Raw genomic sequence first — 124,842 nt, 5'->3', positions numbered from 1 at the left:
TACTTATCTAATCAATATTTCTATTCTGTGCAGAAGTTGCTTATTCTTTTATCTCTTTACAATTTGTAGTAAAATCAATATTATTTGATCCAAGCTTTGCTTTCCCCCTCGGTATAAGTGGCCTCCCTGTGATGCAGCATATATGGTGCCAGTAATGTACTGCCATGGTTAGAGGATCGCAGCTTGGTTGAGTCTGAATTGATGTTTTCTATGTTGCATGTGTTTTATTTTATTATATTTTATATTGCGTTCACTTTTATGTTGTTTTAGGCACCTTGTGCCATCTGTAAGCCGCCCCGAGTCCCTTCGGGGAGATGGTGGCAGGATATAAGAATAAAGTTATTATTAAAGGTTTTCATTATTATATATCTCATTTGTGATTCTGAAACCTATGCCTTGATCGTGAATATACATAGACACGATAAAGCACATCTTTTATTATTCAGCAGTAATAGTCACACATTGAATAGTCACACACAGGCCCGGCCCAACACGGGACGCTAGCCACGCCCCCGCGTTGGGCGCCATGTTCCCAGGGGCGCTATCGAGCCCCTGGGAGGCGTGGCCACACTTGGCCCCGCCTCCGGCGCCCTGGCCCTGCCTCCCACTCTGTGGGAGGCAGGGCCGTGCGACGCGGGAGGCGTGGTCAAGTCTGGCCCCGCCTCCTGCGGCACCTGCCGTAGGGACAGGGTGCCCGCCGCGGGAAGCGGGGCTGGCCACGCCTCCCGCGGCGGGCACCCTGTCCCAGCCAAGCTGCAGCGGGCGTGCGCTGCGGGAGGCGTGGCCGGCCACGCCTCCCGCAGCGCACGCCCGCTGCAGCTTGGCTGGGACAAGGTGCCCGCCGCGGGAGGCGTGGCCAGCCCCGCTTCCCGCGGCGGGCACCCTGTCCCAGCCAAGCCGCAGTGCACGCCCGCTGCAGCTTGGCTGGGAGAGGGTGCCTGCCGCGGGAGGCGTGGCCAGCCCCGCTTCCGACGGCGGGCACCCTGTCCCAGCCAAGCCGCAGCGCACGCCCGCTGCAGCTTGGCTGGGACAGGGTGCCCGCCGAGGGAGGCGTGGCCAGCCCTGCTACCCGCTGTGGGGGGCGGGGTCAGGGCACCCGCACGCAGCGTAGGAGGCGGGGCCAGGTCTGGCCCCGCCTCCCACGCTGCCCCACGCCGTGGGGGCGGGGTCAGGGCACCCGCGCGTGTGTGGGAGGCGGGGCCAGATCTGACCACGCCTCCCGCAGTGCGGTGGGGGGGGGCGCAAATTTTTTTTGCGTACCCCTGAAGATTCCCTTGGGCCGGTCCTGGTCACACATGTGCCTTTCCTGCTTCCACTTTCAATCAAAGATGCCAGAAGAAAGCTCCTTAGCTGATTGGAACTGTTCATGTTTTATATGCAAGGAGGGCCAAGTTTGGATTCAGGAAACTAGGCCCTTCTAGGAAAAAGGGAAAGATAATTTCCCTTTTTACTGCACCACCAGGAGAGCCCCCAGTGGCACAGCAGATTAAACCACTGAGCTGCTCAACTTGCTGACCGAAAGGTCAGCAGTTCAAATCCGATGAGCGGGGTGAGCTCCCGCTGTTAGCTCCAGCTTCTGCCAACCTAGCAGTTTGAAAACATGCAAATGTGAGTAGATCAATAGGTACCGCTCCAGTGGGAAGGTAACAGTGCTCCATGCAGTCATGCTGGCCACATTACTTTGGAGGTGTCTACAGGCGACGACGGCTCTTTGGCTTAGAAATGGAGATGAGCACCAATCCCCAGAGTTGGACATGACTAAACTTAATGTCAGGGGGAAACCTTTACCTTTACCTAATTTTCACTCAGGTACACAGGGGCCAGTTAGGTGATGCCCTGGAACTAACACTTTTGGCCAATTCCACCCATTTGTGTGATAAATCTCCTTACTTGCCCTTCCTAACTGGATAGCCTTCAAGCAGGACTTGCTACCCTTCCTTCCATCTTGCACATCCTGGCAGCAACATCCATCCAATTTGTGTGTGTTCAAGAGAAATTGTTGTGCAGTGAACCAACAGAAGTGGTCAGAACACCTGAGAAGCAGGTTGAATACAGGGCAACGATTTTCCACCACACCATGAGCTAGAATTTTTTATTTTTGGTGCTGACGGCAGGAGAGAATGAGGCACTGTGATGAATATATGTCCATCTTTGCCCAAATTGTAGTTGACTGAAGCTATTGTGGCCTGTGGAAAACAGGAAAAATTGTGCTAATGGTGTGGATTAGTGGCGCACTTTTAAAAATCTATTATTCAGTTTCCTCTCTATTTTTGTATTTGTTGTTGCTTATTCATTCAGTTACTTCTGACTCTTTGTGACCTCATGGACCAGCCCATGCCAGAGCTCCTTGTTGGCTGTCGCCACCCCCAGCTCCTTCAAGGTCAAGCCAGTCACTTCAAGGATGCCATCCATCCACCTTTCCCTTGGTCAGCCCCTCTTCCATTTTCCCAGCATCATTCTATTTCCCCAGCTTTCCTGTCTTTTCTTGATGTGGCCAAAGTACTTCATATTTGCCTCTAATATCCTTCCCTCCAGTGAGCAGTCGGGCATTATTTCCTGGAGTATGGACTGGTTGGATCTTCTGGCAGTCCATTTCTGTATTATGATCTCCTTTTCCTTTGCCTCAGAGTCCAGGCTAGCCACATCATTATGTCTGAATTATGTCGCTCCTAGTAAAGAGAAGTAGACATCTTTCCCAGAGCTTAGAGCAGTGGTTCTCAACCTGTGGGTCCCCAGATGTTTTGGCCTTCAGCTCACAGAAATCCTAACAGTTGGCTTTCATGGCTATGAAGCTGAAGATAAGAGCATGCCTATACACACTTGAGGTAAAGGTGGTAATAATAATAATAATAATAATAATAATAATAATAATAATAACTTTATTCTTATATCCCACCTCATCTCCCCAAAGGGTTGACATGGGGACCAAGCCCAGTGGAACAAAAATTAAAACACAACATAAAATACCTTAACAATACAAGGCATAACTACATAAAAACATGTAAACCATCATTAAAAACATAACCTCAACAAAAACTGATACCAGTAGCTGAGCCCAGGAGATATGGTCAAAGCTAAAGGTTTTTTCCTGAAGTCTAGTTGTTCTGATTCTGGGGGTTGGTGCTCATCTCCATTTCTAAGACGGAGAGCCGGCATTGTCCGTAGACACCTCCAATGTCATGTGGCTGGCATAACTGCATGGAGCGCCGTTACCTTCCCGCTGGAGCGGTACCTATTGATCTACTCACATGTACATGTTTTCAGACTGCTAGGTTGGCAGAATCTGGGCTAACTGCTCCCTGGATTAGAACTGCCAACTTATCAGTCAGCAAGTTCAGCAGCTCAGCGGTTTAACCCGCTTCGCCACTAGGAGCTCCCACACACACACACACACACACTCTTACAGGTTGGCAAAAGATACAGATATACAATCCCCTTCAAAACCAAGATGAACGATCGCCTTTCTAGGAATGCAAAGATTTGTGAACATTGCACACCTTCATTGCTGCTGGAAAAATACAGGGAAGGTAATGGTTGGTATGATCATCTTGGTGCACTAGCTCCCCCTGCCGACCTTTTGGCTATAGTAGCAGAGAATGTTCCAATGTCCTTGAATTTGCCTTTCTCTTTGATTTCTAAAGATGCCAAATACAAAGCGAGCACTTTGGATACGTAGTGAAAAGAGAAGCATCTCTATTGTGAAGTATATCATATAAACTCTACTACAGATCAACTACATCAGAGGATTTTATATGTTTAGATTTTTCCAAGCATGGGAGTTTGGTAGCTCAGGAATTTCCCCACATTTTAAAATTACCACAGTAACACCTATACTTATTGCTTTAATTTCCTTTTTGGGGGTGTCTTTTATGTGAAAGCAGCTTTGCGATTGTCTCAAAACAAAATGTCACATTCCAAAAAAGTAAGTATATATTTTGCAACATTCCAGGCTAGAGTATTTGTAGGGGGACACTTCCATCTCATATCAGCACAGTTTGTCCTTGTGATCATGAAATCCATGGGTACATGTGAATACTTCTGATATTTAACAATAGTATGGACAGCATCTTCAGAAACTGTTAATACAAATTCGAAAAAAAGATTCAGGACAATTTTACCAACTTACTTGTATCTCTAGGATTTTCCCCGAGACACCCTACTTTTTGTGACCCTGATCTCTCTCTTTCTCTGTAACCTTAGTGCAACAATCGCAGCAGAGTCCTCCAGACTATGAAATATGGAGCTTATAAGGGGCACATCTATATTGTAGCATTATTGCAGTTTGGCACCACTTTAACTCCAATAGGTAAAGGTAAAGGTTTTCCCGATATTAAGTCCAGTTGTGTCCAACTCTGGGGGATGGTGCTCATCTCCATTTCTAAGCCGAAGAGCCGGCGTTGTCAGTAGACACCTCCAAGGTCATGTGGCTGGCATGACTGCATGGAGCGCCATTACTTTCTCGCCAAAGCAGTACCTATTGATCTACTCACATTTGCATGTTTTCAAACTGCTAGTTTGGCAGAAGCTGGGGCTAACAGGGGGTGCTCAGTCCGCTCCCCGGATTCAAACCTGCAACCTTTTGGTAAGCAAGTCAGCGGCTCAGCACTTTAACAAGTTGTGCCACCGGGAGCTCCCTAACTCCAATAGCTCAATGCTATGGAATCCTTAGATTTGTAATTTAGTGAGGCATCAGCACTATTTAGCAGAAAACACCAAAGATCTTGAAACATACAGTTCTGCCATGGCAGTTAGATGTGTCAAGCAGTATTAATTCTACAGTGTAGATGCACCCAAGGTGCACTAAAAAATATACCCAAGATGCACTACTAATGAAGTGCTTCTTTGCGGAGAAATCAATATTTCTGTCACAAGTAGCAAAGAACCTGAGCTGGGCGTAATCTATATCTCGTGCACATCTACTTACCAATTCAGTTTTAACATCAGCTCAGTGCATGACATAACATAATCATTCCAAACCTAGGACCAAAATTCAATTGTGGGTCTCAATTAAGAGTAGACACATTAAATCAATGGGATTTGCATACATGGTTTACTCAGTATTTATCAACTGGGCCTAACGAACAGTATTCCAGCCAATATCCTGCAGACATTCTTCTCATACATTTGCTACAGTATAGCTCTTTTTTGTAGACAGGAAAGCTTGGAGAAGATAATGATGCTGGGGAAGATGGAAGGAAAAAAGAAGAGGGGGCGACCAAGGGCAAAATGGATGGATGGTATCCTTGAAGTGATGGCCATAGCCGACAGGGAGCTCTGGCGTGGGCTGGTCCATGAGGTCATGAAGAGTCGGAAGCAACTGAATGAATAAACAACCATCCAAAGATTCCGTCCATGGTACGCTTCATTGAAAAAGCTTAAGTATTAGACAGAATCCTTTACTGCATGTTGCCACCTATCTTGTGAACAGTTTTATATTCATAACCAGCGGGAAGAGTGCAAGTACACAAAAGCTGGACATTCCTAAATTATGTTGCCAATATTCAACACCAGATATTTCTTTTCTTCTTCCTAACTAAGGAACAACCTCAGCTCAACTCCCATCCCACCTTAAGAGCCAGCAGCTGATCAGACGAAGGAGGTCCATCCAACTTCTGCCTGGGATTTACTCTTGCCAGTGAGTAAGCTGGGAGATAGAAATAATGTTTTATTTATGCCTGAACAGAAGCTGAATTGACGTCTGTCACCCAATTCAGCTGCTGACTCTTAAGGGGAGCTAGGGTGACATTTACAGTAGAGTCTCACTTATCCAAGCTAAATGGGCCGGCAGAAGCTTGGATAAGCTTCTGATCTCTTTTTTCGATAGAGTTACGAGTTGGGTCGATACAGGGAATGCTGTGGATGTAGCATACCTGGATTTCAGTAAGGCCTTCGACAAAGTCCCCCACGACCTTCTGGCAAACAAACTAGTAAAATGTGGGCTAGACAAAACTACGGTTAGGTGGATCTGTAATTGGCTAAGCGAACGAACCCAAAGGGTGCTCACCAATGCATCGTCTTCATCATGGAAAGAAGTGACAAGTGGAGTGCCGCAGGGCTCCGTCCTGGGCCCGGTTCTGTTCAACATCTTTATTAATGACTTAGACGAAGGGTTAGAAGGCACGATCATCAAGTTTGCAGACGACACAAAACTGGGAGGGATAGCTAACACTCCAGAAGACAGGAGCAGAATTCAAAACGATCTTGACAGACTAGAGAGATGGGCCAAAACTAACAAAATGAAGTTCAACAGGGACAAATGCAAGATACTTCACTTCGGCAGAAAAAATGGAAATCAAAGATACAGAATGGGGGACGCCTGGCTTGACAGCAGTGTGTGCGAAAAAGACCTTGGAGTCCTCGTGGACAACAAGTTAAACATGAGCCAACAATGTGATGCGGCTGCTAAAAAAGCCAATGGGATTCTGGCCTGCATCAATAGGGGAATAGCGTCTAGATCCAGGGAAGTTATGCTCCCCCTCTATTCTGCCTTGGTCAGACCACACCTGGAATACTGTGTCCAATTTTGGGCACCACAGTTGAAGGGAGATGTTGACAAGCTGGAAAGCGTCCAGAGGAGGGCGACTAAAATGATTAAGGGTCTGGAGAACAAGCCCTATGAGGAGCGACTTAAAGAGCTGGGCATGTTTAGCCTGCAGAAGAGAAGGCTGAGAGGAGACATGATAGCCATGTACAAATACGTGAGGGGAAGTCATAGGGAGGAGGGAGCAAACTTGTTTTCTGCTGCCCTGCAGACTAGGACACGGAACAATGGCTTCAAACTACAGGAAAGGAGATTCCACCTGAACATCAGGAAGAACTTCCTCACTGTGAGAGCTGTTCGACAGTGGAACTCTCTCCCTGGGGCCGTGGTGGAGGCTCCTTCCTTGGAGGCTTTTAAGCAGAGGCTGGATGGCCATCTGTTGGGGGTGCTTTGAATGCGATTTCCTGCTTCTTAGCAGGGGGTTGGACTGGATGGCCCATGTGGTCTCTTCCAACTCTACTATTCTATGATTCTATGAAGCGAATATCTTGGATAATAAGGAGGGATTAAGGAAAAGCCTATTAAACATCACATTAGGTTACGATTTTACAAATTAAGCACCAAAGTATCATGTTATACAACAAATTTGACAGAAAAAAAGTAGTTCAATACACAGTAATGTTATGTTGTAATTACTGTATTTACGAAATTAGCACCAAAATATCACAATATATTGAAAACATTGACTACAAAAATGGCTTGGATTATCCAGAGGCTTGGATAAGCGGATGTTGGATAAGTGAGACTCTACTGTATGTAGTTTAACCGTAAGAGTACATATCATTACTAAATACAGAGCAGTTATGGCCCTATTACTCTGTCAGTAAAGGTAAAGGTTTCCCCTTGACATTAAGTCTAGTTGAGTCCGAGACTAGAGAGTGGTGCTCATCTCCATTTCTAAGCCGAAGAGCCGGTGTTGTCCATAGACACCTCCTAGGTCATGTGGCTGGCATGACTGCATTGAGTGCTGTTACCTTCCCACTGAAGCAGTACCTATTGATCTACTTACATTTGCATTTTTTCAAATTGCTAGGTTGGCAGAACTGGAGCTAATAATGGGAGTTCACCCCATTCCCTAGGATTCGAACCGCTGACCAGCAAGTTCTGCAGCTTAGTGGTTTAACCCACTGCACTACCACAGTCCCTATTACTCTGCTACAAATCCATAATTGTAAAACTAAAATCAACTTTTTTTTACAATTGACAATACAATTGACTTGTCTTCTTTCACCCTTCTTCCTCACTTGCTATTGCTACAGATATTCAAGAGACGTAACATAAAACTACGGCATTTTTAAGCACAGAGTAATCCAGAACATAACTGCCCTGAAGTTCCAAGTTGCATGAATTCAGAATGAATCTTCAGACACTGAGGCAGTTTGACTCCAGGAAAGAAATTCAGTCGGACACCAGAGTTCAGGGTGGAGGATTTTCCTCCATTAAAGGCAATGGCTTTTTTATTTATTACAAAAAAAGTAATACAGTAAGGCAATTTCTCAAACGTCATCATTGTAAGCCAAAATAATTGTCATTCATGAGTCCAAAGAACTGAATTAATAAAAGAGTTAAGCTATAGATCCCTAAACAACTGAGACGGCAGCAGGCACTGGGTTTACTTGTGGCTTCTAAGGAAAAGTGGGGTTTGTACTATGAATCCAAAATGTTTTCCCCCATCCTCAAGAATAATTTAATCATGGGCAGAGCAGAGATTTCTTTCTCCTCTTCCCAAAATGAGAGCCTTAAAATGAACCAATCTTCACATAAAATGGGAAGGATTGCCTTAGGTTTTAAGGATTAAAACATAAGAGTGATTTACTCAGTCTTCATAAGTAATAAATGAGCCAATAAATCAGTCAGAATAGCATTAAATGAATGCCGAAATGCTATGATTTCACCCTGCCCTGTAAGATTCAGAAATCTTTTTTCAACTAAGCAATGCACTGCACTATTGTAAAAGCAATCTTCATCTAGACACATAATAAAAGTGAAAACCTGTATGTGTGTATGTGGCTGAGGTGTCTACTTACACAGACAGCCTCCCGTCTCCACAAACAGACTATCGTTCCCAGTGCTGAGGAGCCACCAAATCTCTCCCTTCTAGAACATTTCAGGATATAGCGAGTGCCATGAGCATGTAGCCCCAATCCCTGCCAATGTCCTCCCCAAACACTACGGCACACCGCCCAAGGAATCCTTTCATTTGGGGACAATTTCATCCTAGATTCTACGTTTTCCTCCACCACAGGCAGGCATCCCAGGGTTCTCCATTGGTGTGGAATTTGCATGATCCCACCCACTGCCTCTCACTTTCAAATCTGTCTCCATAACAAACAGAAGAACTGAGCAGCAACTACACATACCTGAAGAGTTTGGGGGATTGACTCCACATGATGGAAGTTGTTCAGAGCATTGTGACTCCTACTGGGGAATGTAAAGGAGTTGTAGTTCACCTACATCCAGAATGCACTATGAACCCAAACAATAATGGATCTGGACAAAACCTGACATGCATACCCGATATCCGCAAATTTGAATACTGGTGGGTTTTGAAGGGAATTGGCCCGGACATTATGGAGTTGTAGGTACTGGGATGTATAGTTCACCTACAATGAATGAGCACTACAAACCCCACCAATGATTGACCAGGACCAAACTAGGCACAAAGAGCCCCCATGACCAACCGAACATACTGGAGAAGTTTGAGGAAAGGGGAGTTATAGTTCACCTGTATCCAGAGAAACTGTGACCCCCACCAACAATAGACCGGGACCAAACTTGGCACAGAGAAGCCCCGTGACCAACAGAACATACTGCAGGGTTTCTGGAAATTGGCCTTGATTTTGGGAGTTGTAGTTCACCTGCACCCAAAGAGCACTGAACCCCGCCAACGATGGATCTGGGCCTGACTTAGCACACAGACTCAACATGGCCTATTGTGAATACTAACAGATGTTTCGGGAAGATTGCCCTAGGAATCTGAGAGTTGTAGTAGTTCACCCTCATCCCGAGAGTACTGCAGCCAGACGATGATCAGCCAACAACAGATCTGGACCACACTTGATGCACAAATCCAAAATGGCCAACTCTGAATACAGACAGGGTTTGGGGAGGATTCACCCACTCTTCTGGGAACTGTAGTTCACCCACAACAAACTGAGAATACCTAACATTCAAAATCAAACGATGCCTTTTTCAAATAACCCGAGCATCGCCAGGTCCCCAAGCTAGTTAAGTAATAAAAGAGGGATACAAAGAGAGTTCTCTACAAATATTTGTATAAAAATATCATCCTGAAAATCTCTTTAACATAAAACTCACCAAATACCTATACTGTTTGGCTCTATTTTACATACTTACACTTTGGAAAAAGTTGAACCAAACCTCAATCCACTATCAAAATATCACAGTTCTTAAACTATTTAACGCTCAGGCCCAGTCTTATTTTAATTTGCCCTTGATAGATTTTTTTTGTGGTGGATGGAAATACATCACCTTTGTAAAAAGAATAATTCAGATCATATATTCCAGGGGATGCAATTACTATGTAAAGCAAAACACAAAAGCAGAAAGAGGGCATTCAGTTACCTACCTCCTTTAAGCAGAATTCTGGAACTAAAGATTAGTGCTCCCAAGAAAAAAATTGTTCAATTGTAATGTTTAGCTTTTAAATAGCCTTTTTAGAGGAAGGTGAGGTCAATCTCCTGTTGTGTGAAAATGATTGTTAACCATCTGAATCTCTGGTTTTGTTTTGGGTTTGTTTGGTTTTTTTTGTAATCCTAGAGAATGCTTTCTACTTTACTCCATATGATGTTGACTATGTAGCCCATCAAATGTTGTTGGACTGCAACTGAACAACTTCCTAACTGTGAGAACTATTCAGCAGTGGAACTTTCTGCCCTAGAGTGTGGTAGAGGCTCCTTCTTTGGAGGCTTTTAAGCAGAGGCTGGATGGCCACCTGTCAGGGATGTTTTGAATGAGATTTTTCTGCTTCTTGGCAGGGGGTTGGACTGGATGGTCCACAAAGTCTCTTTCAACTGTATGATTCTATAACTGCCATCAGCCTTATTCCCCAGAGCACTAGCTGAGGAATGTTGGGAGTGACAATCTAACATCTAGAGTACCACGTGATTCTACTAGTGCCATTGAGAAAGAAATCAAAGATAGGAATTGAAAGTGAGAGAAAGGCATTTACTGGTTACACTGGTCAAGCGTCCAGATTTGGAGTAAATTTGCTATTTTGTAACTTTTTCCTAATGAAGAGATAATAAATTGCTTGACTAGGCACTTACCGGCATCTTAAAGACAATAGAGTACCAATCAGCAGCTCTAATATAGAACATTTTAAATATTTAAGACCAATGGACTTGGCATAGTCTATCCATTTACATTTTCCTTAAAACTGGGGTGTTACAGATAAGCCCCTCTGGCTAAAGTTGAATTAATATTTGCAGAATCTTCTGAAAGGATCTTTGTCACTACCATTACTCTTCTAAGTACTCCTTCCCAGTGCAGACAATGCAATTCAGAAAACAATTAAGCTGGTCTGTTTGGGAGTAATAGACAAAAATAAGACAAAATTCTTCATTTCAATCGCACTGTTTTAACTTAAAGATTAACTTCACTGTTTACACGTTGGTTACCAATAAGGCCTGATTAAATCCACATTCAAAAATTTGAGTAACAATGGCACACACAGAGAGGTAATTTAATATTATGTGCCTCATACACAATCCTTCTGTCCAGCACAGCTATCAGACCAGGTATTCATTAGTCTTGTGCATTTGTATGGAATTACTTGCCGTTCCTATTTGTACCATTTGTATGGCCCCATTCCATCCGCCGCTTACGGAAACAGGCGCCTGTATGAATGGGCTTTTCCATCTAAGGTCCGAAAAAAGATTTTTCGGACCTTGGGCGGCAAAGCGCCAGGCTTTGCAGGCCGGGCCTACGAGCATTGAATGTTCAATGGTTTGACTGTAGGCCCGGCAGGTAGGGCCTTTGAGAGCTGAGTGCCTGGTGCTTGGCTGTAGGCCCTGCCAGCCAGGGCCTACAACCAAGCACCAAAAATCAGCCGACCAAACGGCTACCATTCTTTTTAAAAATTCGTTTCACTGTTTCATTTGCTCCTGTGTGGTTGTGCCATTCAGTGCAATCCAAATGGATGGAACAGTACAAAACCACGAAAGAAACAGATGAAACAGAATTCAGACCCTACTCTAGTATTCATGCTTTTGCTTTCAATTACCTGCCATTGTTTTTTTAAGTAATCTAATCTAGAAAATTGTAACTAATCATAAATCATGATTTGCAAAATTGGCTAATGCCCCAAAGCACTCTGACATCATATCCATTTTTTCTAACTTTAGCACCATTTTTAAAAATTTGGAGGCACAAAAATATTCCCAAATGCCAAAGAAATACTTTCTAGATTGAATAGATACAAAAGAAACCATAAATATTTGTGCGGCAATGGAACCCCACCTTACAACTTTGTTTCGTGTATTTGTCTGCAAACTTTTAAAATACTTTTTGTCAACCAATCTGCCTGTAAGCCTGTTTATGGATAGATACAGTGATCTGATGTTTTAGTTAACACATATTTCCCAAAACTATACCTCTGGTCCCTTATTATGCCTGCACTGATGTTTGCACTGATGTGCGCCAAAAGTTGCCCAGCAGAGAGCAGAACATAATGATGAGGAATTTCAGTAGAATACAGATGAATTGCATGTAGCATGACATGCAGGAAGCAAATATGATGCAAAAAACAGTATTTTAAGGAGGATAAACACACTGACTTGAAAATACATTGCACTGAAAATGACTGTTTAACATAGATATAACTTTTCTGAAGCAGTGAGACCAATCAGGAAATGCCTTCACTGTATGGAATACAAAATATACCTTTTCCAGAGGGGAGCTCTGAAGAAAGACAAAATATTTCTGAAAGCCTCTAGCAAAATTCACTTGTACACGGTCTAATTGATCAATACGTAACATCCCCTTCTCAGGTTCCCAGAGCAGCACTGTATTTTTAACGAAGTACACATTTTCAGTTGAGGACTACACAACATCCATGTTTATGCAGCGTCATTAAGTGTGTTTATATTTTACAACGGTTAACAGATGGTTTAGAGCTCTGGTTAAGGAAAGTAATGGACCAGCTGAATCAGTTTTTCAGTCGCTGGAGTGCATGTCTGTTATTTCACCTGTAAAGGTGGGGAAAATCACTCCATGACTGAGATCAAATTGTCAAGTGAAAGTAAATAGATCTGGGGGCCTCTCTTTTCTTTGTTCAGCATTAGCATGCAATTGATAAATCTAACTTTTAGATGCGCAGCTTGTGGCAATTTAAAAAAAGCCGTGGATAGTAAAGAGCAAATATATCATTCATTTCTCTCTCAGGAACCCTGGGAACCAAGCTAAGTCTTACGGTGAATCAATTTGCCTGGATCAGAACTTGCCCAACTGGTCAGCGATTCAGTTCAATGGATTTTCTAGCCATCTCTCTATGTTCAGGTACAATGTGAAAGATCTGCGTTTTGCCTGGTTTAACAAAATTAATCAAAGAAATGCCAGATATTCTAAAAACGTATGGCTATAAAAACTAAAACTGCAAAGTCTGAAAACAGGAAAACGAACCGGACAAAATGTGGTGACAAGTGGGATTTTCTGCCTTGATATTCTGGGTTATATGGCTGTGTGGAAGGGCTCCCAGAGACAATTCCAGTGACATATGAACCCAAATTATCCTACAGCATGGAGACTTAAGGAGATATCAAAACCCAAATTATCCTACAGCATGGAGACTTAAGGAGATATCAAAACAATCTTATGTTAAACTGTACAGAACTACCAATAGGGACTAGATTATTAAAACTATGACTATTCTCCAAAGCTAATTAAAACTATTAAACTAACAATTAAAATGGGAAAGAATATAGTACAACAGCAACTCTACCTAGAGAAGGTGGTCCACCAAACATCAATGATGGAATAAGGAGGACATTGGTTAGATAAGAGGTCAGTGGCAATTCTGAAAGACCTGAAAAGGTCTGCAGTAGAGAAGGTATCTATATTTCTTTCTTTTCTTTTTTTCCCTTCTTTTTTGTTGCGTTATTAGTCTGCATGTTTTTAAATTTAATACATATCAACTTTAAAAAGAAACAGGGCAATTCTAGGGGAAAATCTGTTTTGGTCTGCAGGAGCATGGCAGTGGGCTAGAGGTAAGGTAGGGCCCGAATCCTGTTTCATCGTTTCTTTTGGATTGCACGGAAAGGCACAACCCCACGGGAACAAAAGAAACAGTGAAACGAAAGGCAGAAGGGAATGGTATCCATTTGGTTGGCTGATTTGTGGTGCTTGGCTGTAGGCCCTGGCTGGCAAGGCCTACAGCCAAGCGCCGGGTGCTCGATGACTCATAGGCCCTTGCCTACTGGGCCTACAATCGAGAGCTTGACTATAGACATGCAGGCAGGGCCTATGAGCACTGAGCGCTCGATGCTTGTAGGCCTGGCTTACAGGACCTACAGTTGAGTGTTGAACACTCAATGCTCGTAGGCCCAGCTTGCAAGGCCTGGTGCTTTGCCGCCCAACTCTCAAATTTTTTTTGTTTCTTTCGGACCTTGGATGGAAAAGCCCATTTGTATAGGTGCCCATTTCCATAAGCAGTGGACAGAAACGGAAACGGGGCCAGACCATATGAATGGAACGAATAGAAACAATAAGTAATTTTATACAAACGCGTAAGTCTAGCTAGAGGTTTTCCTTCCAGCTATGCAATGACCCTAAACACACATCCAACATTAAACTCTAGTGATTAAAAAACAAGAATCTGAATTCTCAGAAGAACCTGAATGACAAAGCCAGGCCTCAATCCTTTGAGTAGCTGAGGCAGAGCATCCGAGTGTCTGTAAAAATGGCCCCCTCCAACTTGAGAAAGCTGGAGTAATTCTGCCAAGAGGGATGGGCAAAACTCACAGAATCAAAATGTGGAAAACTGACAGAAACTGATCCAAGAAAACTCTAAGCTATAATGGTTGCCAAAATTGCTTCTACCAAGTCTTGACTTAGAGTGGCTGTGTGTGAACACTTGCGCATCCTACCATAGTGAGATGCTCATGACTATATCTTTGTAGTGTTGAGTATCTTGGGTAAACCAGGTAACAGCAATCCCAATAAAACTTATTTCATTTATAGTTTGGAACACAACAAAATGTGGAACGTTGGTGAATACTTGCACAAAGCATTGTTCATGTGCTAGCTAGAGAGTTCAAATTAACATCCCGTGTGAACACAGCTCTAGTTTAATTTAGTGGGGAAAAATACCCCAAAGATACCACACTAATCGAAGGACACAACATACCAATACAGACGAAACATAAAGTTTTGAAAAGATTTAGTATTATAAATATATCACCTTTGTCACAAAACACTTCAGTTGAAAAACAAAGTTTTGGCATTTGGGGAATGAAAGTGTGCATTTTCTCTTCAGAGCAACTGTTTCATTCAAACTAAAGTTCTCAGTCTAAGGCACAATGCTATGCTTAAGACAGTTACATTTTTGCCTTCCTGGATTCATGGGAATGAGACTTATTACATTACAATGAAAAACAGCAATCATTACTGAATTGTCAAAGTTGAATCAAAATGTGGTTAAAACATGATTCATAACTGGAAAACAAGACCTTTCCCCCTTTTCCAAGTTATTATCATGCATGTGGTACTTAATTTTTAAAAAATGCCACAAGACTGTTTAAGCCAATTTTATGTGCACAACTACTGGCTCAAGATTATCAGACAGTTCCATATGAAAAAAACTACCAGAAAAAGAGAAGGGTGGAAGAAAGGAAGATCTGCACCCGATGTTTCGTGGCAGTAGCAATCCAGGAACAGGCAGCTTGATCTTAAGGCCCATGAGCAAAATCAATAATCTATTCAATGAAGACTTTTGCCACTGATATCAAACAGATGTGGCTTGCAATCCATAGTCACAGCAGTATAACTGTGGTCAGGCACTCTTAAAACAAGGAACAAACATAGATGCAAAGTACCTTCCAAACAAACAAAATCCTTGGCAAGAGGAGAGATTGTCCATATTCATTTTTACTACCAGCAGAAGTGTAGTGTATGTCTACACAAGTTACTTTTGGCCATGAAACTCACAGACATTAAAAATGAAATATATTCTCTCTAGAAAAATTTTAAAATGGGTATATTAGCAAAGGCATTTGTCCGTAGAGAGGAGGAGAAGGTATTTGTCCATAGATGAAGAACTGGTTGGCACTGGAGACAAAGGTTGTAATGGAGTGTTAGTGTAAACTATCAGTATTAATCAAGGCAACGTGGAAGGGAAATGTAATTTGCCCAAAAAAGAGACAGGAGGAAGTTCCGTATCAGTCAAACTCTGATAATGTACATGGCCTTCGAAATTCTTGCCCACGTTCATGGATCCATTTGTTGGATACTATAAAGAGAAAAAGAAAAAAAAGTGTTTGCATATTGAAACATAGGTAGGTAAAGGTAAAGGTTTCCCCTGACATTAAGTCCAGTCATGTCTGACTCTGGGGGTTGGTGCTCATCTCCATTTCTAAGCCGAAGAGCCGGCATTGTCCGTAGACACCTCCAAGGTCATGCGGCCAGCATGACTGCATGGAGCGCTGTTATTGAAACTTACACCCATCTAAATGAATATATATTAGCTTCTAAAATGACTGGATATGATAAAAACATTTCATGATAAATTGCTTCAAATTACTATCAAACAATAGAGACCTACAAACATCTGATAATATTGCTCCTGAAGTTAAGCAACAGTTGAACTTTTTTATTGTGTCAGAAGCGACTTGAGAACATACTGCAAGTTGCTTCTGGTGTGAGAGAATTGGCTGTCTACAGAGATGTTGCCCAGGGGACGCCCGGATGTGTTACCATCCTGCTGGGAGGCTTCTCTCATGTCCCCGCAAGCTAGAGGTGACAGATGGAAGCTCACTCTGTCTCGCGGATTCAAATTGGCAACCTTCAGGTCAGTAACCCAACCTTCAGGTCAGCAGTTCAGCCAGCATAAGGATTTAACCCATTGCGTCACTGCACTGAACTGTATTGCTTAACACTACTAGACCACAGCAGTCTAGTATTATTATTAGCATTATTTCACACACACATCCCAACAGGATTTTTTTAAGTATCATTCTCAAATTCCACTTTCAACTGATATTTCTTAGGGGGCCATATCTATTGCACAATTCCCTTCCTCCTGAATTTTAGTACCAATTACTGCTCAGACTATTGGCTGTTGTTGATGCTGTTTCTATGTTATTGTCATGTTATAATGTTGTTTATTTTAATCTATGTTTGGTTTTAATCTTTGTTGGACTGGGCTTGTCCCCATGTAAACTGCCCCGAGTCCCTTCAGGGAGATGGAGGCAGGATATAAAAATAAAGTTGTTGTTTGGTTATTATTATTATTATTATTGTATCTTTCACATACACTGCATATATTTGCAAAAGCTGACAGCCCTGAGGACTGTGTCATATTTTGGGATTTCATACGTACCCCACTTGTTCCCAACCAGTACTGGACAGGCAGCATGCCTTGTGCTATAGTCCCCTTCTCCACTTGGAAAAAGATTATACCAAAAAACAGCTGTACCCTGGTAAAAATACAAAGAAGTCAATATGCAAACCTCTGGAAACAATGTAGAGTTAAGGCATAATATGTAGACACAAAAGGGATCACTACTACCTTCTAAGCACAGTCAGTCCTCCACATTTACTGGGGTGAGAGGACTCCCAAGGAAGTGGAATAAAAAAACCTAAGGCAACACCTTTTTACTGAAATCTCATTGTGGGCTCTATGGTTAATTTCCACAGAAATGTGCTGGTGAACCTTGAAATTCCTAGAAATATTATATTAATCAAATTCAAGAGACTGTAGAACTACAGAAACATTTGATGGAGTCACTGGTACTGCTCATGTATGTTCTTTCAGTGGCTCCCCATTTTTATATTGGATCCAAGCTGGTTGTCATTGACACTACCTCATCCTTGTGATCCGGCACTGAGCCCAAAGTGGTTACTTGCCATCTGCACTACACATAAAAGTGCCAGATGTTAAACAGAAAGAAGAACAAGAATTTGTGTTCTAACAACCTTTGGAGATGCATGTGAGAGAGATGAGGGTGAAAAAACAGATATCAAAATGCTGAAGCTCAAAGACAGAGCCTGTAGCCCAGAGAAAAGATGCTCCTCACAATTGGGTCCTGAACTGACAAGCAAGTAGAAATGACAGCAAGATGAATATCAATGAATTAATCTCCGGCTAACAACAGTACTTCCAAGAAAGGTTCAACTTTCTTGTGTAGTGAAGGACTAAAAGCAGAATAGGGAAATGATGAGTTATGGTGTTAATCATATCCAACTTTTGGTAATTTTCATGTATTTCTGTCAACTGAACATATCTGTGAGTCACTGAAGCCTATTTCATCTCTCCGTTATTAATTATATAACAGATCTAGAACTGTGTGAAGACAGATTGCCTCCAAACACCCCCACCTCTAGACGCTGCAGCAGTGTGCATATGTGGAAAGCCTCCTCTATTCACTATTTAGACTATTTCACACCAGCTTCAGTTTACGATCAAGTACCCTGTATTTAAAGTGGAAAGAATGGCACAGAAACAAGCAGCTAATGTGCACACATTTCACTTACCTTTCTAGGCCAAACGCTCGCTCCTACTTCTGGAAATACAGTTGCTCCCCCTGCTGACACATCACTCATCTGAAAAGAGAAGGTATGAGACATAAGCTAACCATCTCGCATATTTATTTCTGGCATATTTTTAAAAAGTAGATTTCACTGTAGCCTTTGCAGAAACTGTATTATCTTTACCACTGATGTGATGAACAATAAGGAAGATCACATTTTAGAAATGAGAAGCGTGGGTGTCAAATATATGAAATATGTCTCTGAGTTACAAACATCTGACTAACAAACAATTCATAATTACAAATGGGGTGAGACAATAGGAAGTGAGAGAAATCTACCCATTGGAAGAGAAATTAATTCCCAAAAGAGTTATGATCATGGGGAAAATGTGTCTCCACTGAAGTTTTATCACCAATCTTTGTTTCCACAAGTCAATTTTTTTCATAATACAATTACCACAGGGACAGAAAGTGAGGGGAAATCTTCTGAACAAGGGCACAGACAGAAAAACAACATCATTGAGATGCTAACCCTTCCCTCTGCCATTATATATATACACACATATACATACATATACAGAACCTATCTTGTTCATAACTTGGGGACTGCCTGTAGTCATATAATTAACATTACAACCAAGTAGAAAGGTTGGGCTGCATAACATTCCACAAACAACAACATGCCATGGGCATGCTATCCCAATTCCCATTTAGTCTCTGTTATATTTATCATTGTTGTAACTGCTCTGGTGTCACAGAGATTGGAAGCACCCTGGTTTAATATGTCATGGATGTATGAAACATACCTGTTTTGATACAAATAATTATTTAGGGCATTTAAAATAACTTAGTGAAATGAAAGATTTTCCCCTGACATTAAGTCTAGTCATGTCCAACTCTGGGGGTTGGTGCTCATCTCTATTTCTAAGAGCCAGCGTTGCCCGTAGACACCTCCAAGGTCATGTGACCAACATGATTGTATGGAACGCTGTTACCTTCCCGCCGGAGTGGTACCTATTAATCGACTCACATTTGTATGTTTTCAAACTGCTACGTTGGCAGAAGCTGGGGCTAACAGCAGGAGCCCACCTCATTGCCAGGATGTGAACCGCCATTCAGCAAGTTCAGCAGCTCAGCAGTTTAACCTGCTGCGCCACCAGACACCCGTATATAAGCTGGCCTCATATATAAGCCAAGGGAGGTTTTAGGGCAAAAATTATGTATTTTGGTATAAGTCAAGTGTAATTCTGCAGAGAAGGCAAAGTACCAGCACTCCCTTAGGGAGCTATCAGCCACTGGCAACCACTATTTCCCTACCCAGAAATTCAAAAAGGCCATAAGTGGCATCATGGCATAGAAAGTACAGGGATTACTGCTGTACAAATACGTGAAGGGAAGTCATAGGGAGGAGGGAGCAAGCTTGTTTTCTGCTGCCCTGCAGACTAGGACACGGAACAATGGCTTCAAACTACAGGAAAGGAGATTCCACCTGAACATCAGGAAGAACTTCCTCACTGTGAGGGCTGTTCGGCAGTGGAACTCTCTCCCCCGGGCTGTGGTGGAGGCTCCTTCCTTGGAGGAGGCTGGATGGCCATCTGTCGGGGGTGCTTTGAATGTGATTTCCTGCTTCTTGGCAGGGGGTTGGACTGGATGGCCAATGAGGTCTCTTCCAACTCTACTATTCTATGATTCTATGATTTTTTTTAGTTTCACTCATGATGGACTACTCTCTTGCCTTTTGCCACTCTATACAGAGGTGGTTCCTTTTCTGATAAGGTACAATACATGCATTCAGCCATGGATAATTCAACCTGGATTTTTTGCATCTATTTTTTAAAATTAAAATGTCTAGTCTAATACAAAACACACCAAAAAGGATTACAAAGAGCTCAGGAAAAAGTTCTCCATTCTGGGTGAACAGACTTTACAATGACAAATATTAAAAATTAAAATTAAATCTTGTGCGCCATTTGTGGCCATATTTTGGGAAGTCTGACTTGGTCCTGGCCGTCCATGCTCTGGTTACATCCCAAATAGACTACTGCAATGCGCTCTACGTGGGCTTGCCTTTGAAGACTGCTCGGAAGATTCAAATGGTCCAATGGGTGACAGCCAGATTGCTCACCGGAGAGGAGGTCAGGGAGCATGCCACCCCCCTGTTATATCAGCTCCACTGGCTGCCAATCTGCTACCGAGTACAATTCAAAGTGCAGGTTTTGGTGTATAAAGCCCTAAACGGTTCTGGCCCAGCTTACCTGCGCGGATGTATCTCCCTCTATGAACCATCTCAGAGTTTGAGATCGTCTGAGGAGGCCCTGGTATTGGTCCCACCACAGACAAGATTGGCGGGGATAAGAGACAGGGCCTTCTCAGTGGTGACTCCTCAGCTATGGAATTCCCTCCCCAGAGATATTAGATCAGCCCCCTCCCTTCTGATCTGCCGTAAGAGACTGAAAATGTGGCTTTGTGACCAAGCCTTTGTAGAATTGGTGCAATAGGCATATATGGAATAATGTGCAATGACTTTTGGAACAGCCCGGATTACGCTTATGGATTACGTGATTGTGAATGTGCTGTTTTTAAATGCTTTCATTGTTTTAATGCATTTTATATATCTTTTTTTAATGTTTATGTGAATTGTACACTGTCATTAAATAGTTGCCTATGTGTAAAGCTGCCTTGAGTCCCCACCGGGGTTGAGAAAGATGGGGTAGGAATGTCATAAATAAATAAATAAATAAATAAATAAATATGGTTTGACATAAGCAAATGTGATATGAAATACCCTAAATTTCATAAAATACCAATAAGATCTAAGTGGTAATGAAAAATCATGAAAGAAATTCTGGGGTTGTGGTAAATAGTTCAATGCAAGTGCAGTGGCTATGAAAAAGGCCAATCCCACATTGGGCATCAGGAAAGGAAGGCAAGTTAAAACGGCCAATACCACAAAGTTCTTTTACTATACAAACCTATGATGCAACCACACTTGGAATAGGATGTATATTTCTGGTCACTGCCCCTCAAACACAATAGCGTAAAGTTGGAAAAAGTATGTAAAAGCCTGAACCAAAATGATCCAAGAAGCTGGAGGAACTCCATGTGATCTAAGGTTATAATTATGGGAATTTGTCTTACTGTGTTCCCACAAAATAGGTATCAATTTACTTTTTAAATCCTTTTAAGCTTCTAAAGGGATTTTGTAGTACCTTAGAGACTAAGTATGAGAATGAAATTTGTAGAAGCTTTCATAGACTAAACTTACTTTCTTAGATGCAGGCTGACAAAAGCTGATCCTACCAACTTCATTCTCTCAGTCTCTAAGGATTTACAGGATCCTTTTGCATATTGATATTCCAGACTAACAAGGCCATGGCTTGTAAAGCTTGTAAGCCAACAGGCTTGTCTTTTTTATTGATACATAAGCCACCCTGGAAATGTGTCATCATGGCTTTCATGGCCGGAATCATTGGGTTACTGTGAGTTTTCCAGCCACTGAGGAGCCACTGAAATTCACAAACATGTGGACAATTTCAACAGAAAGGAGGAAACCATAAAAATTAATAAAATCTGGCTACCAGTATTAAAAAACCCTCTAAAATCAGGACAATAAATAAAGAACAACACTCAGAAAACAGGGGAATTCCAGACAGGAAACCTGTCAGAGTATTTTGCAGCGCAGCAGTAGTTGGATGGAGTCAGTGGAACGCAGTAATAATCAAGACAAACAGACTTGCAGACAAACGCAGGACTTGACTTTCACTCTAGGCAGACAGAACTCAACTCTACTCAGAACAGAACAGAACTGACGCAATCAGTAATGCACAAACACTTGTGTCTGGACACTCCCCAGTTCCAGCCACACATCAAGGCCATCACAGCTTCTTAGTAATTAACTCTTTCCAGACTATAGTACACTCTGGATGATGAAATCAGTATGCAATACCGACAAGACATAAATTTCATTTAAACACTACTAATACACAAATCCCACATTAACAAAACCATCAGGGCCAGCTAACACTTCCCAACAAAGGATTCCCCAGGCAGGAAGCAGCCAGGCTTTGAAGCTGCAAGGCCATTCAATGCTAATCAAGGTGGCCAACTGCAACATTCACACTTGCCTCAAACAGACAAGAGTTCTTTCTCCCACCCTGGGCATTCCAGATATATAAATCCTAGTTTCCAACAGACCTCACAACCTCTGAGGGTGCCTGCCATAGATGTGGGCAAAATGACAGGAGAGAATGCTTCTGGGACATGGCCATGCAGCCTGGAAAACTCACAGCACACCCTGGAAATCTTTGCAGCTATAGATTTGAGTATAAATGATGTAAATGCATGCACACATATATCTGAAATTCTATGGTGCCATCATGCAAACCAACATAAATAAAGTTCACTGCACTTTTCAAAAACTCCAATTGTCTATTAGGTTGAAATGCCGCTGAAAATACCATTTTGTAATTAAAGCATCTTACTTACATAGAATAGCCATGTAGCAATTCTGTTGCCTGTACCTAGTTCTTTAAAGGCATCTGGTTCATCTTTCTGTGTTCAAAAAACAAACAAACATGGCTTTATTGTATAAGCAAAACAACACTGGCACAAGAGCCCTGGCATTAGGACATTTGTGAGCAATTTTTTCAATTGTATGGACAGGGAATTAGTAGAAATAATCTGAAACAAATTGAGCACTGTTCCTGAAATTACACAAATCTTTTACAAATTGCTTAATATACAAGACATGTTTTTGTGATCCTGTGGACGGCCCAAACTTACAGGGGATAAATTTCAATGGGGTATTACATGTATTCATGTGTTACCCATTAGAATGCGCTACAGCTGCAAAATCCTCATACTTTCCAAGGAGATAATCTGCAGGAACGAAGGACATGAGATCAAAGATCTATTCTGATCACTTGATGTTTTTGCCCCATTTCTGTAATATTTTCCCAGATTTGATCTTGTCATCAAAACTGGTTGTGCATGCACACTTATTTTTAGTTCTCTTAACATTTTTGACTTCTTTCAATTAACTTGATTACTTTGATTCAAGCTGCCAACTGTTACCCGGATACAGTGAGTCCTTATACTCCCTGGGGTTTGGTTCCAGGATCCCCTATAGATACTAAAATTGGTGGACGCTTGAGTCCCATTACATACAATGACATAGTAAAATTGTGTCTCTTACATAAAACGGCAAAATCAAGGTTTGATTTTTGGATTACCGTATATACTCAAAGATAAGCCAAGTTCTTCAGCCCATTTTTTGACCTGAAAAAGCCTCCCTAGGCTTATAATGAGGTCAAGCCAGACAGGAGAGCCTGGAGGCCATTGCTTGCAATACAGTGTTTCCTCACTTATCACTGGGGTTAGGTTCCAGGAAGTAGGAACACTATATTTATTTTAATATTTATACATTATTTTAGTAGTTATACACTATTTGAAGTCTTTATCAACCAATCGTGTGTTGATAAATCGCCTCCTTCTCCTCCCGTTGCTGCTTGGGCTCCTTTTCTCTCCCTTCGGCGTCTCCTTCCTCCCTTCCTTAAGCTGTAAATTGTAATTTTTTATGATTTATCATAGTATTTTAGAGCTTATTAAAAAACTGCAAAACAGTGAATCCGCAAAAAGTGAACCACGAAGTAGTAAGGGAACACTGTATATGATATATATTTCCTCTCCTCTTTTATTTTTTTTTCTTATCTCCCTTAACAGTGTGTTTACTTTTCCAGTCAAAAGGAAGGAAAGGAGATATATGTTTCATGTCTTCCTTGTTTGTATGGCTCTCTTTCAAACCCACCCAATTTTTCTTGATGTTATACTTACTTTACAAATTAATAAATAGAAGTATTACAAAACAAAGAATTAAAAATAGTAAGCTGCCAATGCTCAAGACTTTTCTTGAGAAACCCTCTCCAAAGTCTAAAAATTATTCAAAGAAAATCTGGAAAGAAGAAAGTGTATCCTGAACAACTACAATTTAGGTCAACCAAAGGTTTAAAATATACTTGGCAGTTTGAACCATCTATGCCAATGAAAACAAGATTGTCTCCATCCTTAAAAGTACAGGGCCATGTCCATGCTATTAAACTCTAAGTACTTTCACATGTACAATCGGACTTTCCTATCCATAGGTTCTGTATCCACAAATTCACACCTGAAAATATTCCTAAAAATACAAAAAAACAAACAAACATTGGGTTGCCATTTATATAAGGAATACCATTTTACTATGTTATTATATATGCTGGAAGTCGAGCATCCGTAGATTTTGGTATTCATGAAGGCTCTTATAATCAAACCTCGGCGGATACTACCCACAATATTCTTTGTAGGGTTGTGGATTAGGGGTAAACCTTGATTCGTTTTATGTCTCCAGTTTTGGTGAGGGCCCCAATCTGTTTATTGGGAGCCTCCTGAAATCAGGAGGGCAGATATCTATTTTTGATCTGGAGTGCCAAAAGATCCATTTTCTATCAGCCCATTATGGGGGGAGGGCTTCCCAGGTTCCCCGTCCCACACGCTTTAAGGAGGCTTCTTCTTACCTGCTGTTTCTTTCTACTCTAGAGGAGGCGCTCGGCTGCAGGTACTGGCAGGCGCGCACACTTTCTGGACCTGCACACCACACACACACACTTTCCTTGGAAAGTGAAAGAGAAAGCTTGTGTGACGTACAGGCCCAGAAAGCATGTGCCTGCAAGTGCCTACAGCTGACAAACACCTCTAGAGTAAGAAATTCTTACTCTAGAGGAGATGCTCGGCTGCAGCCACTGGCAGGCGCTTACACTTGCTCTCCCAGCCAGCCAGCCAGCTAGCCAGCCACTCTTTCCATTCCAAGACATTCTAAGAAGGTTTCCCACTTCCAGGTAAGGAAGAGCAATGATCTGGAAGAGGAGAGTAGCTTTCAGAGGAGGAAGGTTTACTTTTTGTTTGCTGGGGATTAATAAAAAAAGATTAAACTGTGATGCCAAAAAGCAAGCTTGGAGCTGGGATCAGCTCCCGCTTGCTTTTGTGGCGAGCTGATTTTCATACAGGGAGGGGGGTTACCATTGCATACTCCTGAAGTACCGAAAGAGACGAAGGAAACGAGAGAAACTGATTCTGTGCAAAACTCTGATTCTTTGTAGGTCTCTAGAGCTTCTTTCTATGTAATGCTACTAAATAGAGTAGTAGTTCTCAACCTGTGCGTCCCCAGGTTTTTTAGCCTACAACTCCCAGAAACCCTAGCCAGTTTACCAGCTGTTAGGATTCTTGGGAGTTGAATGCCAAAACATCTGGGGACCCACAGGTTGAGAACCACTGAAATAGAGTATTGTCTTGCAGCCCATTTCCAAGGCCAATTCAAAGTGTTGATTTGAATGTTTAAAACTCTCAATGGCTTAACACCAGGTTTCCTAAAGGATTGCCTCCTTCCAAGTATATCTATCCAAATCTTAAGACCACTTAAAGTTTTAATTTTTTGCTGTACAGATCATATGATATTTTGAAAGTTTTAAGATATTGGGTGTTTCAGATGTTTTAAATTCTTGCAGTATTTAGATTTTATAGTTTTATCTTATGCATTCATTCTTTGTTATTGCAAACTGTCACAAGAATCCTTGTTAGTAGGCCACATACAAATGTCAGTAAATAAACAGAGCAATGTTATTTTGACATACAATGGTCTTTTTAAGTGGGCAGCTTGGGAGAAATGCCAATTAAACATGGTGGGACTTAATGCATGATATTTCGCAGACATGCACAGGGTAGAACTGCAAAAGCATTATTTCACAAATGAAAATCATGCATATAAACACACTTTATTAATTTGAAACTCATATTTTTAAAGAAGGAAAGATTTTATGCTGTGCTATGGCATGAATTTTAAACTATTAAATGGATGACCTGGTTCAAAGAAAAAAAAACTGTTAATTGAAAGAATTACTTAACACACACAAGCCCCATAAACCACCACCTGAATCAGTCTTATCCGCAGCCTTGAATAAAGTAGATTTAAATGTAAGCAGATTTTTTTGAGATAGCAATGCTTTCAAATACTTTCAAGATTATTCAGTTCTTTTTTTCTGTGCAACTTAAAACTGAGGTGTAACATTTTTAAATTGAATATTGCCTTACCAACTTTGGATCAAAAATATAAAAAATAGCCTCTTATTCCTACAGATATTACTGATGCCATGACATAAGGTAATTTCAATATTAGTTTAAAAGTCCCAGATAATTTCTCCCAAAACTGTGTCTATAAAGTGCCCCCTCTCAATCTTTTCTTTCATTTGATAGCACTCCTCTTTAACTTTGTTGATGCCATTTCTGGTTGTTCTTTTTATTATTCAGATGGTGGTTTAGAAGACTTGATTCATACAAAAAGATTAGACGACTTGACAGGTCTGAATTTCTCACAGACAGTAAACATTTGTGCCGCAGGCTTTGAAAAAAGCCCAGGCTTTGGAAGACTTTTCTCCACACATCTCTTTACTTGCCCGAGCAAAGTCATAGTGGGGCTCATACTGTCCTCCCACTCCATAATTTGCTACCTGGAAGAAAGAAATACAGTACATTGTGAAGCACAAAAGCAAGGCAGAGAGAGACTTACCCTTCCAAAATCAAAATGAGGCTCATACTGGCCTCCTACGCCGTAGTTGGCTACCTATAGCAGAGGAAGCACAAATATCCAATAAACCACCCGTGAGGAGACAAGAAATATCTGCTTCATACCTACAGTAGATTTCCCACCTAAGAGTACAATATCTTCAGTCTTCATATGTTATCATCCTCATTAGTGTCAAATAAAGGACATTACTGAACCTTGTTCTCTTTGAGTGTAATGTTCATAACGGGTTAAACAAATGACCTAACACAGAGAATTCCAGTTGCCTCTACATCATCATCATCATCATCCTAATTATTGTATTGTCAAAGTCTTTCATAGCCATAATCACTGGGTTGCTGTGAGTTTTTCCAGCTGTATGGTCATGTTCCAGGAGCATTCTCTCCTGACGTTTCGCCTGCATCTGTAGCTGGCATCTTCAGAGGTTCTGTGGGCAGTGAAGCAAGTGGAGTGTGTATATACCTGAGGAATGTTCACGCTGGGAGAAAGAACCCTTGTCTGTTAAAGCAAGGTGAAACGTCAGGAGAGAATGCTCTGGAACATGGCCATAGAACCCAAAAAACTCACAGCAACCCATTATTATTATTATTATTATTATTATTATTATTATTATTATTATTATTATTATTATTATTATTATTATTGACCCACCTCTCCTTACAGAACAGCATAGTTAAAATACATCATCATAATATCTGCGAACCTATAGTATTGTATTAGCACCAACTGCATTCCACATATAACCACTTGCAAAATGAGCTCTGACATAGTTTGTCTTTTATTTTAATTAAAATCAATCAAGAGAGAGGTGATTTTAGAGCACATAACTATGATGTAGATGTGTGCTTAATTCTTTCTCTGGCTGTTGTGTCCCCATAAAGTTCCTTAAGAAACAGCTAGCTCTAAATGAACCTGCATATTCTTGCTCTAAACACTTTCTTCCTGTGGACTTTCACATTGAAAAATAAGTTTAGAGCTCAGTTACATGTCTGTCTGCAGCATACAAATGCTTTTTTTTCTTTCGTTGCTCTGTCCTGTCTTTGAGGTGCTCACTGTCATGATACAACCAGTTTTGATTTAAATTCCTTTAGGGCTCTATAGATTTTGTGGTATTTTATTTTTACAGTTTTGAGAGTTCAGATGTTTCTGCCGCTGCTCTAAATTCTTACAGCATCTAGATTTTAAAGTTTTATCCTATGTATTAGTTATTTTTATGCTGCAAACTGTCACAAGAACCTTTGTTAACAGGTCACATTAAAATGTCAATAAACAAACAGAGCAATGTTATATTGACATATAGTGACTTTCTTTTGTTTTTGACACAACCAGCTATAAAAAAGCAAAACTGAAGATGACCTGAACTGAGACTCTTGCCATTTTTATTTTTCAAACTGACAATTTTTAAAATTAAAAATGTAAATCACTCTGAGATTAGCGTCATATGTCAGTGACAGAAGGATTCTCAATAATCAAAAAGTGTTGGGAAAATATTCAAAACATATTCTCAGACTAAACGTTGGTACAGACTATGTTTATATTTACATATTTTAGCTTACCTGGAGCTCTTCTGCCGTGGAAACATCCAGTCCTGTTAGATCCTGTATTCTTGTATTAATGCGTGCCACTATGGGATTCTCATATCCAGACAGCCAGGCACTAAGGCGTGAAATGATAATATATATTATTCTTGATCTGAGAAGTTATACATGAAGACAGATAACAACTTACTTATAATTATATGAAAGTCTATAGGAAAAGACTTAGCCTAAATGATAACTATCAGTCTCATTTAGGCTAAGCATTTGCCTATAGACTTTTTCATATAGTTTTAAGTGACTGGTATTGTAAGGGATCAATTAATACTTTTGCAACCGTGCTGGATTCTTTTGCAATAATGCAATCTCCTTTATCTTGCACGCATCCACAAAGCACTTGGATGGTGTAAGTATTTTGTGAACTCAAGTAGACACTGAGAGAATCATACACACAGCATTGCAACAACACACAGTGCTCCTTTTTGGATCAGACTAAAGTGCAAACAATTACTGCAATAATTATATACAAATAACTGTATACAATTGCAATAGTAACTTTATGCATTGGATGTCTGGCACAGTCCTGGTGATAAGTGTGAATGACCTGAAAACCTGGTTATAGTCATATCAAGGGAAATGTGTTGAATGTTATTTTAGGTCAGGTTGGAGAATTGTACACTCCATTATGATTCCAGTTTAACTGACATGGATCCATCTTATGGAATTCTGGGGTTTGGAGTCTAGTGAACCACTAAAGTATCATTTATTTGGTTGCTGTGAGTTTTCCAGGCTGCTTGGCCATGTTCCAGTAGCATTCTCTTCTGAAGCCTGCTGCTTCCTGCCTGGGGGAATCTTTTGTTAGGCGGTGTTAGCTGGCCCTGATTGTTTCCTGTCTGGAATTCCCGTTTTTTTAGTGTTGCTCTTTATTTACTGTCCTGATTTTAGAGTTTTTAGAATACTGTTAGACAGATTTTGTTCATTTTCATGGTTTCAACCTTTCTGTTGAAATTATCCACATGCTTGTGGATTTCAATGGCTTCTCTGTGTTGTCTGGCATGTTGATTGTCAGAGTGGTCCAGCATTTCTGTGTTCTCAAATAATATTCTGTGTCCAGGTTGGTTCATCAAGTGATCTGCTATGGACGACTTCTCTGGTTGGATTGGCCTGCAGTGCCTTTCATGTTCGGGCTCTCAAAAGCAACACTAAAAAAACCAGGGGAATTCCAGACAAGAAACAATCAAGGCCAGCTAACACCTCCCAACAAAGGATTCCCCCCAGGCAGGAAGAAGCCAGGCTTTGAAGTTGAAAGGCCATAAAATGCTAATCAAGGTGGCCAATTGCAACATTCACACTTGCCTCAAACAGAAAAGAGTTCTTTCTTCTACCCTGGACCTTCCACAGATATATAAAGCTCACTTGCCTAGTTTCCAACAAATTTCACAACCCCTGAGGATGCCTGACACAGATGTGAGTGAAACGTCAGGAGAGAATGCTTCTGGAACATGGCCATACAGCTTGGAAAATTCACAGCAGCCATGAAAGCCTTTGACAATACATCATTTATTCATTTCCTTCTCTGCTAACTCTCACTCCTCCAGTCAAAGCAACAACCCAGGTCTCTTGTTTTCTTACATGTGTATCACAGGAGTTTACTTGAACCTGGATACATATTTCCATCTGCGAAAAGAAATAAGGTCTTCTCAGAATCCCCCTTCCAGCACTAAATAGTCAGCAAAAACTACTACTGTATTCTAGAAAAGATTGTGTGACGGCTACATAGGTGTCCCAAAGAATTATAACAATTTCAAAAGGATAAATCAAATCAATGTTATATTCTAGGTTAATGTCAGTAAGCTGCTAATGGTTGCTAACAAGCACACTTGTTGGTGAAGAACTCTATTTTCCCCCACATATATGTGTCCTTGGATGTGGGATCTGTACATCCAGGCACAGGTATTTAGTCAAATTTAACAGCGTTTACAGTGGCCGGTTTAATAGTGCACATTTCACTCACAAGATGAAATAACGGAATAACAGGATAGAATACTTTAAAACAGCCACTCCCTTGTTAAAACCAAGTGTCCAGAAATAACTTTGATTTAAAGAGGGAAAAAATAATAGTTATTCCAGACCTAAAACTGGAATGCTTGCAAACTGTTTGCCTCTTTTCCTGACCAGCTCTTACACTTTCTGACACAAGTGAATTTTGAAGGTGCTCGTTCTATCTCTACATTTTTTCCATTACAACGTGTATTTTCTACCATTCCACATAGATACTCTATGAGCACAACTTTCTGTTTAATACTTTCTTTTCACTGTCAAGAGTGCGGCTTTACACCCAAAGCTTGGAATACTTCAAAAGTAGTCTTTATGCAGCATGAAACAAACAAATATGTTGGATTTAAACTTGCTCTGTTACGGTTTTGTCAGCTCTGTGGTGGCAACCACTTTTTGTTGTCGTTCAAAATGCCAGTCTTGCCTGAAAACTGGCATTTTCAGCAACACTAATGATCAGTCATGATGGTTTGAACATCATAAAAGCAAGGAAGAATCACAAGCTAGAAGAGTGGAAATTAGCCAAGACACTTCTCAAACATCATCAGTAGCCACAGATCCCATAGAGAAACGTATTTGCTTGACACAACATCATCCACATTCTAGTAGATTTATTGTCCTCCTTTCAAAAGGACCACAACAAATTGCTAGTCAAAAGACGTGAAATGAGACACAACACTGGTTACAGAATCTCAAAGAGTATGGAGAATGGACACATACAACCATGATTAGGATCTTTGTAAATAGGGAACTCTAGAAATAAATTATCCCACAAATAATGTAAAAAATAGAGCAAATGAAAAAGGACAATACAAAGAAACTAGAGACACATGAAGTGTTATTCACAGCAATAGATTATATTTTAAAGAAATAAATTTAGATCGTAGTAAGCAAAGTTAGTTTCACTGAGAAAAAGCTGTTAGCCACTACACCAACTTAATCTGTGGGGCATACATACGTATTTACTAGTTGGGAATAAGAACTTTGTATTACTTGAAATAAAATAGCAAAAACTAATGCTTATGTCTTATGCTATGCTTCCAAGCCCAGTAAAATATATGTCTATTTCCTGTGCATATCCAGAAGCAAAGCCTATTCAGATCAATGGAATTTACACACAAGTGTAGATACAATTGCAGTCTTGCTTTCTGGAATTCAAAGCATCAGATACCAGTGTGCCACTATGGGAATTACCAATTAGCACAGTACTTCCTAAGGAAACTGACATATTGGGAGTTGGGTTGCTGTAAGTTTTCCGGGCTGTATGGCCATGTTCCAGAAGCATTCTCCCCTGACATTTTGCCCACATCTATGGCAGGCATCCTCAGAGGTTGAGACCTCACAACTTCTGAGGATGCCTGCCATAGATGTGGGCAAAACATCAGGAGAGAATGCTTCTGGAACATGGCCATACAGCCCAGAAAACTCACAACAACCCAGTGATTCCGGTCATGAAAACAACACATATTAGGAGTTTCTCATATCTGAAGACAAAGAGGACCCAAATTTCCTTCTCCAAGTTGCAAATTGATGTTTCAAATCATTACATATGGCCCTGTTTGCATTGGCTTCCAAATTTAGGGGTTCAGTTCAAGATATTGGGTATTATCTATATAACTGTTTCTTCAGCTATGGGTCCCAAATGGTTGGAGTTCTGAAAAGTCGGGGTCCTGAAAAATTTGGCACCAGTAAAAGCTTTCTGAACATCACCTACTTTCTGGTTGAGACATTTATATAAATCTGTTGTGCAGAGTTTACAGTGGACTCTGCAAAAGATGGTTCAGCTCTACTTCATAAAAAGAAAAAAAATCAGTCGGTTTAGCACAAACTGCAAAAGCCAATTTATCATCAGTAAATGTTTGATTTTTATACCTCATTTTATATATCTGTATACCTGGGGTCACATTTGTAATGCAGGCTCCTTCTTTGGAGGCTTTTAAGCAGAGGCTGGATGGCCATCTGTTGGGGGTGCTTTGAATGCAATTTTCCTGCTTCTTGGCAGACGACTGGACTGGATGGCCCATGAGGTCTTTCAACTCTATGATTCTATGAAATCCCAGCAGCCATACCCAACATAGCCAATGTTAAGGAATGCTAGGAGCTGTAGTCCAACAACATCTAGAGGGCCTCATGATTGCCGACCAATTTAGAAGCAGCCTTGTTCCCAGCTCTGCTTCTGCTTTGATTACTTTAGCAAATGCATGAAGCTGACCTGGCATTTTCCCCAACTGAGCTATTACATTACTGCATTTCATGGCATTAGGTTCTGAGAAAAAAAAAAGCCTGGCAGAATTTGTTTTGACCGGAAGCGGGGTGAGCTGTGGGTGTGCCCGCTGCAACAGAATTTTCCTGTGCCATTTTTCGATTACATTTTAAATTACCATAAGCCATCCTGATTCTTTTGGTAAGAAAGATACAGAAATATGTAAAAATAAGTATAATGTAGTGTTTCTCTAGTACAGTATCTCCTCTCATACATTTCCATGACTCATTCATTTCATCTTTGAATGAATGAGACACGGAATGAACTTTCCAGTGAAACATATTTTACACATAATGCTGCACCATTATGGAAAGCTCCTTCCGTGTCTCATTCATTCAATGCCTTCTTTCATTTCATGCCAGTCAAGCCACTTCCATATATTGGGTGTCTATCAGCAAGAGAAAGGTGAGTAGGGGGCAAGGATATGTTATCCAGTGGAGGAGGAACTGCCCAACTCCCACTTCCCTTCCCAGGAAGTTCGCTTGTCAACACATTCCCTATCACCTTTGTGTCATATTGAACCAAAAATAATCTTGAAATGTCTCCCTGTCATTTCTCAAAGTCATGCTGTCTGGATTCACAAATATGCTGCTCATTAACGTTCACAACATCTCTAATTTTCAGGCTGGATATTTAAAAGTCAAATTTCATAAGCACAATGTTTATTAAGTTCCTACCTTATGAAATAACCCAAGCCACAGTAATAATTGACATTCACTTCTATTCCATCTTAATATTGCATGATTAAAGAAGGTTTGAATTATTTTCCAACAGATTTGTGCAAGGGGGAATTTCTCCCATGGTCTAAAAGTTCCTTTGCCCAAAAAAACTCTCCACTCTCCAACGATCCTTTAGAAAGGCAACTGTTTTTGTTCCGCCCTAGAGAGGATGTTGTATGGTAGAGTAACTATCTGACAAATATACTTCATTGGCTGCAGCTTCCTGGAAGTTGTGGTGGACTCGACAAATTATTATGGCACCGAGTATGGCTTGGCTCAGACTTTGGCTTTCCACCGCTGCCCAGATGCCAACTTGCATGCCACGTACCTCAGCATGAACAGTAGCCTCCTCATAAGCCGAGGCGTGCCACAATACCGAAATGTGTTAGCTATGAAAGACTGCTTGGAATGTCTGGGAGGAGGAAATAGATTTCTCTTAAAAATGCAAATGGTGGTATTTTTGGTTGCCAGTAAGAATGCTTCAGGGCAGAAATGTAGAAATCCAGCACCCCAGAGAAGGATGAAAAGTTATTCTCTCACCAATAAGTTTCCGATTTTGAAAATATGTACTTGTTAATACATATGTGCATTTACATATGGAGAAACCTTTTTAAAAAAAAGAAAAAACTGCTTACACTGAATAATCAAAATGCATTTCCGATGTATCTTGACTTTGTCATATGCCAACTGCCTAACAGCAAGCCAGATGGAGGACTGCATAATAAACAATGAGCAAAGGATGGGTTTTAGCTATTGGTTGTTGTAGCGGCTGATGAAATAAATTACCAAATTATTTTGTTGTGAAAAAGAAAACTAAGGTGCCAGTATGAACCCTCGCAACTCATCAGCTGAATGTAAAAGGGAGCCAGATTGTATTTATTTATTCATCTTGCTCCTCAATTGCGGTTTTGAAAGCAATAAACTGTGACGTTCTGCCCATGTCTCTCCTTGAATCCATTCCACAGCACAGTCCAAGACTTAAGAACTTGTCTCTGTACAATTTAAAAGTTGAACTTTATCCAGAAATTATGCATTTGGCTCCTGTCCTGAAGTGCTAATGAATGACACACGTTCTTACGGTTCTACTGTGTACAAGACCGCAAAAAACAAAACAAAACATCAATTTCTTCCAAACAACTATTTTCCAGCCTTAGCTACTGACTCCAAAGGCTCCCTCTTTGGAGGCTTTTGAACAGAGGCTGGATGGCCATCTGTTGGAAGTGCTTTGAATGTGACTTTCCTGCTTCTTGGTAGGGGGTTGGACTGGATGAGATCTCTTTCAACTCTATGATTCAATGAACCAGTTATGCATACATAACTTTTAATCAGATCTTTGTAAATTGTGTGTCGCGACATGTTGGTGTGTCAGCTGCAGTGTGTAGGTTTGTCACTCCAATGTAATGGGGAAGCAACAAAAATCTTGGAAATGTATGTTATTATCTTACAAATCATATTTTAAAAAATATAAATGAAAGGTTTTCACGAGCGTGTTGTGTCTTCACAGATTTCATTACTACAGTTTATGTATGTGTCCATATCTCTTACAAAGGGTTGGTTTAACCTCTGATTGCAGTTTCTCAGGTCACTCCTGATACGAAAAACAAAAATCTCTGATTTGATAGTAAAAATGAATGACTGTGTTGCAAAATGATGCATGGCCAAAAAGTGTGTCCAAAAATGAAATGTCTCAAAAGCTCTGCTATAGATTATGAATCTGTCACTGTGATTATGAATTTCAGGTGATTTTTAAAATGGCAATAACTGCAGTTCATTGAAATAGCCCCTTAATCTGATAAGCAACATTTCTGCCATAAAGAGACAATTCTAATCACTGTTCAAATTTATTTTAAGCGAGAAAAGACAACTGCAATATCTAATCCAATAAACATTTTTTTAAAATTCTGAGCTAGGGACCGCAAGCTACTATTTATTACTGAACCTCCTTCCTGTTTACCATATGCCTCCTAGGAAGTGTTTAAAATTAACACAAACATGAAGACACAGCAAGCAAATGATAGATACAGTGCATAAGTCAATGTGTTAGTTGTACTAGTATCATGCATAACAGAGACAAAGTGCATCTACCAATCCACTTAGAAGTGCTCAATTCCCATGGAATTCAATGGGAAAGAATGAAGCTCATGCCCGCAGTGCTGGATTTGGTTAGTTCTTACCCAGGAGTTTAAATTTGCAGCTCCTTTTAAGCACTCCAGATGTTCAGATGTTAGTACTCTGTTTCAAGTCTACACCTTTTCTTCCAGTTAGCTGAAGAGGAAAAATATGTACAGAATCCCACAACACGTCTGACGCACGCATTACACAGAGAAATGTGAAAGTTGCTTAGACGTACCAATGTCCCCTTACCTCTTTGAGACTCTGTAATGTGCTGTGGTCAGTTTCCCAGTCTGAGGGTCATGCACAGTAGCTCGGCTCAGCTACAAAAAGAGAAAGGACAAGGGCTTACTCTAGTAGCAAGCTTCTGGGCCAAGCCACAGGCAATTAAAAGGGTTCTGATTGGTCTGGATATTATGTAATGCTCAGCTCGGAAAGAATGCTTAAAAGCATCACAGTAGCCGGGCTACTAGGATTCCCATGTTCAACTCAAATCAGATGGATAAATTTGCTTTAATTGTCCTTTCACTTTTTCTCCCCCCAAATGGAAAAGCATGTGAGCCATTTGTGTGCAGAGTTTCACAGAAAACTTCTCAGGATCCAGAAGTTAAATGCTCTTTTTTATCTTTGCTGTCTCCTTTTTTTAAAAAAAAAATCTGAATCTATATGCAAATGCTCGTAGGATTTTTAAAAAGAAAAAGAAAAGTTGATATTTAAGTTCAAATAATGCACTGTGATTTTTTTCAGATTAAAAAAATAGAATACTTGAAATAAATGGATAATAAGATGCCAGAAAGACAACTGCCACCTCAAAATGTGCTAAATTTAGCTGCAACAATGGCATCTGCTTAGATCCATGACACTATTAACAGCTAGAGGACTGGATTTAATCCATGAAAGGTTGGAACCTGGGCTTAGAACTGAATGATTTTGGAGGTCAAGCTCTTCTGGGGAGGCCCTGCTTTCGATTCCTCCTACGTCGCAAGTGCAGTTGGTGGGGACAAAAGATAGGGCCTTCTCAGTGGTGGCTCCTCATCTCTGGAATTTTCTCCCCAGTGAGCTTAGATCAATGCCCTCCCTCCTGGCCTTTAGAAAAAAAATTAAAACGAGGTTGTGGGAACAGGCTTTTAGCCAGTAATGCAGTGAAAAGAACAATCAGGAAATATGTGCAATGACAATCGGAATGGCCAAGATGCACAATTTTTGGATCCTATGATTTTCATATTTATATTAGGGTGTTTTAATGCTTTGTCTTAGTGTTTAAATGTTGTATATGCCTATGTTTAATGGTTTTAATGATTTTAATTTAGTTACGTGTCAGTGTTTAGTTATTATGATTTTTTATTATATGCATGTTGCCATTGAATTTCTTCCATTAATATGTTGTAAACCACCTTGAGTCCCTCAGGGGTGAGAAAGGCAGTATATAAATATACTAAATAAATAAATTTAGGGCATTTAAAATATTTTATAGCCCATTCGTAATATTAGGACCATTCACAATATTAACACTCTGTATGCCATCTTGATGGGGCCGTGATGGCGCAGCAGGTTAAACCGCTAAGCTGCATAACTGGCTGACCAGAAGGTTGGCAGTTCGAATCTATGGGACAGGGTGAGCCCTCGCTGTTAGCCCCAGCTTCTGCCAATCTAGCAGTTTGAAAACATACAAATGTGAGTAGATCAATAGGAACCGTATCAGTGAGAAGGTAATGGCGCTCTACACAGTCATGCTGACCACATGACCTAGGAGGCGTCTATGGACAATGCCTGCTCTTTGGCTTAGAAATGGAGATGAGTACCACCCCTCAGAGTCGGACACGACTCAACTTAATGTCAAGGGGAAACCTTTACCTTTACCTTTATGCCATCTTGATTCCCAATGGGGGGGGGAATAAATTGAGCTACCAATTCTTAAAATAAATAAAGTCCTATAGTGTGAGTCTTAAATGAATAATCCATCGTGTCTACTTTCCTGTGCTCCTTGAAGGGAAGACAGGCTATAAAGACAGGGAGCAGAGAATAACCTGAGCGTGGCTAACATAAACACGTTGTGAACATTAAGAGACATTAATGGGATCATCTATATCCATAAGACTGGATTAAAAAGACTATTTTTAATTCCGTTTTATTATTGCTGCTGCTCTGATTTAATAGCGTGTCAAAATCAGAGGACAAATCCCATTTTTTTGAATGACTATGTCACACCCATATTTAGCCAAAACCCCGGAAATGTGTAAAAACAGCACTTAAATCTATGTATTGAGCTGCAAAGAGATGTCTAACATAACAATGTGCCTGGCTCCAACTAAACAAAGCTGGAATTAGCAGCCAGGCTAGTCGTTTTTGTTACAATGAGAATATAAAACTGCTCAACCACTAATACAAAATGCCAATGAATAGTCCTGCCAAAGCAGCATCTTCTGTAGTTTTACTGCACAGGGAAAAGGCAGGTCAACTTTGTTGAGGATATTCTAGAAGGACGTTCTTCAAATGCAAAGGCGATCACTACTTTACATAGGGGGATTGATAATCCACAAGCATATTGTAATAGACTAAAAAAAATCCTAGCAAACAAGAACAGAACTTCTGGTTAGAGGAAGAATCTGGGAAACCCGGCAGTAACAGTTTATTATACTATTTGCAAGTAGTAAGAGATTGACCAGAAAAAAATAAGCTTCTGGCTATTTTTTTCTCCTGATGAGCACCATAGAGGCACTCATTATAGGGACAGCATATATGAAGTCTTACCTTTTGCTAATTCTGTAATGTGCAGTCTCCAAGACTCCCGTTATGGGGTTTGAAATGGTGGCTCGCCTCAGCTGTGAAGCGAACCAATCAGAATAGTTGAATTACAAGGTATATACTGCATCACATCAATCCGACCATTCAGAATCCTATGATGGAGCAGAGGCCCCAGCAGGGTTCATGTTCCTTAAGACAGTTTATATACTGACAGCATAGTATTCACCTTTTAGTAATATACACGGACACAAACGCAACTCACCTGCACCTGAAGCAGCAGGCTATTCCTTATAGTTACTGAAACCACATTAAAATTAGATAGAGCTATTTACTTTACTTGTATTGTTTATTGTTTCGGATTGTTTATTGTACATATTTGCTATCTGTATTGCAGTAGCAAAAATTAGTGTGGTATAGGGGTTTATAGGCTGGACTACGAAACTAGAGACCAGGGTTCAATTCCCTGTTTGGCCACAGAAACCCAGAGGGAAAGCTTAGGCGAGTCACATACTCGCAGTGGTGCAAAGGGTTAAACCCTTGTACTGCTGAACTGCTGACCTGAAGGTTGGCAGTTCGAATCTGCGAGACAGAGTGAGCTCCCGTCTGTCATCCCGAGTTCCTGCCAACCTAGCAGTTTGAAAACATGAAAATGTGAGTAGATAAATAGGTACCACTTTGGTGGGAGAAGGCAAAAACATGCTCCAAGCAATCTTGCCGGCCACATGACCAGGAGGTGGCAATGCAGGCTCCTCGGCTTGAAAATGGAGAAAAGCACCTCCCAGAGCCAGAAATGAGAACTGCCTCCAGAAGCCGGAAATGAAAGAAGCCTTCCTTGCCTTTGTTTGAGTTTGTGTGTCTCATGTGATTGTAAAGGCATTGAATGTTTGCCTATGTATGTAAATACTGTAACCCATTCTGTGGCCCCTAGGGCTAGAGAGCAGAATATAAATAAAGTGTATTATTATTATTATTATTATTATTATTATTATTATTATTATTATTATTATTATTATTGTCAGTCCCAGAAAACCGTTAGGGTGGCTATAAAACAGAAACCGCTTGGAGACCCACAACAATAATTACAGTGTTGTGTTTGTCCAGATTTACTTGTGTGTGGCTCAGGATAGAGCTCACTTAACTGACAGAACTGGGTTCACTCTTGACATTTTACCCACCAGCTAACTCAGACAGAAGCACAAGGTGGAACCATGTTTTTATCTGTCTGGCAACTCTTGATAATTTTTCATTGTTCAAAGGAACAATACTAGGTACAGTGTGAGTCCAAGCCTAACTAGGGCAGAGTTAACCAGAATGCAGGTGAAGGTTACATGTGGCTACTTCCAAGTGTCTTTCCTGTGAAGCCTCAGTGAAAGCTTAACCAAGAAACTTCTGCTAAGTGAACATTTAAAAACCCATATGCTGCTACTGACAATGCTACAGCTTTTCAGAAACACATCTACTTATAAACTGGTACTGACAAAGCAATGCATGAGACATGCATGTTCTTTCCAAAAGAATAAATGAGAACTTACCACTGTACCATGACAGAGGCATTTGGGCACTATATGAGAAAGTACAATCTGGATCTCTAAATCTGGGTTCCTAGGCGCTCCATGCATTCATGCCGGTCACATGACCTTGGAGGTGTCTACGGATAACGCCGGCTTTTCGGCTTAGAAATGGAGATGAGCACCAACCCCCAGAGTCCGACACGACTGGACTTAATGTCAGGGGAAAACCTTTACCTTTACTAGGCAAGCTCAATAGGTGGGCCATCACTGGTTTACAAGTCTTGCAATCTGTTACCTGATTCCTAAGTTTAATCACCTATATACACAACATGGATAAATGGGTTTTCTTTAAAATCTACAGCAAGGATGGGCAACTGTTGTCAGCTAAAGGCTGCATGGGGCCCAGAAGAAGTTGTAGGTCCATTCCCCCACTCTGAAAAACATTTTGCCCACTACTCCATGTCTGCCAGAGAAAGCTGGGGGGTGATGTTTTCAAGTTACTTGGGAGTTTTGGTTTGCAATCCTTGGGCTGCTTTAGGCCCAAAGCTACACTTTTTAAAAAAAACATTTGAAAACTGCCTCCACCCCATGCATTGAAAACAAAATACCTCTGTCAGAATTAGAACATGTTTGAAGGGGGGAGGGCTAAAGTGTTTGAGGCAAAAAAAAATGGGAGGAATGGCTACAAAAATGACCCTTGAAAACAAGCATAGGCCCATTTCTCACTGTGGTCCCATATAATAATGGGTTACAGTCTGTGGATTTATTTTTAAAAGAACCAACCCTTTTCAGACAGGAAGGACTTTATAAATCCCACACTTTAAATGCAGGGTTACTTCAGCTCCTCCAAGAGCCTGGACTGTGTATAAAGTAACTGCAAGGGGCACGGATAAATCAACACTTACACACAATAACTTCCAACAGCAGAGGAATACAAAAATATATGACTATCTCTCTCTGTGATGGGTACTGTGACTTAAAACTGTGTCTGCATCAATCCTTAATAATTTACCTTTGCAATAGTAATATAGAAGAAAGATAGCAGTAGTAGCGGAACGTCATACTGCAGTGATTCATGTATAGTGTAAAGAGATCCTGAATTCCTACTGCCTTCAAGATTGTCTTCCAAAACAAGGCACATGCAAGATCAACTCAACTAAATCACAGAGAGCAGTGTCATAGAGAAAGTCTAGGCTAGGTTATTTATCAGTCCAGTATTGCTTACCTGGACAGGCAGTCCCTTGTGAGATACCTATTTTGTTATTTGTTTACTGCAACATACCAAGGATTGAACCTGGGAGGTCTGCAGATAAATCATTTCCTCTAACTCTAAGCTAAACCAACAGTCAGTTTTTAATGTCACAGAGATGTTTTATTGTAGAATTGCCCGAAGGCACTCCATCACATACCAGGATCCATGCATTGGTAACATAACTTAAAATATTCTTTACCCTTGGTTTTGCCAGCTCTTTGACAGTTTCTATTTCTTCATCAGAAATTATTTCCACGAAGCGGACAATCCGAGGGCGGTCCCACTCATCCTCTTGTTTGACAGGTCTGAGTATATACTTGGGGTTTCTATTTCCGTCATAATAACGGCAAAACAGTTTCTTTTGTCTTCTAGGAGTCTAGAAAATTAAAATGAAGGACCAAATGTTTTTAACCTAATGCATGCATATCACACAGGAAACAAATGGCTAACTAAATTTTTATCATTTTTCATAAAAATATACGATTACCATTTTGAGACCTTCCCCACGGCACAACATTTCATATTTCTGTCTCTCCGGCAGATAGTCTTTTGACGGACCCTTTTTACTTTTGCTTTCTTTTCCAGTCTTTTCATCTGTCTCAGAAAGAGATTTGTTTGCTTCTTTTTCTTTTTCCTTAGACATTATATATTCAAAGTACTTCAAATTGCCATTTGCTCGCTGATGCTCTGGGTCTACAGCAATAAGGGAAAAGGATAAACGCAGACAAAATTTCAGAACATAAAGCCTCTTTTGTAAAAGCTTAATTTTTCTAACTACTTTCCTGTTTCTTTTCATGGCAAATGTTTATTTCAAACAAATGCTTAAATGTGAATATATTTACATATAACCCCCTAAAGTCAGACATTTCAATCATAAGACACTCCTATTCTCATTGTTTAAGTAAACAACTTATATGAAGTTCTTTTCCTGACAATTGCTTCCTATACGAGACTTCCCATTTAGCACAGCAGGTTAACCTTCAGCTACAGAAGATCTTGCTGACTGAAAGTTTGGCAGTTCAAGCCGCAGGCGGCGTGAGCTCCCGCCGTCTGCCCAGGTTCTGCCTACCTAACAATTAGAAAACAGCAATGTGAGTAGACAAATAGGTACCACTTTAGCGGGGAGTAAAATGTGCCCCTGAAAAACATGCCGACAGTTCGACCAGGAAGGTGTCTATGAACAGCAAAGCTCCTCCGCATGGAAGAAGGAAACAACAGCACCTCCCCATGGCCAAGTCGAGCACAGCCTCCAGATGCCAGAGATGGAAAAAAGAGGGAAGCCTGCCTCTGTTTATATACTGTCCTGTCTTTGTCACTTGTATAACAGCATTGAATGTTTGCCATATGTGTACCTGTAATCCACTCTTGAGTCCCCTCGGGAAGATAGGGCGGAGTATGGATAAAGTATTATTATTAAACTCAGCAAACATCAAAAACGAACATTTCCTAAGCCATTGCAAGATTTTAATTCTCAGTTACGTTGGTATATGTAATTTTAAATGGATGTCCATTCAGAGGCAAATCCCAGCAAGTTGAATAGAACACAAATTCAATATTTATAAGATTATCACTTATAAAAATAAACTTTTCACTAAGAAACTGAATTACTAAGAAAAATATATATTGGCCCATAGAGAAATTGCTATGTATACAAATCACTGATCAAGCAGATATGATTTTAATGGAAATGTAACACTGCAACAGTAAAGACCAGATTTACAAACTAAATATTCCAATTACTGGAAAAATTCAAATGCATTTATCCTTTTGTTTAAGGGCCCTACATAGTTTTAACAAAGCTCTAAATCTGGGATTTTTACAATAATGTTTTACTACAGTTAACAAAAACTACAGCCAATCAGTAAGAAATTACAGTCGGCCCCCATATTTGCTGTGGTTAGGGGCACAGGAACCCAATTTATTTATTTTATTCACAGAATTTATATTCCGCCCTTCTCACCTTGGAGGGGACTCAGGGCGGATCACAGAACATACATATACAACAAACATTCAATGCCATTTATACACAGACAATACAGACAATTGTACATTAAAAGGTAAAGGTAGAGGTTTTTCCCCTGAGGTTAAATCCAGTCATATCAGACTCTGGGGGTTGGTGCTCATCTCCATTTCTAAGCCAAAGAGCCGGCGTTGTCCATAGACACCTCCAAGGTCATGTGGCCGGCATGACTGCATGGAGCGCCATTACCTTCCCACCGGAGTGGTACCTATTGATCTACTCACATTTGCATGTTTTCGAACTGCTAGGTTGGCAGGAGCTGGGGCTAACAGCGGGCGCTCATTCCGCTCCTGGGATTTGAACCTGGGACCTTTTGGTCCGCAAGTTCAGCAGCTCAGCACTTTAACACACTGTGCCACCAGGGCCCCCCGGTAATTGTACATAGATACAGGTATATATAGTCTTTTCCAATCTTTGGCATCTTGGAGGCTTGTGCTCGGTTCCGGTCACAGTGGGGGTGCTGTCGCTCTATCTCCCGGCTGAAGAGCTTTGTTCGTAAACTTCCTCCTTGATCTAATTGCCGGCATTTTTCTAGCAATTTCTTATGGGTGCCTTAAAATACCTCCCCGCTTAAGCGGTACCTACTTATCTACTCACATTTTGCTCTTGAACCACTAGGTAGGCCAAAGCTGGACTAAAGGCCAGGAGCTCACCTTGACCCAGGCTTCAAACTGTCAACCTTTCGACTGACAAGATTTACTGCAGCTGGTGGTTTAACCTGCTGTGCTAAAGCCCAGCCCTATTAACCAACGCACTATCTACAATACAGAAAAAACTGTTACATACATGTGTCTTTGGGTTGCTGGCAAATCTGATTTAGCAGATATTTTTGGATGATGTGTTAGAAAGATAGAACCTAATGGTAACTGAGCAAACCTAAGATATCACAACACATTTCACTCATCAGGAAATTTGAAACAAGGAAAAATGTCTTTGAAATATGTTTAATACCAATCAATGGTGTAGTGTTCAGAAGCATTGCAGATCAGATTGGTGGATTATTCATGGTAACAAAAAAGATGAAAGAAGTGGCAGGAGGCCATCGAAAAGTTAAAAATAGAAAACAATGTTGTCTAGACTCCCATAAATTCTATTAATAAAACAAGCCATATATCCAGAATGTCCCCATGCTACCAATAGTAGACCAGGGTCTGTAAGTGCCATCTGTTCTTAATGGATCACGTTTAAAACTGGACTTCTTTCAAATGCACAGAGAATTCAATGAGAAAAATAAATACTAGATCTGAGTTGAGCTACATTAGGAAAATGCTTCATGCACTTCAACTGGGCCCGCGGAGGACAAGATTTTATGCAGCACAATATACTTACTCGTAGCCAGTGCTATTTGAAACAACTGAAAATCACAAGCCAGAGAAAAACACTTTTGCATGAAAATCTGAACTCGCAGGATAATTGGAATTATATGTGACCACAACATACCCAGCTCAAGTAGCCGCTTTGTAAGGATCATTGCTTTGTCTAGATCCCCTTGTTGGTAAACAGCGTAACTCAAGTAGTCTAGAACAGAAACTTTGTCTATAGAAGACGAAACCTCTCCATCATCAAGTTGTTTCAGAGCTTGCTCCATCCACAGCTCAGTGTGGTAGTAATCTGCTTCAGTATATGCAATTTTTCCTAACTCAAAGCAATCTTCAGCTGTCAGAAAAGTCTTGTGCTTCACTCCTATGGGAAACAAGAAACCAATGAGAACTGTTCGAATGTACTGAACTTCTTCTGAAGTTGTACTGTTCAGTTCCCTAGTGATACTACATATTGAGAATGAAAGTTATGTACAACTAGTACTACTAAACAAAGCTGATTAGACCTTTTTATTTTGTAAGCACTTTTATATGGCTCCAAACATAATGCTTCAGATAACAGTTCCATACTTGTAAAGGTTTAGATTCTTTAGATTCTGTACAAGTTTAGAAACAGACATGCTGAAAAGAACAGAGTAGGAGGGGAAATTCCTAATATGATCTATGGGTACATAGAGTGCTGGATGTTTTAAAATACTACACACACACACACACACACACACACACACACACACACAAATATATTCTGATAGGCAGAAGATCAGGTTAACAACTGTTTCCTGTTGCATTTTGCCTTTCCGAAATCCTACAAGTTATAATCCAGGGGCAACACTACAATAAACAGAATGTTACACAAAATTTGGGGATTGGATAATGATAATTGTGACAATTTACATACATGGGCTGATGATGCCTTCCATCACAAAAGATCACAAGGGTTGCAAAGAGAGCAATCAAAAAGAAATAAAACAGGCTTATTAAAACAAGAAATCTCATGAGTTGAAGACCACAAGAGCTTAATATTTTCCTCCGTATTAAAGTCATAGAGGTTCAAAATACCACCCGTGGGTCTCAGTTCCATTAAAAAATGCAAACTGTAAAAAGTATGTTGGAAAAACAAAGGCAGAACAGATTTCTTGATGATATCCCATTAAATCAGCAAAGCAACTACAAATGGATATGAAAAGGTCCTGATAATATAATCTATGGCCTCTTCTATCCTGCCATATAAAATTTGAACAAATTTGTGCACCATTCCAGGTGCCGATGGATTGCCAGTCCAATCACTTCTAATTTTTTGGTTTTTGGTGAGGAATATTGGGAGTTTTTGGTGAAGAATATTAGGAGTTGCAATCCAAAAACACATAGAGAGCAGTCCAACAACTACTATGCCAGATCCATTACAGATTAATTGTATTTTTGCATTAAAAGGGAATATAGAAACATTTCAATGAAAAAAAGTATGCCGCATCCAAAATACAGACTCTTACTTGGAGTCTACTACAACAGTAGAGAGAAAAACACTGTTCAGATAAAGCATCAAACTGTTGTTGACACACCTATTTATGTATACATGCTTGTATTTAAAATTCATGTTAAGTTAGAGTAGAGATGTAGGTTAGTGGGAAAATTGTGTACTTAGTTATGTAAATGTTGTTCAAATATGTTTATGTTTATGCATGTATATGTATTGTATTCTTTGTGTTTTTCTTCTGTTTTTTTATGTGGGGCAGAACAGTTCTGCCCCCGCACCAGCTATTTATTTGGAAGGTAGCTGTGATGCAGACAACAGATCAAATGCTACACATTTGAAGTAAAAACAATTTATTAAATGACAGATCTCAAACTTCCTCTCCTCCAGAGTCTTAATGCGTCTTTGGGAGGGAAGTTAAAAGTAATTGAAATACAAGCACATTTCTGACTGGATGTTACGTTAATATAGCTTCCATTGGATCTCAATCTGTTATATCTCTGATGTGGCTTTATTTTGTGTCTTCACTTTCATAAAGTTTGATGTAACTTCTATGATTTGTGTGGCCTCAACGTGACACAAAAATGAAAGAAATACTGTGGCTGATGCACAAAAACAAACTTCTCCTTTTGCACACTCAACTTTAGTTATGTATTCCTTTAGTGTAAACAATACGTCAGAATCATATCAAAACCCAGCAAATTATGTCTTGTGTTTGTCCTCTTAAGAAAAATAACAAATCACAGCTTGGAGATGCATTGCAATCTTCATTTGGAAGGAAGATAAGCAAAAAGCCATAGCCTGGCCATTTGGATATAACTGCAAGCTATGGTTTATGCCAAAAACTGCAGCACATGATGTGGGAAGGGAGGTGAAAAATGGGGGTATGTGAGCACGTAATTCATTCCTATAGCAACAAATTAGTTATGCATGATCTAGCTCCTTCCTTCAAATAAATTCACATTCCTTAAAAGAGTTTTCTCTATATTTCCAAAATTTCTCAGAGCCTTACCTGGAAGATTTCCCCTAGAGAGGGTGTCTGTATCTAAATTATATGTATCCTGGAGCCGTAAGAGAGCTTTGGCAGCACCCGTTTGATCTTCATCATTCGGAAAATATTGGCGCTGAATAGTCATGTTGGAAATAAACCCTAAGAATAAAAAGAAAAATATTTACACTTCTCAGTTCCTCTACATTAGAGCTTTCCAAACTTTGTGTCACAATATATTCGTGTGTCAGCTACAGTGTCTATGTGCATCGTGTGAACATAACAATAAACCTCTAAATCTATGCGAAATAAGCAATAAATCATGTGTTTTTAAAAAATAGAAATGAAAGGTTTGCACTAGATATGCTGTGTCCCCATACTTTTTGTTATTACAATTTATGTATGTGCCCATATCTTTTATAAGGGTTGGTTTAACCTCCGGTTTTCTAGAAAAACTGAATTACTGTGTCACAGAATGATGCATGTAGAAAAAGTATGTCACCAACATGAAATGTCTGGAAAGCTTTTCCCTAAACAAATCCCAATCCTACTCCATTGCTGGTAGTCTGCTACCTAATATCATCTTGAGTCTTTCCTGCCTGTTTTTGTTTATGGTCCTCTTCTAACCTCTATCTTTCAAATCACAACAGAGTGTTAGTTTGTGGGGGAATAACAATTTGAATTGCTTATTCATAAGGATGCCGAAAAGAATTTTGATTTAACAAAGTAAATTGGATAACTGCATCATAAATATATATGTGTGTGTGTGTGTGTGTGATTATGTAACTGGCCCCAAATATATCTTTCTATTTATTATTTATTTCCCATATTTATACCTCACTCTTCTCACCCCGAGGGGGACTCAGAGCAGCTTACAGATTGGCCACTTCACTGCCACATTATGAAACAAAAATATATCAAATAAACACTTTAAAATGTCAACAAAATAAACACAGAAATACATAAACTGTTAAAATTGGTTAAAGCCATATAGCTAAAACCATGGTCATCCTTTATGTTGCTGCATATCAATTCTGTGCTGCACTATTCCCGAATCCCTGATCTCCTTATCTTTTTCTAAAGTTAAGGAGGGGGGCAATCTAATATTGTTGGAGAGGGAGTTCCAGAGCCAAGAGGCCACCACCAAGAAGACCCTGTCTCTCATCCCCACAAGTTGTGCTTGTGACATAGGTAGGACTGAGAGCAGGGCTTCCCCGGCAGATCTTAATGCTCTAGCTGGTTCTTGGGGGAAGATATGTTTGGACAGGTAAGCTGGACCAGAACCGAGTTGTTTTGTGTTTTCCTGGCTGTATGGCCATATTCCAGAAGTATTCCCTCCTGACGTTTGGCCCACATCTATGGCAGGCAGCCTCAGAGGTTGTGAGATACTTCCATAGATGGAAGGCTGCCATAGATGTGGGTGAAACGTCAGGAGAGAATACTTCTGGAACATGGCCATACAACCCAGAAAACACACAACAATCCTGTGATTCTGGCCATGAAAGCCTTCGACAACACATGGATCAGAACCATTTAGGGCTTTATAGGATAAAGGCAGAACTTTGAATTGTGCCCAGTTAACAAACTGGCAGCCAGTGGAGTTGACGTAACAGAGGGATTGTATGTTCCCTATACATTGGTTCAGTGAGGAACCCGGTTGCTGCCCGTTGGACCACTTGGAACTTCCAGACAGTCTTCAAAGGTAACCCCATGTAGAGCGCATTGCAGTAGTCTATTTGGGATGTAACGAGAGCATGGGCCCCCGGGCCAAGTCTGGCTTCCCAAGGTATGGGTGCAACTGGCACACAAGTTTTAATTGTGTGAAAGCTCCACTAATTTTTCATCAATATCTATTTCAACTATTGCTGGTCTAATGAGAATTAGAATCCAGAGAAGCAAATGGAGATATGCCTTCATTTTAAAGCAGAATGTTTGGTTTCAACGTCATTTTGGTTCTCACTTCCTTCCCTTTCTGCAAGAAGTGTATATTCCTACTGCTAACTGGAATCAACCCAAGACTTTCAGGTTCTCAGGTCATTTTATTATCTACTACCCTGTACTAGTTTCCAGCTGTTTTTCATAGACTAGAAGAACACCTACCATCAGACATATCCTTTAGCACTAGATTTTCCAGTTCACTCCATTCTGTATTAAGTCTCTTCATTAACTTGAATGCATTCACAGGATGTCCCAAGAATCCCTCGGGGTCCTTTGTTGCCGTGTCTGTCAGCTTATCCAACTTCTCTGCCCACCTTGAGAGAGAAAGAGCAAGCTAAATTTATTATCGGCGGGCCTATTCACACAGGGATAATGTCAACTGAAATATGACAGGCCGCATTATTTCAAGATCTGAAATGATAGGATTATTTGAAAGATTAGCTCATGAAACATAATTACGTTTTATATTGCTCCTTTTGCTAACATACATATTTAAAAATAGCTCAGAGTAATTTAGACTTGGGAGGAAGTATAGGAAGGATTATGTTTCTCTTTTATGAGCCACAACACATATTTGCTTTTGACTGCTTACAAACAATAGCCTGCAGCAATGGCAGGTGTATTCTTGCTTCTTTAAAAGCTATGTACTATTTAGCCTAAAGGTAACTTTTATGTGCTTAGGGTCATCAGTAAATATTAGTATTTAAGCCAATACATACTTCTTAATCTGTTCCAGCTTGCTCTCTTCTGCCTTGATGTAGTCTTTCAGTGAAGTCACCAGGTCTTTTTCAGTATGAATCAAGTCAGTCATGTGTCCTAAAAAAAGTTTTATGCAATCATTACATCTATAGTTACTATTATGAAATATTACCAATATACCATACAGTTGCACATATTAGTTCAATTAGGGGTGCTGGTTCCCCACAAAAGATTTAAAAACACAAATATAAATACAAATTCCAAATGCTATTTTCTTGGGACCTGGGGGGATAATTATTTTCTTTGTTGTGTATTTTGGCATTGAATGTTTGCCACTTCTTTGTTGGAAACTGCTTTGAGCCCCTTTGGGGAGATAGAGTGGTATATAAATATATTATTATTATTATTATTATTATTATTATTATTATTATTATTATTATTATTATTATTACTATTATTTTACCTGAACTAACAGGTTTTTCTCTAGGCATTTGTAATAGGATTGTTGTGGATCCCTGGCTTTTCATGCAAACACACCTATTACAAGTAACCACTGAAAAATGGGTTCAGAACGTGATGCTGACTAATAAATAGGCAGCTTGAGGCATAGCTTTTTCTTCAGTCTCTTCTTTGCGTTTATACTTTAATTTGGTACCACTGCAAACAATTCCACTATGTAGCAAATAGGTGGTTAATACGCTGCTATCACATTTATAGTCATCCCTCCACAACTGCGATTTTCACTTTGAAAATTTGATTGAAAACATTCTCTCTAGGGATATCTAGGTCCTCCGGTGTGACTCCATGGTCAACTTCCTTCAGTCTTTCTGGGAGACCTAGATATTTCTAGAAAGAACACCTCTATAGAATCTCTGGGTCCTCCAGTGTGATTCTATGGCCAGGCTCCAATAGAAGTAGACCCTAGATATTCCTAGAGAGATGTCCTCTCAAGTGAGAGGGATCTTGTGAATGTGGAGGGATTGCTGTACATTTTCTAATATACTTTTTTCCCCTTTCATTGGTCTTCACCTTTCTTATGATTTACCTTCTGGTGGCCAAACCTGTAGATCTATACTTTTTTTAACATAATGAAGATTGCTGGTAAGGAAGGTTTATCTGCTCACCCTTTTTTACATTACCAATAAAGGATTCTGGAGGGAGCTGCTCTTTACTTTCCCTGTTGCAGGCAAGAATGCACTGCTACAGCAGAATTAGCAAAAGTAAAATCCTGCTTTTTCTTCACCTTAAATATAATTATACTGTTTACTGAAAACCAGTGTATATTAGGCCTGGTCCCAAATCAGTTTGAACGAAAATAATTTGTAATATTTGATGGTCCATTTTATATAATCTCCAAAAACAGAATGGGGAGAAAGGAACCGAAAAGCTGACCAAAATGGATTAAGAAAGATGGATTTTATCGGCTACTGGTGAGGATGGAGTTAAGCCTGCAATATACCTGAGGCAGGGGTCTGCTGTGGGGCTCATGGATAAGATGGGGTTATTGCAGGATTTTTTTCTACCTCCCCCAGAAGCAGCAGCGTCCGTCCATTATTTTTTTTTTGAAAGTTTCCTAGGCTCCTCTTCCAGAGAAGGCCCTGATGGGAACTTGCTTTCCCAGCAGCACTTGCATGAGACGGGGATTGAAAGGTCTCAGAGTTCCTCTCAAAGCATGATGGGAGCTGAAGTTTTTTTTAAATCTGTTTCTGAGCCAATAAAAAGTCTGGTTGTGTCCATGCTCTGACTGGCTGATAATGGACACAACCGGTGACTATAATTCCCAGAACCCTCTCTTGCAGTTTGTCTTATTTTTAAAAATGTTATGGTAAAAAGTTAAAATAATTCTAAAAAAATCAGTAGATTGGTCAATTGTTTTGAAACTTGGCAGGCCTACAGTTGTAAATGGGGTCTAAAACTGAGGAAGGTTTCATGCAGACAGGCCTTCAAATGACTGAGGATTGAGCCTTTAAAGTTTCCCATTGTAGTCAATGGGCCAAATCTTTGCCGACTGAAAACAGCAACACCCCTTCCGATTCGAGTAACTTCCCAGTAAACAGAATGAGAGGTTAGCCGACAATGAACCCTGAAATGGCATGCCTTTTGGCCGAATTGCACCTCTCTAGTGTATATACCTGGCATTGCCCAGATGTTGTTGGGACCACTGCCCTCCTACTTTCTCCCTTCTCCTGCTCTGAGACAGCCTATCTTATAATGTCTGCATGGCAACACTCTAGCAATGGTTTCATTGGTACTCTTTCTTTCCTTCCTCCCTTCCCCTCATACAAATCACCTTTCTTTTCCAGTGGGCCACTTTACCTAGCAACAATTAATCCAGTGTGATACCACACGAGAGCCACTTCACCTAGTAACAGCCTTTGTAGTACATACATACATACATACATACCTAATGATAGAATCATAGAGTTGGAAAAGACCTCATGGGCCATTCAGTCTAACCCCATTCTGCCAAGAAGCAGAAAATCGCATTCAAAGCACCCCGACAGATGGCCATCCAACCTCTCCTTAAAAGCCTCCGAAGAAGGAGCCTCCACCACACTATGGAGCACTTACTTTAATTATAGATATAGATAGATAGATAGATAGATAGATAGATAGATAGATAGATAGATAATGATATAATCTGACAATGAAAATCAGCATTTCTCTATCCCTCCTTCACCATGCTCCTGTTTCCATTGCTGTTAAAAAACTTCTAGCTAGACTAAGGAGAAGTAAAAGGAGGCCGAACAGTCATAATAACACTGTCAAAAGGAGCTTCTTTGTCACATACAGTAGTCTCACTATCCAACCTTCACTCATCCAACGTTCTGTATTATTCAACACAATCTGCCTCCTGCCCGGATCTACAGCTGTTTCTCTAGGCAGCAATTCTATCTTTATTTGTAGCCAATTTTTTAGTAGTCAATGTTTTTTATAGTCAATGCTTTCAATACATTGCAATATTTTGGTGCTAAATTCGTAAATACAGTAAATACACTAAATAACATTACTGTGTATTGAACTGCTTTTTCTGTCGATTTGTTGTAAAACCAAGATGTTTTGGTTCTTAATTTGTAAAATCATAATGTAATATGACATTTAATAGGCTTTTCCTTAATCCCGCATTATTATCCAACATTTTCGCTTATCCAACGTTCTGCTGGTCTGTTTATGTTGGATAAGATTATTAGATGCTATTTTTAAGGCTTTATCAGTGATTATGTTTTAGCGTCATCATCTTCACTAGGTGTTGGAAGGAAAATATATAAAATGTACAAAAATATAATGCAATTATGTTCTCTGTTGTCACTGTGGTCCCTTCCCGCTCTATATACTGCTTACCGATTGAAGTGAAGAAATCTGTATAGGCAGAAGAAGCAGGCAGCAGAACACCAAGAAGTAGAAGACACCATGACATTGTGAGTCCCATAGCTATTAGCTATTATTCTCTTACTTTAACACTTCACCTTAAAAGAAAAACAAAGTACAGTAATATTTTAGCTACAGTGTTGGAATGTGAATACAGTTAAACAAGTTACAACCATGTGGGAGTGATATGGCTATGAAACTAGAAGAAATGCAAGTACTAAAAGCTACATTTTAGACTCCTGGCCTAATAAAACACTGTGAAAAATTCATGGGGTTGCCATAAGTGGACAGACAACTTGAAGGCACAAATATTCACACAAAACAATCATTAGTAAACAAAAGCACCACCTGTAGAGCACATTTCAGTAAGCCGTACCTTCTATTTTTATCAGTTTTATACTAATTTATGCAATGCTTTTGATACGAAATAAATAAAAGCTTGAAAATTGGCTGTATCATGTGACTCTCATTTGACCATAATGGACAATTTGTGTGAGCTGGCCCACCTCCTTAAAATGGTTTTCAGTCTTGCTCTAAGGCTATAAAGCGCATGGTTGGATTCTGTTCTATCTATGCCATTGAACACATGCATGGCTTAAGCCTCTGCACTCACATGTATTAAACCAGTAAGAAAAGTCCAAAATAATACCCTCCTGAAAGGTCTGTAGGCAATGTGATATGAATTCGCCCTACATTTTCACGCCTGAAGCATTCAGAATACGAAGATGTAAAGCATACTTTGGTTCACTATGACGTAGGCTATGTGAACTGTACCTCCAAATGATCATAAAAACCATTTCCCTTGACATCTGTAATAGATAGGAAACTATACGAACGAGCCTTGGAACCTAATAATAAAAAAAGAGGAGCAGAGTGCAAGTATATATAGCTGACATGCCACATTTACAAGTTCAACTTCTGTAGTTTTCATTATTTAAAGATTTGATTAATATGTTACCCTATGGTCACATTCTGTCAGAGGTTGACCACAAAATTCTATTGGTGGACCTAGAGATTTCTAAAGTGAACGCTTCTCTTGGCATATGCAGGTCCTCCAGTGTGGTTCAACGGTCACCTTCTAGTGGAAGTGGACTACAGAGTCATGCTAGAGTAGTGTTTCTCAATCTGGGGGTCGCAAGGGAGTGTCAAAGGAGTCACCAAGGCCATCAGAAAACACATATTTCTGATGGTCTTAGGAAACCCTTTGACAAAAAAGGCTGAAGATCTCGTCGCCTGTCCTTTTCTTCCTTTTTGGAAACAGACTGGGAATCCTCCCACCAAAAGCCCAATTTGCCCAATTCTATTGTTGGTAGGGTTCAAGGGGCTCTTTGATTGTAGGTGAACTACGGTATAAATCCCAGCAACTCCAACTCCCAAATGTCAAGGTCTATTTTCCCCAAACTCCACCAGTGTTCACATTTTGGCACATCATGCCAAGTTTGGTCCAGATCCATCATTGTTTGAGTCCACAGTGCTTGCTGGATGTAGGCAAACTACAACTCTAAAACTCAAGGTCAATGCCCACCAGTATTCTCTGTTGATCATAGGAGTTCTGTGTGCCAAGTTTGGTTCAGTTCCATCATTGGTGCGGTTTAGAATGCCCTTTGATTGTAGGTGAACTATAAATCCCAACAACTACAACTCTGAAATGACAAAATCATTACTCCTCCCACACAACCCCACCAGTATTCAAATTTGGGCAAATCAGGTATTTGTGCCTAATTCGGTCCAGTACATCCTGATTATCAGATATTTACATTATGATTCATAACAGTAGCAAAATTACAGTTATGAAGTAATAAAGAACTGTATTAAGGGGTCACGGCATTAGGAAGGTTGAGAACCACTGTGCTAGAGGATCCAGAAATTCCTGGAGATGTTCTTTCAGGTTAAACAAATGTTTTAAATTCATTTGTCCACTTTTGCAGTGCCCCGTGCCCCTTAACCTCCATGAAAGCAGTGAGCCCACTTCATGGAAGGCATAGATGGGGAAAATGTGGCCTTCCGGCTGCTGTGCTATAACTACCTTCATCACTCACTACTAAGTACAGTCAATTCCCAAGTTACAAACATGTGACTTACATTTGACTCCTAAGTAAGAACGGGGGGGGGGGGGGGGTGAGACAACAGGAAGTGAGAGAAATCTACACGTCGGAAGGGAAATTCACTCCTGGAAAAGTTATCATGGAGAAAAGGTGTCTCTAGTGAAGCTTTCTCACCAATCTTTGTTTCCATAACAAGCCATTTTTTCATTAGACTGGTAATGAAAAATAGTGAGAATACTGCTATGCTTTCTTCTTGCACCAAGCCTATACATTTCCTTTTTGATATAGGCAATATAGAAATTAAGACTATCAGCAAATATTCTTGAAGATACACCCAAATACATCTCTTAATTAAGCTACATTTCTTAATTATGTTGTGTACATCAGAGTATTAAACTTTAATGTGAAGCAATTTCTCATCAAATATGGTATCTCTCATCTCCATGTAATTTCCCTTGGTGTGTCAGGACGGTAGAACTCTTCGCCTACTCTTTCCCACTCCACATGTATACATTTATCAGTGGAAGCTGTTCGTTCACATCCTTATACCTGACTCCTTGTCCTTACCTGACCCTCTGTTTCCTTTCAAGCTCCAGAACTCAGCTTTCTACTGCCCACTCTTCTGTCCTTAACAGATATTCCACAACTAGAAATGGAATATGCATCAGCACAAAAATAGGGATTCATATCTATGCCATCTGTTCCATCCATGAAAAACGATAGGTAACAAAGGCATCTAGTCACAGGCCACTCACTAAACTTTCACTAAAGTTCACAAAAACCCTACATATTGTAATCTCAGGGATTTTTGGAATCAAATACACAATCTGGTCTTTCTGAGTAAAGAAACAAATTCATCATGCCAGCAAAGTAACAGAAACTATTATTTGCGACCATGGTTTTGAGACAGTAGCATTTAATAAAACTGGAAATTACATAAATCTCAATCACACAAGAAGAAACAAATATTAACCATGAAATTAAAACAAAAACAAAAAAGGCAGTTAAGTGAATTGCAACATTAAGCGGCCAATTGCAACATTCACATGTGCATCAAGCAGACAAGAGTTCTTTCTCCCACCCTGGACATTCCACAGATATATAAACTTCACTTGCTAAGTTTCCAACAGACCTCTCAACCTCTGAGGATGCCTGCCATAGATGCGGGTAAAACGTCAGGAGAGAATGCTTGTGGAACATGGCCACACAGTCCAGAAAACTCAGTAACCTGGTGATTCTGGCCATGAAAGCGGTTGAAAACACATTAAGTGAATTCTCTTTGATCATAAATATATGAAAGTATTTTTTTAAAACTGAGCCAATATGTTATTCTGGTTTGAACTCCACTTACGACTCCGGAGATCACACTCTGAATCCCACTCACCCATGGAAACCCACTAGGTAGCTTTGGGTGAGTCACATTCTGTCAGTCTCAGAGGAAGGCAACGGCAAACCCTTTGAACAAATCTTAACAAGAAAATGCAGAAATGGATTCACCTTATGGTCACCATAAGTTGAAAATGACTTGAAGACATACAACATTTGTGAATTGGATAGTAAAGACTGATATTGGCAGATAGAGCAGTAGTTGATATGGTTTTCCAATACTGTAATATTAGAAGAAATGCAACAGGCATGCTGAAATTTGAAAATTAACTTGCCCCAACTAGTCAGCTCTACAGGGGTTCAAGTGCTCAGGGATTCCTCTTTTTTTTGAAAAACAATAAGGAAATATCCACTTAAAAACTAACCTTGCAAGTGTCAAAGTTAGTTATATCCCTTGGACTCAGTATAAATAGCATCTGCTTTGAAATCAGAGATATAAATTAACGTATTTTATATGTTAGTGCAGGGGTCCCTAAACTACGGGCCAGGGGCCACATGCGGCCCACCGAAGCCACTTATTCGGGCCCCGCAGCAGCAACTGCCTCCTCCTCCGCCAAAGAAGTGCGATCCTTCCAAAGCTTTGCTTGTTTATAATGGTATTTTAATTATTATTTAATTATTAATTATTGGGGGTTCTTTGCTAGTGCTTTTGATGCACAAAGGCAAAAGGAGGTTGGACTAAATAGCACAAGGGGGCTCTTCCAACCTTCTTTGTTGTTGTTGTTGTTGTTATTATTGACACAAAGACACAGTATAACACAGCAAATGAGATCTATATGCTGGATTTCGAATCACAAAATCACAAGTCAAATACTTCCCAAATGTCTAGGACGGTGTGATGTATTATTGTTGTTGTTGTTGTTGTTGTTGTAATTTGGAGCCCTTGATGGCGCAGTGGGTTAAAGCCTTGTGACTTGAAGGTTGGGTTGCTGACCTGAAGGCTGCCAGGTGCGAATCCAACCCGGGGAGACTGCGGATGAGCTCCCTCTATCAGTTCCAGCTCCATTATTATTGTTGTTGTTGTTAAGAACATTGAGGCTGGGTGGCCATCTGTTAGGGTGCTTTGTTTGTGCTTTTGGTGCACAAAGGCAGAAGGAGGTTGAATTAAATGGCCCATGGGGTCTCTTCCAACCCTCTTTATTATTTTGATGATGATGATTATTATTATTGTTATTAAACTGAGGCTGTATTTGTTCTCGTTTTGTTTTGGTTTTTACTTCAAAATAAGATATGTGCAGTGTGCATAGGAATTTGTTCATAGTTTTTTTAAAAAAACTATAGCCAGCCCTCCAATCATCTGAGGGACCGGGAACTGGCCTCCTGTTTGAAAAGTTTGGGGACCCCTGTGTTAGTGTATAAGGATAAAGTATTGGAAGCAGGCAGGTAATGAGGCACCTTGAATTTCAGTTTCTGACATCAAGTCTTCTAAATGACTACCGAGCCTCTGATGAATTAGCAGAAAATATAAAATAAAATTCTTGGAGCACTACTGATATTTATTTTAGCAAAGTGTAAGCGTCTTCTTCAAATTGCTGTATACTAAGTAAATTGACGAATGGGAATAACACGTTTACCGCAAACAGAATTCTTCAACCTTTGCTGGATGGGGAGACTCTCCTCTTCTGCGGTGGTCAGGAATGAGTTAAAGCTACTACAGGGTTAAAGCTACTACACAGCTGCACCCATTTTGGTTGATATCTGATTTGGCCAAGGTGACATATGCTCAAGTTACATCCTGTTTAGATTACTGTAAAAAGCTCTTCATGAAGCTGTCTTTCAAAAGTGCTTAGAAACTGTAGCTGGTACAAAGAGCAGAAAGGCTTTTAATGGGGCTGGTTACATGAAGCACACAATGCCTTTGTTACATCAGTTTTCATCAGCTAATTTACTTCTGGGCACAACACTGGTTATGACTTATAAAGCCCTATACAACTCAGGTCCAGGCTGGCTGAGAGATACAGGTATCCCCTGTTTATTCGACAAGTTAGGGACCAAAACACTGTCAAAACACAGAAATTGTTGAAATGTAGAACTCCTTTTTGGTGGCTAGATTTGAACTGTGGGGTTAGCTGTGTTTGGTGTCATGGATTTGAATGAGCGGGAGCAGAGTGTTGTTGTTTTTTCGTTCATCTGCAGTGCAATCTAGTTATAAAATATTTGTTTTAATCTGGGCCCCTTCTACACTGCCTTATATCCCAGGATCTGATCCCAGATTATCCTCTTTAAACTGGATTATATGAGTCTCCACTGCCATATAATCTGGGATAAACAGATAATCTGTAGGCAGTGTGGGGCCATGTGGACGGGACCTTAGTTGTACTTTAAATCAGGTGTAATTTAAGTCCGCTTTGTCCTAATAATTCAGTTGTATTTTAAGTTTGTTTTATTTCAATTCATGTCAAATGTATGGGTTCTGGTGATAAATGATGGCGGTCGAAAGAACAGATTGTCAAAAAGCAGGAGATATAGATATTGTCTTAATATAGGATCTAAGAGATTCTGGCAAGTCCCTTTTCTTGGTCCCACGAGCCTCAGAGATATGTCTAGTGGAAACACAGGTTTCCTCAATGGCTGCTCCCAAACTCTGTAACTCCTTTCTTAGATTGGATCCTTCCTTGTTGCCTTTTTATTAGCAAGTGAAGATTTTATCTATTGGAATAGGCTTTTGAAAAAACTATTTATAAAGAAAAACGTTTAACAAAGAGTCCACTATTTTGAAAGGACATGTTTTAATTTTATAGGTAGGTTTATTAATAATAATTTTATAGATAGGCTTAATAATAAGTTACTAATAACAATTTGGTGTGTTTTACATACACGGTATGTATATTTTCAATTTTTGTGAACAAACACAACTCCCACTTTTGAGGAAAATTATGTAAGATTATACACACCTTCCAGTTGCCTGTTGACTAATAGTAAGCCCATTAACTGTCTTATGCCAGACGTATTCTGAGGTTGCTTTCCATGGCCCTTCTCTGGAATATAACCCACAGTTATTCTTTGAAGGTCTTCCATACAAATACTAAGATCGGGATCAGGTGCCTTGGGGGCACTTAGACTTCCTGGAGGAAAGGCAGGATGCAAAGAAAATAAAAACAGCATCTAACCACATATGTGGGGCTGATGGGGGCAAATTGTAGGGATGATAAGTAAATATGATGTATATATTCAGTTTTATCATATTTATTTACTTTATTGTTTAAGTGTCTTATTTTAACTTACTACATAGAGTAAAATCAAGTCTTAACAAGCCTTGTTGTTTGTTTTGGTATTGTGATATGGCCTAAAGCCTAAGGGTTTTTTAGCTGAACTAAAAAACAGCATCTATCCTGCTTCTGAATGATTATATCATTCCAAGGCAGCTTTCAAGGAAATAAGGATGCATGTATCTAACAATTTATCACTGTGCCACAGTGTTTCAGACTATGTATGGCTATGAAATCTAGACAGTGAAAAAGACTTAACAGAAAGAAAATCTGCATTTGAAATGCAGTGCTGGAGGAGACCTCGACAGAGATCATAGACCACCAAAAAGACAAATAAATGGGTCCTAGAGTAAATCAGACCTGACCTCTAACTAGGAGCCAAGATGACTAAACTGAGGTTGTTGTACTTTGGAAATATAATGAAATGATTGGCTAGAAAATATAATAACTGTCAGCAAAGTGAAAGGCAGTAGAATCAATCTGAGAAGCCACAGCCCTGAGTTTGCAAGATGATCACTGGCCAGTTGATAACCAGGGCTGCTGAATGTCTCTCATTCATAAGGTTGCCATAAGTCAAAGTCAACTTGATGGCAAATAACAACAAACACACACACACAAAATTTATCAGGACCTTTCTCGCAGTGTCTGTTGGCCCTGTGTGCATTCAACGTGCCTTAACAGGCTCTGGAATTTTTCTGGCCTGTTTCTATTGGAGTAGGTAGTAATGAAGGCACTCAGCTGGAGCAAGTCTGTTTAACTTTTCATGCTTTCTTTGATTACATGCCTTGATCACAGAAGACCAGTCGTTGGACACAATCTTCCAAAATGAACAAAAAAGATTCTAGATGTTTTACAGTCATGGAGCAGGATCCAATGGTGTACCTAATATACTGATGTATAAGTCTAATAATTTTAGTCAAAAAATCAACCCAAAACCCTAGGTTGACTTATCCGCAGATCAATATAACTACTGTGCTTTAACTCTCATGTATGTGTGTGTGTAACCAACCCTACTCTGCACAGTCCATCCTGAGTGGATCTGACAACTTGGGGACTAGTAAACAGCAGGGTCATCTACTAAAGAATGACAAATATTGTCAACAATATCTTCAAGACTTAACATCTATAGCACTTAGAAAGGCAATTACAGCCCTGTGCTTCCAAACAATGCCCTCAGGCTGGCTAGAGGGAAGATATAAAGGGGTCCCTCATGCCCAATGACTTTGTATTTATGGGTCGGGGAAAACAGATGATTTAATACACTGTTACATTGCCCTTTGTATAATGACCCTAGAAACAACCTTCTGGGAGCCCTTCTGGAAGAAAGAGCAGCATGGCAACAGCCAGCAGCTATCTGTGACTTCTTAGTGGATTATTCCATAAATATAACATTAAAGGTTGCCACATTTGCAGTCGCAGCCCAAAATCCGAGCTAAATTAGTAAAGTCCACAGCAGAGGCTAGAAATAGGAATGGAGATACAGTAGAGTCTCACATATCCAACACTCGCTTATCCAATGTTCTGGATTATCCAACGCATTTTTGTAGTCAATGTTTTTAATACATCATGATATTTTGGTGCTAAATTCGTAAATAAACGAATTACTACATAACGTTACTGCGTAATGAACTACCTTTTCTGTCAAATTTGTTATATAACATGATGTTTTGGTGCTTAATTTGTAAAATCATAACCTAATTTGATGTTTAATAGGCTTTTCCTTAATCCCTCCTTATTATCCAACATATTCGCTTATCCAACATTCTGCCAGCCGGTTTATGTTGGATAAATGAGACTCTACTGTAGTTTGGGATGATACAAATCAGACATTGTTATTGTTATCATGTCATTGCTACTGTAATTTTAAAAATCCAGTATGTGGAATAAGCTTTAATGTTTATATTGGAAAGTGATTATTGTATTTTTGAAGGTTGTATATTATTTGATCAAATGGCCTATGGCTGGTACAATAAACCATTCATTCATTTATTCCGTCTATTCTGGGAAAACCTAAAAGAACCACTGACTCCCTCTACTCTCGCCACCACAATGCCGTTTATGGCTTTTTTGAATGCCTGGATAGAGAAATGGTGGCAGCAGACCCCTTGAGGCTGAATTGGCATGTTCCCATCCTCATGGAATAACCCTTTAGCGTATCTACAGGACACATCAAAATCTATAATGTTGGAAAACCTGTTTTCAATTACACATGAGGTTGACTTATACACAGAGCCGGCCCTAGGTATTTTTCAAGTGTAGGCAAACAAAATTTTGGTGCCCCCCTCCCCCCAAACCAATCACTGAAAAATAAAAGTGTTGGATAAGCTTGTTTGATAATAAGGAGGGATTAAGGAAAAGCCTATTAAACATCAAATTGCATTAAGATTTTACAAATTAAGCACTAAAACATCATGTTTTACAACAAATCAACAGAAAAAGCAGTTCAATACCTTGCAGAGGCAGGCCGCAGCAGACAGGAGTTGCCTCGATAGCGCCCCCAACAAGATGGCGCCACAGGCAACTGCCTAGTTGGCCTGGTGGTTGAACCGCCTCTGCTTATACATGCATATATACTTATACTTCTATGCTTTTCTCCAGAATCAGCATCTCCTCTGGGTTGTTGTGTGTTTTCCGGGCTGTATAGCCATGTTCCAGAAGTATTTTCTCCTGATGTTTTGTCCACATTTATGGCAGGCATCCTCAGAGATTGTGAGGTATATACCTCACAACCTCTGAAGATGCCTGCCATAGATGTGGGCGAAATGTCAGGAGAGAATACTTCTGGAACATGGCCATACAGCCTGGAAAACATACAACCCTGTGATTCCGGCCATGAAAGCCTTCGACAACACATTGAGCATCTCCTCTTCTTGTTGCTGCAACCCACATTTCGCACCCTAAAAGCCTTTCTGAAAGACAACGAGACCCCATGGACCAGATTTTGGGCATTACAAGGGAAGAAATGAGGGTGTGCCGGCATCAGGTTTCAAAATAAACCATTGGATCTTGCTCCCATCTGGTAATAAGCAGCCTTGCATACATTTACATGACCATGATAAAGAAACGGCATTACAGTTAGTGCAGGTACAGCTTCTTATTTGCTTGTCTCTTTCTCCTATCCAAAATAATCTCAGGAATTGCACTATATTCCAGAGTACACTATAATATGACTTATCCTACTTGCTTAATCAGTCCTACTCATCAATAAGCCCCCGTGGAGTTTCCTATCACATAATTGGGTACAAGATAAAAGCAATGGCACTCTATGGCCTCAGTTGTACATTTTTTTCTGAATCATTTTTATGCAAGAAAAAAGTTGTCTGGCTTTAGCAGTCTGTATCAGGAATCTGTCACTCATAAAGAGTTTGTGAACGGCAAATGCACTCTTACAGAATATCCTTTTATGCAGCATAGGATTCAGCAATCCTTTGAAGCTGAAATCTCATATACAAACTTTTAACTACTAAGACATGCTTCTGTATTATCCGAATTGGATGCAATACTAAACTTTCAGGGGCGGGAGAGAGGAACATAGATGAATCAAATGTTTTAGAGCAGCCAACACGTTATAAAAAAAAAGTAAACTTACATAACCCCATATTGCTAAAAGCTTAGTTTTTTGCCTCTGTGTGACCTGCTTAAAATGGCATGCTATTCATACTTAGCAAGCATGAGTAAGAGTCAGCATAAATAGCGTCTTTCTAGAAGTTTGTGGAGCAACCGAAAAGGTTGACGAAAGTATGCTACTGCCACGTCTTTGGCCCTCCCCTTTTCACGTAAGGGACACCCGGTTCAAAATTCTTTCCAAGCGAAATCTAGTAAAAAGTATTGCAACTGAAGAAGAAGCAGTTAGGTTTCTGTATAAACAGCGCTCTTTTTTTGGCTGGTTGGTCCCCTCTGCTATTTGCTCCCTTTTATTTGCAAAGAGATCAGTTTACACTTAGAGGGAGGAAGAAAAAACTCAGGAGTGTGCCTTGCTTGCTAGGAATGTCTGTGCAAAGCAATCCGGTTCAAGCCTTACTGTTTGATTATTAAAGAATCTATTGGAAGCTTTGAAGTAAAGTTTGGTTAAACTTCAAAATATGTATTACCTAATTAGATAAAGCACTTTATTTCTAAGTACATTTTAGGCCACATACATGTTCTAGTATATTGACACAGCATCATAATGTAGGGCGCATCAACACTCACATTAATGCAGATTGACACAACTTTTAAGGCCCCTTCCACACAGCTGAATAAAATCCCACATTAACTGTTTTGAACTGGGATATATGGCAGTGTGGACTCAGATGTTCCAGTTCAAAGCAGATATTGTGGGTTATTCTGCCTTGACATTCTGGTTTATATGGCTGTGTGGAAGGGCCCTAAGTCACCTGGTTCAATGCTATAGAAGTTTTATAAGATCATTTGCCTTCTCTAACAAAGAGTGCTGGTGTCTCCCCAAACTACAACTCCCATGATTCCATATCTACCATAGCAATTAAAGTGGTGTCGAACAGCAATAATTCAATAGTATAGATGCACCCATAGCAACTTTTTTTCTCTGTATGAACAAGAGCCGAAGTGAGGAAGGATGCATCTTTCTTTTTATACTAAATACATGCAAATAGTCACTATATAGGAAAAGAAGAAGCTCTCCACTGGTTGTCCTCACTGGCCAAGAGATGGAACAAGCGTGGGAGTTAAAATGCAAGATTCACTTCCACGTCAACTCCTTTTTTCTCCTTTAGAGCACAGAAGGGCTAAGGGAGGGACAAAAAATTTATCTCGGCATGCATTTGACAAGACTGGACTGGTCTGAAATCTGGGCAACATGCTCTTTGCAGGGAATTCCAGGAAAGAGCAAGAAGCCTCCCAAATCCTCCTCCTACCAGAAACATCTTTCCACCTCTTGATACAAAGCTTCTTTTTAATGCAAAAGAAAGGGAAGAGAAAGTACCTGATTAAAGCTGGGAAATCCTCCCAGCAGAAAAAAGGAAGACAAGAAGATTTAACATAACAATGCATTTCTGGCCTCCAAGCAGAAAGGAGAAAGTCAGAGAAACACACAATGTGACCCTAAGGATGCATCTACACTGTAGAATTAATAGAGTTTGACACCACTGTCAACATGGCTATGAGATCCTAAGAACTGAAGTCTGATTGCACTCTTTGGCACAGAAGGCTAAAGATCTTGTAAAACTACAACCTCTCCCCTAGGATTCCATAGCATTAAGTCAAAGAATTAAAGTGGTGTCACACTGCATTAATTCTTCAGTGTAAATGTACCTTAAGCGGAATTGATGGGCCAGACTAAGCAAACAGATGTCCAAATTAGGATTTTGATTCTATGGCATCAACAGAATCACAGGCCTGGGAAAGAACAACTCTCAGAAAAAAGGGGAATTCTAAACAAGAAACAATCTGGCTATCAGTATTAAAAAAGGAGCCCCCGATGGCATAGTGGATTAAAGCCTTGTGACTTGAAGGTTGGGTTGCTGATCTGAAAGCTGCCAGGTTCGAATCCCACTCAGAAAGAGCGCAGATGAGCTTCCTCTATCAGCTCCAGCTCCATGCCGGGACATGAGAAAAGCCTCCCACAAGGATGATAAAAACATCAAAACATCCGGGCGTCCCCTGGGCAACCTCCTTGCAGACAGCCAATTCTCTCACACCAGAGGCGACTTGCAATTTCTCAAGTCGCTCCTGACACGAAAAAAAATGTATTTTTAAAAACCCTCTAAAATCAGGTCAGTAAATAAAAGAACAACACTCAGAAAACAGGGGAATTCCAGACAGGGCCAGCTAACACTTCCCAACAAAGGATTTCCCCAGGCAGGAAGCAGTCAGGCTTTAAAGCTGCAAGGCTATCCAATGCTAATCAAGGTGGCCAATTGCAACATTCACACTTGCCTCCAACAGACAAGAGTTCTTTCTCCTACCCTGGACCTTTCACAGATATATAAACCTGACTTGTATAGTTTCCAACATACTTCACAATCTCTGAGGATGCCTGCCACAGATGTGGGCAAAATATATGGAGACAATGCTTCTGAAACATGGCCATACAGTCCGGAAAGCTCACAGCAACCCATTGATTCTGGCCATGAAAGCCTTCGACAACACAAAAAACCTTTTGTTTCCAATATCGGACTTGCTTTTAAATGCCTTTTTTGGGTGTTGATTCTTTTTTAAAAAAACTTGTACCATGCACACAGTACAAATTTTTATCAACTCAGTTGTGTAAATGCTGATATTCTAGTGCAATTTCTTTACGGGCTTTTGAATGGATTTCTGCATTTCATATAAATGAATCAAAAAGTTTATCAAAGTTTGTTAGAAAACTTCCCCTTTCTTGCTGTGTACTATTCACTGACCAAAGAAAACTAACTCAGCCTGGTATTACAAAATTTAAACCTGTATGCGATGGGAATCACTCTGCAGTTATGTTTGGATTTAGAACCCCAAATTAGCATTAAACCATTATACTAACAAGTTTTTATGACCCTTTGGGCCCTTCCACACAGCCATATAACCCAGAATATCAAGGCAGAAAATCCCACAATATCTACTTTGAACTGGGTTATCTGAGTCCACACTGCCATATTTTCCAATTCAAAGCAGAACATGTGGGATTTTATTCAGCTATGTGGGAGGGGTCTTAGTTTGCAGTCCTGTGTTTTACAGTTCATTGCATAGGGGTTTTCTTGGCAAGGTTTGTCCAGAGTTTTCCTCTAAGGCTGAGAGAGTGAGGGTTCAAACCCTGGCCTCCAGAATCTGAGGCTGGATCTGCACTGCCCTATATCCCAGGACCGGATCCCAGATTATCTGGCAGCGCAACAGTAATAATAATGATGATGATAATTTATTTGTATTCTGCCCTATCTTCCCAAGGGATCTCAGGGTGGGTTCCAACAAACACAAAGGCAATCATTCAATGCCTTGAAAACAGTCTTAATACAAATACAATAACTCACCCAAATCCCAAAGTAAACCAACATCTAACAGCAAGTTGTAACATAAAACTAAAATTACATAACAAATTAAATTATAAGCTAAAGGTAAATGTTTCCCCCTGACATTAAATCTAGTCATGTCCAACTCTGGAGGTTGGTGCTCATCTCCATTTCTAAGCCGATGAACCGGCATTGTCCACAGACACCTCCAAGTTAATGTGGCTGGCATGACTGCATGGAGTGCCATTGCCTTCCCGCCGGAGCTGTACCTATTGATCTACTCACATTTGCATGTTTTCAAACTGCTAGGTTGGCAGAAGCCGAGCCTAATAGAGGGAGCTCACCCTGCTCCCTGGATACAAACCACCGACCTTTTGGCCAGCAAGTTCAGCAGCTCAGCGGTTTAACCCGCTGCGCCACCTCAGAACATGATCCTTATATAAGTGTAGACTCACATAATCCAGTTCAAAGCAGATAATCGGGGATCAGATCCTGGGATACAGGGCAGTGTAGATCCATCCTGGGAGTGCATCTACAGTACACTGTAGAAAGAATGCAGTCTTGACATAGCTCAATGCTAGGGAATGCTGGGAGTTTTAGTTTCACAAGGTCTGTAGACTTCTTTACCAAAGTGGGCTCCTACCTCAACAAACTACAAATCCCAGGACTGCATTGGTTCTGCCATGTTTCTTCTTCGAGGAATGTACACCAATGTGTACCAAGTGTTCTTGGGTGCACCGGCACTGTGCAGTTTGACACCACTTCTTGCTATGGCAAATCTGGGAGTTGCAGTTTCACAAGGTCTTTATCACCTTTTCTGCCCAAGAGTGCTGGTGCCTCACCAAACTACAACTCCCAGGCGGGCAAGGCAGGCGCCAAGAGAGAGCAAAGAAGAGCCGCCTGATTCCCCCTTTGGCTACAAAGAAAGCCCCACGCTGCAAAGCCTTTCCAAGGCCGCGCGCACGGCACGGGCACGAGGCGGCACGCGCACTCCCGCCACCTACCTGGGAAAGACGAGCCGCTCAGCCTCGCGCTCCACGCACCGCCGCGGGCCCCTTTCGGAATGCCTGCGAGAAGGGCCGGGGCCCCGCCCACCAGCGGCCTCGGGGGGCGTGGCCTCCGAACCCGGCAATGGGAAGGCATGCCAAAGGCTCTACGTGAGGACGGGCACATCCAGGAATGCGCATGCGCAGGAAAGGCCACCCTCCAAGCACCCCCCTCTCGCCCTTTCTAGTCTCTCCAATGAAGGGAGGGGGAGGAAGTGCTCTTTTTCTTTTCCCAGGGAAGTTTTCTTGAAAGAAAGTGGCAGAACTGAGACAAAGGGATGGGAGTGGAAGAGATGCAATGTTATTATATTAAGCAGGCTTTGTGGTGCTTTAGATAGTAGCCATGTGCAAAGGAACCTTGTAGCACTTAAGAGGCAAGGCTTGCATCTACACCAGTGGTTCTCAACCTATGGGTCCCCAGATGTTTTGGCCTTCAACTCCCAGAAATCCTAACAGTTGGTAAACTGTGTTGTCGAAGGCTTTCATGGCCGGGATCACAGGGTTGTTGTATGTCTTTCGTGCTGTGTGGCCATGTTCCAGAAGTATTCTCTCCTGACGTTTCGCCCACATCTATGGCAGGCATCCTCAGAGGATGCCTGCCATAGATGTGGGCGAAACGCCAGGAGAGAATACTTCTAGAACATGGCCACACAGCACAAAAGACAGTTGGTAAACTGTCTGGGATTTCTGGGAGTTGTAAGCCAAAACACCTGGGGACCCACAGGTTGAGAACCACGGATCTACACTGTTGAACGAATGCAGTTTTGACACTACTTGAACTGAGATGACTCAATTCTATGGGATCCTAGGAGTTGCAATTTTACAGCTCTATCCTTCTCTGCCAAAGAGTGCTTTGTGCCTCATCAAACTACAACTCCCAGGAGTCTATAGCATTGAGCCATAGTAATTGAACCACATTTATACTACAGTGTAGATGCAACTAACCTCTCAAGTGCTACAAGATCCCTTTGCACATGTCTACTACCTATAGCTGTGGCCCAATGCCATGGGATTATGGGAGTTGCGGTTTTACAAGATCTGTGTGGAAAGAACATACCCATAAATCTCACACTGCAAGAGTTTGCCTTTCCCAATGGTTTGAATGTTTGATAGCTTTAGCATCAATGTGTTGTCAAAGGCTTTCATGGACATGAGTTTTCCAGACTGTATGACCATGTTTCGGAAGCATTCTCTCCCGACGTTTCGTTCACAAAACAGAGGAATTCCAGATATGAAACAATCAGGGCCAGCTAACACTTCCCAATGACGGATTCCATCCCCCACCCCCCCGGGCCTGGAAAAAGCCAGACTTTGAAACTGAAAGGCTATTCAATGCTAATCTAGCTGGCCAGTTGCACCATTCACACTTGCCTCCAACAGACAAGAGTTCTTTCTCCCACCCTGGACATTCCACAGATATATATAAACCCCACTTGCCTAGTTTCCAACAGACCTCACAAACTCTGAGGATGTGTGGCCGAAACGTCAGGTGAGAATGCTTCTGGAACATGGCCATACAGCCCAGAAAATTCACAGCATTCCAGCTTTAGTATCCTCAGTAACTGAAGTTTTGTCTCTTTTGTAGTTGCAGTTTTGCAAGATCTGCCAAAGGGTGCTGGCGCCTCACCAAACTACAAATCCCATGATTATAGCAGCCAGCTGTGGCAGTTAAAGTGTCAAACTGCATTCCTTCTGCAGTGTAAATAAACCATGAGTCGACTTTCTCAGATGCTGTCGAATGCTGTTGCAGACGTGTTTCTGATTTTTATGTTCTCCATAAGGAGAACCTATCACATTTAGCACCCTGTCACATTCAGAAATTTCCCCTTCATAGGGCCCTTCAGCCTCTTTTCAAGCATGGAGAGGCAATGAACTCATCACATGCTGCTATGCATAGCCTTCCATGGTTGAAAAGAAGCAGAAGTATCCTGAAAGGAGGGAACTCCAGCAGTTGACCTCATCACATTGAGAAATTTCCCCCTGGTAGGACACTTCAGCCTCTTTTAAATCATGGAGAGGCACGGAGTTCATCACATGTTCCTGGGCTGCAAAGAAGCAGAAATGTCCTGAAAGGAGGGACCATGGGTCGGCAATCATGTTCAGAGCTCCTACCTCTTATCGCACTTTATTCCCATGTTTACAACTGAAAAACAGATAGGATGGGAGCCATCAAGAGTTTCCCATGTTGTTTCATTGCCCACCCATCAGCAGTCTCGTGTATAACATGGGGTTTGATGCAGAACAATAGGATCCAATGGAAAGCAATGGTTTTAACCTGGATCACTATTTCTTGTATCCTATGGGGTTTGAGGCAGAACCATAGGATCCATGGAAAGAAGTGGTTTTAACCTGGTGTCAGTCTCCTTTTATATATGGGGCTTTGGGCAAGGCAAGGGATCTCTTGGTTTTCGGATATTGTTGTTTCTCCTGATTAAAAACAAAAAAGTAATACTGACCTTGTGATGAATGTATTGCCAGATCTCAAGTTTCCACGAACTCATGGACAATGTAAGAGGCGAGATTCTCTACCTTAAAGCAACAGTATTCCATGCTTTCCCATCTCAATGTGATGAGGTTGTTGATGTCGTTTCACACCACTTTAATTGCCCTGGCTCAGTGCTACAGAATTGTAGGAGTTCCGCCCAAAGGGTGCTGATGCCTCACTAAACTGTCAACCCCATGATTCCATAGCACTGAGCCATGCCAATTAAAGTGGGGTCAAACTGTCTTCATGCTGTAATGTAGATGCCCTCCAGCATCAGAAGAAGCAACCAGAGTGACAAACGTCTTCTGTGTGGCCTGGAGCCAAGCCCTTCCACACAAAGCAACACAAAATGAACTGAATAAACAAACCCTCTGATTTCCTGGCAGCAGGTGAAGTGGGGGCAAAATAAATAACATAGGAGATCATGTAACATTTTGTTATGCTGTAATTCAGCCAACATTTGTCTCTCTATGCATCTGTCCAACCCCACGCAAACATTTAGTCTGTATCAGTTAGTGGAGGATAGAATGGGGTTTCCAAAATGGAATGGACATCTTATTCTGCAAGCATGTCTTCAGATAACTTCACTCTCTCCACTCAGTTGGACAGAGTGCATCTACACTGTATAATTACTACTGTTTGACCCACTTTAACTGCTACATCTCAATAGAAACCTGTGAGTTGTACTTTGGTAGTCTGGAAGTTGTCCTTTTATAATCTGGATATATGGCAGTGTACAAGGGGCCCCAGGCCACTTCTACACTGCCATATAATCCATATGTGATTATCAAAGCAGATAATCCAGATTATCTGCTTTGGACTGGATTATATGAGTCTACAATCCAGTACAAAGCAGACAATCTGGATTTTATATAGGGCCATGACAGCTTCGGGTGCATTGACACTGGAAAATTATGAGTCCTTCTATGCATGCAGTAAAACCCAGAAATAACCGGGATAAAAGGGTGTGTGTGGATAAATGATCTTTGGGGAACTTGGGGATGGAATCTGGTTAACAGGTAAAAAGCACGTGTTTCAAAGGTGACTCTAAAACCCGATTCCCCCTCCAAAATGCACACCTTCACATGAGTGTATATCCCCGCAGTCATGCAAAACACGTGATTTCCTCCCCATCCCCCTGTGTGGAGTGCTCCCATGCATGTGCGCATTTAAAAATCTGATTGGGCTGTCAAAAAATTGAGCCATGGACACACAGGTGGCTCAAGGGAAGCACAATTGGAAAGCAACTCTCTGCAAGCATTACTTTCTTTAGATCTTTATAATATTAAACAGAGCTTGAATTTAGAATTAGGTGAAGAATGAGAATAAGAAATCTGCTTGTGTGTACATTCAAATCTAGGCATATGCGCATATGAGGTCCAGCGCATCTTGGATAATTTTTTTTTAGAAAAAATTGCTGAATGTCCCCTGTCCCCCTTCCATCTTGATCTGCTTCAAAGGAAAGTATGAGGATGGCAGACGACCATTTCCTGAGACGACAGGTTTGTGTGTGGACTTGCTATCAGATTTTTTGTCTCAGTTTTTAAACCCACATTTTGATGCTGTCTGGAAGTGCCCTATAAAAATGCAGATTATTTTATTTAAACTGAATTACATGGCAGTGTAGACTCATATAATCCAATTCAAAGCAGATAATATGGATTGTCTGATTTTATAATCTGGATTATACCACAGTGTAGAAAGGGCCTCATATAATCCAGTTCAAAGCAGATAATCTGGGATCAGATCCTGGGATATAGGTCAGTGTACATTCAGTCTCAAATTGCATTATATGGCAGTGTAGCTAGGGCCCTATACATTAGCCTCCCTCCTTAGTGGGTTGTTAGAAGGAACACTTTTACAGTAGTCTTTGGCCCCTTCTACACCGTCTTGTAATCCAGATGATTAAAGCAGATAATGCACATTATTTGAACTGGATTATATGTCTACATTATCATATTATCCAGTTCAAAGCAGATACAGTAATCTGGAATTTATATGGAGGTGTAAGGACTTAGAAGCCTTAGAAGCTAATGGGTGAAATCGTGATCTATCTTTCTTCTGAACAAGTAGGACATTCACTCTTTCAAAGATGCTGTTCTGGCCTTTCTTCTTGTTACAGGGAGATTTATGTGTATTGTTTGCTCAGTTAATCATATTAGCCCCATGGATTAATCTGTGTTTGCTGTGCTGAAGAAGCAAATGTCTAAGGCATTCAAATATAACCAATAATACTGTACATCATCCAAATTACAGATCTATCTTATCCCCTCAGTGGTTCATATTTTATATATGAAGCTCTGGTTTCTCATTAAATTAGAAACATTTTTTTCATAGACGGTTAACAGTGCTACAATCTGCTCTCATAAAAACAATATACATTTTCCAGCTAGATTGGAATTTACCAGATATTAGAACAAAATAAGCAAGACTAAACATCCAATCTTGGATTAAAAAGATCCAGTTTATTGATCTGAATGAAAGATTAACTTGCAATATGAGGATCATGAAAGGAATAGACATAAATCACTGTTTTGAACTATAGTTTATTTTCTTTGACTGCATTGAAAACAAGGGTCAGTTTGTATGCCAAGAAAAGGATCAGTCCCAATTTTGGAGCATTGTTGCTTGAAAACACACAGAAGTAAATGGCAAGCTGGACTTTCAGAGAAGACAAGGGGTGCATCTGCACTTAGTTCAGTTTGATACCACTTTAACTGCTGTGATTCGGTGCTATGAAAATGCAAGATCTTTAGCCTTCTCTGTCAGAGTGCTGGTGTCTCCCCTGTATTCATGTATAGCAGCTAGGACTTCATAACATGATAAATTTTCAATGTCATAGGATATTTTCACCCCAATTGAGCCATGGAGCCCCCACCGCCCATCAGATGATGTAGGCTCACTTCCAGTGAGGCTCTGTGGCTCAACCGGGGTGCAAGCATCCTAGAATGCTGTACTGGCAACACAGGAGCCTTCCCTGCGTGGCATGGGGTACGAGGATTGCCCCACTTCCCCGCCAATTCACCACAAAGGTTGATGAATCGGCATGGGGGACCTCATCAATGTGATGAGGTCCTTAAAGCGGTGTCAAACTGCAGTCATTCAACAGTGTAGCGACATCCTTAGAGATTCCCAGAGAGAACATTTTAATTAAATCTGCAAATAATAAAATCCATAAATGTAAAACCCACTAATTTAGAGGACTGACTGCAATTTATTTTTCTCTTACATTAATAAATTACACTGTGTTTCTTCATTATATTAAATTTCTAATGACATTAATATCTGCCTTTCAGCCAGTGAGCTGAAAACAGGATATATACTGGTAGTTGTCTTCCCTGTATTCAAGTTTGCCTATAAGTGCTTGAATACAGTTTTGTAAAAACCTAGTTTGATTGAATGATGAGTGTGCCAATCAAAACAGATCTTCACAAATCAATGCCACATACACAATAGAGTCAAAGCAATTAGACAGTGTTAATCATGGTTGTATTGGATATTATTCCATTCATAAACAGATGAGAGTCTTTAATTATGTTTTCAAGTTGAACTGGCTCGTACTTTGATAAGATCAGCACTATCTGTAATGCCCAAACAACGGAAGAAAATTATGCAGATTCCCTGCTTACCAGGAGATAATCTTTTAATAATTGCCTCCCACTAAAGGAAAATCCATGAACCATTCTAGATGGTTAAAACAAACTTTCCTAAAGAAATAATCCTCAGTTATAACTTTAGCCTTACAATAGAATATTAGCATGTGGCTTATCTCCAATTAATAGGCTTATAACCATGGATATTAAGTAAACTGTTCTGAAATCAGACAGACTAATTTGTGTAAAAGATAGTACAGGTGTTGTAGATGGAAAGGGTCTTGCTATCCAGAGATATATTGGATGAGCTTTTCTTTTCTTTGATTCTTATGATACTGCGGGCCCTTCCAGACAGGCCCAAAATGCGAGACCTGGCAGTTAAAGTGGGGTCAACCTGCATTAATTCTACACCCATCGACCAGTGTTGAGAAATAAGGTTGCCTAACTGTTGATGTTGTAATTCCGATTAGATCAGATTAAAATCGCAATCTAAATGAAAGAGTGCTCTACTATGGCCCATCCGGGCAGACCCAAAAAACTGGGGCTGTCTAGGTCTTACCAGAGGCATCCAAATGACACCTCAGGTAAAAGCGGATTAATGAGGAGAAAACTGGGTTTGACACCTTAAGATAAGGTCCAGATCTTTCCCGGTGCTGGGCCTTCTGGGGATTGACTTCTGGGACTGCTTCTGCAATCCTGGCGGGTCAATCCCCACAGCCATCCCAGTTGTTTGGGCCCCTGGAGCCCAAAGAAGTGGGAAGACACCCACCCTTTTCCCCCAGGCCTTTCCTCCAAAAAATTACTGGAGGGGCCTTCCGACAATATAGATCCCACTACACAGTACTCCTGACATGCAAAAATAGTATGTCAGAATCTCCCCCACCTCCTGATGTTATTTTCACATGGCAGCATCTCTCAAGTGAAAGCCCGGGGTTTGGGTTGGAGGTAGGGACAGAAACCTGGGAGGAAGCGGGTTACTTTAATCTGCTTCCTCCTGGGTTTCTGCCAAGTCTGGAAGTGCTCTGAGAGGTTGTGTTCAACTAACATAGGGAGCATCTACATGGTAAAATTAAAGCAGTTTGAAACCACTTTAAACGCCATGTTTCAATGCAACGGAATCATGGGAATTGTAGTTTTACTAGATCTTTGGCCTTCTCTGCCAAAGAATTTTGGAAAACATTTCATGCTTCTATGCCGTTGCTGATAGTCCATGAAAACTGGGGCCATAATTAATGTGCTTGACTTAAAGATGACATGTTCTTCCTTTCTGTGCACATCCCGCTTTCTGTAGTGTATTTATTTTAGTTTAAGCTGCTCTAGGGACGTTGTGGTATTGAAAGGGTAAAAGATATATTTAGAAAAATAAATACAGGAATACTCTTCCCCTGTTAACTACTGTGTAACAGCATGGTTTGTTCATGGAATGATCTGCTTTCTTAATGAGCTGAGAGGTCGTTTGAGATCAAGATGTAAAAACCCTGTCTCTGGGTGGAACTGCATGGTACATGTAATTATGGGATCCTTTTTTGGGTAACATCGCTCTTTTACACAAAGCAGATGCACAGGGTGGAAAGCCAACATGGAGGCTGCTTCTTAACTCGTTTTTTTCTCTCACCTGCTTTGATGTCAGAGATGGGAAGATGGTATTACTTTTATATTTTTTAGCATAACCACTTCTTGAAGAAGGACGACTTTCAATAGGAAAAAAAAACACCCATAAGGTTAATAAATGAAGAAAACTGCTTCCCTTGTGTCTGTCTTGCATTTCAACATACAGACTCGGCAATTGCATTACGTAAAATGTGCCTGGAAAAAGTATACAGCATGACGTTTTGCCTTCAGGAGACTCCTCTACTTTAGATGTAACAATTTGGGATATCGTTAGTCCACTAAGAAGCTCATAAGCAGGCCTTTATGATATTTAACTGGAAATCTGAAATTCTCCAAAATCCAAAAATGTCCACATGGGTGACTGAGATAGTGACACCTTTGCTTTCAGATGGTTCAGTGTATACAAACCTCATGCACAAAATTATCTAAAATCATGTGCATAAAATTACCATCTAGTTAGGTGTATATGGTTTATAAAAAATAAATAAATTTTGTGTTTAGACATGGGTTCCATCATCAAGAAATCTATGAGTATGCAAATATCCTCAAATCTGAAGCAAATCTGAAATTCAAACCACATCTGGTCACCAGCATTTTGATAAGGGATGCTCAATGTAGTCACTGAGTGAATGTATATTGTAAAGTCATCAAAGTTCAAAACCTTCATTAAAAGCATCTCTTGCCCAGAAATCTGAAATGCAATATATTCCAGAATCCAAAATTGTTCACATAGGTGGTGAGATAGGGCTACCTTTGCTTTTTTGATGCTTCACTGTACACAAACTTTGTTGGGTTGTTGTGTGTTTTCCGGGTTGTATGGCCATATTCCAGAAGCATTCTCTCCTGACGTTTTACCCGCATCTATGGCAGGCATCCTCAGAGGTTGTGAGGTATGTTGAAAACTAGGCAAGTGGGGTTTATATATCTGTGGAAGGTCCAGGGTGTGAGAAAGAACTCTTGTCTGCTGGAGGCCAGTGGGAATGTTGTAATTAATCACCTTGATTAGCATTAATCGTCTGGCCAGCTTCATGGCCTGGCTTCTTCATGTCTGGGGGAATCCTTTGTTCATATACAAAATTATTACAAATATTGTATAAAACTACTTTTAGGCAATGCATATAAGGTACATTTGAAATGTGTTTAGGTTTGTGCCCCATCTGCAATACAGATCATTATGAATGTATTTACAAATATAGGCATTGAATATATATATATATATATATATATATATATATATATATATAAAAATCCAAAATCTAACACTTCTGATCCCAAGCAATTTGTATGCTAGAGATCCAACCTGTAGTTTATTCGTGTTTTCCATGCTGTACATATCATGTTACAAGGTTACCCATGAAGTATTGACCCTACCATACACTGGCTTTCCCACAATTGTAAACACTTAAAAGACACATTTTAAAGACGGAACCCGTCAAACAACACAGAAGTACTTTTATCGGTTGCCCATGGGACTCTGTTTCTAAAGTGTGTAGAAACTGTGGTTTTTGGAATTGTGAGCAATCCACTCCAGGGCTCCCCATTTGTTTAGAAATGGCTAAAGACGGGTAATTTAAGGTGGGATGGGATCTCTCCATTTTAGATAGTTTTAATGACATGAAAGTGTGGGCAGTCTTGTGGCCCATCTTTAAATGTGCCCTGATGCTCCTTTTGTCACCATTAATTATCTTATTTGCAACTGTAAAGCTAATTTTAATGACTTTTTTCCTTTGGGAAATGTGCAATTTCGATATATTGCTACTTTGTTGTATCAATATTTTTTCTTTTTGTACACCCAAGATTTCCCAATAAGGATATCATATGTTACTGATGTTTTTACCCTTTAGAATCATAGAATCATAGAGCTGGAAGACCACATGGGCAATATAGTCCAACCCCCTGTCATGCAGGAAAAGCACAATCAAAGTACCCCTGACAGATGGCCATCCAGCCTCTGTTTAAAAGCTTCTGAGGAAGGAACTTCCACCACACTCCAAGGCACTGAGTTCCACTGTTGAACAGCTTGTACAGTCAGGAAGTTCTTCGTAATGTTCAAGTGGAATCTTGTTTCTTGTAATTTGAACCCATTGCTCCGAGTCCTAGTTTCCAGGGCAGCAGAAAACAAGCCTGCTCCCTCTTATGATGTCAAGCACCGACTCCCTCTCGGTCAAATTAATAAATGTATGAGATTAGAACCGTGGCAGAGACTCCAGTAGAGGAGCGGTAGCCCAGAGACCAGTGGGCCCACTGGCTGGGGGAACAGAGAAGACCTGCAGCAGCTACCAGCCTCAGTGATACCCCGTATCATAACCCCTTTTCCCCACTTGATACAAAATAACCTGCTAATAAACATACACTTGGGTGTGTTACCCTTATCTCTGATTCTTTATCTCCTTTCTGCCTCCTGTGTCTTTATCTCTTCTCTTTGCTTTTTGCAGCTTGCCCCGGTAACCATTTTGCCCCACATCCCTAAGAGCTGGGCTTCCTCTTTTCTTCTCCCCAAAGTATATACCTCCTTTACCTTAACCCTGAGTCAACCCTTGCCCCAATGGATACCCTGGCTTCCACAACTGAGTACCCCAATATTCACGAACCCTCTTGTGTGTGTAATATATCATATTTTATGTTTTATATGAACTTTTGGAAATATAAAGCCACCGATCAAAACTCAGATAACCTTTACCGGCACCCCTTGATCCTGGAATCCCCTCTAGCCTGTTTATCATATCAACAATGGACTCAAGCACCCATCATCTATGGAACCAATCCATCTTTACTGGCTCCCGTAAGACTGGCTGTATAAGGGATAACAGGATCCCGAGAGATTGGGCCACCCTTCCTTTGTGCAACCACATGGACACAAAAAAGAACATTAACACCTGGCACTCTTCCCTGATACCAGGAGGTCCTGTCCCACTTTCCAAAATGCAATTTCCCCCTTTCCCAGGGACGGATTTCATATTCCCATCACTTTGGACAATACACTGACATGGACTACAATGGACATGGGCACCATGGGTGCCCAACCCACCTTGATGGGTCACTCACAATACAAAGGACAAACCCATAATCATCAGGGACCTGATGGCCCCATTTTGTTCATCTCAAGATAGAGACGATGTGATTTGCTCAAAAACTATGTATTCTTTTGTCTCACTGGTCATCCTGCCCTCTGTCAGTCATTCGAGAGCCAAGTTAATTCCAGGTACCTCTCAATTCCTCTGTTTGCTGTGTGCCATAGGCAAAGGGTAGGAAAGGGTTAAGGGAGAGGCAGTGGGCGGGGTCATGCAAATAGAAAAGAACACTGGGATGTGCTTGCTGTGACCTGCAATGTCCTGGGTGGGAGTGACTTGGTGGCTCCACAGCACTGGGAACTATAGCCTGTCTGTGGAGTCCGGAGACTGTCTGTATGAGCAGACACCTGTGCCACATTCACACATACAGATTTTCACTACAGTAGAATCTCACTTATCCAATACTCGCTTATCCAATGTTCTGGATTATTCAATACGTTTTTGTAGTCAGTGTTTTCAATACATCATGCTATTTTGGTGCTAAATTTGTAAATACAGTAATTACTATGTAGCATTACAGCAGATTGAACTACTTTTTCTGTCAAATTTGTTGTATAACATGATGTTTTGGTGCTTAATTTGTAAAATCATAACCTAATTTGATGTTTAATAGGCTTTTCCTTAATCTCTCCTTATTATACAACATATTCGCTTATCCGACGTTTTGCCGGCCCGTTTATGTTGGATAAGAGAGACTCTATTATTATGTGTACAGAAGATAGATGTGTATAGATCAGGAATAGGCAAACTTAGGCCCTCCAGGTGTTTTGGACGGCAACTCCCACAATTCCTAACAGCCGGCTGTTAGGAATGGTGGGACTAGCAGTCTGAAACACCTGGAGGGCCTAAGTTCGCCTATGCCTGGTATAGATCGATAGATGTGTATAGAGAGATGGATAGATAGATATTATGTGTATAGATTTATTTATATATTAAATTAAATTTGTATCCTGCCTTTTTGTTGGCATGGGACCAAGGCAGCATTGTCCAGCCCCAAAACTAAGTGCAATAACACCTATTTGGTACAAAAGGGATTTCTCCCCTCCTCCAAAAAATCTTACTCTGGGTGCATCTCTCCTACACTGTAGAATCAACGCAGTTTGACACCCCTTTAACTTCCATGGCTCAATACTGTGGGATGCCGGGAGTTGTAGTTTGGTGAGGAACCAGCGCTCTTGGGCAGAGGCTAAAGAGCGTTTACAACTACAACTCCCAGGATTCCATAGCCTTGACCCATAGCGGGGTCAAACTGCATGGATTTCGAACGCGCCCTTTAGTTCTACTAATAGATATACTTCCGGGTTCATGCTTTCGGAACTACACTTCTCAGAGCTCCTTTGTCAGAGAAAGGATTGTGGGAAGTGTAGTTTATATTTAGCAGGCAAACTGGGCAGAGTCCTCTCCGGTCAGATTCCTTTGGCTCATTCCGGAGGAGAGATTGGGGAATGCTTCCTGCGGGCGGAAACTGGTGGGGTTTGGAAAACAGTAAGTGAATGGTAAATGCATTCATTCCTTCTGTACCTTTAACTTCAGAGTCTACAGAAGTTTGGTGGATAGATGCCGTCTTTTCGAGGACGAAAATTAAAGTCCAAACGTCGATCGAGGCATGAGCAAACTTGGGCCCTCCTGGTGTTTTGGACTTCAACTCCCACAATTCCTAACAGCCGGAATTGTGGGAGTTGAAGTCCAAAACACCAGGAGGGCCCAAGTTTGCCCATACTTGATGTAGATTCAGAAAAAGTTCCTAGAAATAAAGAAAAGTTTCTTTTAACCATAGATATGCATATGTACATTTTTCCCATGGAGTAGACAACAAAACCACTGAACCAAATCACACCAAATCTGGCCACAAAAGACATAGTCATCCCATCTATGTCTTTCAATAAAAAAACGTAGAAAAATAAAGTTCAAATTACAGAGGACAAGAAACAGCCGTTCTCCCCCTGGCTGCCAGTCAGAAGGGTAGGCCCTGTCCCCATTAGGCCTCGCTCACTTTGTATCCTAGCAACCGCCTCAGCCACAATGATTGAGGGTTCACTTAGGCCTCTTCCACACTGCCTATAAAATACAGATTATCTGATTTGAACTGGATTATATGGTTGTGTAGATTCAAGGCCCTTTCACACAGCTATATAACCCTGAATGCCAAGGCACATAATCCATAGTATCTGCTTTGAACTGGAATATCTTGAGTCCACATTGGGTCCCCCTAGGGGAGAAGAGTGGTATATAAAATAAATAAATAAATAAATAAATAAAATCCAGTTCAATGTGGATTTTTTTTACAGTTGTGTAGAAGGGGCCTCATATAATCCAGTTCAAAGCAAATAATATAAGATTATAAATATAATATATAAAATTACTGTGGTATAATAAAACAGAACAATATAATCTCTAAAATCAGGACAGTAAATAAAGAACAACACTGAAAACAGGAGAATTCCAAACAGGAAACAATCAGGGCCAGGTAACACCTCCCAACAAAGGATTCACCCAGGCCCAGTCAGGAAGCTGAGGAGGGAGAAAAGTAGTGTGTATTATCAGAGTCATTATTATTACTATTATTATTAATATTAATATTATTGTGTTGCTGTAAACCATGAAAATGAACACAATCTGGTTTCAAGTATTAAAACACTCTAAAATCAGAACAGTAAATAAAGAACAACACTCTGAAAACGGGAATTCCAGACATGATACAATCAGGGGCAGTTAACAACTCCCAACAAAAGATTCCCCAGGGAGGAAGCAGCCAGGCTTTGAAGCTGAAAGGCCATTACATGCTAATCATTCTGGCTAACTGCAGCATTCATACTTGCCTCCAACAGACAAAACAAAGGAACAACCAGAAATATTGTATATTCACGAGCTTTAGGAAATAACATATACGAACTTCCACCAATTCCTCAATACTTTATTTCCCATACCACCACACTTTGCCACAGCAACGCGTGGCCGGGCACAGCTAGTATGTATATACACACACACACACTACACACATGCATACCATATATGTGTGTGTGTGTATATATATGCATATATATACACACACATATATGTACACACATATGGTATGCATGTGTGTATACATATATACATGTATATGCATATGTATTCATACACACACGTTACACACACACACACACACACACATATATGGCGCCACATCATGTTATTATTAGAGCATTGCACTACAACTCTGGAGAATGGATCCAATCCTCACTTTGTCATGAAAACCCACTGGCTGACTTTAGCCTCAGAAAATCCCATGAGAGCTTCACCTTAGGGTTCCCATCAGTCGACTTGAAGACATACAATCATAAATGTACTGTAGATGTGTATGTGTGTGACAAAACTTAAACTGAAACTATTCTGACCTGCCTTCCACTTAATGTTCTCCAGGGAATAGTACAATGTATTTTCAAATGTCTTTTCTCAGACTTCATGCATTCTTTCTCTTTTGAGTGAGACAGTTTTCTAGCAGTCATCTGGGGAAAATTAATAATCGATCAGTAAAGCTACTGGTTCCATTAAATATCTTTCTGTTCTTTTTAAAGCACATAGAATGGCAATATTTTTGGTGTGTCGGACCGGGTATAGAAGCACATCATTATGTTGCAGGTTCAATTCAAACTATGTCATGAGAATGAGGTAAGTTATGATTGCATAGAAAGGCGGCTTAATCCTGTTAAATGCTTTTATTTTCTTTTTCACCCTCTTACCTTGTTGCTAATATGATGAAGTATTAATCCCGTATTTTGAAAGTGTTCTATCACTTTATTGCTTGAGGTTTTATTTAAGGGTAGTGCTGTTTACAAGAAACATAAATCTGGCTACTATTCTGTTACTGGACACAAGTGCTCCAGTAACAGAATAGACTATGTGAAGGACCTACCAGTATATGAATCTGTCTGATTTTGAGATCCTCATAGCAGGTCTTCTCTTGGTGAGGACCTTCTCAATGACTGTGTTTTTCCCCCACTGGCAGGCAAAACATTTTATGTTTTTAATAGGCTTTTTATTATTAAATAGTTATAATTGAATGATCTCGGGCACAGTGGACTTTTTCTTCACAATTATGTTTTATGTGCTTCCTTTATATTCACATTGTTGAATTTTGTCTCTTACTTGGATTGTTTTAAAGCCTTTGTTCTTCTCATAATTTTGTTCTGACTTAATCCATGCTGTTAACCACTATAGAGCTCATATTAGGAGAACGGATGGATATATTAATCAGTGGAAAAAATAAACATTCTCCATCTGTCATTCAACAAGTATAGCTTTAGCTATGAACTTTTATTTTATACATTTAAATGTCATGAAACAACTTCTAGGAGGAAATATGGTATAATAATATTATATATGCCTCTAGTCCATGCCCTACGGAGCCCTCAGTGGTGCAGCGGATTAAACTGCTGAGCAGCTGAACTTGCTGACCGAAATGTTGGCGGTTCGAATCCGAGGAGCGGGATGAACTTCTGCTGTTAGCTTCAGCTTCTGCCAACCTAGCAGTTCAAAAGATGCAAATGTAATTAGATCAATAGGTACCGCTCTGGTGGGAAGGTAACACGCTCCATTCAGTCACGCCGACCACATGACCTTGGAGGTGTCTATGGACAACACTGGCTCTTCGGCTTAGAAATTGAGATGAGCAGACAACCACCAGAGTCAGACACAACTAGACTTAATGTCAGGGGAAAATCTTTACCTTTACCTTTAGTCAATGCCCTAAAGACATTAGATTTTCTGATATTGGAAGAGTCAGCTCTAGTTAGTACTTGGATGGGAGGCTATATTTTAAAGAAGGAAACTGGGACACCCTCTTCTTAATATTCTTTGCCTTAGGCCCCTTCCACATTGCCCCTACACTCCAGGATCCGATCCCAGATTATTGTCTTATCTGGCAGTTGAGACTCATATAATCCAGTTTAAAGCAGATAATCTGGGATCAGATCCTGGGATATAGGAGAGTGTAGAAAGGGCCTGAGGTCCCCTCTATACTGCCATAAAATCCAGTTTTATCTAAATAGATAATCCACATTACCTGCTTTGAACTGAATTATATGAGTATACACTGCCATATAATCCAGTTCAAATAAAATAATCTGGATTTTATATGGCAATGTAGAAGGGGCCTATGAAAACCCTATGAAATTAACAATTCATAACTTGATACGTGATTTGAAAGCATACACATATACTGTGTCCATATCCTATGTAAATCCTGGTTTCTTTTTCTTCCTCCCTTTCTTTAATCCCTTCCTGTGTAATTATATTTTTAGAAATCGTCACTTTTGCTTTAAAAGCAGAATTCTATGTGATCCTTTCCCACTTGCAGATACATGTTCGAATTAAAAGAAAATGATAATGCTTGTCAGCAGGCCTATAATTCAGGAGCATTTTTCCTGTTTCACAACCTCTCCCCCCTCTTGCGGCAAAAGGAAAAAAGGTTCTGGGCCCCAAAGATAAATGCAGCAGGTAATTTGTTTTCATATAACAGACATTTTCAAGAATAATGAACACTTTATTTTTAGAAGTACCATACGCTAAGGTCTAAAAATGCTTTTGTTGCATGCTCTTACATTTAAGTGAGGAGTGTGGAAATATTGTGAAAGAAAAGGTATCGGGCTCATTCACACTATACAGTTTTAACATTATATTCCACTTTAACTTCCATTACAACACTACATAGCATCTAGGACTGGGAGTAGGGAGAGCCATGAATAATTCTCAGCTCTTAGAAAATCTGGTTCTGCACTAAACTGCAAACCCTGCAATTAATACCAGCCCCCACCCTCCAAACCTTCCACACAATTAAAGACAAGCCTTTGATCATGTTTAGATTATTTAATAATACAAATGAGGACCTTAGGCCCCTTCCACACAGCTGAATGAAATCCCACATTTTCTGTTTTGAACTGGAATATATGGCAGTGTGGACTCAGATAACCCAGTTCAAAGCAGATATTATGGGATTTTCTGCCTTGATGTTCTGGGTTATATGGTTGTGTGGAAGGGCCCTTAGATTCTCTAATAAACACTTTACAATTCTGACGTTGAATACTGCTGTTTTTACCTACAGCAGTCACTGTATTTCATTGTTTTTACCAGGGGATACTGTGAAATTAGTGATGTTATAGTGACTGTTTATTGTTTATGTTTTGTTTTGCACTTGATGTATTTTGCATGTTACACCTTGAGTGTTTTGTGAGCTACCCCGAGTCCCTCTGGGAGATGGTGGCAGGATATACCGGTAGTATTATTATTATTATTATTATTATTATTATTATTATTAGTAGTAGTAGTAGTAGTAGTATTAATAGCACTATATTTGTGTAGTGTAAGAATCAAGCACTGACCTCTGAAAAAAACCTGAGAATGCCTGCCATAGATGCAGGCAACACGTCAGGAGAGAATGCTACTGGAACATGGCCGTACAGCCTGAAAACCCACAGCAACCCACTTATAAAACTGCTGTTCTTTTGACTATTTTAGGGTGCACTTTCATTGTAGAATCAGTGCACTTTAAATGCCTGGCTCAATACTAGGGGATTGTGGGAGTTGCAGTTTGGTGAGGCACTAGCACTCTTTGGCAGAGAAAGCTAACAACTTGTAAAACTAAATGTCCATGATTCCATAGTTTTGAGCCACAGCAAAGAAAGTGATGTCAAACTGAGTTAGTCATATAGTGTATCTTTAGAGAGCCAATATTATAAAACTGTCCATCCTTGACATTCTGTGATTTGCCCAGCATCACTTGTGGTTCGTGGTTTGAATTGTGTGCGGCAGAGGGTCCACTCGACCAAGTCAGTGTGAGACACCCCTTCTCTTATTAGGGCCACAAACCACCCTTACTAAGAACTCGTATTGTGACTGTAGGACAGCAGTGCTGTAACAAAGAACCACAACTTTGGTGGTTTATGTAGCCCTCTTTAAACTTTTCCCTTTGTTCTCTCGGTTTTTAGAAATTAAAAAGTTTTTGGTGGAAGTTAAACAGGATGAACAGAGAATGGAGGATTCCATGCTTGTTGGCTGTTCAGATGAATGCACACCATATTTTGCTCTGGATCTAGGTTTGTATTGCATTTTATGTCACTTTATCAGACCCCAGCTTGATATATTCTGGATAGCACAAAGCTGAATCCCCCAACGTTTTATTGCTGTGTGCCTTCAAGTCATTTCTGATTTATAGTGACCTTATCACACTCTCACAGCTTTTGCTTTTCTTTGAGGCGGAGAGAGTATTGAACTGCATTATTTGGGTGTGCGCTGACCATACAATGCAGATTCCAATGGCATTATATGGCAGTGTAGATCCAACCTCTGGCTTGTCCAAGGTCATCCAATGGGTTTCATGGCTAAGCAGTCTAACACTCAAACATTTACACAGAAGGAAATCCCAATGAGATATATGTGAATAAAATGATTGTTAGTTATTATCAGTTTTATAGCTTCCTTATTTAAATTCTATCGACCTTTTTATCAGAACCAGACTAAAGATGTCTCACAAGAAGATTAGAGGTAAAATAGAAAGTGTATGGATAAAAAAATACATTGTGATCCATTCCAATCTGTTTTCAGGCCTGTTTATAGAACAGAGACAACTGCAGTAGCCTTGGTGGATGAATCCCCTCAAAATGGAAATATACATATCAAGTACTTCCCCGTTTTATTTTATCTTTTGTTTTTATATTTAACTTTCATTCTTCACATATAAAGTCCATCCTGCTCATTTTAAATCAGTTTAAGCTAGCATGTCGTCACTGCAGGTCTCTTGAGCTGTGGGATGTTTATGGTATGGAGTATTCACCCAGGCATGGTTTTCCTTGGAGGGATGCTTGTGACTTTTTGTAAGCTTTGCATTCATTTACAAAGAGATAAGGATAGATGCAGATACAGCTAAAATACCATCAGGAATTTCACTTTCAAGGGACCTTCCATGTTTCATGTGTTCGATTCTTTGAAGCTGGGTGCAGAGGCTAAGGAAGAGAATGGGCAACCCATCCCCAGAACAGTTTCTGTATATTCTCCAGGATATGGTGCCTTATTTGCAATATCTAAAGCAAAGGGAATATTTTTGAGGACCATTACTATATTCTTAAACAGTTGAGTTTAGGCAGTGATCCCAGTTTAAAACACTCATTTAGCTGTATGGTATTTCAGCCTTTGTGATAGCAACAGAGCTGTAATTATAGTTATTGATAGAAAACCAAGGGTGTGGGGCGGGGTAATAACATCAAAATCTGATTCCTACAGATGTATTGAATTCCAGGATGGTTGGACAAGGCTTCAGTTGAATCAAAATTCAATGGGTCATTCACAGACTTCCGGAAAGCTTTCTTCCAGTTAGAAGAAGAAGAAATATCTTTGATTTCAACGGTACGGTTTTACATGTAAATGCTGAGGACATGTTTGCACATCATGCTAAACTATGGTTTATGTTAACTAGTTTGTTGCTGAATTTATGCATTAAATGATTTGAACCCTTACTCACCGTTTCCCTTCATGGAGAAGCTTTGTGAAAGTTGGCACCAACATTTTAATGCATGTTTAGTGTATTTAATAAAACGATTAATAAAATATAGTATCTGAAAGCATGACTTGTTAGCCCAGATGGGCTCACTCATCATCATAACCCAGATTTCAAAAACAGTACTCTGGTATGTTGTGATGCACAAGCATGATCTGAAAATACTTGTATTGAATACAGTAAGGTCAGAAGCCTTCAAACGAAGATCTGAGTGTTATTTCATATCAATATGTGAAATTCAGTTTCTCTTACTTCTTCAGTTCCTGGTGACATGCATTTTCACTCTCTCCCACTTTTCAGCCCTTCCTGGATGTCTTTCCATTTCCCCCTCATTTGTGTGAAGCATATTCTTCTCATTTTAAGTCCTTCTCTACTTTAGTTCACCAGCTTGTACTCATAACAGCCTATTTGTGTCACTGTTATCTAGGTGCCCTGAATAGAGTAGGTCACATTAATGTAAAGCATTTGTACTTTGCATCTTAAGCCAGCAAGTTTCCAGAATGACTTACACATAGAGAGAGCATGAATACATTTAAAAAATCTACACTTAAGGCAAAAAAAGTAATAGTAAACTTTATTTGTATTCCACCCTATCTTCCCAAGGGGACACAAAACACAAGGCATAAAGAATGGAGAGGGAAGAGGGGAAAAGAGAGTCCAGGGTGCATCTACACTGTAGAATTAATGCAGTTTGACACCATTTTAACTTTCATGGTTCAATGCTGTGGAATCATGGAAGTTGTAGCTTTGGTGAGGCACCGGCACTCCTGTGCAGAAAAGGTTAAAGATACTGGGGTGTTTTTTTATTGTGTCAGAAGCAACTTGAGAACATTCTGCAAATTGCTTCTGGTGTGGGAGAATTGGCCATCTACAGAGATATTGCCCAGGGGATATCCGGATGTGTTAGCTGGGAGGCTTCTCTCATGTCCCCACAAGCTAGAGCTGGGAGCTCATCCTGTCTCGTGGATTTGAACTGGCAACCTTCAGGTCAGCTGGAACAAGGGTTTAACCCACTGCGCCACTGCAGCTCCTTAAAGATGTTGTGAAACTACAACACACATGGTTTGCTAGATTGAGTCCTGGCAGTTTAAGTTGTGTCAAACTGCATTAATTCTACAGTGTAGACACTGTCTTGGAGTGTGGTGTAGTCTCCTTCTCTGGAAGTTTTGAAGCAGAAGTTGGATGGCCATCTGTCAGGGTGTCATCTGTGGGTGGCCATCTGAATGGAGTTGGACTGGACAGCCCTTGTGGTCTCTTCCAACTCCGTGGTTCTATGATAGCTCTGAGGAGAAAGAAATGTAGAAATGGAAACAAACCTAAAAGAGAGAAAAGATAAAGATTAAGAGTCCACAGATTAAGATCATGTGACATCTTGTTTCTCGAACAGTGTAACTATTGAGGAGAATGGCTGAAAAAGCTGGTGAGTTTGTGGTTGTAAAACAGATTGAAATATATGAAATGAACAATATCCAAAATTACTCTTGTTTAACAAATATGTGTAACCTGCTAATAATGTAAAGCAGACTGCATGTTGTATATTATCGGTATCTGTTTTCTAAAATTGTCATTTCTGTCATATTATTTCCAAAACTATTTTCTTAAATAAAAGAAAGTACATAATCTTGTAGAGCCAGTATAGTGGATGTAGGCGTCTTGGATCACCTTTTAGCCATGAAGCTTAAAAGCTGACCTTCAGAAAGTCATTCCCTCTCCACTTAGCTTAAAATGTATAGTTTGAGTAGAAGGATATGTCAAGTGAACAATTTGTCCTTTTGTAAATGAAGTGAGGTTTGATTTACATGAGGGAAAGGAAAAACATTTTCAGCAGGGGCTTACAGTTGTTTCTAGAGTCCTCCATGACCTGACTATGTCTATCTGTGTTGAAAGGCAAAGGCTCTCCTCCACTGGCATGACAATCACAAGTACTGCAGCCAAACTGGGATGCCCACGATGAAGAATCTGGCTGGGAGCAAAAGGGTTTGTGACCACAGTGGAACCATCTATTACCCACAGGTGGGCATCATCCGACAGAAAGGTTTCAGGTTGACAAAGCTATTACTCAACCATACAGACAGGCAATCAAATTGGCTGTTATGGAGCCAGTTCAGTTAGTAGACTTTTAGGTTGTTCTTGTATCAGTCAGAAAAAGAGATAATTACTTGTTTTATGAGTGGATGAGGAGTATTTTCAAAGAAATCAGTTTCATTGAGTGCTCCTCTTGCATCTGCCTCATATGTAAGAAAACAGGCAAATGGGAAGAAGTAAGACCAACCCTGTTACTGATCATGCTGAAGATTTTAATATAGATGCAAGGTCTTATGGGAACCTCACCCGTTCTGGGCTTTTGCAGAACAGATTAAAAAGTGCTTCCATGACTAAATTAGGTATGCGTATATAGAAAGGAAAAAAATGACAAAGAAAGATCTAGACTAAGATTTGTGTGTTTGTCAGGGGTTACTTTTAAAATAGGTTAATAAAAAATACCCATATATTTATATACCAGGGTAAAAAGCTTTCCATGGGAATTAGGACACCAGATTTTTTAAAACCAAGAACATGGTGTTATAGGGGCAGATTAAACAAGCCAACCAATGATTGGGTGTTAAGTAGTGCTACTATCTGAAAAGGTTTGAAAGAGTTATATTGATTTATTTCTCATGTCGGAAGTGAACCTAGGGTACAAATTGTAAAACAGAGTTTTTAAAGAAAAAAACTTGGCATTAATACTAAAGATCTTTTGCCCAGTAGCTGGCCACTTGGAGTGCCTCTGGTGTTGCTGTTAGAAGGTCCTCCATTGTGCATATAGCAGGGCTCAGAATGCATTGCAGTAGGTGGTCTGTGGTTTGCTTTTCTACACAGTCACATGTTAATGGTAAATTTCAGCATCACTTTCTCTCACATCTATGTCTGGCTTTTTGGCTTGGCTGGCAAAAGTAACAACTGGCCCAACTTTTATTATTTTGGTAGAGGAACTGTCTATAAGAACCTGGAAATTATGAGGGGAAATAAACATGGATGTTATTTACACTTTTAGTGAATTCCTTTCTTATGTTCTTGTTTGAGGTGCAATGCACAGCTGATCTCAACTCTGGCTGAGATCCGGCATCAGACGCCATAATGTGTAACTTTACTATGATCTCTAACACAATTCATAAACCTTGTAGTGAATTTTGGTGGTAGATATCAGGCTGTGGCACAAAGTGTGTCACTAAACAGTAGAAAGCACCACTGCACATAACAATGTTTTTGTGTACTGTGAGCTTCCTTGCACTATGGCCATGCTGCTGGCTCTGCTTCTGCAGTTCTCCCAGTGATATAGCTACATTTCTGCTTCCTTCTTTTTCTCCCGTTATTTTTAGATGTCTCCAGTAGTTATTACTTTGGTGTCAGATGGGAGTCGATGCCTTCTTGCACGGCAAGCATCATTTCCCAAAGGGATGTACAGTGCTCTGTCTGGCTTCTGTGATGTAGGTAAGGAATGAGGTGATAAATGCGTTAATGCTGTATTTTATGGTGAGCTATTGGGCAGCACTGAGAAGGAAGGAAGGAAGGAAAAGAGAGTGAATGTGGCCAGTAGATAATACAGTAGAGTTCTGCTTATTCGACTTCTGCTGATCCGACACACCATATTATCTGACACCCTGGGCGCCCCCTCCCTCGCTCAGGAGGATGAGGAGGATCGCTGAGAGCAGTAGTGGGGACAGCCTAGAAACCTCATTGAGGGCTGCACTGCCCCCCCCCCCCCCCCCGACTTGTCCTGTTCCTCCTCTCCCTCAACAGCCAGGCTGCCAAGGGAGAGGAGGAGGAGCCTCTTCCCCAACAGCAGGGGAAGAGACTCCTTCTTCTGCCACCCTCCCTATTATCTGACAGTTTCACTTATCCGACATTCTTCCTGCCAGTTTAAGTCGGATAAGTGAGACTCTACTGTATTTAATCTATTGGTTGAGGGTTTGAAGAGAAAAATATGGGATATAAGTAAAACAAGTTAGTCAGTAACCTGGTTGTTGTTGTTCTTCACTTCATGCAAGGGTTCTTGTCTTCATTTTGGGTTGTCATGAGATAAATTTCAGTGCCTATACACAAACAACATTGATAACCCTTTATCGGGATGTCAACGTTTCCTTTCCTTTGCTCTCTGCTCCTAGGTGAAACTCTGGAAGAAACTGTGCGCCGGGAAGTTGCCGAGGAGGTGGGCTTGGAGGTGACCTCTCTGTGGTATTCTGCTTCCCAGCATTGGCCGTTCCCACACAGCACTCTCATGATCGCTTGCCATGCCCAGGTGCCTCCGCAGCAGAGCGAGGTACAGTCCAGCAAAAGGAGAAGGACTTTGTTGGGTTTGGTTCATTTATTTTGCTGTAGGGGCTACAAAAGCAAATTTATTGACTGGATGATTTATCTAGATCAAGAGTAGAGAGCCTTATAATGTTGGACTCCAACTCCAATCCTGGGCAGTGTGGCTAATGGCTAAGGATGATAGAAGCTGTAGGTCAGTAACATCTGGAAAATTGTAGGGCCCCACCCTTGATCTAAGTGTGCAGTTTTGGGTAACCTTTGTTCTTCTTGATTATTCTGTGTTGGTGGGTGTTGGCTCTTTTGAACTGGATTCACCTTAAAAGAACACATCACAGCCCAACCATTTTTAAAAATCCTTCCTAACCCACAGTGCTATCACTGTGGGGATAGCACTATCTTTGGTGGAGTTAATGGACATCCCAAGGCCTGCACTGGATTGGACCCCCAAAGAGGGTCACTTGCAGTCCATGAGCTGCAGAATAATATGTTGCTTTTGTCTTGGTTGGAGCACATCAAATACAGGAACTCCATAATCATTTCAACAATTCCATCAAATAGACTGAGAACATTATTCTTCACATTGCATGCGGGGATGGGAACAGATATAATACCGTGAGTCATTGGTTGGATTTGTGACAGAAGTGTCTCAGTCTCAGCCCAATTACTGCCCTTACTCTCTTTAAGCTACTGTAGGTATTTGATTTTTTTTAAAATCTGATTTGAATCATTTTCTTTGCAGATTAGTATCAACGAACAAGAGCTGGAAGCGGCCAGATGGTTCAGCCGCGAGGAGCTGGTGGAGGCTCTTGGAAGGGAAGCCAGACCTTCCAAAGCAACGGACAACAGCCTCGCCTTTTGGGTGCCGCCTAAGCAAGCCATAGCCCATCATTTAATCCAGGAGTGGATTAAACAACAGGACTCTCCATCATGTCACTGTTAACTACTCAGCTGATCAAAATCCGTTGGTTTTACCACTAGTGTCTTTGTTCCATGGACCTTGGTTCATTATTTTATGCAGGAGATCTATTGGCAGAGAAAATTATACCTCTTAGCACTTTTGCTAAACAGAGTGCCTGTCTTCCTGTTTCTGGTGTTCAATGACTAGGCAATAAAGAATTTGATACAATCAATAGAAGAATTAAATGTTTTACAGATACAGAGTTGAGTGCTTTTGAGTGAGTTGTAGCATCACCATAAGAAACAGCTACACTTTCCAAGAAGTTAATTTTAATGCTTTGTAAACTTACTTTTAAAGGGAGGACTCAGATGCTCCCATCTACCGTCAGCCGTTCTCCATGTTACCTGAAATCCTGTTTGACTAGTTCTGGCCCTACAGTGGAGGCTCAAGGGTTAGAAATTCTGATGCTGCCACAAGCATCACATTGGATTTCGATCAGGATTTTTAGGATACTGCAGGATTTAAATTACCATGTACACTAATTCGGAATTTGAATTTAGTTGAAAATTACAACCTTCTTCAAGCCTCCTCTAGTAATTTGTTAATCTATTATTCTGTTTGCTTCTGTTTTGTATGTATGTTCTGGTATGCAGCTTCTTTTTCTCTATGTTTCCTAAGAGGTTGTGGGAGGGGCTGCAGACTACATGATCTGACCTGAGACTGCTCAGACCTCAGACTCCATTTTAGATTCCTCTTATACTTTGGACTGCTCAGACCACCACTTGCTTGTTGTTTGTAAGAGAGATGTCTCTGGCTAGAAGAGACAGAAATTATCTCAAACATATCTGAAACTGGAGTGATAAGCTCTATACCTATGTTATGAAGCTGTGAGGAAACCAAATATGTTATTTTACAAAGCCTACTTCATTTTTTATCTCTTGAGTGCATGATATAAACCTAGTTGTTTTATGGGAGAGTAGATATATATTTCTGGGCACGGAAAAACACTTCTAAACGCTGTTTTTATGCACTGGCATATCCTCTGTTTTCCTATCAGATCAGAGACAATAGGTTCAGTCTAACAACTGAAGCCAATGGTCTTGCATATTACATTTGGTTGTACACCATATGAGAAGAGTCTACTCAAGCAGATTTTTGGCTCTTTTCTGAAGGATCAAACTTTTCCAAAAGATTAGGATCTCCAAATGGTTGTAAATGCCATTTTCCTAAAAAAAAAAAAATCCCTCCTAAATGAATTGCCAAAACAGTCGTGTTTGAGGGAACTAAAGAACCATACAGGCAAGGGTTTTCATTAGATTACGGATGTTTTTGACTATTTTAAACAACTGGTCACCATGCTCTTAATTTAAGCCTGACTCATTTCCCCACACAGCAGTTATTGATGTTGGCAGCAATGAAAGGGAACATGGAAGTATTTTAGATGCATTGGGAGCAGTTAAGAGCAGCTGCAGTCTTTTGTCTCTTGTACAACTATTCTCTCTCCAGGGATGTTTTATGTTCCAACTGATGGGAGGATTTCTATCTTTCAGTGAATGCTATCCCTTCCGTACAGTTTTCATGAATTGTCCCTTTGGACCAGGATGAAATTGGGATTTTATTGGTAACCAAAATAAAGACAGATAAGCCTGGCACAGCCTGCTAGAAAGAAGAGGAAGGAATAATACTTGAGACAGTAAATGTAATACGCACAAATGAATCTTAAAACAACCCAAAATAATCGGCATTCTTCCAGTTTACAAGAGAAACACCAGCTGCTCTACGGCTGGCAAAGTTATTCCAAAAGAGGAAGGAATTTGATAGTCAAAAGCCTGTCAAATCCAGATTTCTTTTCAAAAGAATGTGGAACTAGGAGTTGATCCTGGAACCTTTCCTTTCAGAAGGCTATTGTTTGGAACAGGGTTTTCTTCTTTTTCCCACTCATTAACCTTTCTTGCTTGAGAACTTTTTACACGATCCTTGCTATATAGGTATACAAATAGGTATAAAGATCAAACATTTACTGATAATAAATCAGCATTTGCAAGGCCTGCTATACAGGCTGATTCTTGTTTTTACGAAGCACAGCTGAAGCCTCTCTTCAGTGTCCACTGTAAACACTGCACATTGCTGCTAACATTGTAAATGTTGAAAACAGCCACTGGGTGGCATTCAGAAACCTTTTCCTGCTGCCACATTTTTTGCATCCCCTCTTTTCTCTCACTTTGAGAAGCAATAGTTTAGGACATCTAATGTTTCAATGCTAACAGCAACCTCTAATATGAGATGGGAATCATGGTGGATGGTGATAAATGCACTGAACCTTAGGCTTCACGCTCTGTCACTAGCTGCCACTGTTGGACTGGAAATACAAAATTTCATATTCTAAGTATTCCAAGACCAGCTAGATAGGTAGAAACTTTTCAAGTATGCATTTCCTTTTGGCATTTTAAGAAGTCTTTAGGTCTCACCTATAAGTTAAATTAAATTCCATAGAATGAATTTCTCCCCACCTTCTGCAATCTCAAGTTATTCAAGAGACTCTGAAACTCTACAGAAAGCTTCTCAGAAGGCACAGGTGGCTATGGAAAAAGGGAAGGTTTCATTTCATGAGTTTCACATGTTCATTTTACTTAGGAAACAGGAGCTACCCATAGTTTAAGAGCAATAAGAATATATGAAAAATAGATGGGAGAATGCAATTAATTAGGATTGTTATTGTGTACCTTCAAGTCATTTCAGATTTAGGGTAAACTTAAGGAGATCGTATCTCAGAATTTTCTGCTCGCGATTTATTCAAAGGGGATGTGCCTTTGTCTTCACCTGAGACTGAGAGAGTATGATTTGGCTAAAGTAATTCAGGCCTCTTCCACACAGCTGAATAAAATCCCATATTTACTGCGTTGAACTGCAATATTTGGCAGTGTGGACTCAATAATACTCAGTTCAAAGCAGATATTGTGCGATTTTCTGCCTTGATATTCTGGGTTATATTACAGAATATATAATATTACAGCACCTGTTTTATATATATACTAGCTGTGCCCGGCCACGCGTTGCTGTGGCGAAGTATGGTGGTATGGGAAATAAAGTATTGAGGAATAGGTGGTAGTTAAGGTAAAGGGTAAAGGTTTTCCCTGACATTAAGTGCAGTCGTGTCTGAGTCTGGGGGTTGGTGCTCATCTCCATTTCTAAGCCAAAGAGCCAGCGTTGTCCGTAGACTCCTCCAAGGTCATGTGGGATGACTGCATGGAGTGGCAGCAATTGGATAAAAACAAATTAAATAATCTGTGGAAGAGGCCTAAGAGAGGCCTAAGTCTGCCTGTCCCCTCGGCTGAGTTGGTTGCTAGGAGACCAAGTGGGCAGAGATTATCCCTGTAACTGGCAGCAATTGGATAAAAACAATTATTCCTCTCCCTCTAATTAGGACTTTATTTTTCTTTTCTTTTTGTTGTATCAACCTAGAGGCGTGGATGATGTGTTGTGTTGTCAAATTTTGAGGTTGGGGGGGCCTGTAGTTTTGTTGTTTTGTTGGTCGCCGTGATGCCATCACACACACACATATATATATATATATTCCAGCACCCTGTTACAGCACCTAAACTAGCTGCCAATGTGTTTCCAGGCTCAATTCAAGGTGCTGGTGTTGACCTAAATGGTTCAGGTCTAACTTACCTATCTGACTGCATCGCCTGATCATTAAGATCTTCAGGAAACCTGCCTGATCATTAAGATCTTCGGGAAAGATCTTAACTAATACGGTTGGCGGCACCGAGAGAGAGAGCCTTCTCGGTAGCCGTCCCCATTGAGATTAAAACTCCCCCTTCCCTGTTATCTTTCAAACTCCCCCTTCCCCGTTATCCCTAGGGGAATGGCGGCATATAAGTTTAAATAATAAATAAATAAATAAAAACCAGTTGAAGACCGAGTGGTTCAGGATTCCTGTATTTTTTAAGATGTTTTTTTTAAAGATATATCAAAGATGTTTTTTAATTGTTAGATTTTAGCCTTTCTTGTAAGCCGCCCCGAGCCCTAGGGGAGTGGCGGCATATAAGTTTAAATAATAAATAAATAAATACGTTGTGTGCAGGTTGGTTCATCAAGTGCTCTACGAACTTGAATCTGCAAACTTCACTTCCTCCAAGGTGAATTGAACTACCTAAAATGGATTCTACAAGCCAACGGATACTCCAACACAGACATCGGAAGAGCTACAAGACCAAGAACAATCCATGAGAGTAAAGACAAAGACCCACCCAGGGGAAAGGTGTTTTTGCCATACATCATGGGAACCACTGGCCATACTGGGAAGCTAATGAAGAAACACAACTTACAAAACTATCTACAGACCCACTGAAAAAACCCATCAAGAGGGATCCTCTCACCTCTACAGGAATCTATCACATACAATGCTGCTGTGGATATGTCTACATAGGGACCACCAAATGCAGGATTGCCTGAATATAAATTAAGGAACATGAAAGACATTTCAGACTAATCCAACCAGAGAAATCAGCCATAGCAGAGCACTTGATGGACCAAACTGGAGACAGCATATTATTTGAGAACACAGAAATGCTGAGCTACTCCAACAACCACAATATCAGACTTCACAGAGAAGGCATTGAAATCCACACACATGTAGGTGGGTTCAAGAGAAAGGAGGAAACTATGAAAATGAACAAAATCTGGCTACTAGTATTTAAAAAAACTCTAAAATCAGGACAATAAATGAACAACAGCACTCTGAAAACGGGAATTCCACAGAAGAAACAATCAGGGCCAAATAACACCGCCCAACAAAGGATTCCTCTAGGCAGGAAGCAGCCAGGCCTTGAAGCTGCAAGGGTTTTCAATGCTCATCAAGGTGATAAATTGCAACATTCACACTTGCCTCCAACAGACAAGAGTTCTTTCTCCCACCCAGGACCTTCCACAGATATAGAAACCCCACTTGCCTCGTTTCCGACATACCTCGCAACCTCTAAGGATGCCTGCCATAGAAGTGGGAGGAACGTCAGGAGAGAATGCTTCTGTAAAATGGCCATACAGCCCGGAAAACTCACAGCAACCCAATCATGGGACAGCTTGCCGAAGGCCAGAACACATTTCAACCACCCTTGGATCCATGGAGCCCCGTGGCCCCGCCCACGACCAACCGACCTCCCTCCCTGCGTGGCGTGATGACATCATCAGGAGGGCCGCCCCCTCCCTCTGGGCCCTCTCGGTGACTTGGCCCCGCCCCCTCCGGCTCTCAGTCCCGCCTTCCGTCCTAAGTGAGTGCGTGGCTGAGGACATCACTTTCACTTTCGTCACTGTCACGTCGCTCCGCCTCAGCCTCTTAAGGTGTTTTTCTCGCGGGGAGGCCGAGGGGAGCCCGGTGGCCTTGCGGCTGGAGCGCTAGATGAGAACTCTTGGGACACAGGGTTCGGTGCTCGCTTCAACCACTCTCCCCTGCCGTTTTGCCATTATTCCTAGGATTATTCTTATTTTCCTCCTCTGTCTTTCTCTCCCGCTTTAGCTCTCCAAATGATAGAACTTTGGCAATTAATCTACACAGAAGATTCCCACCGTTAAGAGGAAGAACAGCATTTGAAAAAGAGATGAAGAGGGAGTCATCCTGGAAAGGAATTTTCCCTTGGTTTTTCTATTGCGAACCAAGGCTGAGAAAGTGTGACCTCCACAAGTCACAGCCTCTGGATTCTTTCTTTAAAAATTAATATTTTCTAAACATGATCAGAGAGATGAAGAGGGCAGTTATCCCCGGGGAGGTATTTTTCATGGTTTTTCTTTGTTGGATTGTGGTTGTGATTTTCCATGGTTTTTCTATTGAAGGTGAACCAAGGCTGAGAAAGTGTGACCCCCACAAGTCACAGCCTCTGGATTCTTTCTAAAAAAAATTAATATTTTCTAAACATGATCAGGGAGACCAACCCCCAAGACTGTCAAGAAGCATTTCCCGAGCAATAGATTCCCAATTGTCTTGTCTTTCTAATTCATTTAAAAAAACCATTACCACTAATATATTGCTTTTGTTATGTAAACTTACAATAATATTTCATAAAAATATTACTTTGGGAATTTATTTTAAACAGAGTGTCCCATGCTTTAAGAGTGATAACAGTATTTGAAAAATAAATGGAATTTGCATTTATCGGTGAGGAGTTATTTTTCATGGTTTTTTTCTTTGGAGGTCACCCAAGGCTGAGAAAGTCTGATGCCAGGCATTACATCCTCTGGATTTTTCTAAATTGAGTATTTCCCAAACATGATCAGAGAGACAACCTCAAAGATGGCCAAGAAGCATTTTCTGAGTAAAAAGACTCCCAGTTGTATTGTAGTTTTAATCTATTAAAAATTAACAATTGTGCTTGGTCTTGATGCACTACCATATTCTCTTTTCCTAACAGATCACTGACCACAGGTGCAGTCTAATAACTGAAGACATTGCCTTGCACACTATATTTGGTTGTAAGCCACTTGATAAGATTCTACTCAAAAGAGGTTGTGGCTCTCCTCTGAAAGATCAAACTTTTCCAAAATGTTATGATCTCCAAATGGTTGTGAATGTCATTTTTCAGAAGAATATATGAAAAATAGATGGAGGATGCAATTAATTAGGATTGCTGTTGTGTTCTTTCAAATCTTTTTAGATTTAGGTCAAACTTAAGGAGACCCTATCTCAGAGTTTTCTGTTAATGATTTTTTCAAAGAGGACGTGCCATTGTCTTCACCTGAGGCTGAGAGTGTGTGCCTTGGCTAAAGTCACTCAGGCCCCTTCCACACAGCTGAATAAAATCCCACATTCTCTGGTTCGAACTGAAATATACTGCAGTATGGACTGAGATAAGTCAGTTCAAAGCAGAAATTGTGGGAATTTCTATCTTGATATATTATCGGTAATATTGCAGAATATTACAGCACCTGTTACACACAATATTACAGCACCCTGTTACAGCACGTACATTGGCTGCCAATATGTTTCTGGGCCCAATTCATACTGCTGGTTTTCACCTTTAGAGCCGTACAGGTCCAAATTACCTATCTGACTGCATCTCCTCTTACCAACCCTGCCCGATCATTACGATCTTCCGGAGAGACCTGTCTCTCAGTGCCGTTGCTGCCGCTGTCATAAATACAGTTGGCGGCAACTAGAAAAGGCCTACTTGGTAGCCGCCCTGGGTATTTAAGATTAAAACTCCCTCTTTCCGGTTATCTTTCAAGAACCAGTTGGAAGACTTATCTATTCGAGGAAGCTTTTGACCAATGTGTTTACTTGCTAATGGCAGCAAGCTTGATTTGCACTGAGTTTAGTGAAATATACTAACTGATGAATATCCACAATAATTGAAATTAGTTTAAAATGTATTAATGCTTAATATGTATTATTTCTGGACATTATGCTTTGTGTGCTTTTTGACATGTATTTGATGTTCAATGTGCTTTGATTTGTATTATATTATCTTGTGAATCACTTTGGGTCCAGTGAGGAAGAAAAAGCGGGATATAAATAATATGCACTATTATTGTATTTTTGTTGTAGTAGTTGTATTATTATTATTATTATTATTATTATTATTATTATTATTATTATTATTATATGGCTGTGTGGAAGGGCCCTCAGTGACTTCTGTGACAAAGTCTGACGTAAGAACCACTACACCATCTCTGCAGGAGTCTACCATATACCACGCAGCTGTGGACAAGTCTAATAAGGACCACCAAACGAAGCATTGCAAAAACACAAATCACGGAACATGAAAGGAACTGCAGAGTAATTCAACCAGAGAAGTCAGCCATAGCAGAGCACTTGATGGACCAAACTGGAGACAGCATATTATTTGAGAACACAGAAATGCTGATCTACTCCAACAACCACCATGACAGATTTCAGAGAGAAGCCATTGAAATCCACACACATGTAGGCGGGTTCAACAGAAAAGAGGAAACTATGAAAATGAACAAAATCTGGCTACTAGTATTTAAAACAACTCTAAAATCAGGACAATAAATAAAGAACAGCACTCTGAAAACGGGAATTCCACAGAAGAAACAATCAGGGCCAAATAACACCTCCCAACAAAGGATTACTCTAGGCAGGAAGCAGTCAGGCCTTGAAGCTGCAAGGGTTTTCTATGCTCATCATGGGGATAAATTGCAACATTCACACTTGCCTCCAACAGACAAGAGTTCTTTCTCCCACCCAGGACCTTCCACAGATACAGAAACCCCACTTGCTTCGTTTCCGACATACCTCGCAACCTCTAAGGATGCCTGCCATAGATGTCGGCGAAACGTCAGGAGAGAATGCTTCTGTAAAATGGCCATACAGCCGGAAAATTCACAGCAACCCAATCATGGGACAGCTTGCCGAAGGCCAGAACACATTTCAACCACCTTTGGATCCATGGAGCCCCGTGGCCCCGCCCACGACCAGCCGACCTCCCTCCCTGCGTGGCGTGATGACATCATCAGAAGGGCCGCCCCCTCCCACTGGGCCCTCTCGGTGGCTTGGCCCCGCCCCCTCCGGCTCTCAGTCCCGCCTTCCGTCCTAAGTGAGTGCGTGGCTGAGGACATCACTTTCACTTTCGTCACTGTCACGTCGCTCCGCCTCAGCCTCTTAAGGTGTTTTTCTCGCGGGGAGGCCGAGGGGAGCCCGGTGGCCTTGCGGCTGGAGCGCTAGATGAGAACTCTTGGGACACAGGGTTCGGTGCTCGCTTCAACCACTCTCCCCTGCCGTTTTGCCATTATTCCTAGGATTATTCTTATTTTCCTCCTCTGTCTTTCTCTCCCGCTTTAGCTCTCCAAATGATAGGACTTTGGCAATTAATATACACAGAAGATTCCCACCGTAAAGAGGAAGAGCAGCATTTGAAAAAGAGATGAAGAGGACAGTCATCCTGGGAAGGGATTTTCCATGGTTTTTCTATTGCGAAGGTGAACCAAGGCTGAGAAAGTGTCACAGCCTCTGGATTTTTTCTAAAAAAATATTTTCTAAACATTATCAGAGAGACCAACCTCTAGGACTGTCATGAAGCATTTCCCGAGCAACAGATTCCCAATTGCCCTGTATTTCTAATTTATTCAAGAAACATTGCCACCGATAGATTGCTTTCGTTAATGTCCAATTATAAACATCATTTCATAAAAATATTACTTTGGGAATGGATTTCAACCAGCGTGTCCCATGATCTAAAAGTAATAACTGTATTTGAAGACTAGATGAAGAGGGCAGTTATCCATGGGGAGTTATTTTCCATGGTTTTTCTTTGGAGGAGGTCAACCCAGCGACAGTCGCAGCGACAGTGTGACCCCAGACATGACATCCCCTGAATTTTTCTAAATTGAATATTTTTCAAACATTATTAGAAAAGCCCATCTCAAAGAATGCCAAGAAGCATTTCCTGAGTAAAAAACTGGCAGCTGGACTGTAGTTTTGATCTATTTAAATGTTACCGGCAATATATTGCTTTAATTAATGTGAAATTATGACAATTTTTAAAGTAAATACAGTACTTTGGGAATTAATCTAAACAGAACCTTCCCATCCTTTAAGAGTAAGAGCAATATTTGAAAAAGAGATGAAAAACAGTTTCCCATGTGTAGGTATTTTTCATGGTTTTTGTTTTGAAAATATTAACCAAGGCTGAGAAAGTGTGACTTCTGAAGTCCCATCTTGCAGATTTATTCTAATAATTTGTATATTTCCCAAACATAATCAGAGAGACTAACCTCTAAGCATTTCCTCAGTAAAAGCACTTCCAGTTGTAAGTAATCTTAATCTATTAAAAATTAACAATTGTGCTTATTCTGGTTCCTCCTCTGTGGCCTTGCATACAAGCACACAAGCCCCTCATCCCAAATCATCCCAAAAATGCATGGACACAAGACAAAATCCGGCTCTACACTGTATATATTGTGTAATATATATTACAAAAAAAAAAAAACGACCCAAACAATTACTGTCCGGTCAGCCTCACATCGATACCAGGCAAGATTCTGGAAAAGATCATTAAGGAAGTGGTCTGCAAACACTTAGAAACAAATGTAGTCATTGCTAATAGTCAACACGGATTTACCAAAAACAAGTCATGCCAAACCAATCTGATCTCTTTCTTCGACAGAGTTACGAGTTGGGTCAATACAGGGAACGCCGTAGATGTAGCGTACCTGGATTTCAGTAAGGCCTTCAACAAAGTCCCCCACGACCTTCTGGCAAACAAACTAGTAAAATGTGGGCTAGACAAAACTACGGTTAGGTGGATCTGTAATTGGCTAAGCAAACGAACCCAAAGGGTGCTCACCAATGCGTCATCTTCATCTTGGAAAGAAGTCATGAGTGGAGTGCCGCAGGGTTCTGTCCTGGGCCCAGTTCTGTTTAATTAACATCTTTATGAACGACTTAGACGAAGGGTTAGAAGACACGATCATCAAGTTTGCAGATAACACCAAACTGAGAGGGATAGCCAACACTCCAGAAGACAGGAGTAGAAGTCAAAACGATCTTGACAGACTAGAGAGATGGGCCGAAACTAACAAAATGAAGTTCAACAGGGACAAATGCAAGATACTTCACTTTGGCAGAAAAAATGGAATGCAAAGATACAGAATGGGTGATGCCTGGCTAGACAGCAGTACACGTGAAAAAGATCTTGGAGTCCTTGTGGACAACAAGTTAAACATGGGCCAGCAATGTGATGCAACTGCTAAGAAAGCCAACGGGATTTTGGCCTGCATCAATAGGAGTATAGTGTCTAGATCCAGGGAAGTCATGCTACCCCTATATTCTGCTTTGGTCAGACCACACCTGGAATACTGTGTCCAATTCTGGGCACCACAGTAGAAGGGAGATGTTGACAAGCTGGAAAGCGTCCAGAGGAGGACAACTAAAATGATCAGAGGTCTGGAGAATAAGCCCTATGAGGAGCGGCTTAAAGAACTGGGCATGTTTAGCCTGCAGAAGAGAAGGCTGAGAGGAGACATGATAGCCATGTACAAATATGTGAGGGGAAGTCATAGGGAGGAAGGAGAAAGCTTGTTTTCTGCTGCCCTGCAGACTAGGATGCAGAACAATGGCTTCAAACTACAGGAAAGGAGATTCCACCTGAACATCAGGAAGAACTTCCTCACTGTGAGGGCTGTTCAGCAGTGGAACTCTCTCCCCCGGACTGTGGTGGAGGCTCCTTCTTTGGAGGCTTTTAAACAGAGGCTGGATGGCCATCTGTCGGGGGTGCTTTGAATGCGATTTCCTGCCTCTTGGCAGGGGGTTCGACTGGATGGCCCATGAGGTCTCTTCCAACTCTGCTTCTATGATTCTATAGCACCCTGTTACAGCACCTACTCTGGCTGCCAAAATGTTTAAAATAATAATAATAATAATAATAATAATAATAATAATAATAATAAGGCTGTGTCGAAGGGACCTCAGTGGCTTCAGTGACAAAGTCTGACGTAAGAACCACTGCACCACCTCTGCAGGAGACTACTTTATACCATGCAGCTGTGGACAATTCTACATAGGGACCACCAAACGCAGCATTGCCCAAACACGATTTAAGGAACATGAAAGGCACTGCAGGGTAATTCAACCAGAGAAGTCAGCCAAAGGAGAGTACTTGATGAAACAACCTGGATACAATATATTCTTTGAGAACACAGAAATGCTGGACCACTTTAACAACCTCCATGTCAGACTACACAGAGAAGCCATTGAAATCCACAATTTCAACAGAGAGAAGGAAACCATGAAAATGAACAATATCTGGCTACCAGTATTTTTAAAAACTGCAAAATCAGGACAGTAAATAAAGAACAGCAGTCTGAAAACGGGAATTCCAAACAGGAAACAACGAGGGTTAGGTAACACCTCCCAACAAAGGATTCCCCAGGCAGAAATCAGTCAGACCTTGAAGCTGCAGGGCCTTTCAATGCTTATCAAGGTGATTAATTGCAACATTCACACTTGCCTCAAACAGACAAGAGTTCTTTCTCCCACTCGACCTTCCAGATATAGAAACCCCACTTGCCTAGTTTCCAACATACAGTAGAGTCTTACTGATCCAACATAAACGGGCCAGCAGAACGTTGGATAAGCGAATATGTTGGATAATAAGGAGGGATTAAGGAAAAGCCTATTACACATCAAATTAAGTTATAATTTTACAAATTAAGCACTAAAATATAATGTTCAACAAATTTGACATAAAAAGTAGCTCAATACGCAGTAATGCTATGTAGTAATTAATGTATTTACGAATTTAGCACCAAAATATCACGATGTATTGAAAACATTGACTACAAAAATGCGTTGGATAATCCAGAACGTTGGATAAGTGAGATTCTACTGTACCTCCCTTGAGAATACCTGCCATAGATGTTGGCGAAATGTCAAGACGGAATGCTTCTGGAAAATGGCCATACAGCCCGGAAAACCAACCATGGGACAGGTTGCCGAAGTCCGGAGCACATTTCTGCCACCTTGAACCCATGGAGCCACTTGGCCCCCACACGCCCTCCGTGCGTGGCGTGATGACATCATCAGGAGGGCCGCCCCCTCCCACTGGGCCCTCTCGGTGGCTTGGCCCCGCCCCCTCCGGCTCTCAGTCCCGCCTTCCGTCCTAAGTGAGTGCGTGGCTGAGGACATCACTTTCACTTTCGTCACTGTCACGTCGCTCCGCCTCAGCCTCTTAAGGTGTTTTTCTCGCGGGGAGGCCGAGGGGAGCCCGGTGGCCTTGCGGCTGGAGCGCTAGATGAGAACTCTTGGGACACAGGGTTCGGTGCTCGCTTCAACCACTCTCCCCTGCCGTTTTGCCATTATTCCTAGGATTATTCTTATTTTCCTCCTCTGTCTTTCTCTCCCGCTTTAGCTCTCCAAATGATAGAATTTTGGCAATTAATCTACACAGAAGATTCCCACCGTTAAGAGGAAGAACAGCATTTGAAAAAGAGATGAAGAGGGAGTCATCCTGGAAAGGAATTTTCCCTTGGTTTTTCTATTGCGAATCAAGGCTGAGAAAGTGTGACCTCCACAAGTCACAGCCTCTGGATTCTTTCTTTAAAAATTAATATTTTCTAAACATGATCAGAGAGATGAAGAGGGCAGTTATCCCCGGGGAGGTATTTTTCATGGTTTTTCTTTGTTGGATTGTGGTTGCTGTGTGAGGGCGACCCAAAAGTTTAGGGGGGAGCCATGTCAATGACTTTGGAGGGCTGCATCCAGCCAACAGGCCTTAGTTTGGGGTGCCTTGCCTTAAAGTCTGCCATGGGTGGTATCACCAATGATTCCATTGAATTCCTGGTTAACAAATAGATTCAAAATCAAACTATTTGATTCCAGTAAATGAAATCAATAAATAATCATTTCAGTTACCCTTCTTCGGACACCTTCCAGCTTGTCAATATCTCTTTTGAACTGTCATGCCCACCCTAGCAACTTCTTCCCTAGATGTAGACACAATACCCATTTTGATGCTGCCCAAAATCCCATTGGCTTTTTAGCTGTTTCATCACATGGCTAAAGTGTATAAAGACTCTTAAGATCTTTCTCACGTGGACTTTTGTCGAGCCATGCATCACCCATTCTGTATCCTTGTGTTTCATTTTTCTTTTTGCCTAAGTGTAGCATCTTACATTTTTCCCTGCTTCTTGCAGGGGGTTGAACTGGATGGCCCATGAGGTCTCTTCCAACTCTACGATTCTATGATTCTAAGTAGCAGAAGTCATTTCAGAACCACTGGCAGTAATCTTTGAGAATTCTTAGAAAACAGGAGAAGTTCCAGCAGTCTAGAGGAGGGCAAATGTTTCAATCTTCAAAAAGGGAAAAAAGAGGACCTAAACAATTACAGCCTAGTCAGTCTGACATCAATACCAGGAAACATTCTGGAACTGATAATTAAGGAGGGAGTCTCCAATAGCTTAGAAAGGAATGCTGTGATTACTAAAAGTCAACATGGATTTCTCAAAAACAAGTCATGCCAGACTAATTTTTTTTTGATAGTTACAAACTTGGTAGATGCAGGTAATGCTGTGTTTATAGAATATCTTGATTTCAGTAAAACCAACAAAGTCCCCCACAACCTTCTTGGAAGCAAACTAGTCAAATGTGGATTAGGCAGTGCTACTATTAGGTGGATCTGTAATTGGTTAAGCGAACGAACCCAAAGGGTGCTCACTAATGGTTCGTCTTCATTCTGGAAAGAAGTGACTAGTGGAGTGCCGTAGGGTTTGGTCTTGGGCCCAGTACTGTACAACATCTTTATTAACAACTTGGATTAAGATTTAGAGGGCATGCTTATCAAGTTTGCAGACGACGCCAAACTGGGAGGGATAGCCAACACTCCAGAAGACAGGAGCAGAATTCAAAACGATCTTGACAGACTAGAGAGATGGCCCTAACAAAATGAAGTTCAACAGGGACAAATGCAAGATACTTCACTTTGGCAGAAAAAATGGAATGCAAATGGAATGCAAAGATACAGAATGGGGGACGCCTGGCTTGACAGCAGTACGTGTGAAAAAGACCTTGGAGTCCTCATGGACAACAAGTTAAACATGAGCTAACAATGTGATGCGGCAGCTAAAAAAGCCAACGGAATTCTGGCCTGCATCAATAGGGGTATAGCATCTAGATCCAGGGAAGTCATGCTCCCCCTCTATTCTGCCTTGGTCAGACCACACCTGGAATACTGTGTCCAATTCTGGGCACCACAGTTGAAGGGAGATGTTGACAAGCTGGAAAGCATCCAGAGGAGGGCGACTAAAATGATTAAGGGTCTGGAGAACAAGCCCTATGAGGAGCGGCTTAAAGAGCTGGTCATGTTTAGCCTGCAAAAGAGAAGTCTGAGAGGAGACATGATAGCCATGTACAAATATATGAGGGGAAGTCATAGGGAGAAGGGAGAAAGTTTGTTTTCTGCTGTCCTCAGACTAGGACATGGAACAATGGTTTCAAACTACAGGAAAGGAGATTCCACCTGAACATCAGGAAGAACTTCCTCATTGTGAGAGCTGTTCGACAGTGGAACTCTTTCCCACGGGCTGTGGTGGAGGCTCCTTCTTTGGAGGCTTTTAAGCAGAGGCTGGATGGCCATCTGTCGGGGGTGCTTTGAATGCGATTTCCTGCTTCTTAGCGCGGGGGGGGGGGGGGGGTTGGACTAGATGGCCCATGAGGTCTCTTCCAACTCTACTATTCTATGATTCTATGATACATTTTAATATATTGGGGTTATGGTTCCTGTCCCCTTGATCAGGTCATGTAAGTATTATTTATTGCTATAATTGTATTATTTTACTTTGCTTAATAATGTGTTATTATGTTGCTATGTAATGTTTGTGTTGTTTTTATGACTGGAAACCGCCCTGAGTCCCATCTGGGAGATAGGGCAGTATATAAATAAAGTTTATTATTATTATCTATATAGATAAATGAGTGATGGCATCACGGCAACCCACAAAACAACAAAACTACAGGCCGCCCAACCTCGAAATTTGACAACACAACCCATCATCCATGGCTCCAGTAAGATACAACAAAAAGAAAAGAAAAATAAAGTCCTAATTAGAGGGCGAGCAATAATTGTTTTTATCCAATTGCTGCCAGTTTAGAGGGCTAATATCTGCCCACTTCGTCTCCTAGCAACCAATTCAGCCAAGGGACAGCCAGGGTTCAGTTAGGGGACAGGCAGGTTTAGGCCTCACTTAGGCCTCTTCCACAGATTATCTAATTTACACTGGATTATATGGCAGTGTAGACTCAAGGCCCTTCCACACAGCTATATAACCCATTTATAATCTTATATTATCTGCTTTGCACTGGATTATCTTGAGTCCACACTACCATATAATCCACTTCAGTGTGCATTTTATACAGCTGTGAAGAAGGGGCCTCATATAATCCAGTTCTAAGCAGATAATATAAGATTATCAATATGCAGTAGAGTCTCACTTATCCAACATAAACAAGCTGGCAGGATAAGAAGGGATTTAGGAAAAGCCAATTAAACATCAAATTAGGTAATCGTTATACAAATTAAGCATCAAAACATCATATTATACAACAAATTTGATAGAAAAAGTAGTTCAATGCTCAGGAATGCTATGTTGTAATTACAGTAGAGTCTCACTTATCAAACACTCGCTTATCCAATGTTCTGGATTATCCAACGCATTTTTGTAGTCAATGTTTTCAATATATCGTGATATTTTGGTGCTAAATTCATAAATACAGTAATTACTACATAGCATTACTGCATATTGAACTACTTTTTCTACCAAATTTGTTGTCCAACATGATGTTTTGGTGCTTCATTTGTAAAATCATAACCTAATTTGATGTTTAATAGGCTTTTCCTTAATGCCTCCTTATTATCCAACATATTCGCTTATCCAACATTCTGCCGGCCCATTTATGTTGGATAAGTGAGACTCTACTGTACTATATTTACAAATTTACCACTAAAATATCACAATGAATTTAAAACACTGATTACAAAAACATTGCTTATGAAAAGGCAGACTGCGTTGGATAATCCAGAACATTGTATAAGCGAATGTTGGATAAGTGAGATTCTACTTTAATATGAAATAATTACTGGGATAGAATAATGCAGAACAATATAATCTCTAAAACCAGGACAGTAAATAAAGACCAACAGTCTGAAAGCAGGAAAATTGGAAATTCCACAAAGGAAACAATCAGGGCCAGCTAACACCTCCCAAGAAAGGATTCTTCCAGAAAGGAAGCTGAGAAGGGAGTGAAGCACTGTGTATTACCAAAGTCATTATTATTACTATCATTATTATTATTATTATTATTATTATTATTATTATTATTATTGTGTTGCGGTCAACCGTGAAAATGAATATAATCTGGTTCCAAGTATTCAAAAACACTAAAATTAGAATATATAAAAATTAATGTGGTATAATAAAACAGAACAATACAATCTCTAAAATCAGAACACTAAATAAAGAACAACACTCTGAAAACAGGGGAATTCCACACAGGAAACAATCAGGGCCAGCTAACACCTCCCAACAAAATATTCCCATCAAAGTCTGGCAAATCCTCTGTTTTCTCAGGGCCACAGACAGTAGAAGCACATAAAATATCTCAACGAACACCACTCTGAAAACAAGGGAATTCCAGACAGGAAACAATCAGGGCCAGCTAACACCTCCCAACAAAAAAATTACTCGGGGAGGAAACAGCCAGGCTTTAAAGCTGCAAGGCCATTACATCCTAATCATTTTTCCTAATTGCAGCATTCATACTTGCCTCCAACAGACAAAAAAAATCCGAAATATTGTATATTCACAATCTTTAGGAAATAATATCCCAGCGTGTTAAAGCGCTGAGCTCCTGAACTTCTGTACCGAAAGGCCGCAAGTTTGAATTGGGGGAGCGGAGAGAGCCCCCACTGTTAGCCCCAGTTTCTGCCAACCCAGAAGTTCGAAAACATGCAAATGTGAGTGCATCAATAGGTACTGCTCCGGCGGGAAGATAACGCCGCTCCATGCAGTCATCCCACATGACCTTGGAGGAGTCTACGGACAACGCCGGCTCTTCAGCTTAGAAATGGAGATGAGCACCAACCCCCAGAGTCGGACACGACTGGACTTAACATCAGGGGAAAACCTTTACCCTTTACCTTAACTACCACCAATTCCTCAATACTTTATTTCCCATACCACCAGACTTCGCCACAGCAACGCGTGGCCGGGCACAGCTAGTTATTATTATAAAATCAGAACAGTAACTAAAGAACAACACTCTGAAAACAGAGGAATTCCAGACATGAATCAATCAGGGCCAGGTAACACCTCCCAACAAAGGATTCCCCCAGGCAGGAAGAAGCCAGGCCATGAAGCTGGCAAGGCCATTAATGCTAATCAAGGTGATTGATTACAACATTCACACTTGCCTCCAAGTAACAAAGAGTTCTTTCTCCCACCCTGGACCTTCCACAGATATAGAAACCTCCCTTACTTAGCTTTCCAACATACCTCACAACCTCTGAGTATGCCTGCCATAGATGTGGGCGAAACGTCAGGAGAGAATGCTTCTGGAACATGGCCAAACTCACAGCAACCCATATTGAGGCCTTTATTTCTCCCTGGATTAAGGCACGCCCGGCATCCTCCTCCTTCCTCGACCCTCTCTCTCTCTCTGCTTCAACCCCCACTTTTACCCGCTTCACAAATTAATGGCGGAGGGAGAGACTGCTGAGAACGACGCCCATCCTCCTCCGTCTTCTTTCTGTAGCCAGCCTTTGCCCTCCCATTGGCTGAGTCCGTGAAGCCCCGCTCACCGGCGGCTCCCATTGGCTGTCCGCCGCTCTGCAGTATTGATTGACGGATTGCAAGGAGGGACTGGAAGGAAGCAAGGCGGCCTCTGAGGGCCGAGAGAGAGAGAGAGAGAGAGAGAGAGAGAGAGAGGTCTCCTCCTCTTTCCAGGAGCCTCGTCCGGATGACGGCACCACAGGGCTAGTGTCCTGATTTATGGGAGGAAAAATAGGAGAAGCGACGGAGGCCGAGAAGGAAGGGTTCGTGGGAAGAGGAGGAAGAAGAGGAGGAAGAAGTGGGTTGGGAAGAGAGAGAGAAAGGGCGGGGTAGGAAGAAACATCATAAACAATAATAATAATAAGTCTTCTACTCTCTCTCGGGGGAATCGCAGCGGATCAGGAGGCAGCAAGTCAATGCAAAGCACGCCGACTACATAAGATATAGATATATCACATTATATGATATACAGCAGAGTCTCGTTTATCCAACCTTCGCTCATCCAACGTTCTATATTGTCCAACATAATCTGCCTTTTAGTAGTCAATATTTTTGTAATCAATGTTTGCAATTCATTGCAATGTTTTGGTGCGAAATTTATAAATACAGTAATTGCTACCTAACGTTACTGTGGATTGAACTGCTTTCTCTGTCAATTTGTTGTAAAATATAATGTTGTGGTGCTTAATTTGTAAAATCATAACGTAATTTGACGTTTAATAGGTTTTTCCTTAATCCCTCATTATCCAACATTTTCACTTATCCAACATTTGGCCAGCCCGTTTATGTTGGATAAGTGAGACTACTATATTATCTTAGTATATACTAGCATGGTACCCGGCATTGACCAGGTTATTTGACAAATATATTGTTTTTCTGTGCTCTTAAGTTTAGTCCAGATCCAGTGTCTGCTGTGTTCAGTGTGTGTAGGTTAACTGCAACTTCCATATGCCAAGGTCAATGACCCCCAAACCCAGCCTGTACGCACAGTTGGGCATGTTGGGTCTGTGTGCCAAGTCTGGTCCAGATCCATCATCAGCTGGTTTCAGTCATTTCTGGATGTAGGTGAACTACTACTCCCCATATACCATGAACAATCACCCCCACCCCCAAACCCCACCTGTATGCACAGTTGGCCATGTTGGGCCTCTGTGCCAAATCTGGTGCAGATCCATCATCTTCAAAGTGAACTTCAAAATGCTCTCTGGATGCAGGGTGAATCATAACTCCCATGCGGGTGGGTCAGTATGTTATGTTGGTCATGGGGTTTCTGTGTGCTAAGTATGGTCCAGACCCACCATTGGTGGGGTTCAGAATGCTCTCTGGATGCAGGGTGAACTACAACTCCCACGCAGGTGGGACAGTCTTCCAAAAACCTCTCCACTATGTTCTGTTGGTCAAGAAGTATCTGTGTACTCTTGGTTCAGAGCCGTCATTTGTGAAGGTCATTTGTGATGGTCACAGTGCTCTGTGAAAGCAGGTGAAGGTACTGCAAAAAGTTGCCCTGGAAGACCTAGACAAATCCCTGGCAGAAGAGCCCGACTTGACCCCTGTGGATATAGACTTAAATCTGGTGACTAACTTGCCAGAATCATACAGTGCTCAGGATGGACTTGCAGGACCTGTATCTAACCTTCTACAAAGCATGGGAGTACACTTGCCTGAAAATACAGACCGAAGCTTTACTAGCAATTCACTGGTGGAATAGTCTGCTTTCCTAGTCCATGGATTTGTTGCTGGATGGGTGTGTTGCCAAGAAGCAGTTTTCCTGTAAAATGAAATGTGACAGATTTTCCGTTCAGTACATACATACATGTGACCAGTGTTTTAAGTCTGGTTGCCTTCCTTTTTGGAATCCATCTTGTAACAATAAATTGTCTCATGCTCATGCTTGTAATGATGCAATTAAAACTGAATTCAAAAATTAGGATGATTTCAGAAAATACTTTTATATGCACTGAACTTTGCTGCGAATGTTTGTAGGCATTAAAAGAATAGAAAAAACTGTTTTCTTGCTGTATTTTCCTCTCATTCTTGCAGTTTAGTGTTTTGATGGTGGGAAATGCCAAAGGGCATTTTGTTAAAAGGATGGTGATTCTGTTCAAACTTCTGTCTATGTTTGCTTTGCCTCCAAACCTCTCACAAAACTACAAATCCAGTTTGAAATTACTTCTGTAATATTAAGCACCTCAAATGGTATAACAAAAGCTTTAATAGCTGCAGTTAAAATATATTTATTAGCAAAAACAAAATGAGTTTGTCCAGCTACTTGCTGTTGAGGGTTTATTTGTGCTCTTTGTACAAAGTGTGTATCATACTCCGCTGGATAAATGGGCATGCCAGCTTTTTGACTGCTTCTAGCAGGAGGTTCAAGCCTGCATTACTCCAGATGTCACTTTGGATACAAAACCAGATACTGCTGAATCAGGTGTGAATTCTACCCCAGGCCTCGTGGCTGTCAGAAGACATCCCTTTCTAAGCAGCCTTTGTCTTCCCCATCAGTGTTATTACAAAGTGATTTTATGCCAGGTAAAAGGTTATGTAGGACATGGTAGAATTGGTTGTAGAGGTGTGTGTGTGTATAGAGAGAGAATTGTTTTTATTGTGCTTTTATTGTTCGTTGTGTTTTGATATATATCAAGTGGTCCTGTATAACAAAGTGGTAAAATAGCTATGTATGTATGCCCAGGATTATGCAAGGACTGATCAATACAGGTGAGGAAATAAAGTCCCCAATGCCCTGTGTGTGTGAAATTGCCTGTTGACTCATGGCAACTCCATACATTTCATAGGAAGGAATACTTAGAGGTAGTTTTGCCAGTTCCTTCCTCTGAAATGTAGCCTACAACACCTGATATCCAATGCCTGTATCCCTTTTAAGTATTAACCAAGGCTGAACCAGCTTACCAGACAAGATCTGCTACCTTTAGATAATTTAGGCATACTATAGTGTAATGAATATTTCTAATGTCACTGTCATCTGCTTTCAGAAGCACAACCATGGGATCTAACATTATTAGTCAATCTACCAAAATGTCTTCTTTCATTACATTCTCCATATTGTGAAATCAAAATGCATGTTCAATGTGTTGTTAAAGGTTTCATGGTTGAAATCACTGGGTTGCTGTGTTTTCCGGGCTGTATGGCCATGTTCCAGAAGCATACTCTCCTGACGCTTTGCCCACATCTATGGCAGGCATCCTCAGAGGTTGTGAGGTACTTTGGAAACTAGGCAAGGGAGGTTTATTTATCTGTGGAAGGTCCTGGGTAGGAGAAAGAATTCTTGTCTGTGGGAGCCTGGTGTGAATGTTGCAGTTAATCACCTTGATTAGCATTGAAAAGCCTGGCAGCTTCAAGGCCTGCCTGATTCCCACCCTGGACCTTCCACAAATATATAAAACCTCCCTTGCCTAGTTACCAATATGCTTCGCAACCTCTAAGGATGCCTGCCATAGATGTGGTGAAATGTCAGGAGGGAGTGCTTCTGGAACATGACCATACAGCCTGGAAAACTCACAGCAACCCCAAAATGCAGGTTGCTGCTTTAGATATTCTAGAGCAGGGGTTCTCAAACTTTTAAAGTTGCAGAGCCCTTTTTGAAAGAAAAGTTTTTTGTGGGGCCCCAATAAACTTTGGACACAGGGGCTGCATTGTATTTTAAAATTTGAGAAATGGGCCGGGCCAGTGGCAGATGGATGGAGAATGTTTGTGTGAACTAACTGAAAAAACATGAACAAAATCCTATGCACACTGCTAATAGTGCAAAAAGGAAAAAAAGAAAGAAAGAACAATACAATACTAAAAAGGAAGGACAATTTAACCAAAATAGACTTATGAGTGTTTGAGTGGAAGACCCCAGAGGCCATACAGTTCACCCCCCCTTCTCCCATGTAGGAAAAGCATAACAGTAATAATAATAATAATAATAATAATAATAATAATAATAATAATAATAATAATAATATAGCAATTATAAGGGCAACCCCAGGGGCCACCCAGTGCAACCTGTTTCTGCCATGTAGGAAAAGCACAGTGAAAACAAAAATAAAAACAAAGGTATCATTGAAGAGTTCAACAGTTATAGTCACATAAATGTTCATGGATTATTCTCTACTCCAAATGCATGAAATTACAAGAGTACATAACATGCATAGAGACTAAGACTGTGGAACCTGAGAAAAATTATAAGCACAAAGTACTGACAGTTATAATGACATTGTTTGCACTGATCTTTCATAAAAACCATTGCTAACATATCAGATTAACATATATACTGTGTGACAAATAATACTAGAACGTTGATATTAACAGCAACAGTTGCTTTGCAACACAATTATCACTGACTAAAGCTAGGAAGGCAATTGTTTTTCTTCCAGCCAACGTGTATTATGTTAATTAAACTAGCCTATATACAAGGGCTGAGATACTACCACTGTTTGAGTCAATTTTTCAATTATCTTCTAAATATCCTACAATAAACTCATCTGTATCTGCTGTGTTGCTGCAACTCCTGCTGAAGCCGCTCTGAAGATAAAAATATCACAGATACATAAATGCTAACAAACAGATCAGAATTTGTTCTCCTGAATCTACTTCAGGGCACACAGAATCACGGGAACACAAGCTACAAGGTATTTTCCTCTACCAGGGGCTAACAAAAGGCAAATCCATCCCAAGTTTTACTCCAGAAGTTAAAGGTACTGATCCCATTCAGCATTGTGGAAAATCCCTTTAAAACCAGGAACATGATCTTCCCGTTCACATGTAAATCACTAGCTGCCGCCACCATTGGCAACAAAAGAGACTTGGCCAGTGCTGTTCTAATTCCACCATAAACCACATGTGGGAATGAAGCTGAGTTGGACTTTTGGGGGGTCTGCCCCAGCCAGAGAGAGACCCCGCAGCCCCAACAAAGAGGGATCGCTACTTTGGCGAGCTCAGAGAAGCCTGATATCAGCAATTTTAGTTCCCTAGAATCCAATAAAAAGACTCTGCCAAAGTGAAAAAGTGCCACTGAGATGATTTATTAGCGGTTCAGCTGAATAGGATGCAATGCCGCAATAATTTCTCAAGCAAAGCATGTGGATACAGAGAAAAATGCAATTTTTATAAGAAATACAGAGGTTTGCTTTTCAAATTTCCCACCCTCCTCCCGGCTCCCTGGTGATTGGCTGGCGTGCTTCAGCTGGGAGGAGGCTTGGCCACCCGTCCCGCGCTTCAGCCAATCACAGGGCTTTCCCCTCGTCTCGACATTCTGACCAACCAGAAGAGAAGGAGGCGGGATGATGGGGAACAATGCTTTCATGAATGGATTATAGTTTTCCACGCCCGGCGGCCCCTGAGTCCGGACGTCGGCCTTCTAAGGGAGCCTGTTTTATTGTCTTGTGATGGGTCTGTCATAGATATTGATTGCTTAATCCAGGTTTTCCTGTCGTAATCAGATATAACCACCCTAAGGCTGGGGTGGATGATCTTTTGGTGGAGGAGTTTGAATAGCATACAGTTTTGGGAAGGGGGACTTTCCGAAGGTCCCTTGGCTCCCCATTGATATGTGATGAAGGGTTTGCCAAAGGGAATTCATTCTGACGGGCCAACTCCGAGGTCAGATAGGATTCCCATTGTTATTGTCCATGCAAATATGTTCTAAGATAATAGTCTTTTCATGGCAGCTGATCAGCCTTTCAGTGACAGGGCACTTCTTTATTGGAAAGGGAAGGGGGTGGAAAGGGGTCAGGGCAAAGTCAGATACATGTAGGAAAATATACAGGAATAAAAGTTCCCAGAGAATTCATATCCAAACCATTCCCACTAAAACAATTAATAAAAGTTATAACCTTAATATGAGTTCATAATTCATACAGAGAGACTTCACAAAATAGCTTGCAGAAAACTGAAGCTTGAAATGTATTGCAGAAAGTCCAAAGTCCCAAAAAAAGAAAAGGTTTGGTGGTCTCCACTGAGCCCAAGATGGGGTCCTGCAGCGCGGTAACCGAAGCTGGCCATTGGTCCTTGGAGAACTGTAACTCCTTCCCAGGGCTGGAGCCCAGTTGTTGGATTGCCCCTGGAAGGCTCCATGGGGCAACCATCTCAAATTTCCAAAAGGGAGGCTTCACACAGGCGATGAGCTGCTAGCCGCGGGAGAGAGAAATGGTGAGGTGCGGACTTTTGATAATCAGCTGTTTTCCCTTTAAATACAATCTCAAAACTTTAAAAGGTTATTCCCCGGGCGTAGGGGCCCCAAATGCAAAAAGCGAGATAGCAGATTATGTTAGAATTTAGCCAGGAAAAAGATGACACCGAAATGGGGCCAATCCGTCAACTTGTGGATACCGGGGCTCATGGTGATTCTGTATCCACGGTTGGGAGGAATGTGGATTTGAGCTCCTTGGGACGCCTGGAAGGCTTCCCAGGTTGGCCTGCAGTCTCCCACAGCCCAGATAAGTTTTTTTCTAATGTTAGTATACCCTGTTTCCCTGAAAATAAGACATCCCCGAAAAATAAGACCTAGTAGAAGTTTTGCTGAATTGCTAAATATAAGGCCTCCCCCGAAAGTAAGACCTAGCAAAGTTTTTGTTTGGAAGCATGCCCAGCGCCAGCCCAGAGCATGCAGGATTGGTAAATGTACATACCAGTTGTACATGGAAATAATGGTAGTAACAAGAAAATCTTGATAGGATTCACAGTTTGTCTGGTTATGCTGGTTTGTTATGACAACTACTGTAGAGTATATCATAAATGTTCATTTTTTTGTTCAACAATAATTGTGAATTCTTCTTCATTGAAAAATAAGACATTCCCTGAAAATAAGACCTAGCACATCTTTGGGAGCAAAAGTTAATATAAGACACTGTCTTATTTTCGGGGAAACACGGTAGCTTCAGGCAGAGAGGAGACACAATGTATCAGCTAGGAGAGGTTGAAGTTGCAACTTGGTTAATCTTTATTAGGGGCTTGTTACATAGTTGGAGCGGGGTAGGGAGATGAGAGAGAGAGAGAGAGAGAGCATGTGGTAAAATAGAGTCCCTGGTTGAGACGGCTGCTGGGGCACATTTCATCCTTTCTAGCCCAATTTGGTACCCAGGAACTGCGGAACTCCCTGCAGCTTGTCAGATCAGCTCAAAGGCAGGGGTTTGGGGTGCCCTTGATAACAGGAATGTGCCTTCAGGTCACCAGTCAAGCATATATTTCATAGGGTTTTTTAGTCAGGGAGTACTGAGGCAGTTTTGCCAGATCCTTCCTCTGAAATGCAGCCTACAGCACATGGGACTCATTGGCAGTCTCCCATCTAAGTATTAACCAGAACTGACTCTGATTAGCTTCCAAGATCAGACAGGATCTGCGCCTTATGTAGAAAATGTAGGTTATTCATTTAAATCATTTAATTCCATTTTCTTCCAAACAGAAATGCTACAAAGCTCTAGAAGAGGCTCAAAATCCTTTCATAAGCGACAGACTATATATTTCAAAGATGATCTATTCAAAAGGAAGCTGTGAAAACTTAAGGCAATTAGAAGAAACAGAGCGTGGGGTGAAGCAAGGTTTGTGGGTGGCCCATCTTCCCATCCTTGAATTATTATTATTAATATTTATTTCTCTTTCGTCTGTACTTTTAAAAATTATAGTGCTTAGTGAATGGTTTTAAAGTATTCTTTTTAAACGAGGGATATCAATATTGCCCATGTCAAATCATTTTTAATTTTTATTTTTAAATTTATTTAATTTTTTCTTTAAAAATAACTAAATATTAATGCTGCTTATATGTATACATTACCTTACACCACAATATTTCTTGATACTTGTTTTAACTTGTTATGTTCTGTCTCTTTTGGGCTTGGCCTCATGTTAGCTGCCCCGAGTCCTTTCGGAGAGATGGTGGCAGGATAGAAAAATAAAGTATTATTATTATTATATGCTGTAGCATTTGTTACTTTTCCTGTTATATCACTTCCTCTTCCTGCTTGTATTGTCTTACTTATTTCTATGGCTTTTGTTCTGATTCTATATATCCCTATCTCTACCTTCCATTGTCCTCTGTTGCATCACCTCCATTGTGTCATGTCTGGTCTGTTCTACAGTTCTGTCCTCGACTCTACTGCTTTCTTCATTATTTTAAAGAAGGTCTGGTATAGACGAAAAAACTTTGCGTTGAGGTCAGTTTTATTTTTTCTCTTTCTTTCAAAGGCATCTTCCTTCCTTCTCTTTGTCCCTCTCCCTTCTCCTTCCTCTTGATGATTTTTCAACATATATCTCTCTTAGACTCTTGGTTTGTTTGTTTGTATTTTATATTATTTGTTATTTTGGTGTCCCTTTGTTCCCCTCTTCTCTCTTCTCTTCCGTCTTTAGGGGAAGCCTTCCCACCACAGTAATTAGATTTATTTCATCACACTCACAGTTTCTCATGGGTTTCTCCTCTCCTATTTCTTTTCTTTAATATGTGTTCCAGTCGATTGCATTTTTATGCCCCTTAGGAGTACCAGTTCGCCCTGCCATGATCTGCTGCACCCTGGGGACACTACACATGGGTCTTTGAATTGACTCCCTTGAGGGAGGAAGTCTTTTTGACCATTGGGCCAATGCCCTATAGGTTTTGCAGTCTGTCGCACCTCGATCCGTCAGTAAGAGGGAGAGAAGGCTCTAACTGATCACTTGGCAGGGCTGGCACCACAGAGAGCTCTCAAGGTGCCATGCCAATCTCCATTGCACCACTGCAGAAGTTTCAAAAAAAGTTAGTGCCAAATACCGCTAAGCAGGGCTGGCCCCATTTCGGAATGGATGGGAAACCACCCATAAGCGCTAAACAGGGCTAGCTCCAGTTCAGAATGGATTGGAGACAGCCCATGGGCACTAAGAAGGGCGGCCCCAGTTCAGAATGGATGGGTGACCACCAATGGGTGCTAAGCAGGGCTGGGCCCGTTTCAGAATGGATGGAAAGCTGCTCATGGGCACTAAGGAAGCTCGATCTCTGTTCTAAAAGGATGGGAGAACGCTCATGGGTGCTAACAGGACTGGATGGGAGTCCATCCATGGGTGCAAAGAAAGGCTTGCCCTGGATCAGAATGGATGGCAGGTTGCCAATGGGTGCTAAGCAGGGCTGGCCCCAGTTCAGAATGGATGAAAGGCAGTTCATGGGAACTAAGCAGTGCCAATGCCTGTTCTGAAAGGATGGGAGAACGCTCATGGGCGCTAACAGGACTGGATGGGATACCATCCTTGGGCTCTAAGAAGGGCTGGCCCCAGTTCAGAATGAATGGCAGACCACCAAAGAGCATTAAGCTGGGGTGGTCCCAGTTCAGAGTGGATGGGAGACTACCCATGGGTGCTAAGCAGTGCTGGCCCTGGTTCCAAATGGATGGAAGAACAGCAATTAACGCTAAAGAGGGCTGGCCCTGGTTCCAAATGGATTGGAGACTGCCCATGGGTGCTAAGGAGGGCTGAGGAATCATGGGAAATATCTCATCCAAATACTGTCAAACGGTTGTTCTTGCTTAGCTTTCAAGATCAGACAGGATCATAATAGTTATAACTTTGTAGAAAGTGCAGGATTGCTACGCTATTAATTCAGTTTTCTTCCAAACAGGAAAGCTACAAAGCTGTAGAAGAGGCTCAAAATCTTTTCATAAACAAGAGCCCGATCCCATATTTCTTATAGTTATAAGAAACTGGGCCCTTCTATAACTGCCATCAGTCCTTGTACCTTATCCCTGTCCTTCACCGTTTAGGTTTAGTGTTAAATGACATTGCTCCTTCAGTTCTAATTTATTATTCTTATTCATTTTGTCCTCCAGTCATATTTCAGAAGCATATTGCACTACTCTCTTCCCCTCGTATTTCAGTTTTCATTACTGGACAGATTATTTATTGGTTGATGCTGCTGCTTCATGTTATTATCTTTTGCAATGTCATGGATTTTATTGAGTTATGTTTTAATTTACGGTAGGTTTTAATTTGTTGTTGGATTAGGCGTGTTCCCCAAGTAAGCCGCCCTGCATCCCTCCAGGGAGATGGTGGCGGGATATAAACATAAAGTTATGATATTATTTCAAAGATGACTGTGAAGCTGTGAAGACTGCAGGTACTTTGAAGGAGAAACAGCGCCTGGGGTGAAGCAGGGTTTGGGGAGGCCCGTCTTTCCGTCCTTGGAGGAGACGAGAGACTGCCTTCGCGCATGTGCAGAGTGCCCTGCCTCCTGGCTCTCCACTTGGGATGCTGGGGAGGGAGGGGCTTCTGGGCTGGGCCTCTCAAGCGACAGGCAGCACTTGGCCTTGAAGCAGGAGGCAGAAGGAAGGAAGGAAGGAAGGAAGGAAGGAAGGAAGGAAGGAAGGAAGGAAGGAAGGAAGGAAGGAAGGACAGCTCCCCGGTTGGCCTCTGCTGTTCAAGGCCAGTCCCTGAGCCCCTTGGTCCCACCCCCTCCCTCCCTCCCTCCCTCCGTGGGCGAGTCCTGCCTTGCAGCCTTGGGATGCCTTGGTCTTGGCCCCGCCCCCTCCGTCAGTCAGTCCCGCCTTCCCTGGGACGTGATTGGCTGGCGTGATGACATCAGGAGCGTTTCCCCCCTCCCACTTTCTCTTTCAGCTTCTGCTTCTTAAGGCCGTTTTCCAGCTGGAATCCTGGGAAGAGCCTAGGTGGCGACAGCGCTAAGCGTCTGGATAGAGCCCTCAATGGTAGGAGTTCGTATCCGGCTTAGTAAGCGGCCACTGGACGGTCTCTTATTATTCTTGCTTTTTTAGTCTATTATCGATATTATTGTTTACATCTCTTTCCTTTCTTCTTTTTTATTCTAATTCTTCTTTGTTTAAGTACCATTTCAAACTTGGGATATTCATATTACCCATATCAAATGATTTTTGGAATTTAATTTTGAATGTATTCAATATTTCCTGTTTAAAATAAATTCTAAATGAACGATGCTCGTAGTTCCGTATGCATTCCTTTACGCCGGAGAGAGTTATGATTTCCCTTCTGGCCATCTTCTAAATTCATCACGCGCTTGCAATACTCCAAATGTTCCTTTATCCATTGCCTTGTGCAAATGTGCTTTCATTCATGTCGCATTACGAATCAGATTTCGAAATCATAGTGCATTGGGAGTTGACATTGACAGGAGCGTTCCCCGCCCTTTAGGAATACAGTAGAGTCTTATTTATCCAACATTCACATATCCAACAGTCTGGATTATCCGACGCAGTTTTGCATCCCGCCCAGATACACAGCTCTTTCTCTAGGCAGGAAGGAGTGAACTTTCGACGCGCTTAATTTCCGACAATCTTGTTACTGTATTGAACATGTATTGAACTGCTTTTACTGTCAATTTGTTGTAAAACATGATATTTTGGTGATTAATTTGTAAAATCATAACATAATTTGGCGTTTATTAGGCTTTTGCTTAATCCCTCCTTCTTATCCAACCTTTTCGCTTATTCAACGTTCTGCTGGCCCGTTTATGTTGGATAAGTGAGACACTACTGTAATATCAATAATAATAATAATAAAAACTCTATTGGAAAAATAGATGAACAGTTATCCGTGGGTATGTCTTTTCAATGGTTTTTCTATGGAGAATCTGAACCGAGGCCGAGAAATTGTGACCCCAGAAGTATCATTTTCTAGATTTTTCTAAAAAGGGAATCTTTTCTTAACATTCTGAGAGAGGCCAACGTCGAACATCATCAAGACGCATTTCCAAAATCAAAGACTTTCAGTTGTGCTGTTTTGTGTTTTTATTGTATTGTTGTTGTTGTTGTTGTTGTTGTTGTTGTTGTTGTTATTTCTTTCTCTTTCCTTCGTTCCTTCTTTTTTATTCTAGTTCTTAATGTTAAGTATTTTAGAAATAGGGATATTAGTATTTCCCATGTCAAATCATTTTTTGAATTCATGCGTAAGTGCATTGAATACTTTCTCTTGAATATGAATTCAAAATTAATTTGGCTAATAGTTCCATGTGCACTATCTCACCCCACAGATTGTTTTGATTTTCATTAGTTGATCCATTGCTTTAATCAATGAACAATTCTGAAAAATATTTTAAAATCAAAGTATCTTGGGAACAGATTTGAACAGCAACTTCCGATCCTTGAAGCGTTCTAAGAATACATGAAAAATAGACAGAGAGTGCAGTGAATTAGGATTGTTGTTGTGTACTTTGAAGTCTATTTAGACTTAGGGCAGCCCTACGACAACCCTATGTCCTTCTAATTAAGAATGACTCAATTGGGATGTTCCTTTGAATTGTTCTGAGGCTGAGAGAGTGTGACATGGCTGGTTCTCGTTCAGAATGGACGGGAGACACGCAATATGCACTAAGCAGGGCTGGCCCTGGTTCAGAATGGGTGGTAGAATGCTGATTGGCACTAAGCAGGGCTTGCTCTGGCGCAGAATTAATGGGAGAACACCAATGGTCTCTCCCACCCAAGTACTATCAAGGGGTTATTCCTGCTTAGCTTTCAAGATCAGACAGGATCTGTACCTTATGGGTATGTCATAATAGGTATAATGACGTAGACAGGAGGGGAGAGAGGGAGGGAGGGAGGGAGGGAGGGAGGGGGAGGAGCCCAGAGGCCCTTGGTTGGTGGATCCGGAAGGGGCGGGCCATGTCTCCCCCTTGGGCGAGGTTTCTTCCCTGGAGAAAGAAGGGCAGAGGGGCCTCGGAAGGCTTCCGGCTGAAGGAAGGAAGGAAGGAAGGAAGGAAGGAAGGAAGGAAGGAAGGAAGGAAGGAAGGACAGCTCCCCGGTTGGCCTCTGCTGTTCAAGGCCAGTCCCTGAGCCCCTTGGCCCCGCCCCCTCCCTCCCTCCCTCCCTCCCTCCGTGGGCGAGTCCTGCCTTGCAGCCTTGGGATGCCTTGGTCTTGGCCCCGCCCCCTCCGTCAGTCAGTCCCGCCTTCCCTGGGACGTGATTGGCTGGCGTGATGACATCAGGAGCGTTTCCCCCCTCCCACTTTCTCTTTCAGCTTCTGCTTCTTAAGGCCGTTTTCCAGCTGGAATCCTGGGAAGAGCCTAGGTGGCGACAGCGCTAAGCGTCTGGATAGAGCCCTCAATGGTAGGAGTTCGTATCCGGCTTAGTAAGCGGCCACTGGACGGTCTCTTATTATTCTTGCTTTTTTAGTCTATTATCGATATTATTGTTTACATCTCTTTCCTTTTTTCTTTTTTATTCTAATTCTTCTTTGTTTAAGAACTTGGGATATTCATATTACCCATATCAAATGATTTTTGGAATTTAATTTTGAATGTATTCAATATTTCCTGTTTAAAATAAATTCTAAATGAACGATGCTCGTAGTTCCGTATGCATTCCTTTACGCCCGAGAGAGTTATGATTTCCCTTCTGGCCATCTTCTAAATTCATCACGCGCTTGCAATACTCCAAATGTTCCTTTATCCATTGCCTTGTGCAAATGTGCTTTCATTCATGTCGCATTACGAATCAGATTTCGAAATCATAGTGCATTGGGAGTTGACATTGACAGGAGCGTTCCCCGCCCTTTAGGAATACAGTAGAGTCTTATTTATCCAACATTCACATATCCAACAGTCTGGATTATCCGACGCAGTTTTGCATCCCGCCCAGATACACAGCTGTTTCTCAAGGCAGGAAGGAGTGAACTTTCGACGCGCTTAATTTCCGACAATCTTGTTACTGTAAGTTCATTTTATGCAAGTCTATCTTTATTTGTAGTCAGTTTGTTAGTAGCCAGTATTTTTGTAGTCAGTGTTTCAATACATAGCGATGTTTTGATGCTAAATTTGTAAATACAATCATTACTACCGCACATAACGTTACCATGTATTGAACTGCTTTTACTGTCGATTTGTTGTAAAACATGATATTTTGGTGATTAATTTGTAAAATCATAACGTAATTTGGCGTTTATTAGGCTTTTGCTTAATCCCTCCTTCTTATCCAACCTTTTCGCTTATCCAACGTTCTGCTGGCCCGTTTATGTTGGATAAGTGAGACACTATTGTAATATCAATAATAATAATAATAATAAAAACTCTATTGGAAAAATAGATGAACAGTTATCCGTGGGTATGTCTTTTCAATGGTTTTTCTCTGGAGAAGGTGAACCGAGGCCGAGAAAGTGTGACCCCAGAAGTATCATTTTCTAGATTTTTCTAAAAATGGGAATCTTTTCTTAACCTTCTGAGAGAGGCCAACCTCGAACATCATCAAGACGCATTTCCAAAATCAAAGACTTTCAGTTGTGCTGTTTTGTATTTTTATTGTATTGTTGTTGTTGTTGTTGTTGTTTTTATTTCTTTCTCTTTCCTTCGTTCCTTTTTTATTCTAGTTCTTAATGCTAAGTATTTTGGAAATAGGGATATTAGTATTTCCCATGTCAAATCGTTTTTTGAATTCATGCGTAAGTGCATTGAATACTTTCTCTTGAATATGAATTCAAAATTAATTTGGCTAATAGTTCCATATGCACTATCTCACCCCACAGATTGTTTTGATTTTCATTAATTGATCCATTGCTTTAATCAATGAACAATTCTGAAAAATATTTTAAAATCAAAGTATCTTGGGAACAGATTTGAACAGCAACTTCCGATCCTTGAAGCGTTCTAAGAATACATGAAAAATAGACAGAGAGTGCAGTGAATTAGGATTGT

At 40.9% G+C, this 124,842-nt stretch overlaps 2 protein-coding genes and 1 long non-coding RNA gene across 8 annotated transcripts; 1 reads left to right on the top strand and 2 right to left on the bottom strand.

Annotated features, from left to right (window-relative positions):
• Window positions 1-14,922: 14,922 nt before the first annotated feature.
• p4ha1 (prolyl 4-hydroxylase subunit alpha 1) lies at window positions 14,923-67,591 on the bottom strand. 4 transcript variants are annotated; one of them, XM_008106678.3, is made up of 15 exons: window positions 67,436-67,591; window positions 52,827-52,951; window positions 49,505-49,601; window positions 48,948-49,099; window positions 46,872-47,009; window positions 44,510-44,752; window positions 41,537-41,742; window positions 41,249-41,425; window positions 38,293-38,363; window positions 28,414-28,513; window positions 26,843-26,896; window positions 22,732-22,797; window positions 18,251-18,319; window positions 17,097-17,193; window positions 14,923-16,007 (listed from the first exon to the last, which is right to left on the bottom strand). In XM_008106678.3, the coding sequence occupies exons 2-15, from the start codon at window positions 52,912-52,914 to the stop codon at window positions 15,937-15,939; spliced, it is 1,629 nt and encodes a 542-aa protein (XP_008104885.1). In that variant the 5' UTR covers window positions 52,915-52,951; window positions 67,436-67,591; the 3' UTR covers window positions 14,923-15,936. The 4 variants fall into 4 exon arrangements, with proteins under 4 accessions (XP_008104885.1, XP_003218589.1, XP_062832281.1 ...); XM_003218541.4 differs by lacking the exon at window positions 38,293-38,363 and adding an exon at window positions 35,794-35,864; XM_062976211.1 differs by lacking the exons at window positions 14,923-16,007; window positions 17,097-17,193; window positions 18,251-18,319; window positions 22,732-22,797; window positions 26,843-26,896 and adding an exon at window positions 22,808-26,783.
• Window positions 67,592-79,564: 11,973 nt separating this feature from the next.
• nudt13 (nudix hydrolase 13) lies at window positions 79,565-92,220 on the top strand. 3 transcript variants are annotated; one of them, XM_003218552.4, is made up of 9 exons: window positions 79,565-79,722; window positions 81,795-81,888; window positions 83,576-83,715; window positions 85,203-85,310; window positions 86,510-86,616; window positions 88,655-88,780; window positions 90,127-90,238; window positions 90,913-91,067; window positions 91,800-92,220. In XM_003218552.4, exons 1-9 carry the CDS (start codon window positions 79,683-79,685, stop codon window positions 91,998-92,000), a joined length of 1,083 nt encoding a protein of 360 aa, XP_003218600.2. In that variant the 5' UTR covers window positions 79,565-79,682; the 3' UTR covers window positions 92,001-92,220. The 3 variants fall into 3 exon arrangements, with proteins under 3 accessions (XP_003218600.2, XP_008104887.1, XP_062832279.1); XM_008106680.3 differs by having other exon boundaries at window positions 79,595-79,733; XM_062976209.1 differs by lacking the exons at window positions 79,565-79,722; window positions 81,795-81,888; window positions 83,576-83,715 and having other exon boundaries at window positions 85,819-86,616.
• On the bottom strand, window positions 87,326-110,232 carry LOC103278251 (uncharacterized). Its single transcript, XR_505910.2, has 3 exons — window positions 109,959-110,232; window positions 90,765-91,129; window positions 87,326-88,083 (listed from the first exon to the last, which is right to left on the bottom strand). It is a non-coding gene; the product is annotated as an uncharacterized LOC103278251 (long non-coding RNA).
• Between the last annotated feature and the right edge of the window lie 14,610 nt (window positions 110,233-124,842).

The sequence above is a fragment of the Anolis carolinensis genome, chromosome 3 (assembly GCF_035594765.1).
Source record: "Anolis carolinensis isolate JA03-04 chromosome 3, rAnoCar3.1.pri, whole genome shotgun sequence".
In the NCBI taxonomy this organism is placed as follows: Eukaryota; Metazoa; Chordata; class Lepidosauria; order Squamata; family Dactyloidae; genus Anolis; species Anolis carolinensis.
The sequence above is the reverse complement of the archived record's forward strand: the minus strand, read 5'-3'. Positions and strand labels throughout refer to the sequence as shown.

Coding starts and splice junctions, on each gene's coding strand:
- p4ha1 (XM_008106678.3), bottom strand. CDS start 52,914: ATGGGACTCACAATGTCATGGTGTCTTCTACTTCTTGGTGTTCTGCTG. Junction 22,798..26,842: donor CTCATTTTGATTTTGGAAGG/GTAAGTCTCTCT, acceptor TTTTGAACACAG/AAAGATGAACCAGATGCCTT. Junction 17,194..18,250: donor CGAGCGTTTGGCCTAGAAAG/GTAAGTGAAATG, acceptor TATTTTTACCAG/GGTACAGCTGTTTTTTGGTA.
- nudt13 (XM_003218552.4), top strand. CDS start 79,683: ATGCTTCCTGCGGGCGGAAACTGGTGGGGTTTGGAAAACA. Junction 85,311..86,509: donor ATATTTTGCTCTGGATCTAG/GTTTGTATTGCA, acceptor ATTGAATTCCAG/GATGGTTGGACAAGGCTTCA. Junction 90,239..90,912: donor GTCTGGCTTCTGTGATGTAG/GTAAGGAATGAG, acceptor CTCTGCTCCTAG/GTGAAACTCTGGAAGAAACT.